Source organism: Podarcis cretensis (genome assembly GCF_951804945.1).
Source record: "Podarcis cretensis genome assembly, chromosome: 16".
In the NCBI taxonomy this organism is placed as follows: Eukaryota; Metazoa; Chordata; class Lepidosauria; order Squamata; family Lacertidae; genus Podarcis; species Podarcis cretensis.
This window is the reverse complement of record NC_137186.1, coordinates 35,625,500-35,769,678: the sequence shown is the minus strand read 5'-3', so window position 1 is coordinate 35,769,678 and position 144,179 is coordinate 35,625,500. Positions and strand designations below refer to the sequence as shown.

General features: G+C 43.2%; 1 protein-coding gene and 1 long non-coding RNA gene across 8 annotated transcripts; one reads left to right on the top strand and one right to left on the bottom strand.

Moving 5' to 3' along the window:
* Window positions 1-21,480: 21,480 nt before the first annotated feature.
* Window positions 21,481-23,901, bottom strand: LOC307205075. 2 transcript variants are annotated; one of them, XR_013833832.1, is made up of 2 exons: window positions 22,583-23,901; window positions 21,481-22,399 (listed from the first exon to the last, which is right to left on the bottom strand). It is a non-coding gene; the product is annotated as an uncharacterized lncRNA (long non-coding RNA). The 2 variants fall into 2 exon arrangements; XR_013833833.1 differs by having other exon boundaries at window positions 22,689-23,901.
* A 6,684-nt stretch (window positions 23,902-30,585) lies between these two features.
* SFSWAP (splicing factor SWAP) lies at window positions 30,586-143,936 on the top strand. Of its 6 annotated transcripts, none has more exons than XM_079956547.1 (18): window positions 30,586-31,059; window positions 35,580-35,749; window positions 36,306-36,440; window positions 40,175-40,263; window positions 43,812-44,037; window positions 46,100-46,206; window positions 48,026-48,161; window positions 69,475-69,718; window positions 71,389-71,520; window positions 71,880-71,973; window positions 82,181-82,352; window positions 85,508-85,741; window positions 90,767-90,957; window positions 119,884-120,155; window positions 125,309-125,434; window positions 139,166-139,333; window positions 140,823-140,895; window positions 143,568-143,936. In XM_079956547.1, exons 1-18 carry the CDS (start codon window positions 30,773-30,775, stop codon window positions 143,631-143,633), a joined length of 2,922 nt encoding a protein of 973 aa, XP_079812673.1. In that variant the 5' UTR covers window positions 30,586-30,772; the 3' UTR covers window positions 143,634-143,936. The 6 variants fall into 6 exon arrangements, with proteins under 6 accessions (XP_079812673.1, XP_079812672.1, XP_079812671.1 ...); XM_079956546.1 differs by having other exon boundaries at window positions 30,587-31,059; window positions 69,472-69,718; window positions 82,184-82,352; XM_079956545.1 differs by having other exon boundaries at window positions 30,587-31,059; window positions 69,472-69,718.
* Window positions 143,937-144,179: the final 243 nt, after the last annotated feature.

Genomic DNA, 144,179 nt, shown 5'->3' with positions numbered 1-144,179 from the left:
ATCTGGTTTTCAATACCAAAGAATATCAAAAAGACCGGCAGAGGGGACATGAAAGAGACTTAAGAGCCTCGGATTTAAGATCTCCAGGTTGATGGCTCTACGAGATTGATGGACTTTTGCTGGGGACCGAAACTGGGGAGGGGATCTGGTGGAAGGAAATGTGTATTGTTTTTCTTTTTTCCCCCTCCATTTTTGATTGCTTTTTTATTTTTTATTTTTATTTTTTTCTGTAACCTTTAAAATCTTAATAAAAATCTAATTTTTTTAAAAAAGAAAAGAGAGTGGATTTCATGCTCTTTATTCAGCTCATAGTGGTGAGGAAGAATGGAAGTTCCCCCATAATGTCTGCTTTATATACATTATTTACACAATGGGCCCCACGTGATTGGCTAATTCCGGGATTCTCCTGTAGGCCAGTCAGGTTGCTGATTCACTTCCACCTGGAGCTGGATTGGGTGGCTCCTGTGGACCAATCAGACTGCTGCATTCTGGGGTCTATTGTTCTAGGACCAATCAGACTGCTGCATTCGGAATCCTATTGTTCTAGGACCAATCAGACTGCTGCATTTTGGATCCTATTCAACTCAGTACATAACGCTACCCTTTGTGGAGAGAGATCTGTAGAGATGAGTGACTGCTTTCATAGCACACTAGCAATGACCCTACAAAACTCCCTACAAACTGGTCAGCTTGGCATGGATCTTTTTCTCTGCAGGTAGAATCTCTCTCGTCTCCTTGGCCACTCTTGTTGTGATTGTTTTTGCCTCCTTGCCTTTTCCTTGTCCTAATTTGTCTTGTCATTTCCCTCCCTCCTTCCTTCCTTCCTTCCTTTGTTGAAAATAATAATTGTAGTAGTAGTAATTCTAAGGGTGGGGTGCACACCCTAATGTGCTCAGCACAGAGATTTTGCTCCTCCAGTCCTAGCACAAACATTCAGAAGGGTGGGAGTGGTGGAGCAATAAATAAGTAAATAAAACACACACACTGCCATGTACCTCTGGTGTCATTGTGCTTCTGTGGCATGACAAACATTCACGTCAAAAACTGCTCTTCCATTCCCTTCCTAATTACCTATGGTGGCTGCTGATTCTTAGAAGAATAATGAGGAGGATTTTGCCAATGTGCATTGCCAAGGCTGCAAAGTCTCATATTTTGCCTAGAGAGAGATTTTGGGTTATTAAAAATGAAACATAAGAGAATGATTTGTGATGATGAGGAAAACTTTATTTTTCTCTCTCTCTGCCTCACATTAACTTGAACGGTGTGTGGCAAGGCTGGGGGAACCTGTGGCCCTCCAGCTATTTTCAGACCCCAACTCCCATCATCCCAATGGTTGTGTTGGCCAAGGCTGATGGGAGTTGGAGTCCGGCAACAGCTGAAGGGCCACTGGTTGCTGTGCCGTGGTCTAAAAGTTACCTAACTGCACCACTGGATAGGAGAGGCTGCTTTCTAAATAGGAAGAAGCGGGAAGACATGCCTTCTGTCCTAGAAGCTTTGCCTGCAATCCCTTGTTGGCTATGGTTACCCAGTGGGAACTTAAAAGCACTTTCCCCATGCTCAGGTTCCCTTCTAATTGCTAGAGCCAATTTGTGTATACGGGAGAACCACAAGCTGCAGCATTTCCTAATGGCATAAGCGTTTTCTTAAATTCACTAAAGTGCTTGCTTGACACATTCTTATCCTGGTGTCAGCATTCCATCTTGTATTCTTTCCCTCCGTCCCTCCCTCCCTCCCTCCATCCCCCTGATCCACTGGGGAGAAAATGTAGAATCAGGTTTCGTCCTGAACCAGAGTGAAAAGGCTAGAGAAAGCTGGTGAGGGCAATTAAGGAAAGCTCTTGCTCCAGCAAATTTCTGGGGCTCTGTGCATATCTATACTGTCTCGTGGTCAGCCAGAATGTGGGTTTAACAAGGGCGAGTTCACTGCTGCCCCACAAAGCAGGTGCAGGAGTATTTGCACAGTGCCAAAAAATCAGAGTTTATTGCACCTGTTCTGTACACCATTCATACTACCTGCTTGTTGCAGGAGCCAATTTCAAGTGCTGGTTTGGGCACTGAGAGTCCTTAAACAGCGTTTCCCAACCTGCGACTTGCTGGACTCCAGCCTCCATCAGCCTCAGAGCTCATGGCTGATGGCCACAAAGAACAGAAGTTGGTGTCATGCTGAGCCCTGATCTGGTTCCAGACACTGAGTCCTTGGAGGATGAACCAGACACCACACAGATTTGGGATCTTGAGGAACAGGCAGAGTCCCCTGGAACCACCTCTGAAGATCCCAAGATTCTTTGGCTGAAGCTGAGATGGTTTAAAGTGGTACCACCATGCTTTAAATGTATGGTTTGAATTGATGCAAAAAGTATGTATGTCCAAGTCTATATTAAGAAAAAAAAAATATTGATCTAATTATTAATTACAGGAGTGTATGCAGTATATAGAGGGGACGCAGGTGGCGCTGTGGGTTAAAGCCTCAGCGCCTAGGGCTTGCCGATCGAAAGGTCGGCGGTTCGAATCCCTGCGGCGGGGTGCGCTCCCGCTGCTCGGTCCCAGCGCCTGCCAACCTAGCAGTTCGAAAGCACCTCCGGGTGCAAGTAGATAAATAGGGACCGCTTACCAGCGGGAAGGTAAACGGCGTTTCCGTGTGCGGCTCTGGCTCGCCAGAGCAGCGATGTCACGCTGGCCACGTGACCCGGAAGTGTCTCCGGACAGCGCTGGCCCCTGGCCTCTTAAGTGAGATGGGCGCACAACCCCAGAGTCTGTCAAGACTGGCCCGTACGGGCAGGGGTACCTTTACCTTTACCTTTATGCAGTATATATATCATCATGTGCCATCTTAGTCTAAAGCAGCAGGAGAAAGATCTTCTGTAGGTTTCTAGATTATTTCTCAAAAAGGAGCTGGTGATGCCTTAACGGCAAGTAATGAGGCATCACAATGTTCTTTATGTATTAATGTTCTGTTTGAATTTTCTTTAGGCTTACAGTCTGAAGACTCATGATGCATCCACCTTGCTGAAGCTAAACAAGCAGTGAAGGTTGGTCAATTAGAGCAAATAGGGGACAACCTCAGCCTTGCTTACAAACCAGTCCAGGGGGTGACCTGTCAGCTTTTTTCTTAGACTCATTGTTGCCCCTTGAAGAACTCAGCAGGCAAGAGGATGGGGACGAAATTAGAATTGGCTGGATCTATCTACTCATCCAAGACGGAATTAAGATTGCCAGAAGAAATATCAACAACCTCAGATATGCAGATGATACAACTTTAATGGCAGAAAGTGAGGAGGAATTAAAGAACCTCTTGATGAGGGTGAAAGAGAAGCGCGCAAAATATGGTCTGAAGTTCAACATCAAAAAACAAAGATCATGGCCACTGGGCCCATCACCTCCAGGCAAATAGAAGGGGAAGAAATGGAGGCAGTGAGAGATTTTACTTTCTTGGGCTCCATGATCGCTGCAGATGGTGACAGCAGTCACGAAATTAAAAGACGCCTGCTTCTTGGGAGAAAAGCAATGACAATCCTAGACAGCATCATAAAAAGCAGAATTATCACCTTGCCATCAAAGGTCTGTATAGTTAAAGCTATGGTTTTCCCAGTAGTGATGTATGGAAGTGAGAGCTGGACCATAAAGAAGGCTGATGGCCGAAGAATTGATGCTTTTGAATTATGGTGCTGGAGGAGACTCTTGAGAGTCCCATGGACTGCAAGAAGATCAAACCTATACATCCCTGAGTGCTCACTGGAAGGACAGATCGTGAAGCTGAGGCTCAAATACTTTGGCCACCTCATGAGAAGAGAAGACTCCCTGGAAAAGACCCTGATGTTGGGAAAGATGGAAGGCACAAGGAGAAGGGGACGACAGAGGACGAGATGGTTGGACAGTGTTCTCGAAGCTACGAACAGGAGTTTGACCAAACTGCGGGAGGCAGTGGAAGACAGGAGTGCCTGGCGTACTCTGGTCCATGGGGTCATGAAGAGTCGGAAACGACTAAACAACAACAACAACATCTACCCATGGCTACTCCATTTACCGCTAGGCTCCCTGCATTCTACTCTACCAATCCAGAGGTGATAGGGATGGAAGGATAAGTGTTATGTCCCATGACCTCTCCTCTCAAGGAGCTACCTTGCAACTTCCTGCTAAGGAAAGCAGGACTGTTAGACACGAAAAGATATGTCTTTGGTTGTTGCAAAAGTGGCATTGAACTGTTAATGGCACACAGTGGCACACAGTGCTGATTCAAATCAGCAAAAGGACAAGCATCTGAAATTGCAATATGCAGCAGCCGAAACCAAAGATGAACAAATGCCAGCGAGAAAGGGTGCTGAGTAGGTCAGATCATATTAAAAGACAGAACATAAATCAAAGATCAGGGTGAGGGGAGAGAAAAAGGAAAGAGACATCAAGGAAATTACTCCCCCCCCCCTTGATGGAAGAATGAAATCTAAAATCTCACAGAGCAATTTTGTTTGAAGCAGCAAGCCTCCCTTTCTTGCAGTCCAGTCCAGATAAATAGGTGCTCTTTGATTTAAGACTCATGTTGAGCCCGTGATTAAATGAGCCTGCAAGCCTGGCTTAGATGTGAAGATAGACTAAGGTACATTCATGAGAACCGCAATTGTTTTACGGTTTTAACCATGCCCCCAAAGCAGGGATGGAGCGAGCAATTGATTGCAGGCTGGGGCATGGAAAATGATAAGCCCTTCCCAATTCAAAGAAGCATGACCCATATTGAGTTGATCCAGAGCCACACAGGTCTGGATCATTCCTTGAAGTGCATCAATATGTTGGGACTTGAAACAAATTAAGGGCGACTTTACAGTCTGAAGCTGGTGAAGACTGGACGTTTTCATCCCCCCAAAAAATGTTTTGATTTGAGTTTACATTGAAATGAGGCTGCATTTTAATGTTTTAATGCTGTATTTTAATCTTGGTTTTTAAGTTGTATTTCGATCAATTTGTTTTTATATCGGTTGTTAGCAGCCCTGAGCCCTGAGTCTTGGCTTGGGAGGGTGGAGTATAAATAAAAATTATTATTATTATTATTATTATTATTATTATTATTATTAGGGAAGGGCATAGCTCAGCGAAAGAGCATCTGTATGTTGAGAGCCCCAGGTTCAACCCTGGCATCTCTAGGTAAAGGCAAAGGGTAAAGGATCCTGAACGGTTAAGTCCAGTCAAAGGTGACTATGGTGTTGCAGTGCTCATCTTGCTTTCAGGCTAAGGGAGCCAGCATTTGTCTACAGATAGCTTTCTGGGTCATGTGGCCAACATTCCTGAACCGCTTCTGGCGCAATGGGACACCAAGTGCCAGAGCACACGGAAACGCCATTTACCTTCCCGCTGCAGCGATACCTATTTACCTACTTGCACTGGCATGCTTTTGAACTGCTAGGTTGGCAGGAGCTGGCACAGAGCAACGGGAGCTCACTCCGTCGCGGGAATTTGAACTGCCGACCTTCTGATCGGCAACCCCAATAGGCTCAGTGGTTTAGACCACAGCACCACCTGCATCCAGTCCAGGTAGCACTGGGGCACAAGCCCTGCCTAAACTCCCATAGAGCTGCTGCCAGTGTAGGTGACACTGAGCTAGATGGCCAATGGTCTGACTCCATATAAGGCAGTTTCTTATATTCCTAGCAAGTCTCAAACTTCTGTACGCACAATAGGTCAGTTGGTAGAGCATGAGGCTCTTAATCTCAGGGTTGTGGGTTTGAGCCCCATGTTGGGCAAAAGATTCCTGCATGGCAGGGGGCTTGGCTAGGTCAGGGGGGTCCAACACATGGCCCCATGGCTGCCTGCAGCCCTTGAGGCCTTTATGGTAGCCCTCAGCAACATTTGACACCCCATAGACTAGCCCCCATGCGGCGTACCCAAAGCTGGGCAAGTGAGGCGCTGGGCTTTGGGGAGGAGATGCAAGACTCTGACAGAGTCCTCGAGTCCTCCCACCTCCTTCCCAAAGCGTATTTTGCACTTACCCAGCTTTGGGAATAAAGCGGAAGGGCTCTGGAACCATGCCAGAGCCTTGCACCTCCTTCCCAAAGCCCGGCTCCTCGCTTAACTGGCTTTGGGATGGCAGCAAAATGGAGGTGGGACATCAAATTTTGGCCTGGCTCCATCTCCCTGGCACGACAAGGCAGTGTGCAGGCCATGGGTTCTGTTCCAAAGTACTGTTGTGGCCCACTTGGTATGAGAAGTTGGACTGCCCAAGGCTAGATGGTTCCTCATGGTTCCTTCCAACTCTGCAACTCTCTGATTCTATGAAAGCACACACAAGGCATGGCAAACAGCCCATATGATAGGTGCCCTGTCTATTCTTCCCTCCCACCCTTTCTTCTACAGGTGCCACACAATACCACTCTGCATTTGTAAGAACTCAGTTTTTTAGTGTGGCAGCAGCTACCCTTCAGAACTCCCTGCCTATTGATATCAGGCAGACATCTTCACTGAACTCTTCTCAGCACTTGCCAGAAGACAGAGTTTATGCTTTACTTAATACCTGGGTGGAATCTAGACACATGGGGGGGGGGGGAAATCATGGAGATTTTTTTTTTTAAAGAAAGTTTTGGAAAATATATATTGAATTTGCCATAGCTCACTATTGCCATCTAGTGTCACGTTTGTATAATGCAATTTACAACACACTTAATACTTTTTATTTGCAGCTGTATAGTCCCAGGTGTGAGGAACACTTTTCAGCCTGAGGGCCACATTTTCTTCCAAGCAACCTTCCAGGGGCCACATGCCAGTGGTGGGCAGTTCCCAAGAAAAAAATTGGGAGAACAACAAATGTAAATGTTACTGTGGTACAGCAGGCTAATTTCTACAAACATCCATTCCCCCAAGCCCTGCATTCCCCTTTTCTATCTTCCATCCAGACAAGCAAGAAGTATTAAAATAGTTTAAGGATGCATTCTAGCCAAGCAAAAACACTGGGGGTGAAAAGCAAGGACAGGTGTGGCCTTAGAACAGTTATAGGGACCAGATAGAACGGTCTGGTGGGCCAGATTCAGCCTGAGGTTCCCTACCCCTTCTTTACACTGAGGAATAGTCTAATTAAACATTCCTGGCAGGGCCAGATTTAGGTTTCATGAGGCCCTAAGCTACTGAAAGTAATGGGGCCATTTATTTGTCCAGCTGTCCTTTGTCAACAACAAATTGTCACTGTTTTTTGTGTGTGAGTTGAATACAGTGGTACCTCTGGATGTGAACGGGATCCGTTCCGGAGCCCCGTTCGCATCCTGAAGTGAACGCAACCCACGTCTGCGTGTCTGCGGGTTGCGATTCGCCACTTCTGCAAGTGTGAGTGATGTCATTTTGAGCATCTGCGCATGTGCGAGCGGCGAAACCCGGAAGTAATGCACTCCATTACTTCCGGGTCGCCACGGAGCGCAACCCTAAAATATTCATCCCAAAGCTACTTCAACCCGAGGTATGTATTTTATCAAAGTAATTGTTGAACTGAAATACAATTTAAAAGTATATTAATAGCGAATTTGGGGGGGGGCAAGAGAGTGGGGCCCTAAGCTATAGCTCGTTTAGCTTATATGTAAATCCAGCACTGATTGGGTCCACTCACTCATGCCTCTCTCAAAATAAGAAAGGACAATTGAGAAATGATTGGCTATGGTGAATCCACAAGAGATCATGGTTGCATTCTCCCACAACTAAAGCAGAGTGAGAAAGAGGAAGATGGGAATACTTGTTTCCATAAAAGCTTTCATCAGTTAAACAGCTTTAACAAAAAGGAATCATAGCCAATTCCTTGTTACTAGGGAACAGGCACATTCAACAACGTGCTAACCTCCTTCTGTTGCAATGATATGTTTCCATTGTGATGTGTGCAGAAATCACTGTCCTTTTGCAAAATGTGGGGTTTAACTGTGAGAAGTTTCCCACAGCAGAGAAAGCCAGCTAAAAAAAAACGCCCACACAAAACCATCTAATCTAACACATTGTCAAAGCACTTTGCAATGCTCTGTTCTTCCTTTCTTTATGGAAGAACCATGAAGCTGAAGCAGGGTCCCCCAGCCCTGTCCTTCAACCTTCCTGCCACACTTGTCATGCCAGTATGGGACGCGACACCCTTTGAGAACCACTGAGCTAACTTCTTATGAAATTAAAGTCAGAAAGCAACATTATTGTTCCATGCATAACATGGTCTCAATATGTTTGTGGTCCAGCGTTGTATTTTTGGCACATTCATCCATTGCTATGGGGCACTGAGTCTATGCTAATGTTCTCCAACCCAGTGCCTGCCAGATGTTTGGATTGCAACTCCTGTAATCGTTAGCCATGCTGGCTGGGACTGAGGGAGTCCATCAACATCTGGGGGGCACAAGATTGGGAAAGGCTGTTCTTTGCTTAGAAAGCAAACCTTCGTACAGTGGTACCTCAGGTTAAGAATTTACCGTAATTTGTTCTGGAGGTCTGTTCTTAACCTGAAGCACCACTTTAGATAATGGGGCCTCCTGCTGCTGCCGTACCATCGGAGCACAATTTCTGTTCTCATCCTGAAGCAAAGTTCTTAACCTGAGGTAATATTTCTGGGTTAGCGGAGTCTGTAACTTGAAGCGTATGCAACCTGAAGCGTATGTAACCCGAGGTACCACTGTAGTCAACAAAAACAACTCTGGTTCATATGTTTAGTCACTGCCACCCGCAGCTGAAGGTATCAAACTGGGAAAGTGCTCTAAAGCTGTCCAACTTGGTGGCAAGCAGTCAGAAATTCTCTGCGCTAAATCACAATAATGGAATTAGCTTTGAGGAAATTGACAAATACTTCCCATGAATTCCCCAGTGGCGTCACAGTTTCTCGATCTCATAAGGCCAGAATGAGAGTAATGAAATTTGCCACCAAATAAGTCTGCTGATGGATGAACCAGGAAGACATCCTTACTTTCACGTTGCTTGGGGTGTGGTGATCTTGGAGAACATAAAAGGAGCCCTACTGGCCAAAGGCACATCTAGTTCAGCATACGCTTCTCATAACGCCCGACCAGATGCCTATTAGAAGCCCACAGAGAAGACACATGTGCAATACCCAAAAACTGGTATTTAGTGACATAATCCCTCTCCACCCCCATGAGGTCCAGCTCCAAGTACCTTCTGGCGGTTCCCTCACTGTGAGAAGTGAAGCTACAGAGAACCAGGCAGAGGGCCTTCTCGGTAGTGGCACCCGCCCTGTGGAACGCCCTCTCAAGCAAATGTCAGGGAAATAAACAACTACAGTGGTACCTCGACTTAAGAACTTAATTCATTCTGGAGGTCCGATCTTAACCTGAAACTGTTCTTAACCTGAAGCACCACTTTAGCTAATGGGGCCTCACGCTGCTGCCACCACTGTGTGATTTCTGTTCTCATCCTGAAGCAAAGTTCTTAACCCGAGGTACTATTTCTGGGTTAGCGGAGTCTGTAACCTGAAGCGTCTGTAAACTGAAGCATCTGTAACCCGAGGTACCACTGCATCTTACTTATAGAAGACATCTGAAGGCAGCCCTGTTTAGGGAAGTTTTTTATGTTTTATAGCATCATCATTATTATTATTATTATTATTATTATTATTATTATTATTATTATTATTATTTTGGGGGCCGCCCAGAGTGGCTGGGGAAACCCAGCCAGATGGGTGGGGTATAAATAAATTATCATCATCATCATCATCCACAGTTATGATAACTCAAAGCCACTGACAGCCTTGTCTGCTATTAATTTCTCCAGTTACCACCCATGTTGGTGCCCATAACTACATCTTCTGGCAGTTAATTCCATACTTCGACTGTGCACTGTGCAAAGGAATATATCCTTTTGTCTGTCCTGAATTTCCCAACATCCAGCTTGATTGGCTGTCCACAGGTTCTAGTAATTCAAGGGAGGGAGAAAAACTCTTGATCCACATCTGCTACATCATGCACAATTTTATACACATTTATCATGTCCCCCACTCACTTGCATTTTTTTCCCCAAAATAAAAAGACCTAAATATTGCAACCTTTCCTCATTGGAGAGTTGCTCTAGCCCCCTGATCATTTTAGGGTGCTTCCAGCCGACCACTGTTTTGGTATAGGAATCAATTGTATCCTGGGAAATTCAGGCTGGGCAACTAAAGCTAGACCACTGGCAGAACAAACCCACTTCCCACAACAATTGGACTTTTTGCAATAAGGAAAGTCATGGAGAAATGCACTGGAATGTGTGGGATAACACACGTCTAAAGCAGTATTGACTAATCTCTCCACAAACTAATAGAGACGAAGGCCCACTAAGCATCTGGAAGTAGGGATGTAAGTTCCACCCTGTTCCACCCGGCATTCATCACACACAGCTCTGTTTCTTTTCTGCTGCAGCTCATCTTCCACCAAAGACTGTGTTATTCATCTCACTGTCCACTGTGGCAAAATTATGTAACTTATATAATCAACTACATGATTTACATATCACACTGTCATTACATTATCACCACCACCATTCATGTTAATGCAAAGGGAACTCAAGGCCAGTGGGGAGGAGACGTAATCAATTACATATCATTTGTGGGCTAAAAGCAGCAACAACAAATACCAATTATACTCACTGGATTTATTTATTTATTACATTTATACACTTTATTTCTCCAAGGAACTCAAGGGAGTGTACATGGTTCTCCCACTCATCATTTAATCCTCACAAGAGCCCTGGGAGGTAGGTTAGGCTGAGAGGCAGTGATTGGCTCAAAACCACCCAATGAGCTTCTTGGCTGAGTCAGGATTCAAACCCTGTTCTCCCAGGTCCCAGTCTGACACTCTAACCACTACACCACACTGCCCACTCCAGACATGGGATGAACAAGCAAACATCAGTGATTTCCACTCCATCTCTGTTTTTGTGAGGATTCTATGATGTCCCTATCTGGAAACAACCCTAGTTGCCCTTTCCCAGAGGCAGAGCTAGCTGTTCCAGCACCCGGGGGCAGGGCTAGCCACTCTAGGGGGGGTGATGTCACCCCCCCAGGGATATCACCCAGGGCGAGCCGCACCCACTGCACCCCCCCCCTTCCTCCGCCAGTGCCCTTTCCTTGAAATTGGGCCATGCCAAAAGGCAAAATACTGTTTCCTCAAACTCACACTGAACATTTTCTTTTTAGAACTCTTAACTCAGCCATGCTTAACATTTTCTTCCACCCCATTCCATGGCTCTGGCGGTAGCTCAAGCTTCATACTGGTTCAGTTTTGTAGCACCCATGGCTCTTTCTAAGCTATGGAAACCAGGCATGCATCACGACAAGACAAACTCAAGGACACCTGTTGTTTTTCTTCTGTTTATCGCAGGAGGTCTGAAGCCTGGGAGGAAGACAGGGAAGAAAATGAAGTGGGTAACCTGATTACAGAGATGAGGCAATGTGAGTTCCAAATGCCCTTCAGGAATACAAGGTATCTTATCTGATACCATAGTGAAATGTGGAATATACAAGTCACCTCAGTGGGGATTGGGGGGTGGGGCAGAGAAAACTTTCCCACACTATATAGACAGGAAGCTTCTGGTTTCATGGCCCAGAGCTTTTTCAAAATTGAAAACAATACAATTTGTCAAAGACTTGCCATTTGTACTGTATTAGGGGCTTGAGGACAGCCACCGGTCACAGCTTTCAATGCTCTTGATGAGGGATTACACAGCTATCTTGTTTGATGTTTCAATTGATTTCCCCAGCGCTACACAACCAGGAGATTTTCCTCCTGCGTGTTGCTGATGGGATTAATAAAGACCTCCTTCTCTTGGTGAGTTTTTCTCCTCTGTATTGACTCCTAAACAGTGGAACAAAATCTGTTCAAGTTCTTGTTGTTTTGGTTTGCTTTTTTTTTTTTTAATGGCTTATACCTCTCTGCTACACTAACATAGACCTAGACTGATGCTTTTCAGGGTTTATACTAGAGGTGTGAAGCAGCTTCAGTCAAGTCCCAAGCTGAAGAAGTGTTTTGGAAAGGTTCTGTATTTATCCTGTAGCCTTATTGGAGTTCACCGATTGGCTCTGCGTTGCTCCGGGACAGGAGGAAGGAAGTCAAATGACACCGAGGTTGGTTCAAAGAAAGAGTTTATTCTGCTCTCCAGACAGCAGAAGGCACTTGCGTGGTGAGTCCACAGCAAGTCCAAAGAAATCAGAGATTACATGCAGTATATATATCCTCCAGGCACCCTCTCCCCCTTCCCCAGCCACGTCAGCTTGTACACGCAGGTTGACATCACAGATGTTCCTGCTCCGGCACTCTTAACCATCAAAGGGATTTTCTTCCTGCACTCCTGACCATAAAAGGACATTCCTGTTCCTACTCTTGGAGCCAGAGGTCACCATTTCCGAGAACACACTCTGGCGTTGTTCCCAGACTTGGGTCTGTGCGTCTTTGCGTGGCAAGTCCCCTCCCCCATGAGAAATGAAGACACTGGACACATTATTTAAGGTTAATGGGCATAAAAAGGCCACAACTTTATTGATTACAGAATTGGAAGGTATTGGCCTTAGGCATTGGCTCCTATCAGCCACCCGGCATGGAAACCGGGAAGGGTTGTCCACAAGCCGTGGGAGTCCTGTTGAAGTACGCCAACTAGGATCCCACGGGTGTCACCACTCGGGGGCGTGCCAGGGGCCCTGACCTCCCTAGGCTTCGGACAAGGCAACGCCCCCCGGAGTCCTCTACCGGACTACCCTTTCCATTGGGGAAGGTGATGGTGCTTCCTTCCCCCCATTCATTTGCATAACAATTAACCCCTGCCAATGCCTAACCGTCAATACCGTGGAAGTTGTGACGTTTGCTACGAGGTAGGCAAAAAAACCAAAAGGCTCGAAGTGTGCCAAATTGGAAAAATTCCTACCAGGCCCCTTGCGGCAACCAACCGAAGTCCATAGCAAGGTCAAAGCTAGCTAATCCTAAAGGGTGGGTGGGATGGGAAAACCGCTCAGCCGGGAAAGGGGAAAGAGGGCGGTCCCCGGGTGTGCCTGGCCTTAAATGGGCTAGGCCCTGCCTCCCCTGCCCGCCGATTGGCAGACGGGGTGGAAGGCACGCCCGGGGAATCCCTGTTCACGAGGGGGCCAGGTCCCGCCCCCGCGTGTGTGGGAGGAGGGTTTTGCCTGCAACCCCCTCTCCTCCCAGGTCGGAAATGGCTTTGTGGTCAGAACATAAGATAAGGCACAGACGTGTTTTATCTGTTCTACTGGTACAGTCAAGGTCATCCTTGACGTCACAAACTGATAAAGGAGAGAGCTATGTTCTTGTTATGCATTTGCTCAACGGCTCAAGTTTATGCATTTTAGCTAAGGAAAAATAGGGATTTGGGTGCAGTTTAAAACTGCCTGCACAGTCAGTTTGGGGTTTTGGGAAACCCATTCCTTCAATCCGTGCCAAAGAGGGATCTCTACAAGGTTTGCTAAGGCACAACAATTTCTCCTGAAGCACTTTGTGACACCTAGGTGGGTTGAATGCCAAAATGTGGTACAGATAAGTGTCTTCTAAAAGCAAAACTAAGATCTCTAACCAGGGGCAAATGAAGGCGTCGTGACACCTGGGGCAGGGCGCTGCTACGTAGGGCGCATGTGCGGCGTCTCTACGTACGATGCATACACCGTACATAGTGACGCCGCACATGCGCTGTACATAGCGGCTTGCTGGCGGCGCCACTCCAGCACCGTACGGACTGTGCCGGGATCCTCTGCTTGTGGCTGCAGCTGCAAACGGAGGACCATCTACATGCAGCTGTAGCGGTGATGGAGGGATCCCACCGCCGTCTGTATGGTGCTCACACCGCGGCAGCAGCAAACCGCTATGTACAGCGCATGTGCAGCATCATTACATACAGCACATGTGTGCGATGCTGCACATGTGCTGTACATAGTGGTTTGCCACCGGCGCCAGGATCCTCTGCTTGCAGTTGCAGCCGCAAACGGAGGATCCTTCATATATGGCTGCGGCGGCGCGATGGCTGTTTGCGCCACTGCTGTGGGGCGAGCCCCTGCGGGGTACCTTCTTGTCACCCCCCCAGACATGGCACCCGGGGCGCACTGCCCACCCCCCATTGTGACGCCACTGTCTCTAACCTTACCAAATAAAGTAAATGCCAAGGTGGAGATGTGGCTCCATTGTGACTGAGAGGACTGAAATGACTGTGCTCAGACTCTTCGATTCCAGTGCTTTGGGGAAGAAAAGAGAATCCTCTACAGTTCTCTCATCTCTAAAAGCAACTTTAAAGGTGTCTAGCACAACCCCCTGTGTCGCATAGGTTTCTGGGCATGTCCCAGGGTTCACTCCAAGCACAATTCATCTTGTTGACATTTCCGTTGTCCTATCTAAACTAGCACCGTGTCAAGTGTATAAATAGTTGGTAGAAAACAAACCTAAATTTTGCAGCTGTAAGTGCGGAAGAAAGGTGCAAAGCCATGGGGGAGGGGGGAGGCCATATTTTGAGGGTGTGAGAGTAGAAAATCTAACCGTGGTTCTCCACTAGCTGCCTCCCTTTGCCTAATGATAGGACCATCCATGGTTCCTCCAACTAATTCAGCTTACCTAGTGACCCCTTCAGGTGCCACAGTAATGAAAGGGGTAAGGGGTAAGAATTCTTCAAAGGGATGTGGCAGCCATGCTTCCAGGCCATCAATTTATTTCTTTATTGTACCTAAGGAAGCCCAATGAATCAGTACTGCGCTTTCACTTCCAGAGGCACCATCCATTACTTCTCCCACGCCATCGTAAAAAAATAAAACATAAATAAAAATGGGGGTATCCTCACCTAATACGCTCCTCTCTAATGATGCCACCACTAAATTATCCCCAAACTTGCTCCCATTGGAAAGAGATGCTTATTAGGCACCCACTTCAATTAATCCAATGCGAGCACATTTGAAGATGAGCTTTCTCCATTAGCATTGTAATAAATTCAGGCTGCAAACCCTGTAGACTATGGAGGGGGAAATGCCATTATTCATTTGTCAGAACTTTGCCAGGCAACATATGACCGCCGAGAAATGTGCCTCCTGCTTTGATGGCTTTGACTGTAGCTTCCGTCACCCTTTCTTGTCTCCCATACACCAGACCTCACTTACTATTCTCAAAAAAGAAAAGAAAAATCACTGAGTGGAAAATGAATGGCCTGCAACCAAGAAACTTCAGCTACACAGCCTACTGAATACCCATTTCCCGTTGTCATTTTTCCTGCTCATTAATAAGATCATTAAATGCAGCCATAATTGTTTTGCCCGACAATTGGAAGACTCTTGAGAATCCACAGCAAGGGGGCGAAGAAAGCGAGGAGTGAAGGGAAATGGCGTAGCTTCCATTTATTTTAAACGAAAGGCAGAGATCAGGACTGCTTTTCCATTTAGCCTGGGAGATCTCCATTGAACCACATTTTATCGATTCACTTCATTTATTCGTCTTCAAAAACAAAAAGGGGTGAAAGCTGGCTCCCCAAAGTTTCAAATTTCATAAGCCACTCCAAATTAAGACTTTTGCAATGTGCTTTATGCCTTTGAAAACTGTCCTGAGACTTCAGGTGGTAGAAGATGCTCGTGCCTTCTTGTTAACAGGTACCAGCGCAGCGATTCTGAGCCATCGGTAACAGCCTGGTGAGTTAGAGTGGCACAGGCTTGCCCAACTTCCAAGAGACTGCAATCTACTCCCACTTAAAAAAAAAACACTGGCGGTGATCTATCCACTGGATTGACCAAAGTTGTTGAACTTTTTGGGGGGGGGGGAATCAAAGTTGTTGAGCTTTTTTTTAGGAAGTAAAAGTTGTTGAGCTTTCTTTAGGGGGGAGGGTTGGAGGGCAATCTACCACAGATCCACCTCACGATCCAACTGTTGGCCATCCCTGGGGTAGCAGAATAGTTGAGCCAGGGACCAGGAGATGTGGGAAAACCAAGGCAGGGTTTAAAGATGAACTAGGAGGCAGAGTCAAGGGTCAAGCCTATACAGTGGTACCTTGGGTTAAGAACTTAATTTGTTTCGGAGGTCTGTTCTTAACCTGAAACTGTTCTTAACCTGAAACACCACTTTAGCTAATGGGGCCTCCTGCTGCTGCCGCACCGCTGGAGCACGATTTTTGTTCTCATCCTGAAGCAAAGTTCTTAACCTGAGGTACTATTTCTGGGTTAGCAGAGTCTGTAACCTGAAGCGTATGTAACCCAAGGTACCACTGTGGTTAGAGTTCAAAGACTAGCCAAACAGGCAGGAACATACCAGGGTTCAGAAAGACCTTAGTACTTGAGCAATGCTCAACTGGGCCAGGAAGCCTTCTTCCTGTCCAGGAGGACCCAATGGGCAGACCAGGGGGCTGGAGTTAGTCCAGGGCCAAAAGGTACTTCACTGAGAAGTTGCCACCTACAGTTCTGTTGCTCATCATGCCAAAACTGAAACACCCTGGTGTCTTATATACGAAGAGCTCTTGGATTGGGACCTCTCTGTCCCAAGACCATGACAGCTGCCTGGGTTCTTGGGCAGTTCTCAGACCCCTTCCTTCATCTCCCCTTGGACCACAGGAGATGGTGAGCCAGGACTTGGCTGAGATCCAGGAAGGGGTGGAGCCTCCTTCTCCTCCCTAATAGCCCAGTCTGAGCTGCTTCGTTGCTGATGGAATAGTTTTCAAGCTCCAACTTCCCCTCCCCCTCCCCGCCGAACCAGGGAAGAAAACATTGCCATTACAAACTTGGTGGTTGCAGCTATTTGCCCTCTGGGCTCCCATCTGGACAGACAGGTCAGCCTGCCATGCCTAAATCCGAAACCCAGATCTCGTTCATAAGTCAGTAACCAATACTAGTTCTTGTCTGTTCTTGAGGTGTCTAATTCAGGGGTTGGGAACCTTGAGCCAGGGAGCCAAATGTGCCCCTCTGGCCTTCTCTGCTTGGCCTTTGAGACTTTTTCCCAGGCTGCCTTGCTTTGCACCTTCCTCAAGTGTTTCTGCCTGGCTGGAATGTGTCCTCGATTCTGATGACGCCTCTTGCTTGCCTGGATGAGGAAGCAGGGTGTTTGAAGCAAAATCACGTCTACGGCAGTAAAATATGCATTAATGACCCCACCCACTTTTGCCTTTGGCCCCACCCACCACTGGCATGTGATCCCCAGAAGGAAATGCCGTCCTGGGACTAAGTTTCCCCAGACATGGCCTAATTGACCACGGCCCCATACCCTCCAACATTTCTCCAATGAATATAGGGATGTCCTATTCAATAATAATAATATTACCACCCAACCCATATGACTATGTTGCCCAACCATTCTGGGTGGCTTCCAAGATATATTAAAACATAATAAAAAAAACATTAAAAATAAACCCTTCCCTATACAGGGCTGCCTTCAAATGTTTTATAAAGGTTGTAATTTACTTATCTCCTTGACTCGGGGTTGCATAACTCTATACCCTCCAACGTTTCTCCAATGAAAATAGGGACATCCTAAGATGTCCTGGACGTTCCAGGATCAAATAAAAAACTGGGACAGCTTCTGTAAATCTGTGACTTTCCCTGGAAAATAGGGACATTTGGAGGGTCTGTGCACCTCCATTTTTAATGTGGGGTTAATCTTGTGCATCTTATAATCTTGTACATCATCACAAGTACTCAGGGCACATGAAATCGTAATGCAAGCAGAGGGGCTTTGCTACTTTATGGTCTGGCAAAATGACATTTACAAACAGGCAGAGTTATATTATTTGGTCAGTTAATTAGCCAGTTGAGTAACTGCTCGCAGATTACTGTCCCGGGAGATATATCAGAGCTTGCAGCAACATATGCCATAGATTGACTTTTCATTAATGAATGAAAGGGATTTATTTTAGTGTTCAGAAACTGTTACTCCTTATGGATCCGAGGGGCAGGCTGGAGGCAGGCAATGTTTATTAACTGTCAACATTGGCAGGGCTGGCCCACCCATGAGGCAAGGTGAAGCAACTACCTGAGGCAGCAGGGTCCACAGAAGGCAGCAGATTCCAAAATCAATCTTCCTTCCTGCTCCTGTTCCTGATGTAGAGCTCCCTTCACCCCTTATTCCCTGGCAGGGAGGGTTTGTGCGTTATTTTGGGGTCCGCCTCAGATGCCAAAAAGGCTTGGGCCAGCCCTGATCATCAGAGTAGCCATTGTGGGCCTCTGCAGATGCTCTTGGGTCTACAGTGCACATCAGCCAGTGTGGCCAATGGTCAATAACCATGGGAGTTGTCGTCAAACAACATCAAGATGATACCACATTGGCTCCATCTAGTCCGAGTTTGGAAATCCTTATAACGCTTGGTTTCCAGACCCTTGAACATCTTAGTCACCCTCCTCTGCATGTGTTCCAGCTTGTCAACATCCTTCTTAAACTGTGGTACCCAGAACTGGACACAGTATTCCAGGTGTGGTCTGACCAAGGCAGAGTAGTGGTACTATTACAGTGGTACCGTGGTTCTCAAATGCCTTGGTACTCAAACAACTTGGAACCCAAACACTGCAAACCCAGAAGTAAGTGTTCTGGTTTGCAAACTTTTTTCGGAAGCCAAACATGCTCCATTTTGAGTATTATGCTTCCAGTTTGAGTGCCACACTTCTGTTCTGAGGGCACCCCCTCTGTTTTAAGTGTTACGCTGAGGTCTGTCTGTTTTTGCTATTTACCTTGTGTTTTTGTTTTGGCAGCTCTTTTTGTTTTTGTAACCCAGTTCAGCTACTGACTGATTGTGTGATTACAGTGCATTGTTTATTGCTTTCATTTTATGGATTGATGGTCTCGTTAGATAGTAAAATTCATGTTAAGTTGCTGCTTTAGGGATTGTTTTTAAAAGTCTGTAATGCATTTTGTATTACTTTCTATGGGAAAGGGTGTCTTGGTTTTGGAACGCTTTGGTTTTGGAACGGACTTCCGGAATGGATTAAGTTTGAGAACCAAGGTACCACTGTACTTCCTTTGATCCAGATACTAGACTTCTGCTCTGCGCTGTACAACTGCTCTGTCACTGAGCTGTAACCCCCACTCATAACAGGAGGGGTGGGTGGGAAATCATAAGAGCCAATGGCCCTTCCAGTCCAGCATCAGGTGTTTCCCTGTAGACAACCAAATGCCTATGGGAAGTGTACCTAGGAAGCGTGCCTATCAAGGTTACAGCATTGTAACCTTGGTCCCGGGGTCATCGGGAGACGGCGGCCTTCAACGTAGTCAGGGCTCTCCTTTCATCGGACAGTGTGCTGGTACAGTACAGTGAAGGCAGGCCGCTGGTCCTGGCCTGCGACGCCTCACCTTTTGGCATCAGTGCTGTCCTTAATCACCGTTTCCCAGACAGAAGAGAAGCACCGCTCGCCTACTTTTCCAGGACGCTATCTCTGACTGAACGGAATTACAGCCCGCTCGACAAGGAGGCACTGGCACTTGTGGCTAGAGTGAAGAGGTTCCATGAATACCTCTACGGCAGGACTTTCGACCTCATCACCGACCACAAGCCACTCTTGGGCCTCCTCACCAGTGATCGACCAACTCCACCGGTCCTCTCGCCGTGCATGCTGCGATGGACTGTTTTCCTAGCTGCCTACCACTACCGGCTCGTCCATCGCCTGGGGAAATCAATGGGCCATGCCGATGCCCTCAGCCGTTGTCCTCTTCCACCGTTTGTGGAAGACCCGGCTCCTGCTTCATCACTCCTCCTGATTGAGGATCTTCCGGCAGTGCCTGTATCAGCTGCCACTGTAGCCTCCGCATCTGCCCAGGATTGCACCATCAGCCGTGTGCTCAACTGGGGGTGGCCACAAGGGCCTTTTCCATCGGAGTTCCAGCTGTTCGCAACCAGACAACATGAACTCTTGGCTCATCGCGGCTGTCTGCTGTGGGGAAACCGTGTCGTGATTCCCCAAAGACTCCGTCAGCGTGTCCTTGAGGCTCTGCACATTGGCCACCCAGGAATCGTCAAAATGAAGGCGTTGGCTCGGTGTTACTTCTGGTGGCCTAACATGGACGATGCCACCACTGCCTGGGTTTCCACCTGTCAAGCGTGCCAAGAATTGAGGCCTGCACCACCGGCAGCTAACGGACACACCTGGGAGATGCCCAAGACACCCTGGTCGAGGATGCACATCGATCTGACAGGCCCCTTTCACGGCCGGACCTTTATGGTAGTGGTGGACGCCTATTCCAAATGGCTGGAGGTAGCCCTGATGCCCTCCACCACTACCGAGGCCGTCATCCGGGTGCTGCGAAGCCTCTTTGCGATGCATGGGTGTCCTGATGTCCTTGTCTCCGACAACGGACCGCAGTTCACCTCAGGCACTTTTCAGCGGTGCCTTTTGGGACTGGGCATCCGCCATGCCCTAACGGCACCATTTCATCCATCCAGCAACGTGCAAACAGAGAGAATGGTGCCCTCAGCAAAAGAGGCACTGGCACGCCTGGACCAGGAAGACTGGCCCGAGTGGGTCGCTAAATACTTGTTCGTGCAACACATCACCCCACAGGCGGCCACAGGGCAGAGTCCTGCCAAACTGCTTATGGGCCGCCGCCTCAGGTCCCTGCTCGGCCGGCTGCACCCAGACTTTGCCGTGGCCAAACCCCCAGGCTGTGCCAACGCGCCACGGTCATTTGTTCCAGGAAACCAGGTGTTTGCCCAGAACTTTGCGGGGGATATTACTTGGGTGCCAGCCACAGTAGTGGGAGTCACTGGACCTCGCTCGTACCAGGTGGCGCTCAAAGACAGACGCTTGTGGCGCCGGCACATAGACCAGCTTAGGCACAGGGTTGGGGACTTGGACACTACCGTGGTGCCCCCAACTGCGCTCATGGCTCTGGAACAGACACTTACAGATGGTGAGGCTCCACCTACACCTCTCTCGCAAACTGCGGATGTGGAGCCGAACCAAGCCACTTCAGAGGGTCTGCCAGACTTCCCACAGACTCATGACCACTGCCGTGCCTGACATTCCGCCAACTCCACTTGCAGAGGTTCCACCCACAGCAGCGGATCCAGGGGATTTGGTTTCAACGCCACCTAGGGTCGCGCCACAGCCTCAGCAAGAATTGGACGGTCCCCCGGACTTGGGTACCAGTCCCCTGCGGTCTGGCAGAGTTTCCAAGCAGCCAACTTATTTAAAGAACTATGTTGTTGGACATGTAACACTGTTGGTCTAAGTATGTGGAAGTATGTGAAATGTAACTGATATGCTTTTGTGCCTAATTGAACCATTACATGTAGTGCTGTATATAAGGACACCAATACGATTGTAACTAACGCCTTATCTTGGTGGGGAGGGGTGTTATGTACTGAAGTTCTCACCCTGGGCCAGCAGGGGGATACTGTAGATAGCTATGCAAATAAGGGATCGAAAGTGACGTTCAGTGATTGGATAGTTTTAGAAAGTTGTTACAGTAACGTTGTACTGGAGCTCTATATAAGCAGGCTGACTGAACCCTTCAGTTCAGTTCTGTTCTGGCCTGTGAATAAACAAGAGCTGTTTGAAGAATCGCTGTGTCGTGATATGTTCACCCACAACTTAACACCCACAATTCAAACACATTCAAAGGTTTTAATAAAAAGTAATCTTTATTAAATAGTTTTCCAGATGAAATACATTGTTTCTGAGAGATTTGCATGGAGAAATCTTTTCGATTCCTCAGCAATAAGGGGCAGTAGGGTGAGGGAGGCCAGGGCCACATCCACACCATTTCATGTGCTATGAAGCTGCTTTATACACTCATGGCTTCTTCCCCCAAAGAATCTGGGAGCTATAGTTTGAAAAGGGGGCAGAGAATTGTTAGGAGACCCCTGTTCCCCTCCCAGAGCTACAATTCCCAGAGTTCCCTGGCAAAAAGGGAACCCTACCCCTACCCCTGACGCTAACCCTAACTCTAACCCTAACACTAACCCTTAACCTTTACCTCGAGCTACAATTCCCAGAGTTCACTGGCAAGAAGGGAACCCCAACCCTACCCCCTAACCAGAGCTACAATTCCCAGAGTTCCCTGACAAGAAGGGAACCCTACCCCTACCCCATAGCTCTTAACTACAGCGACAATTCCAGAGTTCCCTGACCCTAACCCTACCGAAACTCAACCCTACCCCTACCCTAACCCTAACCCTAAGCCTAACCCGCCTAACAACTCTCTGTCCCCTTAACCAACTACAGTTCCCAGAATCCCTGAGGGGAAGCCATTCCTGTTCAAAGCGTCTTCATAGCACTTCCAATGGACGGTGCGCCTAAGGTGGCCTAATGTTTCCTCCCTCATTTTCTTCTCTCTCCCCACTGCCCCATTACTTGCAATGCAGCAGATGTCCGCCTGCAGTCTTCCTTCAAAGCTCCTTCTCTCAGGGACGGCCACGGCCTTGTCCATTGTTCGCTCCCAGTATTTCACGTTCATTTCTCCAACGTAAATGGGGACGTCCTGCGGTTCTCTTCATGACTTTGGACTTGAGGAAAACCTCACCGGCTCCGGACATCCCTGTACGGCAAAGGCAAATACGTGAGTGGTATGGCCCCCATCCAACAGCGTCCCCCCAGACTCCTCCTCTGTTTGGCTGCCTGTTAACAAACAAGGCTTCCAAACCACTTTGCATCCATCTCTGCCAGCGTAGCCTCACAGCATCCACCAGCCTGAACGCAAACTCTTCCAACAACCACCCACCAGCTGCAGCCTCACCAGGTCCATTGCCAGATATCAACCAGCTTCAGAGCTGAATATTCGTCGCCTTCAGGTAGCGATCCCACCAGCAAGTAAACTTTGTACTTGCCTTCTCCTTGCTCCACAGCATCCCAACACCAGGCGATTGCCTCCTTCCGCTTGTCAGCTTGCTGCCACGGGGCAGGAGACCACCAGGGCCGAGTGCCACCAAGCTGCCCATTTCTCTCTGGGGAGGGCAACTGCCAAGGCTTGCCCCTTGGCCCACATTTATACCCGCTCAGCTGCCAAATGTTTTTGTGGCATCAGTCAACCCACAGACAATGGCAGCAGCTGGGGAGGCATCACCATCACACCCTCAGCCCTCACAATGGGGGGGGGGCGTAGCTCAGCAGCCAAAACACCCTCCCCCAAGTTGTGTCTATATCTGTGAAGGCCACACCAGACACCCAAGGGGGCAGGAGGGGGACATTTTTCTGCCCATGGGCTGCATTTCCCTCCACATAACACTAGTCAAATGCACAAATGAACAGAACAATGAAAGCAAGCCTTATCTTTGCTGTTCAAAGAATGGCATGCAAAGAGAAAGTTAGCATCTCAGTAAAAAAGCACTTTTTCACCAGTCAGTCAGTCAGTCAATCAATCATTTATTGTATTTGACTAAAAGCCATAACAGATCCAGTTACAAAAGCATCAAACCCAAAGACCCAATCTATAGTTCCCAGATTCATTTGCTCTTCAGATATCTGGGCGCTCCTTTACACTCTTCCCAAATACCCTTTTAGCTATGTTGCACCGCTCATTGCAATGCCTTGGATACAACTTGGCTGAGGAATGGGAATGCTTATATGGTTGGTTTTCTTACTCTAAAGCTAAGAAGGTGATGCTCATATTTTACTGTGGTTTTATAATTTGTTTTATAACTATTATTATTATTATTATTATTATTACTATTATTATTCTACCTCTGGAGCACAGCAGGCCACAGGTGGTGCTTTAGGATGGCAACACTTAAAGAAGTGCCAAAAGCTCTGCCCCCAAGGAGCTTGGAAGGGTGCTTATCAGGCTGGCCCAGCCAGGCCACCAGTCCCTGCCACTGGGTCCCCAGACGCTCTTCAGTGGCAGTGTCGCTTCTGAAAAGAAGCCAAGCTCACTCCCATCCACTCAGGCCACAGATCCCTGAGGCTAATTCTGAGTTGTGTAAAGTAGTGGGCAGCTGCCACAGATGGGAGTCCAGCTGAGGTCCCATTCAAAAGCGCTGCCTCACATCCATCAGTGAAGGACACCCAGGGGCCACTGGGAGGCGGGGAGCACATAACGTGGTTTTGCGGGGATGGCAGTTGTCAGAGACAGTTGCCTAAGACAGTGTGCGTGGGAGAGGTCAACTACGAATGACACCAGATTCAGGTGGAAGGCCATGTTGATCTGTCATAGTCATAATAAATAACAAGATGAAAAAATCTTTTTTAATAATTCCGGTGGCACCTTAAAGATCAACTGAATATAAGTTTTCAAGGTATGAGCTTTCGTGTGTAATACACACTTCGTCAGATACTTCAGCCTTATAACTGTTGAGGACTGTTATGGCTAGTTGGTTCCACAGGGAATGGCAAGGGATTCTTAAAGGGATAGATAACCAAAAATAGCTTCTAATTGCATTCTATACAAGATCTTAAAGTAGCTGTCTTATTGCAGAAGAATTTTAGAAATACACTTGAAAGAGAAGTTGCTGAATTACAACTCATTACCAAACTAAAAACTATGGAGAGACCTGGTCTGAATGGAGATATTGGATTCATGTCCCATTATACATACTAAAGCTAAATTACTGGAATTATTAAAAAAGATCTTTTCATCTTTCATCTTGTGATGGCCATTATTAATATTATTATTATTTGCCCATCTGTCTTCGTGCTGAGGAGTTGGTGAAGAGGCTCAGCCACCGTGGCTTTGTGGGGCAGGAACATGTTATAAAAGTTCAGCAGTCCCAGGAATGCCTGCAAGTCCGTCTTGTTCTTTGGTATGGGGGCCTGCTGGATAGCGCAGATCTTGGATTTGGTCGGGTGAAGGCCAGAGGCATCGATAAGATAGCCCAGGAATTCCACCTGTGGAACAGCGATCTGGCACTTCTCCCTCTTTACCTTGAGCCCGGCCTCCTGGAACCTGGTCAGCACGGCGCGGAGGTGCTCGAACAGCTGCTGGTGTGAGTCTGTGGACACCAAGACGTCATCAAAATATGGTACCACGCCTGGAAGCCCTTGCAGGAGATGCTCCATAAGGCTTTGGAAGATGCCAGCAGCCACACTCACCCCGAACTGCATCTGGCGGCAACGGAATGCCCCTCGGTGGGTGACGATCGTCTGGGCTTCAGCGGTGGCATCATCGACAGGCAGTTGTTGATAGACGTGATAGGCAGGATTCAAGCACAAGAGCACTTCCACCTTCTGTGAATGTCAGCAGCTGGTATTCAGAGTCAAACTGCTTCCTTTATTTTTATTTTTAGTCAGCTTGATGTAACACAGAAGATTCCTTTGCATTATTTCAGAAGAGCTCCATATGGAGTTTGCATTTTGTGGGACACAAGGTTTGAATGTCTCCATGGCAACAGAGCATCAGAGGGGAAAGACAAAGCCCAAACTGAAAATATTTAATTATGAAGTGAGTGCTTTGTGCTTTTGTTTACAGGGAAACAACAGAACTCCTCTTGTGGGCTCTTAATATCTTGGAAAAAAAACATATAAACCCATCGCACAAAGCACAACAGATATTATCAACAAATCCAATTGCCAACTCCCATGGTAATTTTAAATTTATTCATTTCTTTCCAATGCAACATTTATAAAAGTTGATGGGATGTATTGCTCGACACCTCTTGGGTGTTAAGATTAGTAGATCTCTGACTAATTTCGAACCTATTGTGTTGAATTAGAGGTACTAAAGGACTGGTCTCTATTATTCATGGAGTGCTTTTAGAGCTTACTATTGGGAGGAGTATTTGAATAGAGGAATTTGAATGGAAATCACTGTGGTCAGCTAAGCATTAGAAGTCTGTTTCATCATATGAGAGGGAACGTTCCCTCAAAGTTCTGCTCAGACAGCATTGTACCTGTGCAGATGTCTCACATTGCAACACAATCAACACAGGATTTCTGGAGGGGCTGTGGACTCTGAAGTACATTCATCCATCTTTGGTGGGAATGCCCTCAGGTTTCATTATTCAGGTTGCAAGTATGTCAAGAAATATCTAAAATAGTTAAATAACCTGTTCTGGCCTTGCCATAACTGTCATTACTGAATATGTAGACAAACAACAAGAAAGAAATTTGACATGGATACTTGCTGACTATCGGCCTCGTGCCTGTATTTAGCCTTAGATGGATGCTAGCTGCAGCTAGGATTTCAATAGCCCAGCAATTGAAAACCTTGAAAAATCTGAGGCGCAGGCAGAGGGCAGAGCCAGAAAGTAGGAGTGAAGGGCAAGGAGTCTTGATTTAAAATAATAATAATGCTTTGTGCGTCCGTGTCTAAACTTGCCCCTTTCTAAAATTTATCTATTCGTTTGTGTTTTTCTTTTTGTAAATCTACCAAAGAATAAAATCAAATCTGGATTAAGGGGTTTTCTCAGGACGATGTGTGCTGTGTCCCATTGGCGTAGTATTGGTGGAAATGCTCTGGGGTATGTGTGGCATAAATGGGGGCTTGAGGAGGGTCGGTTTGGGAGGAGGGGAGTGATTATTGTTCCTATTTTCACCTGAGGAATGCATAGCTGTCAACTTTCAGATTTGAAAATAAGGGATCAGCAACCTAATTAAGGGATCAGCAGCCTCACCTGTCCCAGGCACTCCTGTCTTCCACTGCCTCCCGCAGTTTGGTCAAACTCATGTTGGTAGCTTCGAGAACACTGTCCAACCCATCTCGTCCTCATGGTTCAATGTTGCTAGTGAGCAAAGTTACCCAGTCAGGATTTGAATCTTTTGGGGTTAAGTTTCTATTTAGCTGTACATTAATACTGACAAACCGTATCTCCCATTCATCTCTCAGATCCCCTTGTAAATCTGAAGTACTGACCTCACCACATCCTGCGGTAAAAAAATTCCCCAAGTTAATTACACATTGTGTGAAGGTAAGTGTGTGAAGCTACAGCATCCCTACTATCGGCTTAAGTGACACATTCCCCCCCCCCTCTCTCTCTCTCTCTCTCACACACACACACACAGAGAGAGAGAGAGAGAGAGAGAGAGTACAGCCCCTCCGAGCCAAAGGCCCAAAGGCAGAAAGCCCAGCCATCAGCCAAACAAAGCCTCAAGCGGTGGTTCCCATAGCGCAGCAACCCAGCAAAGGGATACAGCAGCAAGGAAACCACTGTCACCTCTGCTGGGAAGCGCTGAGCAAAGGCGAGTCCCCAGGCAACGCGGCCAATTTGATTGGCACAAGGCATGCAAGCTCCACTGGCCAGTCATTCTCAGACTCCTTATTGGGCAGCTGAGCAATGCAGTTGAGGAGCCTCCCTGGCCGGCAGGGAGGAAAAGGAGCTGCTTCCTTTGAAATCCGGGAAATTTACGGGATATCAACAATCCGGGATAGCAGCGGGAAACGGCGCTGGAATAAAGGGAGTTTCCCGCCAAATAAGGGAAGGTTGACAGCTATGGGAATGTTGGAGGGTATGTGATGGGTAGGTAAGATGCATAAATCATCATTGCCACCACCATCTCTTACAGTTGGCCGTGCTGGCTGGGGCTGATGGGAGTTGGTTTGGCAACTGGAGATGGGGGCAGGAGTGTCGCTGGGAAAGGGATGTGGCCTGTGAAGAGTCTTGAGAACCAAATGGAGGGGCCTGGAGGACATTTGGCCCCCAGACCTGAGATTCCCCAGTCCAGCAGACTCAAGAAAGTGGTGTTGGAGGGAGTAGATCGAGAGCGAAAGGAGGGTTGTGAGGACTCTCAGTGCTGGGGAGTGGCTTCAAATCTGAATATTGATTGGTTCGGAAATAAGATGATCTGTTCCCTGGCTTTGGAGGAAACAGCTTGGTTTTATTTCTGAAAAATTCCAGTTTGAGCCAGGAGGCCTCGCCCATCACTCCCTGAAAAACACTATATGTATATATTTCATCCTCAGATGCCCTGGAGGTTGAACTAGTCCGCCCACATACCAAACATGGTATGTTTACCAAAGTGGAAGGCAATATTCTTCAGCATATGACATGAGCAGCAAATGAAAGGCCCAAGGGCAAACGTTGATTTATTCTTAAGTAAACGCATGCTTTTGGCAGGATTCCTTAATGGAAAGAGGCATCGTTGCCCCAGCTCTCTGCCAATGTTTGCAAATCACCTAATCCTACAATCCTTAAATAAAGAATGAAGTCCTTCAGCGACAAGGGAAAGTGTAGCTACCCTAGCAAAGGGACGACGTGATATGAGTAGCCGATTTCCATCCCTAGGACACTTGTGCAAAATTATTGGCTCCATAGAACTCAGCTAGAGGTCTAGTATCACAAGACCCCAACCCCAACCCCTCTAAACCTGGATATTTTCTACCATTGCCTCTGCACTCGGGAATGTCCTTCCCTCTGCCATATATGTGAAGCATCATCAATTATTTGCTTCAGGTGTCTTGTTACAGGGGTGGTGAAATATACTCGGAATCGAGAGTGGATTTCATGCTCTTTATTCAGCTCATAATGGTGAGGAGGAATGGAAGTTCCCCCAGAATGTCTGCTTTATATACATTATTTACACAATGGGCCCCACGTGATTGGCTAATTCCAGGATTCTCTTGTAGGCCAATCAGGTTGCGGATTCACTTCCACCTGGAGCTGGATTGGGTGGCTCCTGTGGACCAATCAGACTGCTGCATTCTGGGTCCTATGGTTCTAGGACCAATCAGACTGCTGCATTTTGGATCCTATTCAACTCAGTACATAACAGGTGGCTTGTCTCATTTCTTCGCTTGCTATTGCTTCTTCTTCCCAGCTATTGTTTTGCATGAACTCAGCCGATAACGCCACTGGCTTTGCGTAACAGACAATAAGGGGACAGGGAGGAAATCTAGCACAAATGAACTGCACACAGGTGTTCCCTCCTCTATGACTTCCGGGGTACTCTTTTTCAAGGGTTAGCGCTCTGGCCTAGGAAGCTATCATTGCTGGAGACTCAAATGGGACAGGAGAGGCATGGCTGGCTGTGGGCAGTCTTTTGGGTTGGGGGAGGTTCTCCAGCAGGACAAACTTGGTTCAGTTGATAGGAGCTCTACTCCAGTCACCATCCTAATGCTCTCCGCCCCCAAGCTGCAACAAGGTTAAAAAACAAAACAATAACTCCCACCAAAACCCAAAGAGACTGGAACTACCGCCCACTGGTTCTTCCCATTCCCAAGCTTCATTTGGGCCCTAGTTTTTTCGCTTCAGGCAGCAATGCTGTGGTCCTGGAGAAGGTTGGGCACAGTGTTCTCCATCTTGCCATGGGGGATTGTTCTCACTTGTTCTGTCAGGATCCCAGTACGTCGTCAAAATAGGACAGGGACTGGACTGACTACAGCTGTTTTATCTATTTTAAAATTTTATTATTATTTCTTTCAAATTTTCACACCAAACATTAACCATTACAACCATTGATTAGTCATCGAATTCCCTTCCCCCCTTACATGGTTTATTTTTAATTATCCATTACTACTGCATATTCTGATTATTCCATATTTTCCCCCTTTCTTATTAGTATACCTTTGCTTAATTGATACTCCTGAAATTACTCTAACCCTGCTAACCTTTTAACCTGTTTGCAATAATTCTTCAGATATTCTACAAGCATTTTCCAATCTTATCTGAAAATTCTTTCTTCCTGTTCTCTTATTCTATGAGTTAGGTTTGTGAATTCTACATACTCCATCAGTTTCACCTGCTACTCATCCCTCGTTGGTACTGTTCCCTCCCTCCATTTCTGAGCATATTTTCATCTGGGCTGCCGTGGTTGCACAGAGAAATGAATTCTTTCAATCTCTGTGGACATCTGACCCTACTATTCCTAAAAGAAAGGCTTCTGGTCTTTTTACAAAACACCTTTTGAACTCCGCCCCCCCTCCTATTTCATTATACATCATTAGCTAATTCACATGTCCACCACATAGGGTAAAACGTTCCCTCTGTTTCTTGACATTTCCAACAAATACCTGATTCCGATTTACACATTTTTGCTAAGTTGCTTGGCGTCAAATACCACCTATATATCATTTTCATAATATTATTTTTTAACGTATAGCAGGCTTTGCAGTACAAAAGTTCCCATTCCCGTATTTTTTCTGCTGCAATTGCAAACTACCGTGTGATCTTTGGATGAAAGGTGGCAACATTTTTTAAAAAATAAATAAATAAAATAAATCCCCCTTTCCGTTGCTCCATTTATTTACAGTAGAAATTACTGTTGTTAGCCGCTCTGAGCCCGGCTTCCGCTGGGGAGGGCGGGATATAAATAAAAAATTTAATAATAATAATAATAGTAATAGTAATAGTAATAATAAACGCAGAGAGGGGAAAGAATATACTGCACCAAACAACAACAACCCCACATTGGCATCTCTGCTTTGTAGCAAGGAAGGCAATTTATGGACCGCCAGAGATGCCTGTACTCCAACTCCCATCAGCCCCAGCCAGCAATGTCCAACAGCCAGGCATGCTGGGAACTGTAGTCCAACAACATCTGGCTCGCGCCGGAGCTCTCTTTACCTTTTCTACTCTCTCTACAGCCGCTTACCCCTTTTCTTAAACCCCGTTTTCAAGACGGCACTTTCGCCACCACTCTCCCTCTCTGCTCCTTTCAACAATGTACTGTACGTATTCACGCGTTTCTCCCTCATCCCTTCCGCACGACACGCATCCCCTCAAGCACCCGCCCCTTCTTGCTGTGGCTTCGAAACCCCCTCCCGTCCCCATAGTCCAACTGACGAATCTGCTGAAGCTCGACTTCCTTCTCTCTTTTTTTTTCCCCCTCTCGGCGTTCGCCTCAGCCGCCGGAAGCGTCCCGGCCGCCATTTTGTCTCGGGCAATGGCGACGCTGCAGGGCCTGGAGAGGAGCCTGTCAGGGGGGATGGAGTCGTCGTCGTCGTCGTCGTGAGTCCGGGGAGATAAAGGAAAACCGGGCGGGCGAGTTAACTTCTCCCCCGGCCCCCCCCCCTTGGTTCGGGCGGGAGCAAGACTAGGCCTCGGCGATGTACGTGGGACGGGGCAGCGTGGCGGAGGCCGCGCCGGCGCCGCGGACCATCCTGTCGGTCGGCGGGGCGGCGTCGCGCCCTGCTGCGGCCGCGGCTGCGGGTCCGAGTGGCGGCGGTGGCAGCAGCAGCAGCAGCGACGGAGGAGGAGGAGGAGGAGGCCGCGTGGAGCTCCTCGTCTTCGGCTACGCGTGCAAGCTGTTCCGCGACGATGAGAAGGCCCTTCAGCAGGAGCAAGGCCGCCACCTCATCCCTTGGATGGGAGAGCCCTCCATCATGATCGATAGGTCGGTGCAAGCCAACCCCCCGCCCGCCTATCGCTTCTTCCTTTTCTGTCGTGGTTTTTGGTGTGTGTGTATGCGTGTGTGTGTATGCGTGTATCTTGCGTGTCACGCTTTCAACGACCCTCTGCCAGGCAGGATCAGTAAAGGGAGACCGGGGGCGGGGCGGGGTTAGGGGAGAGAGAGGAAAAAGGTGACACACACACACACATATATAATACATATACAAATATACACACTATGAAGGACTATTTTCATTGTTGCTGATTGGTTTGATTATTATTATTAATTTCATGAAATTTAATGCACCACTTGAATTTTTTTAAAAGTACCTTAAAACAGTGTACAGAAAGATAAAACAGGAAAATGAAAGAGGGGGAATTACAGCTGTGCCAGAAGTTAAAATACTACAAGCATTAAGATTCACCTCTGCTTTCTAAGCACCTGGGTAAAAAGGTAAAGGTACCCCTGCCCATACGGGCCAGTCTTGACAGACTCTGGGGTTGTGCGCCCATCTCACTTAAGAGGCCAGGGGCCAGCGCTGTCCGGAGACACTTCCGGGTCACGTGGCCAGCGTGACATCGCTGCTCTGGCGAGCCAGAGCCGCACACGGAAACGCCTGGGTAGACTTGTCTAAACAGGAATGTTTCCATCAGGTGCTGAAAAATGTACAGTGAAAAGGAGGTGTCTGCTTGAACTCAATAGGCAGGGAGTTCCAAAGTGCAGGTGCTGCCACACTAAACGAATGGGTATTATGTGGCACCTGTATTTTGCTTAGTTTTATTTATTGAACAAGAAGAGTATTGTTTTACTATCATCACCCAATTTTGCAGGCAGCTGTGTTGGTCTGATTAAGAAAGCGACCGAGGGAACGAGGAGATAAAACACCTCCAAAAGTTAACAGTAAGGCAGGAGTGGGGAATCTGCATGCTGCCCCCACCAAAAAATGTTTTTGGGACTATAAATCCCATCGTTCTTGACTGCTGACCATGCAGTTTGAGCCCAGCAATATCATGGGAAGGCTACACCTTTCCCACCTCTGGTTCAGTGTCTTTATTAAGGCTGATCTTTTGCACACTTAATTATCTGGGACTATGCACCTATCAAGTACAGTGGTGCTTGCTTCTGAGTAAACGTGTAGGGTTATACTGATGGAGCAGTTAAAAGAGAGTAGTGTTCTTTAGTTCCTAGCCTGTTGCCCTTATTTTACTATTGGGTGGGTGCAAAATCTCTCTTTCTGTCATTTGTTTGTGATGCCAAAAGGAGTAGGGAATTAACTTTAAAGTTGAACAGATTTATCAGGGCATAAGCATCCATGGGCTGGAGCCCACTTTGTCCTCATTTGGCAGATAATGACAAATTTCCATATATATCCGGATTTGTGTGTGTATGCATGTGTTTAATTTTGGGTCTTTATCCTTTTTGACCAAAGCAGCATTTAAAAAGAACAAAACCATTAATAACAACTAGGTTAAAGTTAAAACAACAGCACATTGCTAGCTGAGGCTAGCATTTTGTATATTTGGGCTCAAGCCCATGGATGTCTACACCACAATAAAATTGTTCATCTTTAAGCTGCCACTGGGCTCCTTACTGTAGTTGATGTAGCAGACCAACGTGGCTACCCCTCTGGATTTGGTGGTGGCAGTGATCATACATGATCCATAGAAGTGATGGAGACAATGACACAGGACTCAGTTTGGGAGGGGGGGAGCGGGCAGTCTTAGGTAGAAGTGCTTTCTTGCAATATAGGATTCAGGCTTCACTTTTGATAACACTTGGTACTTCTAGAAGCCTCTGGCCTCCCCCAATGTTCACTTCCTTCCTGGCAGAGGGTTGACATATAATGCCCCCCTCCCCCTTGTAGGAGGGTTGTGTATGGTTATATATATTTATATATGCTGGGGTGGGAATAATCTCCTTTTCAAACCAAACTTCATAATGGCTTCTCCTATGAACTGAACGAAGACGAGCTTTTTTGTTTGTGTACTGGAAAATAAACAAAATAACTTGTCTCCTTTTCCCTTGGGTTTTAGATGGGTTTTCAAGTAGCCTAATTTTGGAATATATCCCTTTTGGTATTGTGTTGGTGGCTGGAACGTTTTGTGATGGTACCTGGAATGTTTTGTATGGACAATGCTTTTCCATCCTAACTTCCAGCAAGACCTGTAGACTGATGGACTCAGCTGTTGGTGATGTGTCAGCCCTAAAATAAAAGACCTCTTCCCTCTTCTGTTGTTTAGCTTTTTTCTGTTTCACTCTTCCTTCACTGCGGTCTAGGTGACATCTTTTCAACACCCCATGTGAGGCAGGTTAAGTTGGTGAAAAGTGATAGCTTTGTAGTGAATGAGCATCATAGCTCAACATGGACCCCAAACCTTCGATTCCTGCTTCTTAACATTTACATCTAGTATTGCTTCTGGCATGTGCCAGCAAATGTTTAAGCAGCTGCTACATATGTTGCTGTTTATCTAATTTGGTTCATTATGTTGCTGATTGGAGGTGCACTGGTAGGATTAGAATCTGATAGTGATTTTTGACTCGAAACCTTTCGGATTGCAATGTTTAGGTAATGGCTTCTGCAATCTTTGTATATCTTCCTTACGCTTGGTAGTGCTTTCAATTTTGAACAAAACCTTCTAAATGGAGCTTTGTGTCTGGTTGGATAGTCTCAGTGTTGGAGGATTTTCCGCCTGTGCTTTTAGTGGATGGTTATGTAGGGACTTTTTCACGAATACTAATATACAAGGAGACTGAACCAGATTTTTAAGTAGTTATGAATTCCCCATAACACTCAGCACAGGAAAGTCTGAATGACTTTGGTTTGAAAAGGGGTACATGGCATATTGTAAATGTTTGCTCCTTCCGTTTCAATTTCACACAAAGCCCCAAATTGAAAACTAATTTTTATGTTATGATAAATAATCCCAAAGTGATAGCACTCTTGAACTTAGGCAAAGCACATGACAAATTACTTTCCGTGGGAATTTCTGTAAAGGACCATTGTATGCCAGTAAAGACTGAAAATGAATTGTATACAGAAAACCTCTATAGATACTAGATAATAAAGTTTCTTTTTCCAGGTACACAACCAAACAAGTGTTTTTAGTTTGAAGGATTGGTGATGAAGTGATAAATTGATTATTGGTTGGAATTCGGTTCCATGCTAAGCAAATTGAATAGCAGTGTAAATTCAAGTGTCTTATGTGCTGGTGGAATTTTCAGTAGGGTTAGGGATGGGGACACACACACACTTATTGGGCAGCTTGTAGTCTGGAATGAATCAGCTGTGAAGAACGGTGGGAGCAAATTGTAGCATATGCTCATGGCCTATAAAGTAAACAATCTACATTTGTAAATTAAGGAGGTTTGACAAACATACACACAACTGTAATACAAATAGCTTTCAGAAGGGCAGGGAAATTTTTATATTTTTCTAGGAATCCTCATTTTTATCTTGAGCAGTCCAAAATTGTTCATCTTCATCAGAAAATGAAACAACATTGGTATTGAGATATTCAAGGCCAAAATTCCTGTGGGAAAATGCTTTTGGTAATCCGTTGCTTGTTGTGATATTTTTTATTTTAAGCTGGTCAGACTTTTATGCAGTGTCCATCTCGGACTGGTGGAATTCATTGCTGTGTCAACTCACTTTTTCCAAATCACATGGAAACTATTGGATTATTACTAACCCTTCAATAAACTAAGCTAAACCATTGTTGCACAAATAATTCCACAGAAATTATTAGACAATAAAAATGCTTACTAAGTTACTTGCCAATCATACATTTATAGCACACACTTCAGTTTACAAAAATATATTTGATTGCCTGAGGGTGATTCTTACTTGCCAAAGGTGACTAAATTAAAAGCTGTTTACAAGCCCAAAATAAACGATTTAACTGTATTTAAGGAGACTTCTGTATCTCTTGAGCATTATGGTATTTTTAGTACCTTCTGTAGAGAACCTCCTTAAATTGCACATATGTTACTGTTCCTATATATGTGTGTCTCTCTATCACATAATCAGCACTTCTTTCCTCAGCCAAATGGCTAGGGGCCGAGCCTAGCCATGATTTTACCTCCAATGGACGCAAGTTTCTTTGGTGAAGATTTCTCCTGAGAGTTCGAGACTAGCAGAAAGAAGCGAGGAAATTGCGACCGTTTGGTTCTTACGGATAGGTATTTATGTATTTGGGTTTGTGTAAATGTAACATATTGCCTTTCCACAAAAAATATGTATTTTATCAAGGGTGTTGAATGGTTGAACCATAAACGGTAAGAACAATGGAGGAATTGGTTCTTTTTTAACTAGTAAGATCTTTTGTAATAGTCTTATTAAAGGGGGATTTGAAACCTATATTTAAAAAAAAATTGTAGTGGGTGAGAAGTGATTAGTCAGATTAAAATACTGATTTAATTCATATTAAATCTTCTTCTTTTTCAAATGTGTGTGGTAAGTATTTGTATAGTGGCAGAAACTAAAGCCCAAAGTTCTTCCATTGACCATATCTTTCATGTTGCAGGTATGATGGGCGTGGTCACCTGCATGACCTTTCTGAATATGATGCTGAATATTCCACATGGAACAGAGATTACCAGTTGTCTGAAGAGGAGGCTAGAATAGAAGCCCTCTGTGATGAAGAGAGGTATTTAGCCTTGCGTACGGACTTGCTTGAGGAGGAGGCAAGGCAAGGTATTGCTCAAGGACAACTTCCTGAGTTAGAACACATTTAATTGAAAATAACTTTTTAAAAAATTTGTTCCCACTCATTATATACTCACTCTTTCTGATATTATTTTGACAGTACCCAGTGGATTCGAAAAGCAAGCGTCTTTGCGTATCTGAGAGGACCTCAGGATAGTTTATATGTAGAGCCACACAGAATTTGCCCAAGTTTTGAGGGCAGGCTGAGAATTGAGACACTTTTAACTGTTCTTCTTTAACAGTATTGTATCAATTAAAAAGTTCATGTCTTTGTCTTTGTTTTAAGTAGAATGATTTAACTCTTAAGACACTTATCTCAGCAGGAGAAAACCGATCATCCAGACAAAACCAAAAAAAGCATATGCCTTCTGCCCTCTGGGGCTGACACAAGTCTCAGTGACCACAGATGACCTGTGTGGTGCATTTGCTGTAAATGGTTGTGCTTGAATGTTAGGTTTCAAACCATTAACATACTTTGAAAAAATAAAAGTCTTGTGGGAGTTTTGTGTTCATTTTTTAATTGAATTTTGCATTTTTATTCAAGAGGAAGAATATAAGAGACTGAGTGAAGCTTTGGCAGAAGACGGTACCTATAATGCAGTGGGATTCACTTACAGTAGTGATTATTATGATCCTTCGGAGCCCACTGAGGAGGAGGAACAGCCTTCAAAAGCAAAAGGTAAGGTTCTATGGATTATTAGGGAGAGTACCTTTTTCTTCAGAAATAATACTTTCAGGCTCAGCATGTGAACTGTATGAGAGATCTAAAAAGAACAATCTTGTTGAAGATGCATTATCATCCTATGCCATTTGTAAAATTATCTGAGCAAACTGAGAGCTTTGTCATTATGCAAATAGGCAAAATTCTGTTAAGTTATTTTCTGTGTTTCCTGGGGACTCCAATGTTATGGATGCCAGAGATGTCCCTCTCAAGCAGGAATGAGAAACCTGTGCCTATTCAAAGGTTGTTGAACTCCAGTGATCAGCCCCAGCCAACATAGCCAGTGATCAGGGGTGCTTGGAGTTGTAGTTCAGCAGCATTTGGATGGCAACTGGTACTCCATCCTGATTTGAGGAAAGACATGTAGTTGCAAAGGTAGGCATGAACTTCATTCTGAAGCCTTTAGTTTTGTATTTATGGCAAGGAGACGAGAGTTCAAATTGTTTTGCCTTTTTTTAGTAGTAGTTCACCTTTATTGCTTGTCTTTATTTATTTAGTAGTTTTTAAAATCTTTTGGTGATTGTCAAAGAGTCATGCATGAACCTCAACACAAAGTTTTTATTTCCCTTTGTGTTTCTTTTCTGGGAACTTCAGCTGGACAAGAATTATTAAAGTTGGGAAAGGGCTTGTTAATTGTATAACATGTAATTAACACATTCATCCTAGAAATTAGAAGGTTGTATTTTTTTTAAAAAAATTACTGGCCTCTAAAAGTAATAAAATTAAATACAAAAACAGAAAACTTCATATTAATCAAGATCTATCAAATGTATAATGTTTGTTTTAAAAACTACAATTCCCTTCTTCAGTATTTCATTTTTTGTTATAGTTGACCATGTTTACTTATGTTAATCAATGGAGACGCATGGACAAACTGAAATGAAATTATTCAAGGCTGCAAAATCTTTCTGGGAGGATTCTGCCTTGTCATAGAATATCAAATGTGTGGTTATTTTAAATACCCTCTCCTAAGAGAGAATTGCTTTGATGCAGTACAGAAGCTCAGTATTCTTTTACAAACACACAGGAATTTTCTATGCAGTCAGAAACAAGAGAACTCTGTAGTGATTGTCAGCTTTTGGTAAGAGCTCTGTTTTTGTTGCTGCCAAAATTGCCTGTGGATGAAGGCAAGGGGAGCTGTTAGTTAGTTAGTTAGTTAGTTAGTTAGTTAGTTAGTTGTGGCCCAGGTTGTTCAGGTTATCTAAATCCTATTTGAGAATAGCGAGTCAGAATTTTAAACGGCAAAGAAGTAGCTTTTTTTTTTTGTTCAATTAACATGTTTGGTTTCCCTCCCCTAGACGCTCTTTGAGAAACTCAAAATGCTTTTAACACTTAGTAATGGCAAGACTCACTGTTGTGTCAAATCTTACAACACACTTCTAGAGTTTTTAGCGCCACTGGAGTGAAACATGTTCTTAAGGCAGATCATTAAAGCAGGCTCCCTGTAGTGAACTTAGTTGTCTCAAAGTGTCTTCCTAAACAGGAGGTAGAACAGTAGCTTTGCAGAAAACTGTTGAAAATATTTAAGAAGGGTAGGGAGGTTAAGTCTCTTCATCTGCTCCATGTCTTGCAGTCCCTGCAGATGTAGGACAAAAAGCAGACTCAACACTTCCCAGCTCTTTTGGCTTCTATTGTACCATAATAGTTAAGTCAGTGCAGTACAGAATTCTACAATTTAAGCAGAAATCTGATTGTTTATCCGCTTTATCTTTCTCCAACTTTTCTGACAATTGGGTCCCAAAGTGGTTTACATCAGTAATAATTAAAGCAAAATAATCAGGCCTGGCCATCAGGCTAACAAATCAGGCCATCAGGACAAGGTACATAAGGGAAGGGGAGTCATGGGAAAGGATAGAGGGAACTCTCTTCTTCAAAACTTAGAATTAAGTAGTATGCTGTAAGCAGGCATGTAGCCATATGAGGCCAGGACGATTTCCCCCTTGCTTGAGTTCTCATTTGAATAGCAATAGGTTCTTGTTCCTTTTGGCTGATAGATGGGACCCATGTCCCCATTCCCCATGTTTCTGCAGCCTCTATGCAACTGGCAGTTGAATGAATTGAGTTATTTCTGGGTGTGGAAAGCAAGCTCCCTGCATCTGTTTTTATCTCTGGCCAGTGGATGGGGCTGGTTGAGCTGTCTCTTTCCTTTATGTTCTTCCTTGGTTCCCTGGCCAATGTGATTCCTTTTAGCTGTGCCATCCCAGGGCAATCCTATTCTGAGGTGTTCCTGAGCCCATTGATTTTGTGTATCATAATCATATGACCTATAGTACCATCTGTCAGTAGGAGCCATTTTGTATAATGGAGGCATATCCGACTCTATAGCAAATGAAAAGTCATATGTGTATTAGAACGATATGGAAATGTCAAAAACATTTCAATGAAATTCTTTTGTTGTCAAGTTTGGTATCCTTTTGTGTCCTTATTAGATAGCTCCAAACTCTGGTTGAGCAGGATTGGTGTTAATTATGGCTGTGAGAATTCACAAAGGGGGGGGGAGGGGACATACCAATTCTGTGTTAAGAACTCAGGTTGTTAACACTATGTGTGCCCACTGTGGTTTTAGGTTGTCACAAAAGCACTCGCACAGGTTGCCTTTGCTTGATTTAAAGAGACCTTTTCTCTTGTTCCTCTGCAGCCCTCTGTGCCCATCCTATGCTGGCTCAGGAGGGTCCCCTGTCCTCTGGAGAAGCCTTTCAGATGATGGGGAGGGGGGCAGGGGAGGGAGCAAGTGTCTTTAAAAAGAAAAGCAAGTGAAAACCAGTGCAGATCTGGCTTGAAGTATAGTAAACATTGGGTGAAGTTTAATGGCATTATTTATTAACTGCACCTCTGTGCTTTTTGTTGTATTCTTAAGAATGCTTTAAGATTACATGCATTAAAGGACTAGGTGCCATTGTACTGGTGAGCCTCTCTTTTACTGATACTAATTGAGTTGAAAGGAATGAGAATTGTAGGATAGGAAGAGGCAGGGGGCAGGGAGAACAATCAGTTCAAAAGCCATAAGGTGGATTGTATCAAGATTCTCACAAAAGATTTATTTCTAGCCATTTTGAAATAATATGGTTGCATATACACTTTGAGGAGAACATTTTTCTCTTATTAATTGGTTCTGATCCCATGAACCATGTATGCTGGAATGTCACTTCATTGCAGGTGTTCTATGTCAGTTCCAGGAAACACAGTCTTGCTGTGATGGCTTAATTGCTTTGAGATACAAAGAGATATAATTTCTGCCATCCTCCTTTGTAAAGATGTGTGTATTTCAGGTGATGAGGTTGAGAGCTTAATTACAGTCCAGAAAAAAACCCCAAAGACAATATATGTAGTAGCCTGTCTGCGGCACATGTGGATTTTTAGTTAGATTATCTGCCGTTTGTGGCGGATGGAGTGGGAATTGCTATGAAGTTCCTGGGTGGTTTGAATGTTTCTATTGTAAATAAACCCTGGCAATCTGACTTTATTTGCTGTGCATAATTGCACAATTAATCACAGGCATATTTTGAGATTTTTTGGTGGCAAGGATAGGCCAACCAAATATGAACTATGAAACAAAAATTGGAATTATAAAAAGCATTAAAATATGTAGGAAAAAATTGACTGTCAAACATGTTAAGAATGCTTGTGCTATGGTTTATGTGTGTTGTGTTCAGATTGCAAAACTAGCTGTTATATCATTTTCTTACTAATAGCTGCTGCGGCCAAGGCAGAACATGCAGAGGAAAATGAAGAACCATTTATTGCTCCTTTGGGACTGAATGTACCTTCTGACGTGGAGCTGGTAAGTGTAGTGTGTGTGTGTGTGTGTGTGTGTGTGTGTGTGTGTGTTTCAATGTCATATCTGAAACATTTTTGAAATGACTGAGTTTTTGTTTTTCTGGAATTACTTGTTATGCAGAAAGAGTTTGGCAACCAATTCTAAAAAAAATGTATTGTAAAATCTTCCTAGGAATCTTGTCAGAAGTCATGCTGCTCAGTGCTTGGTCTTAATTGAAATCAGCAGACTTAGGCTCAAATCATATACACACCTGGCAGTATGCCTCATTGAACACTGGGTGACCTGCTCCCAAGTAAATATGCACAGGATCTGGCTGTTAAATGTTTCATGTATTAATTCCTAAACTGTCTCCTGGGGAAACATTAGTATGCTAGGAGGGGAGTACTTGTGTTGCACCGAGTCTGCAGTAGAAGCTGCTGCTTGCTATATGGGTATATGGGAAGTTGTCTTGCACTGAGTCAGACCATTGTTCCATCTAGCTCAGTATTGTGTACCATTGCTGGCAGCAGCCCTCCAGGTTTTCAGTTGGGGATATTTGTAGCTCTGGCATGCAGCCCCTGGGAAGGCTGATCAGGATGGGAAATAGGGCACCAGGGTGGAAAAGGTTCTCCATTGCTTCTCAAGTCTTGAGTAATTCTTTACACACTCCAGACTTTTCTGGAGGGTTAAATGAACCAAAAGTCCATGTTAATTTAGAGTTTCCTAAATTTGGGAAATGCTGGTCTAGCATATTTATTGAACAGCTAAAATAATGTAAAATACACATTTATGAATTCCAGTATATTAAACACCTTGCAAAGTGGATTCTTGACAAATCCAACACTAAAAGTGTTAACCTGCTGTCAGGATTGCTCCCTTAACAGCGTGAAGCTGATTAACAGCATGGAATGGATTAACAACTTGTTGATGGATTCTTAACTTTAAATTGAAAAAACAACAGCAGTGTACTTGGTTCCACAATTTAACTGAACAGACATTTGCTATTAAGTATCTTAGGGTAGAACAGGCAGGAGCTGAAGATTTCTTTTTTAATATAGATAACAACAATAGATGTGCTTCAGCTAACATATCTAATCATGTTTTCCTTTGGAAATTCTTCAGTGTCCTATTGATGCAGATTTTGCTGAAAGAATGCAGAAGTAGGCAATGAAATCAGGTCACTTCTGTGTCTTTGCCCACCTACTGTCTTTCAGCACCTATTGCAAATCTGATCACCCATACATTGGATGCAGTGTTTGGATGGTGCCTACACATGTGAAGTCCAACACGCATAGGCCTGAACAATGTGGTTTTTAACTCCGATAAATTGCAGGAAATAGTTTTGCTGTTTGGTCATCTTTATGTGTGTAGACTGCAAATGTTTTAGCACAGCTTAATAAGACTATGCTTCACCATCTTAAGAATCTGAAGACAGTGCGTTTCCTGTAGACATTAGGAACTGCCAAAGTCCCCAGTACTGTTCAGGGATAATTAGCATTAGGTTGTAGTGTGTAGGCTTCTGCCATATCTGTAGTTGCATCCAAAAGCATTTTTTACAGGTCATTTTTCACTGACGTATCAGTAGTGCTAGCAATCATACCTGCCATATAAGACAACCTGTAATGTCTTTCAGTCAATATCTGCACTATTTACTGGGGGGTTTTTTCTTCTTAATCTTGCCACAAAAGCAGGTATATATCACAAAAATGTGTGTTTTAAGGTCTTTTCAACTATTGCACATGTCCTTGAGTTAGATTTGTCAGTATGGATTCATCATCTTGTAATTCTTTTCCTCAAATATTGTTCCCCTGTTGCTTTTTAAAATAACCACACAATTGGAGTTATGCTGAGTTGTTACATAAGAAACACATGAAGCTGTCGATATAAAATCTGATGCCAACTGTGTAAAGGAAATTGTGCAAAAGGCTGATTTCAGTAGCAATGCATCATTTTAGAATTATGGAGGTGTTTTTTTTAAAAAAAAGAGGAGGATGAAAATGCATCTTGTGTAAGTAATTAAGGAAAACAGAGCTAGTGAAGTGGAAAATTAAACAAAAACTCTGAGCAGTATACTGCCGTAGAGCTCTTAAAGCTCTTAAATGACACATTTCTTTGAATGGTTTAGTTCTTAGAAGCCTAAGTTGTCATAGTCAGCAATAGTGGATAGCAGTGCAGTCATTCTCTTCTCCGTTTAAGGAGGGTCTAGGATATACATGCATTATGCTTCTAATTGTTCATCTCTGTGCATGGCATGCAGATGATGGGAAGCTCTGAAACTAATGTTCTGCTATAAATACTGCTCATCAGAAAGTATGTCCTTGTGAAGTTCATTTAGATAGTAGCTGTGCCTGTATTGGAAAAGAATCATAGTTGTTTATTGTTGTGGGAAAGCATGCTGGAGCCAAAATGGGTGTATAAAAATGAATAACGTGATTAATTTGAGCATCTTGATTGCTTTCTGAGCAGTTGGCATTTGCAGTTACCCAAGCTTTCTAATCTAGATTTTGTAAAATGAGGTCTAGGAGCATTGTTTGAAAGGTCTTGTACTGCTTGTCACTCCCCAAGCTGAACATGGTCCACCATCCATGTATTAAGTAGAATTTATGCAGTGCTAGGTAGATAGTTTTGAGTCTCTACCAGTCTTCAATAACATAGTTTGGATGATTTGGCATTTCCATGCTCTCTGACTTCTGTCACTGTGTTTCATTGCACCAGAAGTGGTTTATTCATGCTGGCCACATGACCTGGAAAGCTGTCTCTGCACAAACGCTGGCTCCCTCAGCCTGAAGCGAGATGAGCGCAGCACCCCATAGTTGCCTTTGACTGGACTTAACCGTCCAGGGGTCCTTTACCTTACCTTTTTTTTAGTTTGGATGATCATATAATGCCTTAATAAATTGAGATAACAATATGTTTCATTTGCTCCTCTCTTCACCCTATTTGGGAAACATGCCAGAAAACATCCCATTACAGTGGTACCTCGGGTAAATTGTACTTAATTCGTTCCGGAGGTCCGTTCTTAAACTGAAACTGTTCTTAATCTGAAGCACCACTTTAGCTAATGGGGCCTCCCGCTGCCACTGCGCCACCAGAGCACGATTTTTTGTTCTCATCCTGAAGCAAAGTTCTTAACCCAAGGTACTATTTCTGGGTTAGCGGAGTCTGTAACCTGAAGCGTATGTAACCTGAGGTGCCACTGTACACCCAAACCCAGAAACTATCCTGGCTTGTTTCAAATTGGTTGCCTCTGGCAAAATAAGGCTCACTCTTTTAAAGCTGAAATATGATGGTTTGCATGTGTCCAGTAGGTTTGGTAAGTCAGAAATTCTAAATGCTACTAGATACTGTGGGCACCAGTAGCTTAAGTTGTAAACTGTATGTTCGCCTTTGTATTAGAGTTTAAGAAAATGCAGTATATACTAGCTATTTTCATCTCAAGTGGTGAAACTCTCAAAGTGGGGAAACATCCTTCTGATTTAGAGTGTGTTTGCTTCAATGCGGGTGGGGAAACTGTGGACAGATTCTCTAAAAGATAAACTGCACAAGTTTATCATTTTCACTTTTTCTTCTAGCCACCGACAGCCAAAATGCATGCAATCATAGAACGGACTGCAAATTTCGTCTACAAGCAGGGGGCTCAGTTTGAGATTATGCTGAAGGCAAAACAAGCTCGGAACTCTCAGTTTGACTTTTTGCGGTTTGACCACTACCTCAACCCTTACTACAAGTTTATTCAGAAAGCTATGAAGGAGGGGCGATATGCTGCCACTTCAGAAAAGAAAAAAGAGGAGGAAAAAAGTAAGTTTAGTACTTTTTAAAAATGGCTTTGGCTGTGCAGCAGCTTATGCATTTCTTTCTAAATCATTCCAGCATCTTGATGGATAAGAGAAGTGTTCTCTTAATTATTGTTGTAAATATTACATGTAGTTACCAAAGGCTATGTATCTTGCTGGCAGATAATTATGAGAAGTTTAAATATGTTAGAATAATGGGCTTCCAGGGCATAGCCTAATATTCAGCTAAGTTGCTTTTTAATTTAAATCTGTTCTGAAAATACCTAAAGTAGTAACTTCAGTCTTTACCTATTTGATGTGGCTCCCCTAAAGGTATATGAAAGCGGGCCTTCAGGGAGCATTGTACTTGACACTCCAGTTAGAAAACTAAGTTAGATCATTTAAATAACATGGTAAATATATTCTATAATAATAATAAGTTGAGAATACTGTGCATTCATTCTGTTCTGCATGGCTACATCATTGCAGACTCATTAGGACTCATACAGGAAGCAAGTTATGCAAGGAGCAAATATAGATGCACAGCTATGGCCACTTGTGGTGGCATAAATAAGATGCACACTATTCAGATGTCTAAAAGGCTTTTGAGAGAAATCAAATGTAACCCTCCTATTTGTAGGCTAGGTTTGCACTCAGAAGAAATGTTGCATTTCCTGCAGCTCTCCACTCCTCCTTCTGTGCTGTTCTGGACAGCCCTCTAATCCTCTGGAACAGATTTTTTCATAGGGCAGAGGAAGCTGCATTGGGAAGGGGGAATAGGAAAGAATTACCGTATTTTTCGCCCTATAGGACGCACTTTTTCCCCTCCAAAAATGAAGGGGAAATCTGGGTGCGTCCTATGGGGCGAATGCAGGCTTTCGCTGAAGCTTGGAGAGCGAGAGGGGTCGATGCACACCGTCCCCTCTCGCTCTCCAGGTTTCAGGAAGACATCCGCAGCCTAGGCAGCCCTGCGGGAGTTCCCACAGGGCTGTCTAGGCTGCAGATAGTAGCCTGCTTCCCGGAATGCCGGGCGCGCTGAAAGCAGAGCGCCCGGTGCTTCGGGAACACATCCGCAGCCTAGGCAGCCCTGCGGGAGGTCCCAAAGGGATGTCTAGGCTGCGGATAGCAGCCTGCTTCCCGGAGCGTCGGGCGCCCTGAAAGCAGAGCGCCTGGCGCTTCGGGAACACATCCGCAGCCTAGGCAGCCCTGTGGGAGTTCTCCGCAGGGCTCCCCACACTGCGGATAGCAGCCTGCCACCCGGCGGGCGGGGCGCCCTGAAGCAGAGCACCCCGCGCGCCGGACAGACATCCGCAGCGTTTGGAGCCCTGCAGGTGTTCCCCGCAGGGCTCCCCACGCTGCGGATATCAGCCTGTGCCCGGCGCGCAGGGCGCCCTGAAGCAGAGCGCCCCGCGCGCCGGACAGACATCCGCAGCATGGGGAGCCCTGCAGGTGTTCCCCGCAGGGCTCCCCACGCTGCGGATATCAGCCTGTGCCCGGCGCGCAGGGCGCCCTGAAGCAGAGCGCCCCGCGCGCCGGACAGACATCCGCAGCATGGGGAGCCCTGCAGGAGTTCCCCGCAGGGCTCCCCACGCTGCGGATAGCAGCCTGCCGCCTGAGGCAGACATCGGCCAGCCCCACAAGCTTAGGGGACAGCAGGGAGGCGCAGCGCTGTTCCTCGACCTGGTTCGGTTTCCCCGACCTGCTTTTGGGGGGGAAATAAAGGGGAAAAAATTTTCCTTTATTCCCCCCCCCCCCCAAAAAAAAAAACCCCTAGGTGCGTCCTATGGGACGGAGCGTCCTATGGGACGAAAAATACAGTATTTATCCTCTCTTACATTAGCAGGTGCCTCTACTGGAACAAAAGCTGTTCCATGAGCAGGACAGCAGCCTTGGATTTCACACTTCATTCCTGTGCAACTTTTCTAATGCATACATTGGAAAGATTTAGATATAAGGCTTAGGGAATGAATTTGATATAATTATTGATTTCCTTATAAAACCTATAGCCTGTGAATTTTAATATCCTGCAAGTCACTCCCTTCAATATCTCTGAAATGATAAAACACAACCATACAATTTTTAAACAGATGCAGGAGGTACTGATGATGAAGATGATGACTACGATGGAGATAACTACCTGCACCCAAGCCTCTTTGCTTCTAAAAAGCACAGTAGACTTGAAGAGCTTATGAAGGTATTTCGGCATGCAAAATTTCATTTTAGTGTTTTATATCTTGTTGAGCACCTGTTTTCTTTGTGAGACATCTCAATTGATAGGTGTTCACAAACAGAGTAGTTCCCTGAATCCTAAATTGGAATTTTATAATTTTATATTAGAGCTCCCCGTAGCGTATCACAAGCTGTTTCTGAAATTCCCAAGTGGGCTCTCCATGCAGCTTGGGGAGATGCTTTTTAGAATATACAAGCCCTGAAAGCCTAACTTGGGTTGTGTAACAAGTTGTTTAATGAGTTGTGTAGCTTTTAGAATCTTGACTAGTGTTAACACAGTGTTTTCTAGCTGTCATCAGAAACTTTTTATTTTAATTAAACATATTTAAATAAAATAGCTGTTTAAATAATTTCAGTGACTCAGATATTTTCATAAATCACAAGGTCAAACAGAAGATTTTTCTTGATTAGATTGACTGAGTTAAAAAACATTTATATTGATTAATCAAGTGCAGTAAGTAAGATACATGTGTATATAGAGCCAGTGCGTAAGTCACCTTTGCAAAATATTATGATTTCATCTTTGAGCTTCTGTGGACTAAGATGTCAGTGAAAGAATCCATCCCTCAGTTGCACTATTTCTAGGATACGTATAGTAGACCTGCATCAAATATGATGGGACATATATTGTTGAGGACAGGCTTAAATCCACAGTTTGTGGCTTTTTGAAATTACTGTTCCTCTAAAGTAGACAAAAATTGCAGATAAGCATGTTACTCCATTAGAAAATCCACTAATGGATAAATACATGGTAGTAGGACTAACTAGGGACGCAGGTGGCGCTGTGGGTTAAAGCCTCAGCGCCTAGGGCTTGCCGATCGAAAGGTCGGCGGTTCGAATCCCTGCGGCGGGGTGCGCTCCCGCTGCTCGGTCCCAGCGCCTGCCAACCTAGCAGTTCGAAAGCACCTCCGGGTGCAAGTAGATAAATAGGGACCGCTTACCAGCGGGAAGGTAAACGGCGTTTCCGTGTGCGGCTCTGGCTCTGGCTCTGGCCAGAGCAGCGATGTCACGCTGGCCACGTGACCCGGAAGTGTCTCCGGACAGCGCTGGCCCCTGGCCTCTTAAGTGAGATGGGCGCACAACCCCAGAGTCTGTCAAGACTGGCCCGTACGGGCAGGGGTACCTTTACCTTTACCTAGTAGGACTAACTAAAATGTTAGTGAGCAAACTTTCAAGTATTCCAGAACTCTTGCTCAGTCTTAAGCAATTTAAAAAACAAACCAAAAATGGAGATATATTGGAGGAGAAGTCTGCAGCTTGCAATAGTCTTAAAATAGAATTAGATGTTATGGGCTGTCCCACTCACCGCTTCACGTTTGTTTTGCAGACACTTGGCTTTTTAAAAGATTTGCCCAACAACATGTTTTTCCTTCCTTCCCATTTTTTCTTAAAGTCCAGCCTGATGAAGCATTTTAATGAACTTCAAAGCTTGCTGATATCTTTGTGACCTTTTTGTTAGTATGGATTTAATAGTATTACCATTGTGCTTGCACTTGTCCTGTTATCCAATTTGTAAAGCATAACTGGGATGTGCTTTGTAGGATGAATTGGGCAAAGATTGTGCCGATTTTAATTTTAAAGCATTGTATTAATGGGGAATAATAATCACATTCACAACTCTACAAAGCCTTTTGAAACCAATTCCAGGCATATAAAGTTTAAGTGCCCCTTTTGCAACCTTTTAAAATGCCAATGTGGTAAATTAGTGGCAAGGAATTGGGTGGGGTGGGGGCATTGAGAAAGAAATTCGGAACTTTTCATGCTTTGCTTTCCTTCCCCATCAGCCTTTAAAGGTGGTGGACCCTGATCACCCACTGGCAGTGCTTGTTCGCAAGGCTCAGGCTGACAATAACTTGGCTGCCCCACAGCCAGCTGAAGGAGCAGCTGTTCAGTCGTCACAAATAGAATATTCTTCAGATCGTAAGTACATTGGGATAAGCGGATTAAGCATGTGAGAAGGTTTTTATTTATTAACAGGAGCTAGGAGAGGCAGTACTAATAATCACTAAATAGTATTTAGTAGATGTGCCATTGTTGGCTCAACAGTTTTTCCTTCACATGTTCAGTCAAGCTCCCTTAATGTATCTGTCAGGTTTGGAGACATGAATAGAATTCTCTTGTCGTTTCTAATTGATCTGCTGTCTGCTCTGCAAAGTTGCATTTTAAAGGCCAGTTTTTGTTTTCAGCAGGAGCATAGGTGCCCATTGTGTATAAGATCAAACTAATGCTTGCTTTGGAGACGCTGACAATTTTCCTTTGGGAATATATATTCCCAGTTTTCCGAGAGGTTCAGAGTGACTTGGATATTTGATCTGTATGAAAATGTATTCAGGCATGTAGGGCGAAGTAGGTAACACCATGGTTAATGTATTCAGTGAAAGACAAAATTAACATTTGATTGAATGATGAGCGTTTTCAGATTGTGCTTGAAGGCATGAAAGAGGTGTTGCTGGCTTTGAAACTTTAGCAAAAATGGAGAGCCAGTGTGGTGTAGTGGTTAAGAGCGGTGGACTCGTAATCTGGTGAACCGGGTTCGCATCTCTGCTCCTCCACATGCAGCTGCTGGGTGACCTTGGGCTAGTCACACTTCTTTGAAGTCTCTCAACCCCACTCACCTCACAGAGAGTTGTGGGGGAGGAAGGAAAAGGAGAGTGTTAGCCGCTTTGAGACTCCTTTGGGTAGTGATAAAGTGGGATATCAAATCCAAACTCCTCTTCTTCTTCCTCAAGAACATAATTTAGTTTTCTGTTCCTAACTTGTGCAAGAAACCTATGGCTGTGTGTACCAGACTTTGGATTCCATGGGCGTGTGTGGCAATTTTTAAGAAATAGGTTGAAATAGGAGGCCTTATACACTCAAATGAAAGCATGTTTTCTTGATGAGATCCCAGATAAAGGCAGGCACCTCTTCAGAGCCCCTGGATATGGGATTCAATATTGCTTTCTAGTATCTGACCATACCCTTTTCCCAGTCAGTCAGCCAGTGCCTAGAAATGGGATTGTGCGCTCTGGCCAATAGTGCTATTTCAGGATTCCCCTATATATCAGTTAGTTGCATGATGCAATTTTGGTGCATTGTTAATATCTCACGATGGTGTCACTATCTGTATATTGGAATTGAAGAACAATCAATACCGCATGGTGTGTCTCCGCCCCCACCCCCCTGCCACTGGCTATCCTGAGAGTCATGGAAGTAGTAGTATACATAAACGAGACTTGCAAGATGGCCTATTTTTAGGAGGCACCCTTCTCTTTCAACAGATTAGTGTGCCCCAGTCTACAATTTCGACTTGTTTTGCATGCTTTCACCCAGTGTGGAAAGCAGCGGTTGAATCATGAGGTCTGGCATTTATTTTGAATAAAATAAATGTGTAGTTCTTCTACTTTAGTTATTGCCTTCCCTGCACATTAGAAGAGAGGTTGGGAGTTTACAGTCTTTCATTTTCACCATGCAGAGGTCAGCTAGAAGAAATATTTTCATCAAAGTAGCTCTCAAGAAACATGCTTGTCTTGCGACAGTAGACAGTCATTGATAAAAGTTGGCATGGTTATCTCATGAGCACATTATGAAAAACAAAACTGGTCAGACTGTCAGAAAAACAATTCTGACCTCCTTTTGAAAGTATGTTTCTGATCTGTAGCTAGAGAATAAAACATGCAATTGTTCTGAACAGCGTATAAATTTCAGTACTGCATGTTCAGGTTGACTGTTGCTGCAAGGAAGAGAGCTTGCTTGAATGATCGTTTTTAATGTAGACAAAAATATACTTTCCGGCAAACATTCAATCAGATGTCAGAAATTGAGGCTCAGGGGTTTCTGTGGAATCTTGGTAGTGACACAGTGGCAAAAATGCTTTATTGGTGAGACTGCAGTTGGCTAAAGCGCTTCAATATTGCAATTCTGGAGTTATTTCACTGTAGTCAATAGGACGATTTCAAAGTGATTTGAAGAGTGCAAACTCAGCGTATATGCTGCTGATTTCTAATTATGCAATCCATACAAAAATTGTTCCGCAGATAATTTGAGTGTAATTTCATCTTGTTAAAAGATGAAGAATAGAAGATCTTTGATAAAGGGATGAAGGCTCAAAGGTTCATGTATTGCCTTTCCTTTGCTCAGTGGTGTTCTTTTCTTTTTTTTCCTTAAAAAAAATAGTAACTGAAGGTTGTAATTTCTGGTTACTAATCATTCTGATCTGCAGATACAGTACTGTGCTTGTATAGACAATAGTTCAGTTTAGCTAAGGCAAATGTAGGGCATTATGACTTGAGTGCCATAAATCACAATGGTGTAGCCTACATAAGTTAACCGAATGGTAGTGGGGTGGTAAGGGACTGCATAGGGTCCTGAAACCCTGTTGCTTGATGACTGTATGTTCTTGGTATACTTACAGCCATTGCTGCTGCTTTGCAAGGCATTAGTCATACATTTTCATTCCAGGCCATAGGTGTTGCACAGTCATCTGCAGTTGATCTGTAGTTTAAGTCCCAGGTCATGACATTACCCATTCAGCTCAGTTCTTCTCTGTGGAGTGGAGAGGACTCCGAGGTGGGAGGATTGAGGTGAATGGCTACAAGCATACAGTCTCCCAACAGTGGAGGTAGAACATGGCAATTCACCTTACTCCTCCCATCTCGACGTTCTGTCCACTCCATAGAGAAGAACACCTATGGCCTGGAACGAAAAGGTTATGGCCCCACTACCATTTGAGCCTTCATCCCTTTACCAGAGATCTTCTATTCTTTGTCTTTTAACAAGATGAAATTGCACTCTGTCAAATTATATGCAAAACAGTTTTTGTATGGATCGCATACACTGTTGGAGACCGTATGCCTCTGCATGTCAGTCGCTGGGAATCACAAGTGGGGAGAGTGCTGTGACACTCAAGTCCTGTTTGTGGACTTCACATGGGCTTGTTATGAAATTCTGGACTAGATCTAGCAGGCCTCTTCTCATATGGTGTATGATGCAGCTGAAGCTATGCAGGGATGGTTCTGAATACAATGCCTCTTCCACCTGTGGATGTAAGAGGTCTCTAAATGGGACGTACAAACGGTAAGGCCCTAGGTTTGGCAATGGAAGTCAGGAGGGAGAGGACAAACTTGGTGCAAAAGACAACCCACTTGGTGCCCTTTGTACATTCACAGTGAAATACCTTTTACAGTAAGAACAAGTGTCCTTGGATCCATCACAGAGGAACGGTAGTAAATAAATACAAGAGTAAATGAATGTCAAGTCCATCCTACTTGGTGTGCTATGCCTAATACAGATACTTGATCTTTGACAGGTTGCAAACTTGCAATATTATAAAAAGAAAAAAACTGAGATGCTCTGGGTGCCATTTAGTACCAAATTTCCACTTGCATGGCACTGTGAAGTACACATGACCCTGTTCATAACCAATTACATATTAAGTAGCCTCATTGAAAGTACTTGTGTCTCATTTAAATAACTAATCAATATGTGTTTTAAAACATGGAAGAGTTGGGTAGCTTGGAAATAAAGATAGAAAATTAAAACTGTATTCAGAACGTATCAATGATTTCAAAGTGCGGTCTTCTCACACATACACCTCCCTCCGGAAAAAAACCTGTTTGTTCAAAAATGTACATTCTCTGGCCTGTAATAGTGTGTAAGTGATTATATTATAAATATCAGTTTAACTGAGGAAGGATAAAGTATCTAGGATAATGTGATATACAGGTGTATATTTTTATAATCATGGAACTTTGCTCTTGGTTGGAAGTACCAGCCTAGCATTTTTGTAGATAATACTTCTAGACAAACTTGCACAATCTACAGTAAGACAAGATAACCTTGGGAAATGGATAAATCAATTGAGAAAGTGCTTGCAGCTGATATTTCGAGACAAATGGAAGAGTTCAGTTTGGGGGGGGGAATGTCAACCTGCAAATCGGTCTTTTAAAAGCATGTAGCATAATCCACAAGGCTGTCTCTCCAGGCCGTTAACAAAATTGCTGTGATTTGCAACAAATAGTAAATTTCTCATTGACTTCGGTGAGAACAGGATCAGTGCCATTTAGTTTTCCTACAGGTGATACAGTAAAGAATTTCCTACAGTAGTGACAGGCAATGTCCCATTTACACATGGTATTTTCATCTCTACTTGCAGCCACAGAAGGAATTGGCTTGGCAGATACTGCTGTTTGTAGTAATGTCTATTGTGATGCATCTTTGGGCATGATGTGCAGGAAATAATATGGCATCTTGTTATATTAAATAAGTGGAGATTGCATGGGAAATGGAGTGAACTGTCAAGTTTTTTAAATCCTTCCCTAGACTCAGCAGAAATTTGGAATTGAGTCCAACAAAGATAGGTAGTTGCCCCTCCCTTAGGTCTGCTGTAAGCCCATATATTTAAAATGATAATCAACACAAGTGATTAACTAGTGTTGACTGCAATAATTTAAATATTGGTCCATTCCTCTGCAGAAATCACTCTGGACTTCAAACACAAATGTGGTTACAAAAGTTTACTAGTTACAGATAGGTAGCCGTGTTGGTCTGCCATAGTCAAAACAAAATAAAAAAATTTCTTCCAGTAGCACCTTAAAGACCAACTAAGTTAGTTCTTGGTATGAGCTTTCGTGTGCATGCACACTTCTTCAGATACACTGAAACAGAAGTCACCAGACCCTTCTATATAGTGAGAAGGTGGGGAGGGGTATTACTCAGAAGGGTGGTGGGATTGGGTGTTTGGCAGATAGCTGTGATGAGCCTGTTGACGACTCTTAACGTTTACTAATTAGTTTACTAATTAGTGTTAGTTCCTGTTACATCAGTTTTACAGGGATATGTTTACATTAACAGTATTGCTGTTTAAAAGGTTTCTGTAACTTTTATTAATTGTAAGTGCACTCTTATAGCAGGGATTGAAATGCAGGGTGCCTAGAGAGGTAGTTCGTGCTGCCCACAGGATACCCTGCCTCCCTCTTGCTGAAATTACGTGTATGCTTGAAAGATGCATCAGATTGTAACCAGTAAAATAGGTTGCAGGGAATTGTGGTGCTGGTGGTGCTCACTGTGCTTTCTGCAGTTTGTAGATGACCCCATGGGCCCAGTGAATTTGACAATCACTGCATTACAGTTTAGTCCTGGGCATTTTAAAATCAGTCTTCTAGTTCATAGTTAGTTCATTCCTGTTTCTTCCTGAAGCCTCGATGTTTAGGATGCTATTTCTTCTAGAAAGGAAGGCTGGGTGCATTTAAAGGTTTTTGGGATATAGCTGTGACCCTGTGATAAGAAAACTCATGAAAACAAGGAACTGTTCGAGGTGTACTCTATTGTTCTAGACCAGGAGCATCCACTCTGTGTATTTGTAATGTGTTAATCTTCAGAGCATACACAGATCGTTTCCCTAAAAGTTGGCTATTCAGCAAGAAATTTTAAATATCCATTAAGGTAAAGGTAAAGGTACCCCTGCCCGTACGGGCCAGTCTTGACAGACTCTGGGGTTGTGCGCCCATCTCACTTAAGAGGCCAGGGGCCAGCGCTGTCCGGAGACACTTCCGGGTCACGTGGCCAGCGTGACGAAGCTGCTCTAGCCAGAGCCAGAGCCAGAGCCGCACACGGAAACGCCGTTTACCTTCCCGCTGGTAAGCGGTCCCTATTTATCTACTTGCACCCGGAGGTGCTTTCGAACTGCTAGGTTGGCAGGCGCTGGGACCGAGCAGCGGGAGCGCACCCCGCCGCAGGGATTCGAACCGCCGACCTTTCGATCGGCAAGCCCTAGGCGCTGAGGCTTTAACCCACAGCGCCACCTGCGTCCCTCTAAATATCCATTAACTTCATATAATATACCATATAGGTGCTAACATTTTGAGAGTAAAGCATGAAATGATAGATGCATTTCCCTGGAGTCTTACTCTTTTTCTTACACTCTTCTTTCAAGTGAAGAATGTGTCTTTTACTCTCTTTATTGTTTGCATTTGTTTCCATTGAGGAGGATATTGATTTAAGTAAAGACAAAGAAAGAGTTTCTTGTGTTTATAGTTTTCTCAAAGGAATAACTAATGTGACCATGTTATTTCTGTCTGTTCTGTGTTATCAGTGGCATAGTCGTTTACTGCATATTAAATATTATAGTGAGTTAAGGGCCAAATGAATGAAGGTCGTAATGCTAATCACCAAATAGTTGTCTTAATAAGTGATTCCTCTATCATTTTGCCTAAACCTAATTTTCTTAGTTATGCTAATTTCCTACAGCGTTGATAAAAAAATCCCTGAAGACATAATAAAATGAAAGTGGTATCTGAAAGACAGAATGGGAAAATGTAGTCTAATCACCGCAAAGCATATATTTTAATTTCAGTATGCCAGTCTGCATTGTAGAGAATTGAGTTGCATTTTGTGTGGGTTTGTGAACATTTGGTTTTCAAGGCTTTAACAATTTTTTGCTTGGAAGATCAAAATGGTTGGATATGTTTTCTATTTGTACATGCAGTCACTGAAGAGTCGTAGGAAACCTTATAGTAGGTTTACCTATTAAGAGCCGTTTTAGATCAGACAAGGGTCTATTTAGTTCAGTATTCTTTTCCCACCTCGGCCTTCTAGGTGACCATGGGAAGTGCATTGATGGGCTTCAAGTTGTCCATGATGGGGATCAGCTCATCTAGCCCAGTAGTGTCTATTGGATCTCCAGGGTCTCAGCCAGAGGCACTTCCCATTACTTTCTTGCTATCTAGTAATTGGAGAGGTGGGGAGTAAACATGTAAAGCTCACACTCTACCAATGAGCTATAGTCCATTCTCATAATGGATATATCATGAGCCACTGAAAGTCCACCCAGTGATAAGTAAGCACCCATCATTCTTTGGTTTTTGACCATTCACTGTATGCAGTGAATGACTCCATACTTCTTGTTCTTTAGTCGTGTCCGACTCTTTGTGACCTCATGGACCAGAGCACGCCAGGCACTCCTGTCTTCCACTGCCTCCCGCAGTTTGGTCAAACTCATGCTAGTAGCTTCGAGAACACTGTCCAACCATCTTGTCCTCTGTTGTCCCCTTCTCCTTGTGCCCTTAATCTTTGCCAACATTAGGGTCTTTTCCAGGGAGTCTTCTCTTCTCATGAGGTGGCCAAAGTATTGGAGCCTCAGCTTCAGGATCTGTCCTTCCAGTGAGCACTCAGGGCTGATTTCCTTCAGAATGGATAGGTTTGATTTCTTGCAGTCCATGGGACTCTCAAGAGTCTCCTCCAGCACCATAATTCAAAAGCATCAATTCTTCAGCAATCAGCCTTCTTTATGGTCCAGCTCTCACTTCCATACATCACTGCTGGGAAAACCATAGCTTTAACCATACGGACCTTTGTCAGCAAGGTGATGTCTCTGCTTTTTAAGATGCTGTCTAGGTTTGTCATTCCTTTTCTCCCAAGAAGCAGGCGTCTTTTAATTTCCTGACTGTTGTCACCATCTGCAGTGATCATGGAGCCCAAGAAAGTAAAATCTCTCACTGCCTCCATTTCTTCCCCTTCTATTTGCCAGGAGGTGATGGGCCCAGTGGCCATGATCTTAGTTTTTTTGGTGTTGAACTTCAGACCATATTTTGCGCTCTCCTCTTTCACCCTCAATAAAAGGTTCTTTAATTCCTCCTCACTTTCTGCCATCAAGGTTGTGTCATCTGCATATCTGAGGTTGTTGATATTTCTTCCGGCAATCTTAATTCCGGCTAGGGATTCATCCAGCCCAGCCTTTCGCATGATGAATTCTGCATATAAGTTAAATAAGCAGGGAGACAATATACAGCCTTGTCGTACTCCTTTCCAAATTTTGAACCAATCAGTTGTTTCATGTCCAGTTCTAACTGTAGCTTCTTGTCCCACATAGAGATTTCTCAGGAGACAGATGAGGTGATCAGGTACTCCCATTTCTTTAAGAACTTGCCATAGTTTGCTGTGGTTGACACAGTCAAAGGCTTTTGCATAGTCAATGAAGCAGAAGTAGATGTCTTTCTGGAACTCTCTAGCTTTCTCCATAATCCAGCGCATGTTTGCAATTTGGTCCCTGGTTCCTCTGCCTCTTCTAAATCCAGCTGGCACTTCTGGGAGTTCTCGGTCCACATACTGCTTAAGCCTGACTTGTAGAATTTCAAGCATAATCTTGCTAGCGTGTGAAATGAGTGCAATTGTGCGATAGTTGGAGCATTCTTTGGCACTGCCCTTCTTTGGGATTGGGATGTAGACTGATCTTCTCCAATCCTCTGGCCACTGCCAAGTTTTCCAGATTTGCTGGCATATTGAGTGTAGCACCTTAACAGCATCAACCCCATACTAGAGGGCTTAACAAACCATATGGTAGCTAAGATTCCCAGAATGCTAAACTCTCCATATTGAATTACTCATAATACAGAGCAATTTCCACACACTCCCAACTATTACAGGTTATATCACTCTATTTGGTTTAGGTTATCTTAACCTCCACTAAGCAAAACAAAGTCCAAATTCTTCCTACCAGAGCCAGTGCCTAAAACCGGTGTTATTTGATAGAAAACTGCCTGTCTGAACCCTGCCAGACTGTTGTATAATTCAGTCTGCAACTCACTCTCGGCAAAAACTTCAAATGCAATCTAATATGATTCAGTCAGCACCAGGTGATAAATTAAACATGCAAATAGGGTCTTATGCATTTTTAATCATGTAATGCTATTGTGTATGGAGTCAAATATTGAATATTCCCCACAAGCTTGGTTTGCAGTTTTAGGCTCACACACTGGAGCCCCTTTTCCATGGCTATTTCTGGCATGTTGAACATGTCTGTCAGCATAAGTAGTCTTTCATATGCTGTTTTTGCAAATATAGTAATTCAGATATGAAAGATGATAAGTATTTAAATTACTGTTTTCCCTTCCCCCTGTACTCATATGCACATGTATTGATACCTACTCTTTTGGGAACGGTTGGCCTCCCTTGAAACCACTAGTGAACAACATTCTCTGTCTCTCTAAGGAGGGGGATTCAGATCATCAAGGAAAAGGAGTATTTTTAAATCAACAGTTTGAATAAAACTTCCTACTTTGTTTCTTGATAAGCAAGGGTATTTGTGGTTAGAGCAGTTAAAACATTCTGGTTTGTAACTACAGTTGTACCTTAGTTGCTGAATGTCTTGAAACTCGTACATTTCAGCTCCTGAACGATCAAAAACTCGAAGTGAGTGTTCTGGTTTTTGAACGATTTTCAGAAGCCGAATGTCTGGCACGGCTTCCAATTGGCTGCAAGACGCTCCTGCAGCCAATCGGAAGCCACGCCTTGGTTTTCGAAAGGTTCTGGTAGTCAACGGACTCCCGGAACGCATTCTGTTTGAGAACCAAGGTACGACTGTACCTTTGGCAACCAAACGTACCTTGGTTTTCGAACAGCTTAGTTCTCGAACATTTTGGCTCCCAAACACCACAAACCCGGAAGTGAGTGTTCCGGTTTGTGAACTATTTTGGGAAGCCAAACGTCCGACGGGGCTTCCATGGCTTCCAATCAGAAGCCGTGCTTTGGTTTGTGAAGTCGGAACGGACTTCTGGAACAGATTCCGTTCGACTTCCAAGGTACAACTGTAAATCGTTTCTACTAAATTCTGGAGGAATGGCCATGTTAGGCTGTTGCATCAAAAGCAGCATTGTCGTACCGTACCTTAAATACTAAATAGATGTATTCTGACATAAACTTTTGTGAATGTATTATAATGCACTGGAATGCCAGAGTACATTTTCTTTTATCACAAGACTTTTTGTTCCTTAACACTACCTAGGAACTCAATCCAAAATCAAAACCTACATGGCTTTTGCACTAATGCTTTATACCTGGAGATGAACAGGGCAGCTCAAATTAATGGATTTCTGTTTTGGTTCTCTGTATGCTTGCCAAATACATTAATCTGGTTCACTTCAGTACAGACAAGGGCCACATTTCAGTACAGAGTTGGTTTGTTGAAGTTTCCAGAAGCAATGGGTGGTAATTATCAATGTTTCTCCATGAGATAGAAAGCAATCTCCACACTCTTTGGATTGATGGTAATAAATATGCATAATTTGTCACAATAATAAATACAACATATGATTTTCTTCAGATTGACTTAAAACTAAGAAGTCCTCTAACAGCGCATACTGGAATATGTTATGCATTTGGAATACCAATTTGGATAACCAAAGAGGTGCTTTTCTCTAATTTCCAGTCTACTGTGTATTCCTACACTGAATTCTTTTAACTATAAAAGCTTATGTGTGTGATTCACATTTGAGCATTTATTTAGAGGGCTAAACTTGTATTTTCTTTTGTCTAGAAATTCTAATGTGGTTTTTTTGCATTCCAAACTTGTAGAAGTCAAATATTTGCCCCTCTCCTAAATTTAATGGTTCTTCTGAAGGGGTGCAGCCAGTCATAGCGCATTCACAAGTACAGTGTAAGGTACCATGAAACTGAGGTATATGTTATCCCCCCAACCCCAAATTATAAATGCCTTGCTCATTCTTTGACCAAAATAGCAGAAGATTTGGAGTGCAGTCGCTACTGCCAGGTCATTCAGTTTTACCTTTCCTTAAGCTCTGGCTTGGTCCTTCACCATTCCTTTCTTCAGTTTCAAGTGCAGATAAGAAACTTGCAGGTCCCAGCAAGAAGCACTCACTCGCTTTTGCTAACATGCTTTTGATGCTTTGCCCGCTCTTTTCTGCCGCAATATTGGTTCATTTACACAGGCCATTGTAAACAGTCTGATGGTTCAAATAGCTTCATTTATTTAAAACAGTGTTTCTCAAACTTGGGTCCCCAACTGTTGTTGGACTACATCGTCTCTGACCACTGGTCCTGCTAGCTATGGATGATAAGAGTTGTAGTCCAACAACAGCTGGGGATCCAGGTTTGAGAAACACTGCTTCAAATTTTTCCCTGGTTGAAATTAATAAAAAGTTGAGATCAATAGAAAGCAAACAGTGCCTTCCCTCAGAGTTAAATCTAAAAGAGATGTCACCAAATGAAAAAGGGGAGAGAGGAGGAAACAAAATAGAAACACAGATACCAAGTTACAACATCTCCCCTTCCTAATGGTAATATTTTGATAGATCCAGAATTGGCCTCCACAGTCACTTACGGACTCATTGTTAAAACTGTGTTTATGGAAGACAACCTTACTCGGTTAGGAGTGATCGCCAAAGAAGAAGATTTTGATAGACTTGCTATGTGGATTCAGTTAACATTTTGGTGATGTCTTACTGGATTTGATGGGGTGTTAAAGTGTGCTGTACTCAAACCAATTTACCCTGATGATTTCCTTGATGAAAACACTGAAAATTAAGTTGTGCCCCTCCTCTTAAAAAGGGCAAATATGTGTTTGTTAATTCCTTTTGTCTCTAATCATTCACAGCCCAGAGTTGCATTCGAGTGCCAGTAACTCATTGCTGGTGTATGTTGTTGCCTGTAAAAGGCTTCTTGTCCAGTGTTCACCTTTTTCTTACTATTAGAAGTATGGCACACTTTAACCCAAAGGGGGATTTTTTCTCCCTCTCTCTTTGAAAATTATTTTGCTTCTGAGACTTAATTTTTATCAGAACTCAGCAGATGTAGGTTTGTCAACATGGCACAGCGTGACATTGCCTTCTACTGTTAACTCTGCCGAGCTTAGCTTGACACCATGCTGTATTTTGGGAACAAAGCATTTGTATACATACTAGCAAATTATTTTGCTTAGAGCACCTAATTAAAAGGGTGTGTTCTTAGCTCTTGTGCATGTGCACACACCCATCTTCATCAGGAACATTATAACATGGTGAATTGTGCAAAAGGCATGTGTTTTCAACAGAGAGGCCATAATTCAGTGGTAAATCACCTGCTTTCCATGCAGAAGGTACTAGTTTAAGTCTCAGGCAGTAGAAGGATCTGGTGGCAAACTATGGGAATGATCCTTCCTCCACTTCAGACTTGGAAGTGTTGCTGGTGGTCAGAGTAGATAACCCTGGACTAGAATAACTAATAGTCTGACCTAGTACAAGGGATCTTCCAGTAATCACTCTGTTCAAGCTGCATTTTTTAAAAATAACAAAACAAAAACTATTTAAAAAGTGACTTAAGAGAATATTGCTCAATGGCAAATGGGAAACTGAAATGAATCTTAAATTGTAACACTTCAATCTCTTTCATGTGGCACCTTCTCAGTCTTAAAATTCTTCAAGAATACTTCAGAAAAGAGGGTGGGAATAGAGAGTGTGCCGCAGTAAAGGAATGCTGCTTGAAATCTGGGTTTAAACTTAAAACCTGTAGTTTTAAGGAGCAATTAACAGATGCTTTGGTGTAAAAAATTTTGTAACTAGGCCACATCATATATGCATATTTAATAAAATAAGACCTAGCAAGTCATAAAACTTTCAATCATACGAAAAGTTTAAACGATAACACAGTTTACACTGTCAAGGATTCTGCAGGTGATCAAGGTTGTACTCCCAATTTGTATGGGATGACAGCCAGGCAAGTTGGTCTCTACTGGTGTACTCTCTAGAAAATGTCTAGTATTTCCCTAGAACTAAGCACAATAGGAAAAAAATATTAAGGGCCACAGGTTTTCATTGCTGTTCTTTCATCAAGCAATCTGGCTCTAGGAGTACCCCCAGAATTCCTAGAAATTTGAAACTATACACCTCCAAAACAAAGTGCATAGCTAACGCCCTCCTGGTGAGTTAAATGCAGCTGCATCCCAGGGCTCAACAAGATAGAAGGCAAACAGGATGGGAAAGTACAAATGAGCCCAGTGTCAAAGCTTGACATGACTAAAATGTCCATGTTTGCAAGCATTTTGTTATTTTATCATCACTGCTACCTGTTACAGGAACGCCAGTATAAAATAGCCCAGCTGTTTATGGAATAATCTCCCTGCTGTCATGTGTAGCAAAACGTCTGCATAATTCATGCATTTTACAGGCACAAAAGAAGGTTTGTACCCTCCTGAGACAAAAAAAGGACCTTTAAGTTCACAGCCGTTAACGTGCTATTCAATTAAGTATGCATGTAGGAATTCCTCATTTGTGAACTAGTATGTCACTGGAATCAGTTGTTGCTCGTGGAAATTGATTCCTTTGAACTATAGCTTCTCAAACTGGGCAACAGGGAGACACCCCATCCCCCTAGAAATTATGCTCCTGAGTTAATAAATACAACCATTGGAAAAACACAACCAACAACTGAGCACAGGTAATTTCCATCTTATGTGAGCATTTGCTTTTGGGAAGCCACGCATATTCGCAAAAATGCCTAAAGTCTGAAACCTGCAGAACTACCCTGCCTGCCCCCAGCAAGGAGGGCTGCTTAGCTGGCTTTGGGAAGGCACATGCTCAGCTTGGGAGAGGATTCGTAAAGGCTCTGGCAGCGTCCTGGAGTCCTCCCACCTCCTTTCCAAAGTCTTTTAAGCACTTGCCCAGCTTTGGGAAGGAGGCGCAAGGGCTCTGGCACCGTGCTAGAGCCCTTGCACTGACTTCCCTAAGCTGGGCAAGCCTACGATTGCAGCTTTGTAGGAGCACGTGGAAACAAGTAAATGGAGAATGGGTTTCTTCCGCCCTCCATTCATTTAATTATTTTCCGCCCATCCATGTAAGCTATGATCATGCAAGTTAAATAAGCGTAAGATGTGAGATACCTGTACAACTGAGCACACAGCAGTATAAGTGTTGCAAGAATAGAGACAATGAATCTCTACCAAAATATTGTTTTTGCTTGCTGGAAAAGTAGAATTTTGTATGGTGAGTCGGCTACTTTGGCATCTATAGTGCAAACACAGTAACACTGAATTATTCAATAAAACTGAACGTTGGTAGCAGAGGGAGAACAGACTACAGTTTTTAAATAACTTACATAGCCAACACTCTGCCACTGCAAACATTAACTCAAAGACTATTTTTTTTAAAAAAAAGTTTCCCTATTAAAATAACAGTCATTCAGCAAATATCCATTCACAATTCATTGCCACTTGACATGACAAAGCCATCTCTCAGTGGCAGAGTACATGCTTTGCATACAGAAGGTCCCAGGCCCAGTCCAGGTATCTCCAGTTAAAGGGGATCATCAAAAACATGGTGAGAAAGTAACTTCCCATAATCACAGGCAGATAAAGTCAAAGTCCAGGGAGAGTGGATTAGGTCAGGGGTCACCAACCCAGTGCCCATAGATGCAATGGGACCCGCAAAGGCTTTCACTTCTGCTCATGGGCAGGGGCTCCAGACCCTAAGCTTTCTTTTTATTTTATTCTTAAAGTAAATCTCTTGCCCCTAAAGAAATGTGCAGGTACCTTCTAAGTGATTTCTGTGAAATGAGAATGAGTGTGATGTGGTTATCCTGGTTGTGGGGAAGCTCCGTGTTGCTACAACACAATTACAGCGAGTGTGTATGTACGTGTAAAATCAATATTATGTTATCAGGACCAACAGGACATAGCTGACTTCCTTTGATAAGTATAAGGCTCATAGAATCACAGAATTGTAGAGTTGGAAGAGACCCTGTGAGTCCTCTAGTCCAACCCCCTGCGATTCAGGAATCTCAACTAGATCATACATGACAGGTGGCCATTCAATCTCTGCTTTAAAACCTCCAAGGAACGAGAGTCCATCACTTCTTGTGAGAGTCTGTTCCATTGTTGAACAGCTGTCAGGAAGTTCTTCCTGGTGTTTAGTTGGAATCTCCTTTCTCATAACTTGAATTCAATTGTTTTGGTCCTAGCCTCTGCAGCAAGAGTAAACAAGCTTACTCCATCTTCTATGTGACAAGCACTTTAGATATTTGAAGATGGCTATCATGAAAGATAAGTCGGTAGAGCATGAGACTCTTAATCTCAGGGTTCAAACCCCATGTTTGGCGAAAGATTCCTGCATTTCAGGAGGTTGGACTAGATCGGGTCTGCAACCTTTAAGACAAAAAGAGCAACTTGGACCCGTTTCCAAAGAAGAAAAAACTGGGAGCCGCAAAACTCGTCATTATAAAAATAACTTTTTTGTCACTTTTTTATTATTTCTTTGTTTGACCCCTCAGAATTACTCCTCCTCATAGAAATAAACGTTAAATTAACAAGTTACCTTTTTTTGTGTGTGTGTTCTTCACTCCCCTTCAAAACAGTGACCAGCATACATGCCCCCTTTCAATGCAGTGACCAGCGTACATGCCCCTTATAATGTAGTGGGCGGGCGGGAAGGTGACATCGGGATGGTGCGTGACTAACGCACGCACCGCCCCCATGCGACGCCACAGCCAGTACAGCGCCCGTCACAGTGAGGAGTATCGGGGTGCACAATGCGCCTCCTCCCCTCGCTAGTATCCGCCCTGGAGCCGTGGCAAAGGTGTAAAAGAGCCACATGCGGCTCCGGAGCCGCGGGTTGCAGACCCCTGGACTAGATGATCATTGTGGTCTTTTCCAACTCTATGATTCTGTAATCTCCTCTCAGACTCTTCTTTACTAGACTAAACATACCCAGGTTCCCTCAACCTCACGATGCTTGGTTTCTGGACCCTTTTTCATCTTGGTCACCCTCTTCTGTTCATGTTCCAGCTTGTCAATATCCTTCTCAAATTGTGTGGTCCAGAATTCGTCATGGGTGGCTGTCTCTCTGATTTTGTATTATGCCATGCTCCCCATCGCAGCCATTTTGTGACTGTTGCCCCCAGCACTTCCCCACATATTGGTCATTTAAAAAACCCAAATATCTCTTTCTCTACCAAATGATAATTTTTGCTGCAGCTGCTTGGGGAGGGGAGGTGGGTATTAGGAGTATATCCTTTACCCAAATATAACTCAAGTTACTGAAAAATGATCCTGCAGGAAACCTAAAACTTCTGTGTGCACTCTGACATTATCTATCTTTCATATATCGAGTATGATGAGTTTCCCACTCAAAATTGTCTTATCTGAACAGCCCAATTGCTGCTTAAGGATTTCCCTGCTCAAAGATAATCACATCTCTACCACAATCCTTTAAAGTAAGCAATGTGGAGTCACAAGAGAGTGTTCCATGCCCAGCATCTTAAAATGAATTGAATTTACCAGTACCAAGTCATCTAGAAACTTCATTTTAAGAGATGAGAAAAAGGTCAGCCTTCAGCTGTTATGCTCACAAGCTTGTCAAGGAAAGATGCGGACAAAAACAATTTGCCCCAAAATGTAATAATGCTACAACTTCTGCCTGGAAAGGATGAGGCTTCATGCTTTAACTACTGGATTCCAGGGGAACCAGTTTTCCTTGAAGTAAAGCTAGCAGCCATAGCACAGAAAGGCTATATATGCCAACAACAAACCTGACACACGTACCTATTTTTATTTAAAGTATTTCTATATGCCCTTCATCAAATTTCTCCCATGGCAGCTTATGACATATCTTATTGCTTGTTAAGCAAGCTTTCTCCAATCTGTGAGGTTTCCATGAGAATTTTAAGTAAACAAAGGGTACCTGGAAGCCTTAAAAATAAAATACATGTTTCAGAACCATCCAGAGCTGATGCATCAAAATTGCAAGGCTTTTAGGAAGAAATCAAACATTTTCCCACTCTGACTTCTAAGCAATCTAGCTTAGGTAAAGGTAAAGGTACCCCTGCCCGTACGGGCCAGTCTTGACAGACTCTGGGGTTGTGCGCCCATCTCACTTAAGAGGCCAGGGGCCAGCGCTGTCCGGAGACACTTCCGGGTCACGTGGCCAGCGTGACATCGCTGCTCTAGCGAGCCAGAGCCGCACACGGAAACGCCGTTTACCTTCCCGCTGGTAAGCGGTCCCTATTTATCTACTTGCACCCGGAGGTGCTTTCGAACTGCTAGGTTGGCAGGCGCTGGGACTGAGCAGCGGGAGCGCACCCCGCCGCAGGGATTCGAACTGCCGACCTTTCGATCGGCAAGTCCTAGGCGCTGAGGCTTTAACCCACAGCGCCACCTGCGTCCCTCAAGCAATCTAGCTTAAGCTAAGTTGAATAACACATTTTCAAACCAACTTGACAGGTAACTTTCTGTCTTACTGACAAAATCACAATCAGCTGCCCTGTGGGAAAAGAGGGAAACACCAACTAACACAAGTATCAGCTGCTTTTGCAAGTTGAGGATACAAGCCAACATGGGATGAAAATTAAGTTTCTAGTGAGAAGTACTATACCTTACATGATTCCTGGTGATTCAAATCATAGGGCTTCAGCCACCTAGCTTTTATCAAACCAATATTAATGTCAGAAGAAACAGGTGTACAGTAGGCATGCCTGGTACTGAAGTCAAACAACAAAAAGTCAGCCTGTTTAATGTATGATTCTAATGTATTTTACCCACCTACATACTCATTACTTAGGTTAGGCTACTTATCTTGGAGCAGTTGCTATTTTGCATATGTTAGTCTGGTTTTGATAGAGATGAGAAGGGGGGCAGGAAGCAGGTCAGGGCACCGGGGCTCCACCCACAAAACAAGAATAGTTAATCAGCCATCCCTCTGGCTTTGGAGAGTTTGGAAAGCACATCCCATGCATCTTAATTTTTATTTATTTTATTTTTTGGCAACCACAAGGGCTGGAAAGCTAAGGGAAGTCTTGAGATTTTTAGAACAATGAATCCTGCATTTTTTATGTGCCTGCATGAAATCAGAGTACAGTGGTGCCTCGCAAGACGAAATTAATCCGTTCCGTGAGGCTCTTCATATAGCAGTTTTTACGTCTTGCGAAGCAAGCCCATTGACAGCTTAGCGGATTAGTGCTATTAGCGGTTTAGCGGCTTTTAGCGGATCAGCTGATAAGTGGCTTATCAGTGGATCAGCTGATAAGCGGCTTAGGGCTTAGGAAAAGGGGGGGAGGGAAAAAACCCCGCAGGAACTCGCAAGACATTTTCATCTTGCGAAGCAAGACCATAGGGAAATTCGTTTTGCGAAGCGCCTCCAAAACGGAAAACCCTTTCGTCTAGCGGGTTTTCTGTCTTGCGTGGCGTTCGTCTTGCGGGGCACCACTGTATGCATACAAGTCTGGACATGATAGATAAGGAAGGGAGGATTATTTGGAAATTCTTGCTGGTTCCAAAGTGACTGAATAATGCACTTTTATAATTTCATTCTTGACATTTTAGCAAAATTGATTTTGACATCCATGAAAAGGGTTCCCAAAATTTGTTTTGCATTAAGGTGGCCAACTCATGTCAAAACCAGTTTGCAGTGCCAATGTTAAAGTTACTATAGTAGTGGGTTTCAAATCCCTGCACTGTCACCTTTTTTGTTTCTTAACCTACTCCTTATTCTGCCCAGTCTGATTACTTCTCTAGGTCCTCTCATAATCATCCTAAATGCTCACCTAAAAAACATTCATGTCTAAACAGAAAGGGCTGGCTGTTAACACTTGTTTCCTAGTAACTTATTCTCCTGTTGGCTGGGAGTAGCTACCCAAAATCTTTTTGTTCTTTTTCTTTTCCTTTCCTTTTTTTCAGATGGGGGCTGGGATCATAACCGTCCCGTGGGTAATCACTAGGTTTGACAAGAGTAGCTACTACAGTTGAATCTCTTCCACATATAATGTTCAACTGTCCCTTACATAGCATGTTGTTGTTTAGTCGTTTAGTCGTGTCCGACTCTTCGTGACTCCATGGACCAGAGAACGCCAGGCACTCCTGTCCTCCACTGCCCCCCGCAGCTTGGTCAGACTCATGCTGGTAACCTCGAAAACACTATCCAACCATCTCATCCTCTGTCGCCCCCTTCTCCTTGTGCCCTCCATCTTTCCCAACATCAGGGTCTTCTCCAGGGAGTCTTCTCTTCTCATGAGGTGGCCAAAGTACTGGAGCCTCAGCTTCACAATCTGTCCTTCCAGTGAGCACTCGGGGCTGATTTCCTTCAGAATGGAGAGGTTTGATCTTCTTGCAGTCCATGGGACTCTCAAGAGTCTCCTCCAGCACCATAATTCAAAAGCATCAATTCTTCGGCGATCAGCCTTCTTTATGGTCCAGCTCTCACTTCCATACATCACTACTGGGAAAACCATAGCTTTAACTATACGGACCTTTGTTGGCAAGGTGATGTCTCTACTTCTCAAGATGCTGTCTAGGCCTGTCATTGCCCTTCTCCCAAGAAGCAGGCGTCTTTTAATTTCGTGGCTGCTGTCACCATCTGCAGTGATCATGGAGCCCAAGAAAGTAAAATCTCTCACTGCCTCCATTTCTTCCCCTTCTATTTGCCAGGAGGTGATGGGACCAGTAGCCATGATCTTCGTTTTTTTGATGTTGAGCTTCAGACCATATTTTGCACTCTCCTCTTTCACCCTCAATAAAAGGTTATTTAATTCCTCCTCACTTTCTGCCATCAAGGTTGTGTCATCTGCATATCTGAGGTTGTTGATATTTCTTCCGGCAATCTTAATTCCGGCTAGGGATTCATCCAGCCCAGCCTTTCGCATGATGAATTCTGCATATAAGTTAAATAAGCAGGGAGACAAAATGCAGCCTTGTCGTACTCCTTTCCCAATTTTGAACCAGTCAGTTGTTCCATATCCAGTTCTAACTGTAGCTTCTTGTCCCACATAGAGATTTCTCAGGAGACAGATGAGGTGATCAGGCACTCCCATTTCTTTAAGAACTTGCCATAGTTTGCCATGGTCGACACAGTCAAAGGCTTTTGCGTAGTCAATGAAGCAGAAGTAAATGTCTTTCTGGAACTCTCTAGCTTTCTCCATAATCCAGCTCATGTTTGCAATTTGGTCTCTGGTTCCTCTGCCTCTTCTAAATCCAGCTTGCACTTCTGGGAGTTCTCGGTCCACATACTGCTTGAGCCTTCCTTGTAGAATTTTAAGCATAACCTTGCTAGCGTGAGAAATTAGTGCAATTGTGCGATAGTTGGAGCATTCTTTGGCACTGCCCTTCTTTGGGATTGGGATGTAGACTGATCTTCTCCAATCTTCTGGCCACTGCTGAGTTTTCCTAACTTGCTGGCATACTTACATAGCATAGCATACTTACATAGCATAGCTAGGACTAAATTCCTGGGTCCTGCTTTACTGCGCTTGGTTGGCAGGCCTGTTGAGTCACATGCCGCACTGCTTTTGCAGGATACAGATCCTTCTGTAACTCTGCAGGTGGCGAGATTCCTGAATGAGGTTATCTCACACACAAAAACCACCAAAAAACAACAACAACAACAAAAACTAATCGGACAGTTATGATGAGAGTGCATGATGGATCTTGTCTCCAGTCCTCCTTTTTCTGTGAACCGTCCCTTGGATCTTTCCGGGCCCCAAGCTGTTATTTGTCACTGCTCAATGACCCACCCTTGCATCGTGGTGTTCCCCTTCTGTTGTTAGATGTATTGGTTTTTTATGCTTCTGTGCTTTTATGTTTGTACATATTTTATGGGCTAATAGCCGTAAATAAATTTGAATTTGAATTTGAGCTACTACATTTCTGTATTGTTGATTAATTGAAAGTAGTAATAAAAACTGTGTAGTAATTTTGGATTCCTTTATATGTATTAGCGGCATTGTACCTAACATGGTTCAGGAATTCTAAGAACCTCACCCCAGATCAGTGTGGTCCTGCTTTTTTATCTTAGGAAGCAACCTGCAAAATTTTGTTTTGAACCTTTAAGAGGTATCCAAATGCATAGCAAATATATAGGAGATAAGCATATACAATGCAAGTTTTGAGCACTGTGCAGGCATGCTTGAAAGGCCTTCTGAAATTAATGCTGGGGAGAGTTCTAGTGGTTGAATACAGGGCTCCAGAATAGACACATACTGGATTATATGCATGTTGTTCGTGTTGGGCAATGTATGCAAATTTTACCTTTACTTGGTGCAGAATGTTAATGATGCTGAAAAGTCCATATCCTAGCTGTATAACTTTATACAGTCAGAAAGAAAGCTACTACATTTTCATAATTTTAATCAGGCAAGCATGGCTTTAATACACCTAAAAGGGCACACGAAAGTGAATTAAGTTGTGAAGGGGGGAAATGGCAATTTCTTTAGATTCTTTGCACGTCTCTCCACTTCCTCATTCACTACAGTGCTGTTTCCATTTGGCCTTGGATGTGTCTGCCTCATTTCACCCGAATGTGTTGACAAAATGCTATTTCTCATTTTCTGCACAAGAAAAATGGATAACGCATTAGGAAGTTGGAAATTTTAACATAAGCGATGTTCCACTTGTGGTAGCAACAGTGCAGGGGATGGGCTGTGGGACCTTTCTGATTTTTATTTTTATTTTTTGTTCCCTCTTCAAACTGCCTGAAATATTGATCATAAACCTTTCTTTTTACAGCAGCTGTGGCAGCCATGTATTACAGTTACTACATGCTGCCAGATGGATCATATTGCCTCGCCCCTCCACCCCCAGGAATTGACATGGCAACTTATTACAATGCACTACCAGCAGGAGTGACTGTGTCTAGCACTACAGGAGTAGCCACAATGACAGCACCACCTCCTCCTGGCACTACTCCACCACCGTCTTCAGAGGCAACTGATGACACCAGTGGTGTAATGCCTGCCACGACTACATCAACAAGGTACCCTATTTTTTTGCCTGACCCTTTGAGTTTTGCTTTGAGCAAAAGCATTTCCTATGGTTTCTGAAATCCCAGGTCATGTTCAACAAAGGCCACATTGACACCACACATTTACAGCACTGTGATGCCACCTTAAATCATTATGGAATTTTGGAAGCTGTAGCTTGTTAAGAGGTAAAGGGACCCCTGACAGTTAGGTCCAGTCGTGAACAACTCTGGGGTTGTGGCACTCATCTCGCTTTACAGGCCGAGGGAGCGGGCGTTTGTCCACTCCGCAGACAGTTTTTCCGGTCATGTGGTCAGCATGACTAAGCCGCTTCTGGCGCAGCAGAACACTGACATCAGAGCAGCACACGGAAACACCGTTTACCTTCCTGCCAGAGTGGTACCTATTAATCTACTTGCACTTTTTGGCATGCTTTCGAACTGCTAGGTTGGCAGGAGCTGAGAAAGAGCAATGGGAGCTCACCCCATCACAGGGATTCGAGCCACTGACCTTTTGATTGGCAAGCCCAAAGGCTCAGTGGTTTTGGAGACCGCTATTTACTTCCCAGGGTTACAGTTCCGAGAGTGGTTTAACAATCCCTCATCACAGGGAATTGTAGCTGTTAATTGATGTTCACTGGAAGTAAGGATGTCTCCCTGCTGCCTTAAGATGTTTGGGCTTTGGTATGTGTCTAAGGAAAAAAACACCAAATGGTCAGCATACCCTTTCTGTCTTGCTTTGGTTCATGCATGGCATACTCAGGGGTGTTTTCTATGTTTACTAGTTCTCAAATTAATCTTTTCAGTACACATAAACATTTTTTTTCCCTTGACCGCAGTGGCTTGTAGCTTTGTTTGTTCAGTTCATTGTAGCTGTGGCCCCATTATAAATCCTCAGCTAGTTAATCGTTGTCTGAAATCTGTTCCAAGCACTAATGTTTTCTTGTTTGAAATTGATCTCTGCTTGGTCAATGTGTTAATTTAGCAAAACAATAAGCTGTGTGACATTAAGAGCACATTACACAAGTAGGAGTGGGCTTTTGTTTAGATTCTCATCAACTTACAATTTACCAGCGGTTATGCCAGTACTTCTGTAAAAGGTGTTCCAACACCTCTGTTCTTCTTCCTGTTTATTGTGAAGGTTCTCTGAATGCCTTACCATGTTATAACAGTGGAATATATTAAAAATGATAGTATAGTAAAATGGTAACAGGATTGTATAAATGGTTTAAACCAGCATGCATGAAAATATTTTGGACTGAAGTAAGTTGCTGGCCTTTATGATTGCACAGGAAACTTTCACGTATACAGCTGTTTTCTGATGAAAGTTGTGAAATTGGAATGGTTTTAAAGAGGCCTTCAGATTTCTCTCACTCCGTTCTGCCCGGCACTGCAGTTGAAAAACTTTTTTAACCTTGTAAAGCCATAAATCTTGGTGCCCCAAAATGACCTGTTCAGATAAAGTGATGTTAGGCAGATTATAAAAAGTTTTAAATATTTGCCTGGATTTTTCTAATGCAAAAGAGATAGCTCTGGCTTCTTTAATAAGCTCGTTTTGGGGGATCAAATATTTCATAACTTAAAAATCAGTGGTGATTTTTAAAAAGTAAGTGCCGCCTCTGGCTTAATAGGGCTGCATGTTATGTTCTGTCCCTGTGTAAATAATAAAATGCTATTTTTTTCAGCACAATTCCTTCTGTGGTTACCATCATCCCCCCACCTCCAGACATCCAGCCCGTGATTGACAAGTTAGCTGAATATGTTGCTAGGAATGGGATTAAATTTGAGACCAGTGTCCGTGCCAAGAATGATCTAAGGTGAGTGCAAGTGCCTTTTTTCTTAATTACTTCATTTTATGATGTGGTATAAGTGAGCAGCTTGTCCCTCTCTTATTGACAGTCCGTTTTGGAAAGAAAGCTGTTGAGTGTAATGTGTTGTAATTTGTTTTATTAAAATTCAAGGGACTACTTGAAGTTAATGATAAAGCATTATTGCCTAAGAATCTTGAAGCTTGTGCTTCTGAATGTATACCTTCTGGGCATTTAGGCATAAATTATTCTATTTCAGAATATCAGATAGCTTTTCAGCGCTTGGGGTACTGGAATATTAAATGATGGTTGGTGTTTGCTATGTTGTGGTGTGTTTTTCCACAAATTGCATTTTTGTTCCTTAACAGGTTTGAGTTCCTGCAACCTTGGCACCAGTATAATGCCTACTATGAATTTAAAAAACAGTTTTTCCTTCAGAAAGAGGCCAATGACGGCTCAAAGGTAGGCTTCTAAGAGTAGGAAACAACAGTGTGACATCTTGCTTCATATGCTACGTATATATGAACCTGACTAGAGTGGCCAGGAACAGAGAAACCACCTCTAGTAAATTTATTTCAAAAAAATTATATCCCACTTTTCCTTGCCAAACAACTTGCAGGAGCTAGCAACATGCAACTATGAACCCAGTAATAAAGGCTAAGTTGCTTCAATTCATTTTATGCGGGTCTGCCATTAAGAACATAAGAAGAGCCTGCAGGCCCATCTAGTCCAGCAACCAGGTGCCTCTGGGAAGCCCAAAAGGCACACCTGAGTGCAGCAACACACTCTTCATTTGTGATTCCCAGCAACTGGATTTTAAGATGGGTGCTGCCTCCAACTGTTGAGGCAGAGCTTAGCCATCATGGGTAGCAGCTGTTACTAGCCCTTCCTCCATGAACATGTTTTAAAAGTGTTAAAAAACAAAATGCTGTCGATCAGAGCAAATTTTAAGCAGCATATTCCTTTGTTTCTGTGTAATCTTTACTCAATGCTGGATTGTTTGCATGTGTGTTTAAGATGCTCGTCATTACCTTTTAAACCTCCTAAATAGATTTAGGGGTAAAGGGACCCCTGACCGTTAAGTCCAGTTGCAGACAACTCTGGGGTTGTGGCACTTATCTCGCTTTACTGGCTGAGGGAGCCTGCATTTTGTCTGCAGACAGCTTCCGGGTCATGTGGCCAGCATGATAAAGCCGCTTCTGGAGAACCAGAGCAGCACACGGAAACGCCATTTACCATCCCGCCAGAGCAGTACCTATTTATCTACTTGCACTTTGACGTGCTTTCAAACTGCTAGGTTGGCAGGAGCAGGGACCAAACAACTGGAGCTCACCCCATCGTGGAGATTTGTACCGCCGACCTTCTGATTGGCAAGCCCTAGACCCTGTGGTTTAGACATTAAATACCACCTCCTGTTGCATGTTCCATCACCAGCTGAGCTACAGCTAGTGTGAAGCAAAAGGAAGTGCTTTCTCTGTAACAACACCCAGACTGTGGAACAGTCACCTTTCTTTATAGGAACCATTTGGCTTGCCTCATCTTTAGATGTTTTTTTGCCTTCCAGGTGTGGTGTTCTTGTTCCGCTGTGATTTAGTTTTAATCTTATTTTTGTATTGCTTTTATTGTACAGTAAAGCCACCTTGAGCACTCTGTTGGAGGGGATATAAATTCTGTAAATAAATAGAAGCCAGACACAACAAGAAAATCGTAACTCTGAAACTTTAGTATGTGATTGCATAAATCCAAGCTGGTGATCTTAAATCAGGTGTTGGTCATCTTAAATCAAAGAGAATTAAATATTGCAATGTACGGGTCAAAAATGAAACATGCTGCAATAGAGATGTTAAGCCTGTTTAATTCCTTGACATGTTTTTGTTTCACTTTGTTTATAGCTACTCTTTTCAGCCAAAATTTGTTCCCAAAGTGGCTTATGATATAAGTCAGATATGTAGATATTGGATATACACGGATATCTCTGTGGCAGGTTTTTCTGGCCTATGGCTGTTGAGAGGTTTGGAGCTAAAAGAGCAGCAACTGGAGTCATGGGTTAGCAGAAGATAAAGATAGAAACCCATACAAATATCCCTTCTGTTGATTTCAAAGCTCCACTGGGATTTGCACAATACTGTACAGAAAGAAAACACAAAGTCAGAAATGTCCCATACTTTGGGCCATAGGGGAATGTTTGGGTGTGTGCCTGTTTATTAGGGACAGATAGCTGGTGCCTTAGAAGCTCAAAGGGTACTGCTATACTCTAGGATGAATATGAGAATTGATCCACCTGTTCTGTAGCAGATGTAGGATGGATTCAATTGTGCACTCTGAGTGAAGTGTCCACTTGTAAACTCAAATTGTGGAGCAGCTGGAGCAGAGTTATGCTTGCTTCTCCTGGTGTCTTATGTGCTACTGATGATTAACTCTCCATGTTCTCACAGATGCCATGCAAACCACCAGTTGAAATAAACTGCATATGCCCTTCCAGCAAAGATGTGATGTTTTAGTCTATAAAATTGTATTCAAGGCTAAAAAAAAATTGCCCAAGTTGTCTCTTTGCCCTCTGAAAAGATACCCAGCATAACCTTTTTCTAGGCAGCATTTTGAAGTGGCATACCGACACAAAGAGTTCCATTAAATGAAACCTGTGCATGAGTTACCTTTGTATTTTCAGTTTATTTGGATTGAATAGTTCATGTTTATAAAGCAGACTAAAGTTGATAGGAAACCATTTTACACATTTTCCCATAATGTGGATGAGGTTAGTTTTGAAATAAGTAGTGGGTGTACTAATAAATTAGTAGTGGGTTACACAGTTTCACTACTTACTTAAATGCTGTGTATAGCAACTCATGTTTTCAGATGAAATATAGTTAGTTAATATATTTTTCACTTAATCATGTTGATCTTTTTAAAAGCCCTTTATTTAGTTTCCACCTGGATTTTATTTTCTGTTGAGTAAAGGGTGCTAGTACATGATCAGGTAGGTCTAATGGCCAGGTGCCAGAGGGCTCAGGGGGGATTTAGGCCAGACTTGCAAATAGTTTGTTGCCTGTAGCAATTCAACAAATGTCTCTATGCACTAGGCAAAGAGGCTTCCAGATTTTAGAAATTGAGAACCGCTGGAGGATAATACCATCAGGGGACTGATCATCTTCACTTGATTGACCCTCTGCTTGAATATCCTGTTTCATATGGTGGCCAGTCAGTCCTTCAAAATGCCACAGGCAGAGTGTCAAGACAAAAGCTTTTTTCCTGCTGTAACTTTCCCCAGCAACTAGCACACTCCCTCGAAACATGGAATTTTTATTATTATTATTCATTTCATTTCTGTACCACTTTACATTTTTAAGAAAAATATCTCTAAACCAAGAAAATATCCAGAATAAAACATTACTGAAAAAAGTCAAATACAGTGTTATCTCGGGTTACAGATGCTTTAGGTTATAGACGCTTCAGGTTACATACTCCGCTAACCCAGAAATAGTAACTCGGGTTAAGAACTTTGCTTCAGGATGAGAACCGAAATCACAAGGCAGCGGGAGTCCCCATTAGCTAAAGTGGTGCTTCAGGTTAAGAACGGTTTCAGGTTAAGAACAGACCTCCAGAACGAATTAAGTTCTTAACCCGAGGTACCACTGTAGTTGCTCACTGGAAGGACAGATCCTGAAGCTGAGGCTCCAATACTTTGGCCACCTCATGAGAAGACTCTCTGGAAAAGACCCTGATGTTGGGAAAGATTGAGGGCACAAGGAGAAGGGGACAACAGAGGATGAGATGGTTGGACAGTGTTCTCGAAGCTACTAATATGAATTTGACCAAACTGCGGTAGGCAGCGGAAGACAGGAATGCCTGGCGTGCTCTTGTTCACGGGGTCATGAAGAGTTGGACACAACTAAACGACTAAGCATTAATAACAATGCATTCAAAGCAACATAATTAACAGAAACTGATATAATATCTTAAAGGTTTCAAAATAAAAGATTACACAGGAGGTCAACTACAGAATGCACATTTAACACAGCAAAGTTAACAAAAAAATTACCTTAAAAATTCCAAAAGAAAATGTTACTAAAGGAAGTCAACTATAATATGCACATTTAAGACAGCATTCTTAACAAGAGCATAAACATTAGCGTAGGCATAGTATACACCTGCTGCTGCTGTTGCCAATCCTGCCAATGGTCGTTCATCATGGGTGGAAGCTGTGGAAGCCCAGGCTCAATGATCTGCAGCTGCACTAAGAGACAGACAGAATTCCATATAGCTATCAAAATTAATATAGAGCTGCCATACGTCTGGATTTTCCCAGACATTACCGGGATTTCAAAGGTGGAATTGAAAACTTTTGGGGTTTTTTGCAAAACAAACAAAGCAAAAAAGCTCAACATTAATGAGCCCATTCTCCTTGAAATTGAATAGAGAATTTGCTGAGGTCCACTATCATTGGCGTGGCTTCAGTTTTGGCTTTCCACTCCAAGCGCTCTGAAACACATAGAGGGCTTGTGGAGGAGGTGAAGGTTTCTCTTTTTTGTGCTGGGGTATGGAAGAGATGAGGGGTAGGGAGACACTTGTGGCTTTTTTATTCTCCATAGCCCAGCACAAGTGAGACCCTCTAGCATGTGCAGAGAGGTAATGCCTTACTCCTAGCTATGCTGAGATTTTGGATAAGAATATTATGAGAGGCTTCTTGTATTTTTTCACCTTCTTTAAGCCGCAGGGTGAGAATGCAAGGCCCTGGCCGTGCCTCTCACCAAATGGTTGAAGAACTTGTGGAGATACACTGGTTGATCCCTAGTGGACACACACACACAGCTGGCAGGCTTGTTTTTAAGGCAACTTAAACCACAGTGACATATCAAAATACTTCTGAAATTTTATATGCATTTATTTGATTTTCTCTGTCTCTAAGCTGTCAGCCTGGGAGCTCAATATAAATCCTACTGACCACAACCGCCTTCTCCTTGGCTTGTGCATAGCAGCTTTCTGTTGTGCAGCCTATCAGCTAGACAACTTCTACACAGTTTCCTTCTCCCCTCCTATAACCATATATATTGGCGGAGCCTCTGCACTCTTGTGCTCCTCAAAGTTGCTTGTTCCCATTTGCCCTATTTGGCAGATTCTGAAGAGTAAGCAGGTGAGGTGCATGATGGGGTTAAAGAACCCTTTTGCCAGTGTGTTTCCTTGCTCCTACTACATTTCTGAGCACAATTCGAAGTTTGGTGCTCACCTTTAAAGCCCTAAACTGCTTTGGCCCTGTAACCTGAAGGTGCGTCTCCACCCCCTTCATCCAGCCTGGACACTGAGGTCCAGTGCCAAGGGCCTTCTGGCAGTTCTCTCACTACGAAAAGTAGGGCCTTCTTGGCATTGGCACCCGCCCTGTGGAATGCCCTCCCATCAGATGTCAAGGAGATGAGTAGCACTATAACCTTTAAGGTAAAGGTACCCCTGCCCGTACGGGGCAGTCGTGTCCGACTCTAGGGTTGTGCGCCCATCTCACTTAAGAGACCGGGGGCAAGCACTGTCCGGAGACACTTCCGGGTCATGTGGCCAGCGTGACGAAGCTGCTCTGGCGAGCCAGCACCAGTGCCGCACACGGAAACGCCCTTTACCTTCCCGCTATAAAGCGGTACCTATTTATCTACTTGCAGTTAAGAGTGCTTCGAACTGCTAGGTGGGCAGGAGCTGGGACCGAACGACGGGAGCTCACCCCGTCGCGGGGATTCGAACCGCCGACCATGCGATCGGCAAGTCCTAGGCACTGAGGTTTTACCCACAGCGCCACCTGCGTCCCCACTATAACCTTAGAAGACCTCTAAAAGCAGCCCTGTATAGGGAGGCCTTTTAATGTGTTATGTTTCATTAAGTTTTTATATATTTTGGAAGCAACCCAGAGTGGTTGGGGCAATCCAGTCAGATGGGTGGGGTATACATAATAAAATTATCATCATCATCACCATCATCAATCACAGAAGTGCGTTTTATCGGCAAAGCCAGTGTTTGATACTTCAGTCGTTATACCATTCAAAATATTGTTTCTGCTGACTGCCAGGTGCTGGCCAACATGAGCTGCCTTCTTTCTGTCATTTAAACACTTCCAGGAACTTCAAAACTAAGCATTCTGCTTATTCTGTTCTTTAAATTATTATTGTTTAAGTGCCTACAATCTGAAATCCTGTAATATGAGCCCCTCTCCATAATTGAAAATCCTCAAACCTTGTTTGTAGCAGTTTTTTTTTTTTAATCGCTACTTAGAGGCAGTCAAAGAACCTTTTAAAGAAAGGAGCATTACTTTTTCTAAAGTACAGTTTTCAATTCGTACATCAATTCTTAAGAACTTTTTAGCTTCTGAGAGCCTTTTCTGAGCAGTGCATTGTGGTAATTAAATGGTTCTTAGTCGCTTTATTTCTCCACCAGTCTTGTTGAAGTGACAGTAAAACCACTATTGCCTCTTATAACAGGACTTTCCATTGAGAACTTTCAAAACATTTTGAGGTTCTAAAATACCATTGATGGCTCATATTCATTGTTCCTAAGAAAGAGGGTTCCAGTTTTGTTAGTAAAGTATGTTGGTAATGATTTCACTTACACCATTGACTTCAGGCATTTCTCAAAGCTCAAACATCTGTGATTTACAAACCTGCAGAGTTCACCTTGCTGTTTTCCATTAGTGAGTTACCTGATTTTTGAGGGGATAAACTCATCCAGCAAATATTAGGTGGGAGGTTGTTGAGTAGCAAATCACAGGGCCAGTCTTGAATCCATCTGCTTCATTCCAGTACCACTTCCTTTCCTCCTCACTCTCTAGCACAAACAAAGAAAACATTGCAGCCTTCTCAGGTGGCATAAAAGATATGCTTTGGCCCCCAAAGAATATCATTAAAATTGTTGTCACAGATTATCTCAGGGTGGGGTTACAAGTCGAAGGATCTGGGGGTTTGGCTTTTTGAAGTTTTCCCCAATTTCAGTTAATTGGTTTACAGGGGTCTTAGGCTCCAGAAATTGAGCTACTGGGATTTAGCATTTTATCGGTTCTTGCAAGAAAGGAAAAAGTAGAGGTGGCCTTATTCTAGGGGTGGTTAGTAGTTTAAGTGTAGATATGCAGGTAACTGAATCCAGTTCATCTTGCTTTATCCACCTGAAAAGACATAGGGGATCTGAATCAATTTGCATAGATATGTGTCGTAGATTCCAGCGTATAAGGCAACTTTTGAACCCCAGAAAATCTTCTCCAAAGTCGGGGGTCGCCTTATACGTCGCGTATGGTTGTGGCAGGTGGTGACGGCTGCGCGGGAGGCAGCCAGGCAGTAGCTGTGGGCTTGAGAGAAGAACCGGCGGCAACTCTTTCCACCCACCCCGTTCCAAGCCCTTGCCCTCTTGCTCACTTGCCTGCCCTGCCACCATGGGGACCCCCCGGATAGCAGGCAGCTATCCCGAAGCAGCAGCAACTGCAGCCTCCCCTTCCCACTGTGAGGTGGTGCGCGGCTTCGGCCAGGACTCCAAGAAGCTGGGTATACCCAGAACTTCCAGAACTACCAGCTGGTAAGCGCAGCCCGCCATTTTGTGGCCAATCGGGGCTCCCTCGCCTCGCCTCGGGCTGCTGCTAGTTGGCTGCAGGCAGGGGTAGTCTTATATGGCGAGTATATCCCAAACTCTATATTTTAACAGGAAAAATTGGGGGTCGTCTAATACGCCCAGTCGCCTAATATGCCGGAATCTACGGTATGTCCTGCCTAGAGACTCTATAAATATCATAATTTCAGTATACAATATGGGGCTCCCTAGAGCAGGGGTCCAGATGCGGCCCAGTCGCCTTCTCAATCTGGCCTGCGTACAGTCCGGGAATCAGCATGTTTTTACATGAGTAGAATGTGTCCTTTTATTTAAAATGCATCTCTGGATTATTTGTGGGGCCTGCCTGGTGTTTTTACATGAGCAGTATGTGTGCTTCTATTTAAAATGCATCTCTGGGTTATTTGTGGGGCATAGGAATTGGTTCATATATTTTTTCCAAAATATAGTTCGGCCTACCACATGGTCTGAGGGACGGTGTAACGGCTCACAGCTGAAAAATGTTGCTGACCCCTGCCCTAGAATCTCATTTGAAATTGATTAACCAATGCTTCCCAACATCTCTTGATGATTGTGCTGGGAGATTTCAGTGCAGGAATGGATGATGAGTGTTAAATAGCCAGTGAGAGGCTTGGTCTGAATTTAGAGGATATTAATCTGTAGATGAATAAATTCTGCAGGCATTTATTTAAATTACCGTATTTTTTGCACCATAACACTCACTTTTTTCCTCCTAGAAAGTAAGGGGAAATGTCTGTGCGTGTTATGGAGGAAATGCCTATGGGTGGCATGCCTACGGATTTTCCTCCTCTAAAAACTACGTGCGTGTTGTGGTCGGGTGCATGTTATAGAGCAAAAAATACGGTATTTATAAACCTTGGCTGTTCCTCTGTAATGGTTCCAGGCAGGATAACCGAGCCAGGAAGTTTACATACAACCCCCTTAAAGGGTGGGAGCACCATAAATTATTTTTTGGTGCAATGACTAATGTGCCCGTTATGTAGAGAATTTTGCAGTGTGAGGCCAACCAGCAAGTGATTTACCAGTGTATGACGCTGGCAGGTTTTCAGGGCATTACAAAAAGTCTGGCTTATAAGCTGTCCTGCATGCAGCAAAGGAAGCACAGTTTGAGGTGGACTCTGAATATTCAGCTAAAATTAGAGGAATCTACTCAGTGAACAGATGAAATAGGCTGCTAGGAGCAGCAGAGACCTATGATGCTGTCCATGGGAAAGCTAATAAACAGGAACTGAGCATAACAGCACTTTCCCAGCTTTTCGCCTGAAACCTATGAGAGCTGCTGTCAGTTAGAGTAAACGATAGCAGTCTGTGGTCTGTGCAATCTTCACATTTCCCCCCACTCCCTTTCAGAATCAGTTTTCAATTGCTTCCATTGCCAGTGTTTCACAAATCATACGTTTGGGAGGTTTTTTTTACACACTAAACAATCTCTGGCATAAGTCTGCTCTGCCATGAATAAATTAGACCAATTAACTCAAGTGCCCCTTTCTCTTCTGAAGATAAATTCTTACTACTGAAGTTTTATTATGTGTTCATCTTTTTTTTCTAACAGTGGGAGTTGCTAACGCTTAAAACTGCATGCCAAAAATACTCTTAGATTTTATTGGTATCATTAGCTGCAGCCAATAAGTGAAACTAAACTTTAAGATTGTTCCTTAAAGATTTCAACATTTTTTTAAGAAAAGAAAAACTTTACGCTTAGCCATTTTGTATATTAGACTTTCATTGTACATTCTTATTGCAAAGCTGTTAGTACAGTGCTTTTTAATGACTCTCTTGACTACCGTAATGGGCATGAAATAGCAATGTCAAATATACTTGAATCATCGCAAGCTTTTTTGTCTGCTGCTATGCTTTCTTAAAAATCTCCAAGCTCATTAATAACTGGTACATAAAATGAAAGTTTCACAGCAAGTAAATGGGCAGGTCAGCTAGTATCAGTTTGGTAATGGTTGTATTACGAAGAACGGAAGCCACTGTGTTGCAGTTGTTAGATGATTTTGGACTGTGATAGGAGAGAATCAAATTCCATGTCTCTGATTTGCACATGTCAGGTCATTGTTTGTAGCCAATATGGTATTCTCTTCATTGGGTGTGGGGAAACCTTTGGTCCTCCAGATGTTGCTGAACTACAATTCCTTTAGCCATTGGTCTTGTTTGCTGGAACTAATGGGAGTTGTAGTTCAGCAACATCATACACTCTCATACATTGCATGTTTGGCCTCATTTTGCTGGCGTAAGAAATTGGGGCTGTAACATGTGAAGCAGTCTCCTCATTGTGATGTACAGAGACCGCTTTGAAATTTATAAGATCAAATATGGAACCTAGTATGCAGTGCAGACTTTTAATTGAGTTAAGGTATCTAAACAGCGTTTCCGTGCGCTGCTCTGGTTTGCCAGAAGCGGCTTAGTCATGCTGGCCATATGACCCGGAAGCTGTACGCCGGCTCCCTCGGCCAGTAAAGCAAGATGAGCGCCACAACCCTAGAGTCGGTCACGACTGGACCTAATGGTCAGGGGGTCCTTTATCTGTGAGGTATTTTTGTTGCCTTGCCCCACAATAGGAATTCTGTGTGCTGTGCAATCCTATCATGTCAACTTAGAAGTAAGCTTCATTGACTTCAGTGAGGCTTACTCCAAGATAAGTAAATGTAGGATTGCAACCTTACTCTTTTTCCAGGACTGCTCAGGAAGAAGCATCTAGGTTCATACTCCTATGATGGTACTGCTTTATAGTACAGGACCTTGAAGGACTACTTTGCGCTGCTTCTGAACATGTAAATTACCTCTTATAAAGGTGCTTTAAAGTTATGAAGTACTTAAAATAGCCCAGGGATGCGTTCTTTTCAATTGAGAATACATAGAAACCTGAATGAAATGTAAAGGGATATCATATTCTAGATTTTGTGTGGTATGTTCAGTTCTGTGCTTGAAACCTAGTTCTTTATGAGCTTTGTGTGCCGCTCTGTCCAAGAGGTGCCACTTTGTGGCTTTTTAAAAATGCCAGCCATTTTAATTGTATTCCATGGGCTTTCATTTTTAGCTGGAAAGTGAGGTTGTCTTGTATTTTCCCGCCTTTAAGCAGGTAGCAACTTTATCGGAGGATGTCCCTGCTGATACTGCCAACACTGAACCTGGAGAAGCCCAGTTTCCCACTGACAACATGTCTGAAGATGTAGAATCTGCTGCCCAAGGAAATGATAAACAAGATGCACTGGCCATTAAAATTTCCAATGATGGCAAACTGGTAAAAGGTATGCCTGTAGGTGTGGGAACCAGAGACACACACCCCTGACACCGTGTGTGTGTGTGTGTGTGTGTGTGTGTAACAAATAAATACATCCAAAGTAGCATTAAAGAATGTTTCACTCATCTGAAGGGTGGAGGGAAAACTCTGAACTGAGTAATGGATGCAAATTTATGTCTTGATGTTCTCTCAGTATCATACAACTTAATACAACATATCTGCTTGAAAGATCTCTCGTCTTTCATTCAAGGCTGATAGAGAGCAGCCTTCCGCAGCCTGGTGCTAGCAGGGTTTGATGGGAGTTGTAGTCCAAAACATAGGTAGGGCACCAGATTGGGGAAGGGTGATACAGATTAGTTCAGTTCTTTATCGAAGCCATTCCAGAGAATGATTTCCCCAAGTGCAGCATGACTGCTTGAGAATTGGCTGTAGTGTAGCTGCTTAGCGGAGGCTCATAGCTCAGCTGCTGATGGAACAGAAGGTCCCAAGTTCAGTCCTTTTAAAGAGTTGTGTAGCGAGGCTGGGAAATTATTGGTTTCTTTCTGCCTGCCTGGAACACAAGAGAACTTCTGTTAAGTCCGGGGGGGGGGGGGCAATGGCCTGACTTGGTTCAATGAAGCATCAAGTATTCATGTGACCTGTGATTAGATTGCAGCACCACAGAGCTGGAAACTCTATTTTGATAAGTATCAGAACGCTTGCCAGACGAAACTCCTGTATTCTTTGTTCCAATAAAATCAAACCTTTGAATTTCAGGAGCTTTTCACAGCAGGCAGCAGTTAAACTGAAAGAAATTTGTGTAGGCAATCCCTTGCACGTGTTTAATTTAGAGGAAGCTGCCGCCAGACCATAGCTGTGTAAAATGGTTTGGCTTCTTTTTGGTGGTGGAGGGGAGGGGATCATAGTGATGGAGGAGTCATTCATCAGTTTTCATTTCCGGTAGAGGGTGGAAACAAATGTTCCAATACGACAAGAGTTTCTGCCAGTTTCAAGGCAAGCTGTGAAATGCTGTAGATAGGAGGAAATGCATAGGCTTCGCCTTTCTTTCTGCTGTGCTGCAATGCAATTAATTCCTCAAAGTAATTATTTTTTTGTAGGCTGGTATTAAATGAAATCTTCCAAGTACCATTGGGTGAGCTAGCAAATCCTCTTGATGTCAGATTTGGTGGGGGAAAGGTGAAAAAGTATTTTGTTTTTTTTTAGTTGCAAGTAGGTTAGGCTAATTAAGAGGTCAGGTTTGAAAATGGCCTTTTGAAAAGATAATAAACCACAAAGGGCCAAAAATTGAATTACATTGTTTGTAGCATTAGCGGGGGGTGGGGAATTCAACCGATGGATCCAGGTTTGAGGATTAGGAATGTATGAAGTTGCCAAGTACCAGGTTAGACTATTTGCCCAATTAGCCTGATATCTTCTATTCAGACCGGGAATGACTCTCCAGGGTCCCCAGCAGAAGAATGTTTATTTCTGTCATTTGCTACCTGACATATTGTTAACTAGAGAGCCAAGGAGTGAACCTGGGACGTTGTACATGCAATTGAGGTGCTATTATCACTGATGTATATGCCCTCTCCAAATCAGTAATGGTAGAGGTTGTATAAAGCGGGAGTTACGTGTGGCTAGATCTCTTTAGACTATCAAAGACGAATCTAGAAAACCTGGTTTCATATTCTGGGTCAGCTTACCACCTTTATACCTTGTTTTCCTTCCAAAAATCTCAAGTACCTTAAGTACGGTTCCCAGGGAGTCTCCCATCCAAGCAGTTTGATGGGCCAGAATTGCTTAAGCTTCAGCAGCAGAACGGCATTACAGGCATTCACGGCCAGTTTATCTCTCTGTCAGCTCCATTTTACCAATTGCCTGAGAATCGTTACCAAGACTGAACAAGGCAAAGCTTTTTAAGCAGTTGCCTGTTAGGACTGCTATATAAATGAGTGATAGAGCTAGCCCTAGCGGCCTCCACGGTTAAGGCTTCTATAAAGTTTCCATTCTAAATGCTTTGTGCCCGTTCATAATTCTTTTTCCAAAACACAAAGGCAGGCTGCCTATATTTGGCTAGGGCTCAAAGCACAAATGCTTATAAGGAAGGCTTCAACTGCTTGCATGCATGCAAGGAGGGGCAGGTGACATTATCTTTAAAAAGCAAGCTTCATTCTATCCCTGCCTTCTAAAAAGGCTTTTATAGTAGTTCCAAATCCTCAGATCAGAATTTACCCTTTAACCATGAGGGTAAGGTAATGATTCCCCTCACTACCACCAACTTAAGGGGATCATTTGTTTTTCCACTGTTTTTACGGGACCATTTAAATGTGGTGGAGAGAGATGTATTGGTGCTGGTTTACATTCAGGCTCTTCCATCCTGTTCAGCAGGATGATTTTTAGCCTCAGAAGAATGTGCTATACAGAACACTCAGTCAGCAGAGGGGAAGAAAAGGAGCAAGAAGTCAGGGCACTGCAATTTAGTTCTTTTCTTTTCTCTAGAGACAAGAGTGAACTAAAACCAAGTTCCTAGCCTGTAATCCTTTCCCCACCCTTCTTATCAGTGGTTTTGATTGTTAAGACAACTATAGAAGTAAATAGCAGACTATTAGTTTCAATATTTGTTCTGTTTAATATTTGAAATCCTCTTTTAAGCCATAAAGATCCACAAAGTGACAAACAATGAGATAAAACCATAATATTGTATTGTTTTTAACACTTGATTGGAAGCCGCCCGGAGTGGCTCAGGAAACTCAGCCAGATGGGCGGGGTGTAAATAAATTACTATTACTACTACTATTACATAAGCAATGATGAACAGCCTCTGTTAGAAAGCTACATCAGCTGCACAATGTAGCACAGATGGGACCCAAGGCAGCACGTTGCAGTGTAGAATGCTCCTGTTCAGGTTTCAAGCCAGCCAGTTGTACCTGCTTTCTGGATACTCTATTATGCCCCACCCTGCAAATAGCATTCTGTACCACTGAGCAAAGCCAGCTTTCACTGAGCCTCCGGGGGGGCGGTGTTAGCAAAGTATTTGTTGTTCTCTGCACATCTTGGGAGTTGTCTCTAGCCTACTGCTACTTCCCCTCTTCTGCACAGGTGCAACTGTTTTCATTGCAAAATGATTCATAGATTGCCTAGTCAACAATATCTCACTAGTTGTCACTTCCTTTTTAATAGCATCCTTTGCACCAATAAGCTTTGCAATCAGGGCCAAAGAAAATGACATGCTCCCCTTGGAGAAAAACCGTGTGAAACTTGATGATGACAGCGACGAGGAGGGGGAAGAAGGCAAGGAAGGCCAAGAGAATGCCAGTAGCACCTCAAACAGCCATTCAGCATTTGCCATGTCCAGTGGGGCTGCTGAAGAGAAGAGGCCTCAGCTGACACAGGAGGAGCTGGAAGCCAAACAAGGTAAATGCATCAGCACTGTGGAGAGGAGAGGAAATGCTTGGAGCTTGTAAATGTGTACTGTTGACAGACTTCTTGTTTTGATAGTGGGCTTAAAGGGAAGGAAATGGATAGTAAACAGAAAAAACCAGGGAGTTGCTACTTTTTGTTATGTCTTATAGTTACGATTTGGTTTTTAAAAAAATCTTGAATTCTGGAACTCTTTTTGTAAACTACAGTGGCCTATGGCTGATACAAATAAATTGCTGGTGTTCTGAGTTGAATAAAATTATCCAGTATACTAACTAGATGTAATCATTGAAATGTTGTTCTTCATGCTCAGGGGCTTGTCAGCAGTGGAGTACAAAGGCCCCAGGAATGCTGTGAATTGGCCACAGCGTGCACTGCAAGCTTTGAGCTGAGTTGGACCATAACGTCTTCTCATTCATGTTTTTTTTTTTTTCCTTTACTAAAAATGGATTGTGTTTCAGAGGTGCTGATTGTCAAAGCAGCTGTAGTCTTAGTCATGCATCTAGTGTGTGGTGCTAGGGAAGCACATTTAAGAATTGGTCTGTAAACTCCTACTCAACAATTTTATATGTCTTGTAATGTTCTCATAATTAAACAAATTGGGTTTTAATTGTTCCTTCAGGTCTGGGGTAGTAGCTGTCACAAAAATGTATTACCACCATCACTTTGGCAGCATAACTTCAGAGACTCTGTATTACTATAGCCATCAGTACACAACTTAAAAATGCAGACTTCATATTTCTTCAAAGTCTTGAAATATTCTGAGGCAGTGTTAAATTTTGGAGGACTCATCTGTAAGGCCAGGGCTGTACTGCATCCCAGGCTGTTATGAAATACAATGGAGTTGTGGGTGCACAAACTCAGATTAGTGTATTACTCTCCTGGTTAGGTGCTATTCCTTCAGCAACTAGGCCAGGTGGCTGGGTTCTCCCTGCAAGTGCTCAGTGCTTCATTTAAGAATGTTAGGAACCTCTGACATTGTGAGCTAACCTGGCAGCTGTGAACACTGCACACTCAGGCCTCAGAGGCTTTCAGGGACAGAAAGAGCCCTATGACTGACCACCAGTATGAAGCCTCTACTTGGCCAAACCTGGCAAAACTACAAAGACCTTGCCACCTGTCTTTATCTGGTCAGCAGGGCAGCACATCCTGCAAATTCCAGCTCATACCACTTAATTTAGAGACCCTGAATTGGCAAGCATATCTTCCTGGTGCAGCCCTCCATGGCCTTGCCCTTGTGCTTTGTACTCCAATGCTATTTGCTTTAATGCTGCATAGAAGAAGCATATAATCATGTAATGGCTCAAGCAGTATGCTCTGGTATGCTTACATTTTGCCTTTTCAGAATCTACATGCCACATAAATGGCAGGAGTGAGGTATGTGGAAGAGATGCTCAACTTGTGGGCAAATAAATTGTTGATGAGGGCAGTGTCCTTGGCCTTCTGCTATAGAGACCTGGGTCTTCTCTGCCCACTTTTCAGCAATCAGCAGCATGTGAATATCATCCTGGGTCTAACTGGTCATTATTGATAATTCATTCAGTAGAGCTCTTTCAAGGGCAGGGGTTGGAATCTAGCCATTCAATTCATTGGAGCTTACTCCCATGTAAATTACTGTAAAAGAGCAATCCCATTAATCCATAATAGCATGATCCACAATCCAAGAAACATATAATCCACAAATCAATTAAGCTATTTCATTCAGCTAATAGTGGTATTTAAGGCATTATAAGTTCAAGTTCATTGGCATGTGGTTTGAATTTGACCAATTACCTCTTTACAGCTTGGGATTCACCACCCACAGTTCCATGTTTTCCATTGTTCAAGTGGCTAAATTACCACATTGTCCATCCCACTGTAAACTATTGTCCATCAGTAATTCTGAACGTCTTGTTCCAGTTACTCATATTTTCAGTTGTGGGTATTCCCAACCCCTAACCTCCACTGCTTCAAAATTGCTGAGGCTCTTAATGGATCACTTAATGATTTTTCTACCTTTCGTTTATCAATTATAACAATATATGCTAAAACTTAGTCACCACAGCAGACTACCTGAATGAGGCTGGTGGACTACACTTTGGGAACCACTCCTATAGAGTCTTCTCTTTGCTGGGTTTGGAAATAGACCCAGGGGCGGGGGAGAGTTTGCTATTTTCTTTTGTCCTCCTCATCTCAGCAAGCATTTGGCATAGTCACAAATTACATTAAGCACATTTAAAAGTAGCCAAGATAAGAGTTTAATGAAAAGCACAACAGACAGAGCAGAAGCAGGGGTAGACAGTGCAGGTATAAACCAGGGATATAATTATTCCTGGGGGATGGTAACAGCAGACACATGCACAAAATGTGGGAGATGTCTTAATTCAGTTAAAGGATTTTGGAGCTGATAATTTTATCCATGGGCACCTTCAGTGCAAAGATGACCCTGAAAGAGAAATGAAAAGGGTTGGGGGCTAGCATTTCCACAAGGAATTCTATAACCTAACTTGTGGCAAGTCTCCAGGTGCACTTACATGCTGCTTCTCTTTCTCATAATTCTGAAATGCCAGGGGTGACGTATTGAAGCTGTTGCAGCCATATGGTCTGTAAGATACTCAAGAGTGAAGAATTTAGGTGCCTCTGTATACAGTGAGGAATTACAGAATACTATTGCATAATGCAAGAGATAGGTTCTGTCAATGCTTTGAGAAATCTGTGCTCTGAAATGATCGGTTTCCAGGCTAATTCATCAGGTACATTTCTAAAACCATGTGGCTTATACATGTTGTTGTTGTTGTTGTTGTTGTTTAGTCGTTTAGTTGTGTCCGACTCTTCGTGACCCCATGGACCAGAGCATGCCAGGCACTCCTGTCTTCCACTGCCTCCTGCAGTTTGGTCTAACTTATGTTCGTAGCTTCAAGAACACTATCCAACCATCTCGATCTCTGTCGTTCCCTTCTCCTTGTGCCCTCAGTCTTTCCCAACATCAGGGTCTTTTCCAGGGAGTCTTCTCTTCTCATGAGGTGGCCAAAGTATTGGAGCCTCAGCTTCAGGATCTGTCCTTCCAGTGAGCATCAATTCTTCAGCCATCAGCCTTCTTTATGGTCCAGCTCTCACTTCCATACATCACTACTGGGAAAACGATAGCTTTAACTATACGGACCTTTGTTGGCAAGGTGATGTCTCTGCTTTTTAAGATGCTGTCTAGATGTATAAGATGGCTTATACATACACCCTGCAAACTCTGTGTGGCGAGCCCCCTCCACATTCCTGTCCAACCATCTTAATTAGGTAGTCGGGGAGAGTCAGTGGGCATGAAATTATATACAAGTAGATCTCAAATCAAGGGCCAAAAGCCCAGGTAAAGAAGAAAAGTCATTTCTGGATACCTAAAAAGATATAAAGATGGCACCAGTTGTGCCTCCCTAGTGAGTGCATTCCACAAGCATAGTGCCACCACTGAAATGGCCTGAGCTGCATACAGCTCTGTCAGTCAAAACCAGCACCTCAAATTAGCCCCGAAACTAGTTGGGCCAGAAATGGTGTTGTATTTTCAGACTGCCTTGCCCCTGTCAGCAGTCTAGCTGCCAAATTGTGCTTCAACTGTACAGTGGTGCCCCCCAAGATGAACGCCTCGCAAGACGGAAAACCCGCTAGACGAAAGGGTTTTCCGTTTTGGAGGCGCTTCGCAAAATGAATTTCCCTATGGGCTTGCTTCGCAAGACGAAAATGTCTTGCGAGTTCCTGCGGGTTTTTCCCCCTTTTCCCCCCTTTTCCTAAGCCGCTAAGCCGCTTATCAGCTGATCCGCTGATAAGCCGCTTAACAGCTGATCGCTAAAAGCCGCTAAACCGCTAATAGCGCTAATCCGCTAAGCTGTCAATGGGCTTGCTTCGCAAGACGAAAAAACCGCTATACGAAGAGCCTCACGGAACGGATTAATTTCGTCTTGCGAGGCACCACTGTACTTTTTGAACTGTTTTAAAAGGCAACCCAACCTATAACACATTTCAGTAATTCAACCTAGTGGTTACCAGGGCATAGACAACGGAGGTTAGGCTGTCCCTGTCCAGAAGGGTGCACTGATCCACCAGTCGAAGCTGATGGAAGGCAATCCACACCACCAAAGCTACTTGAGCCTCATACAAAAGTAATACACCCAGAAAAAATCCAAGCTATGTATTGGCTGCTTCTGAGGGAGTGTGACCACATCCAGAGCAGATCACATCCAGTCCTATCTATTCATGAGCAAGAATGCACCCCACAAAATTTTGCAGCATGCACCTTTATCCAAAAGGATTTCTCAGGCTGTTAACTTTTTCTTCTTCTTACTTAAATCATGTTACTCTCTATATGTTTCACTCCACTGGCTTCCTCTATTGTTTTGTATTAAGTTTCAATTTCTTCCTTTTAACCTTTAAGTCTCGCCATGGTCTTGTGCCTTCTTATCTATCTATGTTGCATGCTCCCTGTTCCCCATCTCAGTCTCTCCATTCATCAGACACTAATTTACGGCTTGTAGTTCAGTTTTTTACATTTGAAAAGCCATTCTCTGGTATCTACGTAGAACTGGGAAGAATCCTTGTCTGAAATCCTGAATAGTTGTTGCTTGTCTTTATAGACATTTCTGAGTTAGGTGAGCCCAGTGGTCCTGACATTCCTATTAAACCTCCTCTCCTGTTCTGTTGTTCATTTCTGTGACTTCTCTCTCTTGGTGAACTGAACTCTCAGTTTCTGTTGCACTCTATTACAAACCTCATTTTTTCCCCTTTCTTCCTAGTCCAGTGTTCATAATCTTACATTGTTTTGTCTTTTAATCTCTCCCAGCCAAATGGTTTCTCCCCTCTGCTTTCATTTTGTACAGCTTCTACTGCATTTTAAGGCATATATATATATCCCAGGGTGCTCTTTAGGAGCTACATAGATGTGCATTTTCTAGACTCAGGGTGCAGCTCAGGCTAAAAAACTGTTGACCTCCTAATGTGATAAGCAAGTTACCTCCTTGTAAACTCTCCACATTCTGTATCCCTTTTTTTCCCTAGCAAAGCAGAAACTAGAGGACAGATTAGCGGCAGCGGCAAGGGAAAAGCTAGCCCAAGCCTCCAAGGAATCGAAAGAAAAGCAGCTTCAGGCGGAACGAAAAAGAAAAGCTGCACTGTTCTTGCAGAACCTGAAGAATCCCCTGGCAGATGCAGAGGTTGAGAAAATGGAGGAACATGCCTTCAATATAGAGGTGAGCAAAGCAAAGGTGTTTTTAACCATAGTAGCATATACTGCAAAGAACTTTGCTTGGGGCAGGGTAGGGGAGAGAAGCCAGCATTGCTTGAAATGTTAGTATTTATTAGACTTGAATGAAAGCTTTTTCCAGAGGGGAAAATAGATCTGAAATTAATAGCATGTTGGGCTACATCAAAGTTGCTGAAATGATATAAAAGAAATATTAAATTGGGCCAATACTCTCTGTTTCCAGTGTTCCCCCTTTTTTAAAAAAGTTATAAGTTTACTTCCCCATCCTTCACTATACATCCTTTGAAGTTTCAGCAGTGGCACCCCCAGATTCCATGTGTACACCTTTTGCATCTTGTGTTCTGACGCGAATCACACCCATGGTTAATTTCTCATTCTCTTTAACATTTGTACCCCGAGCCTTCCTCTGTGGAGCTGATTTTGGGGCTATTCTATTTTTTCCTTACAATAATCCTGTAGTTCAACTTCAGCTGGATATTGACTCACCTGAAGTCTTCCAATGAGCTTCATGACTGAGCAGGGATTTGAACTCTGCTCTCCCTTGTTCAGTGCTGTAACCACTACGGTGGATGCTCATGTGTCATAAAATAAGCCTAGCTCACGTTAGATCTAGCGTTTGAAATTCTGATGTAGTTTAAAAGCACTAAGGAAAAAAATAAGCCCGTGGGCCCCCCCCCCAAAAAAAAACACCCGCTTGCGCAAATAACTAAATGGTACCTGAATAACTTGAGATTTCACATTGTTGTGTAAACTGAATATTTTATGTGAATCTCTCTTTTTAAAAGCTACAAATGTTGTGAGACACCCCCCCCCCCAATTCCTTCAGGCTTCACTTAAATTCAAGATTCAGAAGTGCTTTTATCAGAATCAAGGCATTTAAGGCAAAATGCAAGCTTTTTGCTGGTGTTTCTGGACAAGGATAAGGACACAGTTGGCCCTAGGCAAGTAGTGTGTGAGAGAGGGGGGCTGTCTGAGAGGCTATGGGGGTGCAGTCACTCTGCCAGTTGCACATCATTTGATTTCAGTAGTGTCTGTGCATTCAGGAGTGATGTAAGCATCTGGCTTTTGTTTTATTAATTACTTTTATCTGCCAAGGTTGTTTGGACAGAGTACTCACAAGAGTTCCACTTGGTGCCCACCTTAATGTCTTCTTGGTACTAGGCAAAGGCCTTTTTATTTTCTCAGGCCTTTTAAATCTTTAGATTGTGTTTGGGTGGCTCTTAAATGAAATAAATAATATTTGAGATAGTGGCAAAGGATGAGCACTTAAATGTACTAGGTTGCCAGGAGCAACCTCAGAAGCTCCTTGGGAGCTGAAATATCCGATGGGCTGGAGCAGGCCTAGCTGGTGAAAGTTGGAAGCATGTGGCAAAAAAATTAGCAAAGTCAAATTAAATTAGTAAGAAGATGAAACTGCATATTGCTCAGTCTTTGGAGCAAGTGAATATTGGATGGCTAGCAGCAGCCATCCAAGGGCTTCTGTTTGAAGAAGGAGAAAACAGGAAGGAAGGAAACAGTTTTATAACTAAGATCAATAGGTTGTGGGGAAGAAGAGATTCCTCTGAGTATTCCTCATGGACAGTGTATCTAATTATGCATACATGAAGCTCAGTATCCGACACAGAAGTGATCATTTTGAGAATATCTTTTTAAAAAACATTATGGTGAGGGGAAATGTAAGGATTTGTGTGGAAGGACATTTGTGGGCTCGGATGCAAAGGCCATTACTGTGGTAGGTCAAGCTGTTTTCAAGCTGTTTATCACCACATGGGGTGGGGAGAGTGTTGACCAGTAAGTGTCAGCATCTTCCACCTGTGACACATGGTCCACCCAATCAAAATAATAATGAAGTGTGGGATCCAGTTCCTTTAGAAGTTGCAAGTTGGGTAAGGTGAGTCAATTCTCCCACGGTCTTCATGCAAATACGTTGCACAACCCTGTTTCCTGATCTGCTTTGACCAGAGAGAGCAGAGTTTATACCTGGGGTCCTCTGATGCAAAGCATATTCTGAGCTGTGGCCACTCCTCCGTAAGGAAATGCTTGGAATGTTTTCCCTTTTTCACGAGGGGCTCTAATAGGGCTGTGGTTCAGCGATGGAGCATCTGCTTTGCATCTAGATTCAATCCACAGCATTTCCAGGTTGGGCTGGGAAATATTGCCGGTCTCAAGCTCTGCAGGGCCACTACCAGTCTGTAGATAATACTGAACTAGACAGATGGTTGGTCTTACTCAGTAAAGATTGAATGGGAATATTTTTTAAAAAAATCTGGGATATTATATTGCTGTTGCTTTTTTAAACTCTAAACACTGTGCTTTGTATTGACCAAGGAAATACCTTGGGCTTCCAGAGTTGTCCTCCATATCACTCATGGAAATGCGGCAGGTTGCTGGAGGAGGGAACAGAGCCGACACCCCCTCCCAACAGGCAATTAAAGTTCATTGTTCTTGCTTTTGAGACTAGTAACGTTTATTTTATTTATTTCAATAGATTTCTTATGCACCCTTCACCACAACGTCCCAGGATGGGTTGCAGCAATAAAGTATGCAACTATGAACAAAACTATCGCAACCATAAAATAAATGTAAAACAATAACAAAATTTTAAAATAGCTCCAATACAGATGCAGACTATGGGCTTATTTATAAGCCTGGTTTAAAAGGTACAGTGGTACCTCGGGTTAAGTACTTAATTTGTTCCGGAGGTCTCTTCTTAACCTGAAACTGTTCTTAACCTGAAGCACCACTTTAGCTAATGGGGCCTCCTGCTACCGCTGTGCCGCCGGAGCATGATTTCTGTTCTCCTCCTGAAGCAAAGTTCTTAACCCGAGGTACTATTTCTGGGTTAGCGGAGTCTGTAACCTGAAGCGTATGTAACCTGAAGCGTATGTAACCCGAGGTACCACTGTATTCTAAATTCTTGTTCTAAGTACGGTACTTAAGCAAATTTTCACATCAGAATTTCTGGCAGCTTCTAGAATCCTGTTTATTTGGGGGGATATATTTTCAGTATTCTGCACATGTTTGCAGTATTGAACAAGAATTTGAAAATTATAACTCTGGGCAGTAAAACAAGTGTGGCAATTTACTCTTTTAAGCGACTATGGGTCTGTGAAATGAGGGGCAGTTGCCTTCTAGAAGGGCAGTTGCCTTCTATTACTGAACATGATGATTATTAGAACTACCACACTGCAATTAAAACTGAATCATTAAACAATTTTTACAGGCGGCTGCCACAGCCAGCTGCCTTGTAGTTAATGGACCATATTGAAAGAATTTCTTGTGATCAATAATCCTAAAGCCTTTTGTGATATCTTGCTGACCATACCCAGTTGTGGGCTAATTTTATTCCCATTTTATTTCATTTGCTTTCCTAAAATCTTTTGTGCAAAAATAGCTTTAAACACTTGCCCATGTTGAAAGTATGTGTTGTATTTTAGCATGTGTAGTATGCCAAATCAGATCGCCGTCTGGTTTATTGATTTTAAAATAGTATATGATCTCCTAAAAAAAAAAGGTCTACAGCTGTACAGGTATATTTTTAGTTCTGACGTATTTTGAAATAACAGCCCTATAAATCAATAGTAAAGAATTTCTGTAATTCAATTTCATGAAATACTGGTTGCAGCAGTGGCATAATCAAGCACTTATTTAATCTACAGCTACTCTTTAATATTGCCCCTCTCTTTTTTAGTCATTCTGTTGGTGGTATAGTCTTACCCCCCCCTTTTTTTTTTCTTTAATGTAGAAAATGGTGAAGCTACCAGTATGCCTTTTTGATAAGGATGTCTTGAGCTGCTTCAGTCAAAATATAATTTTTATTTTATTATTTATTTAACGCCCTACACCCGTAGAACTCAGGGTGGTTTACAACATAAAATTACAATATCAACAAAGACAACTCAATAACCCCCCTTTCCACAATACATTTAAAAGGGCATTAATTGTCAATCAGCCAAAGGCCTGGTTAAAGAGGTGCGTTTTCACCTAGCACCTAAAAGTGTGTAAAGAAGGCACCAGATGAACCTCCCTGGAGAGAGGATTCCACAAACTGGGAGCCATAGCAGAAAAGGCCCGTTCTCTTTTTGCTACTCTCTAGCGGAGGAGATACAGTGGTGCCTCGCAAGACAAAATTAATTCGTTCTGCGAGTTTTTTCGTCTTGCGATTTTTTCGTCTTGCGAAGCACGGACTTTGGAAAAGCTTCAAAAATCACCAAAGTTTTCAAAAACCTCAAAAAAGGCTACCACACTGCGTGCTATGAGTTGCTCCTCGAAGTGTATGCACGGTTTTAAGAAAAAGGAAACAAACTTGCAAGACAAAGGAAACAAACTTGCAAGACGTTTTCGTCTTGCGAAGCAAGCCCATAGGGAAATTCGTCTTGCCAAGCAACTCAAAAAACGAAAAACTATTTCGTCTTGCGAGTTTTTTGTCTTACGAGGCATTCGTCTTGCGAGGTACCACTGTACATGCAGAATGGCCTCAGTGGATGATCTCAGGGTCCAGGCAGGGGTTCATATGGCGAGAGGCAGTCCTGGAGGTATAGTGATTTTTTTTCATCATGGAGAAATAAACATCATTTTGGACAGAATGCAATGCTTATGGGATTCGTTGCTGGAAAATCTGCACTGCAAGCTTGTATTTCACAATAAGGAAGGTAGAGCTGTGCCAAAACCCTGACATATTTCTGTGATGGAAAATTAAACTTTCAATTGTACCTTTGTAATCTCATGTAAGGGACGCAGGTGGCGCTGTGGGTTAAAGCCTCAGCGCCTAGGACTTGCCGATTGAAAGGTCGGCGGTTCGAATCCCTGCGGCGGGGTGCGCTCCCGCTGCTCGGTCCCAGCGCCTGCCAACCTAGCAGTTCGAAAGCACCTCCAGGTGCAAGTAGATAAATAGGGACCGCTTACCAGCGGGAAGGTAAACGGCGTTTCCGTGTGCGGCTCTGGCTCGCCAGAGCAGCGATGTCACGCTGGCCACGTGACCCGGAAGTGTCTCCGGACAGCGCTGGCCCCTGGCCTCTTAAGTGAGATGGGCGCACAACCCCAGAGTCTGTCAAGACTGGCCCATACGGGCAGGGGTACCTTTACCTTTACCTAATCTCATGTAGCATAGAGGCTGTAGTACAAATAAGGAATTCCCTGGGTTTGACTCTTCCCTATGCAATACGGGGGTAATAATAAAGGCACGCCAACATAAAAAAGCCTTCAAGAGACACAAGTCAAAACCAGTCTCTGCTTCAAGAGTGTTTATAACGTGGGACTGGCAATAATAAATGGCCAACTTCTGACTAAAGACAGTTACACATCTGTAACATGGGGAAGATACATGTATAAAGTGTTTTGAACACTCTAAAGTTCTTTTAAAAATTGCTCACTATTACTGGTATTGCCGTTTTATCTTAAATGAAGGAAACCATTGTAGGCTAGTGAATTTTCTTCCACTTTAATTTGCTTATTGTGTCCGTACAATGTATGTTCAGTAGATTTAAGTCTTTAATTAATGCCAAGGAATCTTTTTCGAAAACCTTTCTCTTCCCTTCTTGTATTCACCTAAACCAGAGTTGCTTTTCTTGCTGAAGGATGAAAATTATTAATGAGCTGCCTCGGAGAATTATACTTCTGAGGCAGAGTCCGTAGACTACCTTTGTGTTTCTCTTACATTAACTAGCAAGCACAGCGGGGGTGGAAGCTACCTTTTCCATAGGATGTCACTTCTCTTTATCTAGGGCAGCTCCTGTCTCATAATTGAAGGCAGTGGGCTGTCCAGATGTATTTTTACATGGGAATTATTCTGAGGACTGATCAAAACCGCAGCTCAGGTTCACACATGCCCTTTCCCATTCTGCTTTTCACAGGTGGGAGATGGCTCTAGGTGGTGAGGATGAAGGATGTGCATGCAGCTGGTGTGGGCGGTATTATGGTTTCCCTTCTTGCACTTCCCATAGGTGCAGAGGAGAGTTCCTAAGAGGTGCCTGACACTCTTGCAGAACTGTAACTCCAAGCATTCATTCGAAGAAGCTGTGGCAGTGTAAACATATGCCTTGTGGTGCCTGATAATGTCACAGTCTGCATACTTGCAAATGCAGGCAGGCATATTTCCTTGAAGGCAAATCATTAGTACCCATGTGCAGTCACTTAATCTGTTGGGTTTGAAGCAAAGGTTTTAGGCTCCTGTTGGGCCTTTGTTCACGTGGTTTCCTTTGGGTCCCCGTCTCCCCCCCCCCCCCCCCGCATTTGAGTTTACAAGTCTGTGTCTGTAAAACACTGACCCACCTGCTTTTTTCTGACAAATCAGGTTAGCCTTAATAGGAAGGAATTCTTGGCTTCTTTGGAAGTGTGATGGTAAAAAATATGACAAATCTTTAGCGCTTGCCTTCTTGTCATAAGGTTCTCTGCTCTTCAGTTCTGCTAACACTTCTTTATGCTCTAGGAAAAGAGCTTCCTTCAGTGTTTGTGGAATTTCCTTACTGCTAGGTTCTGCTCTTGCAACTCAGCGCACACATTTTTAGTCATCTTGTTTTATGGCCTAGAAGTGTGTTTTGGTCACAAGTGGGACATGGGAGTGCTCCTGTTCAGGTTGCCTACCAGCCAGCATTCAAGTCTCACAGAAGCTACCTACACGTCAAGGAAAATGGAGACATTCTTTTATTGTTTAGTAATGGCAACTTTTGGAATGAAGTTGAAGTTGGAAGACAAACACAATGGCATTTTACAGTTATTTAGGCTACGGTCTACAAATCAGATTAAGCCTTCCTGGAAATAAGCAGTAAATTAACTATATACATTCTAAGACTGGCCACCTCTATTCCCCTTGCTCAGCCATACCTTCTCCTTTCCCTAGCACCATCTCCCTCCTCTTGTAGCCCTTTATTAGGAGAGAGAAATGCCAGCCCTGCATGAATCCTTTTCACTAATCTCCATGCTTAACGCAGAGCTGAGCTATCAGGGTTAAAAGCGTAGCCCTAGCCCAGAGCTTTCCACACTGTGTGTCATGACATGTTAGTGTGTCGGCTGCAGCTAGTTTAACCTCCAGTTTGCTAGTAAAGCTGAATTACTGTGTCATGAAATGATGCATGTCTGAAAAGTGTGCCACCAACATGAAAAGTTTGGAAAGCTCTGCCCTAGCCCATGTTAAAGGGGTATTTGCTTATTTTTAACCTGTTGGGACCTTGAACCCCATGGATATATTCCTTGTTAAAACACAGCAGAGAATGAAGCTGTTGCCCCTCCTTTCCTTGTGACCTACTGCATATTTTATATGGAATAGCTAGCTGTTTACAAATGTGTTCCAATACACTAGAAGTATAATTGAAGTATATAAGATAGCCAATGCTCACTTTAGTTCTTACTCGGTAGCTCTCACATTCTTGATTTCTCACAGGAGCCCATAAGTATACCTTATTGTGCCTAGGAGGATAGAGCTTACAATGGAAGCATAAAGCTTTGGGGCAGGGGGGAGGGCTGGAGAGAGATGTCTTATTTCCTACCAGCATGAAAGAGAACTTTTGAGGAGATGGCAGAAGACTGGCACTGTGATCCCTGACTCAGTCAGCTAACATATAGGAAGGGAATAAATGTGTCTTTGTCTCTCCAAGAAACTGTTCACGCATCCCTGAGGTTACCATTCACTTTTAAGAGTGAATGGCCTGGGAGAAAAGAGACTAAAATATCTGAACTGTGGAAAGAGAGGTGTATCTGTGACAGCCAGTTACATTGCACTTATGTGTCCACTGAACTGGGACTTGTGTTAATGCCCTAGCCAAGTAACGATTCCAAGCAAGGCAGCTTTACCCAGCTTGGTGCCAGATGTTTTAGGCTACAACTCCCATCAGCTCCAACCAGAACAGATGGCACCAGGTTGGGAAAGGTTGCCTTAAGTGCTCAGCTCCCCACCCCCACAAAAAATTAGTCCTATGAATGAGACTTCAGAAATGTTCCATGCCTGCGCTAAAAATAACTTGAATTGTATGCAAATGAGATGTCTTTGTTTTAAATCTTTCTTAATAGCTTTTGTTTTTTTAATAGCACTGTTCATGGTTATTAATGAGCACATGGAAATGCAAATTTAAAGTTAGACAATGAATATCTTCAATTGCTCCTGAACAACAATACTTGTAATTAAATTGGTTGCTGTGAATGACATGGCAAATTGTATATTATTAGCCACCAGCGACTGTCAAGTTCTCCCCCCCCTTCCTCAATTTTGCTTTGTTCCAAAGTACTTTGAGAGCTTATTCCTTGATCACCCAGTTCAGCAGTACCCACAGTGTGATCTTTCTGGTTCTCTTTCTGCTTTTGGGTGAATGATACATGATGTATCTGACAAAGTCAAGCAAAGCTGCATCCTGATGAAGACCTAAGTGGACTTACGATTATGAAGGAGTCAAGTCCACCTTGTTCTCCAAGGTGGGAATGGCTTTGAAAATTGAGATAAAAAGCACCGGCTTTATCTGGCAAAATCAGACTTACTAGTATGATTTGCAGATATCAAATTGTGCAGTTTGAAACATCTAAAGGATGCATGTGTTATAATTTTTTGTTCTGCTTAATATAATTTTTTAAAAAATCATGTAAGTGGCTTACCTAAAAACGATAAAGGTATAGTAGTGACATTCATTTAAAATTTCCTTAAAAGGTACAGGCGATTAGCAAGCTGCATGGTGAAAGAAGAACACCCTGTATCCATCTCTACTAGATATTGTTCAAAGACTATTGCCGGGGGGGGGCTCATTGGGATTCAATGGCCCAATGCAAAGCTCCTTGATTGTGTACATTCTCTTCCTACGAATAGAAGTTTTTTCTAGTGAAAGGAGTTGCTTCAGGGAGCATAGGGAGTTTTCGAAGGCAGGGAAGTAGTGGGGGGTTTTCTCTCCACTGCAAAACAAGAGGTTGTGGCCCACAGCACCTTGCCCCACATTTGCTGGAGGGAAATAATGTAGTCCATGTCACTTCTCTCCCCCCAAGCTTTTTGCTTATACGTTAACATCCATCCTCCTAGGCAGATTAAAGCCTTTCGTTGGTTATGTGGTACCCAACATCCTTTAACATGCTTGGCCCGAGAACTGGAGCAGTGGTCTTGTCCTTCAGATTTGGAACAGGTTTATAACAAACAGTTCAGTGATATGAGACAGTAAGCTGTGAATGCCAAGCAGGACTGTGTATCCGCATGCACCAGCAGCTGCAATCTTTATAGGGTGATGCTATTCAGTGCATAACTTCTCTGAGAAGGCACTTTGAGAAGGTAGACAAGAGACTTGACCTGCCACCCTTCAGTATTCCTTCATAATGGTAGTCTTTGTTACCACCCACAGGGTGTATGTTTGATTTAATCCCTTTACTCATCGCGATATGCTGCTGTGTCTGGAACCGATCCTGGCCCAGGACAGTTATTTCAGGAAGGGTATTCAATTGCCTTATCAACCCAGTGAATTAAAATTCCAACATCAGCAGTGGATAAACTTTACACCATCTGTTTGGTTTGTTTTGTTGGGGGGGGGGGAGTCTTTGTTATCAACTTGTCTTTTGTATTTTCTAATACAGTAATGGTCTGTCATAATAAACCTGATTTGCTACAGGTTTATAAATGTTAGTATGCACTTACCCTGCTTCACATCTGAGGCTTAGCTTACACTTTCCATTCACTGTATATCAGCTGGGTACATCGATAACTAGACCACAGTAAATGGCTTCTGCCCATAATAGGCATTGGAGCAAAGCCTGCATTCCTCATAAAGGAGGAATAATTGACATTCAGAGAAGGAGAGCTGATTAAATAAATGCCTCTAAGAGCTCAGGAGAGATCTGTCCTCTGACTTTCTGTTGAAATAACCCTTGTAACATATTTGTGCAGAAGTATGGGGCAGGCTTGGAACTTTCCAAAGGTGAGCAGGGAATCCAGTAATTTCTTGCTATTATTTTATCGCTTCTCTAGTGTTTGCTTTTCATTAACCTCTCTAAGATGGTGATAACAACAACAACAACAACAACTTTTATTTATATCCCGTCAACAACAACAACAACTTTTATTTATATCCCGTCCTCCCCGGTCGAGACTGGGCTCAGGGCGGCTAACATTAAATATATAACATTGGTATAAAATCAAACAATAATTAAATTACCGCCTAAAAAACAAGTCAGGATCAAATTAAAATCTAATTAGATGGCTTTCAGCAGGATTAGGGTTGGGAACAGTAAATAGTTTTCAGTTCATCCTTACTGTTGACCATCTGGACTCTGGTGGCTACAGCTTCCCATTTCCTCATCCTTAGAAACTGTGTCTTCACAAAATCCTGATTTTCAGTCTCTCTCTCTCTCTCTCTCTCTCTCTCTCTCTCTCTGTGTGTGTGTGTGTGTGTGTGTACAAAGCACAAGTGCAGTCAATTTGCAGTGGTACCTGAAACAGTTCAGGTCTGCTTGTGGTACATTATATGACTCCATGTGGATGGAGATTTTTTAAAAATTTGCACTTTTAACATAGCAACCAGCAGAAGTTATGTTCTAAGCAGTACATTGGAATTATCTCAGAAATCCTGTAGCTAACTTACTTGCTAATTATGTAATTGCTAATTGCTCATCCCTTTCTCTTCTTCCCATCCATTCTTGGTGGCTGTCCGTCTGTCTTACACACACACACACACACACACACACACAGTATTTATAATATGAAAACCATCCGGATTCTTCTTGGACTCCATATAGTTTTGACACTTCTTTTTAACCCATAACTTCTCCCAACTCTAAATCACCAGATGTGGTGAAAAGGGACACATGTCACAGCTGTGTGGAAAGGTGCCAAAATGAAGCACTTCTTATCAGATCTTACCACAGTATTACTGAACTAAAACTAGTGTTGTTTGTGTTTGAACTGTGTCAAATATTTTTATGCCTTCAAACAAAATATTGATTCCTCTGAGACGACTGATAAAAATGTTTCTGTGCTCTAGTTTCTGACATTTTCAGGACTACTTGCCTGAAACAATATTTCCCAAAAAAAATAGTTGGGTTTTTTGCTTTTGCTGTCACCACATTTTTGTCAACAGTAGGCCTTTCCTGCTCCCCTGCTCAGGAAAAAATATATATTGTTTACACTAGAAGCTGAAACCAGGGCTTTAAGAGGGCTGCAGCAATTTTTTTAGGCTGCTTTATTTCCAAGTTATTACTGTATTGTCCAACTTCTACTAAAGTGAACTCTAAATAATTAGAGTGGCAAAAACTAAGTTTGGTCCGTATAGTTAAAGCTATGGTTTTCCCAGTAGTGATGTATGGAAGTGAGAGCTGGACCATAAAGAAGGCTGATCGCCGAAGAATTGATGCTTTTGAATTATGGTGCTGGAGGAGACTCTTGAGAGTCCCATGGACTGCAAGAAGATCAAACCTCTCCATTCTGAAGGAAATCAGCCCTGAGTGCTCACTGGAAGGACAGATTGTGAAGCTGAGGCTCCAGTACTTTGGCCACCTCATGAGAAGAGAAGACTCCCTGGAGAAGACCCTGATGTTGGGAAAGATGGAGGGCACAAGGAGAAGGGGGCGACAGAGGACGAGATGGTTGGATAGTGTTTTCGAGGTTACCAGCATGAGTCTGACCAAGCTGCGGGGGGCAGTGGAGGACAGGAGTGCCTGGCATTCTCTGGTCCATGGGGTCACGAAGAGTCGGACACGACTAAATGACTAAACAACAACATGTACTAACTGTAAATGGTGCTGAGACTTGACTTTGTCTGGAATCCCCATCCCATCTGAAAGGCATGCTCCCTAATCTTAGAAAGTGGGGCTAGTATTCCTGATGGTCCACAATTCAAGATTGACTCTCAGATATACTCCTTGCCCCCTCAATAGGAACTTTGCTCTGCATTATAAGTTGTAGTAGGAGGGGTGGATGTCTTAGTGGAAGAGTACATGCTTTGCATGCAAAAGGTCCAAGGTTTAAACCCCAGAGTCTCTTAAGTAGGGCTTGGAAAGACTCCTGTCTGAAACTCCCCAGAGATGCTGCCAGTTCATGGGGATCAGGCTCCCCCAACTTGATGTTTTGAATGGCAAGTCCCACTATCTCTATTGCCCTTTATAAAGGAAAAGGACCCCTGACAGTTAAGTCAAGTCGCAAATGACTCTGGGGTTGCGGCGCTCATCTCGCTTTACTGGCCGAGTGAGCCGGCGTTTGTCCGCAGACAGTTTTTCCAGGTCATGTGGCCAGCATGACTAAGCCGCTTCTGGTGAAACCAGAGCAGCGCACGGAAACACACGTTTACCTTCCCGCCGGAATGGTACCTATTTATCTACTTCCACTTTGACATGCTTTTGACCTGTTAGGTTGGCAGGAGCTGGGACCGAACAACGGAGCTCACCCCATCGCGGGGATTCAAACCACCAACCTTAAGATCAGCAAACCCAAGGCTCAGTGGTATACACCACAGCGCTGCTCGCGTCCCATTACCCTTTATAGCTAGACCCAATTTGAACTTCAGATATTTTGGGGGGGATCTGTGTAACGCTAGGGCAGTTGCTCTGTCAGCAAAAACATTTCATCTTGCTATATGGAACAATCCCCTCTCTCTTTCCCCAGCCTGCTGTTGTGCTGTCTCTCCCAACCTCAGCACCAGATTTTTTGGGTTTTTTTGAGGGGGGGCACAGTAAAGCCTCATCACACTAGTGGAAAACCTATAAAATCAGAATTTTCTATGAAGGGTGACTTTCTTTCATACTTTATAAGATCAGTTTCTCTAGGAAAATTATAAGGTGGGGAAGGGTTCCATTTTGTCTTTAGAAGTTGTAGCACAGTGCATTTTCTGAATTCTGCTGTTTGGGGGGTAAATGAAGGCTTTTTTTGGGGGGGGGGGGGTTGCCCTGAACTTTTATATGGATGAATCCTAATTTCTCTGCTGCAATTTGAAAATCAGATCGAAAAGGTATTAGCAGAGCAACCAAGTTGTGCATTTTGTTAACATGGCAACTGTTCAAATAGCTGCTTTGCATTCCTTGGCACCTCTCCTCGTAGATAACTCTGGTCACAGCTAATTTCCACAGGTGGTAGAAGTAATGGAAAGCTTCTATGTGTCTCTGTTATTGTGCCTCCCCCCCCCCCCCCCCGCCAGCAGTTTTATACTTCCTCTGCCCTGACTTGTCTCTTGTGCAGTTCTATCAGCTACACTTCAGGGAACATTTTGGCATTTTAATGAGAGCTTCTGTGCTCCCCTGCCAGATATCTCAGCACTGGGGACCCACTTTGATTCCCTGCCCCAGCCTTTCTTGAGATTCAGCTGTGAAACCTCAGAAAATGCCATTCAAAATACGGGTCAATTTTTCTGCTCCTTTCATATATCGAAAATCTCTACCACTTTATCTCAGCTTCCCATTTCTCTGGTCTTCTGCCCTTTTAAGTTTCTAAAATCTGACTTTGTTTTCAGGACTGTTCTCTTTGACCAGTTTCTTACAATATCAATATCTGAAGGGGTTCTGTGGCAAATACCGTTGATAGGAATACTTCAATTTAATAATAAAGTCCAAGTCTTTAGTACAGTGCTCAAAATAGGGTCTTAATCTTTTGATCTCTCATGTTTTTCATTTTTACCATGGTGGTCATGAAAGTAAATTCAGTACAGTACTTTACTACATTTCATGACTGGATTATTAAATACATCCTCGTTGCATCCAGAAAAAAGCATTTACAGCATTAGTCTGAACTACGAATAATCTTAGTTTGAAATTATTTTCCTTTTCCTTTGAATAGTAATTACAGTAAGTGAGTCTATGACACTCTCTCTGTCCGTCTGTCTGTCTCTCCCTCCCCCTCCCCCCTTTTGCAAATTGTGATAGAAGAACATTCCCCAAACAAAGAAGCATTGAATTTTATGACATTTCACATGTACCAGGGCTTTTAAAACTAGAGTGTGCGTCAAGTTGTGTAGTATTAAAGTCATCCTTACTGCAAAAGGCTGTGATTCAGAGCACGATTTAAGGTATGCCTTAAGAGTGCACGTGTGTCCAGTGGAAGTTTTTAGTATTATAAAAAGGTGGAATGCATTCTTTTGCTATGGTTGATTTTATTTCTTCCAAATATGCCATTTATAATGTATATCTATAGTATCTACAGTTTCTTGGCTCATATGTAATGGGAAAATGATTATCTATTTTTTTTTAAATAATATTTATTAAAGATTTTCAAATATAACAAAAAAAGAAAAACATCCAAATTTAAAACCTTATTTTCATTGGCTTCTTTCCAGGACTTCCCCTCCCCTCCCCCTCTTGTATTCCAGTTCTTTCAAATAGATTCAACAAATTCTTACCCCAAATTTTAAAATTATTATCATTGGCCCAATTTAAAAAATATTTTCCCATCCCCTAAAATCGACCTGTTCCCTTCCGCGAGTTCCCCTCTTTAATATGCAATACAGATTAAGATAAACAGAAAAATAGAAAAAAGAATAAAATGTAATTTAACACCCTTTGGATTCCAAATTTCCCTCCCCCCCTTCCCGGTTGCGTTCCCAATGTCCGTCACTGTCTACTGTCATCCTGGAGCTCCCACATCTAAACCACAGTCCTTCACCAATCCGCTTTGCCGTCTTTTTATTAGTCTTTGCCGTCTTTTGGTCATCTTTGATTTCACATGTCCGATCTTGGAAGGAGTCTATCTTCCAACTTTATCCAGTTCTTGTTATTCTTGTTGTTCTTATTGTTCTCTCTCCTCCCCTTTTTTTTTTTCCCCTGCTCTCCTGCAGAAATGTTCTAATTCCAAAAAGTTTCTAATTCCTCTGCAGAGGCTTTGTTATTCAGGAACAAAACATTACGTCAAGTCCCTTCCATTCTTCAATAGATAAATCTATTGTCTCCTTTAGTGTGTAGACCTCTGTAGACAAAATAGTGTTCCATTTCTGCAGTTTCCCAGGCGATAAAAAGTCCTATTCAAATTCAATGCCAACAATACTTGTAGTGTCCCACAGCTCCTCTAGAGGGATTATAATAACTCAGTTTCCTTCCCGATCAGACCCAACAGTCAAAGTAACTTATTATTCCTTGTTTTAAACAATTTATATCCAATTTGTAACAAATGTGACCAGCAAAGTCCTCGTAACAAAGTTCTCTTTTTGTTCTTCCGCTTTGACAGCTGTCAAAACCTCTATTTCTCCTCTCCCGGCGCTCTTACGGATCGCTCCCGGGGTTTCCGGGGGGGGGTTGCATTTTAGTTCACATTCCACTTTTCTCCTCCAGCCCAGTCTTATAATTTTCCATCGCAAAGTTAATAACTTTATCAAAAAAAAAAAGGTTGCGCTCGATCTTAGTTGTCAAATCCTTTGTTTTAGCTCCTCTACAACAGGGGGGAGGCTGACTTCCTTTTTGCACCTCCCCCGCTCGCTCCGAATTTAAAAAGAATTTTTCCCCTTTTTTAATCCAAGTTCCAATTACTCACGGGTTATTCTTTTAAAGTCCAAATTTTCAATGGAAGAAGTCAGCGCTCTCCGTCGAATGGCATGCGGCTTCGCTCGGCAGGGGAAGCGGAGGACTCACAGCACCACCACCACCCCTGTCACCCGCTCCGCAGCCTTTAAAAAGGCTCCTTCGCGGGTCGGGGGGCGCAAACAGTGCCCGCCGAGTCACCATGCCCATGGGTTTCAGCGACCATGGTTTTTAAGGGTCCCCGCGTCGCCGGCGCGGTAGAACCCAGCCCCTGCCGAGCAGGCTCCCTCCGGAGCTCGGAGGGAGTCCGCCATTCGGCGATGGCGCCAACCCGGAAGTCTGGGAAACTGATTATCTAATCCAGAAGTGTTGAATTACAACACGTTGAGGAGGGAACAGGCCATGCAAATGTGTAGCCAAGCGTCCTGGCTCCTGCAGGACAAAGGACTCTTAACTTGGATCTCATTTACTACTATATGATTGCTCAGTACTGTACAAAATCAATACAAGGATCACCAACACAGCAGGTACGGGTCATGACCAGGTGAGCTGAAACATTGTTCCAACAGTTGACATGCCCCCTGGGCTCCTGTAATAGAGAGGGGCGGTCATGACTTCAGCACAGCAAACAAGGTGAGACCTGGGTTTGTGCCTGCAAACAGGAACTCCATCTAAGGGGCTGGGCTGTCCGTTTACAGTGGTGCTTGCATCTCTATTCTAGACGATGGAGGAAGTTTCATTCTGGACATTGGGTGTTTTCTGGGTGGGTGGTGGCTTGTCAGCAGAGGCTGGTGGGGGCCAGTAGCATAGCAATCCAGTGGGCCCATCCTCAGTATCAAGGTACTCACTCACGGACGAATTCCCTAACAGCTCAGATGACTCATAGGGTCCTTATATGACTCACCTTAACCTGCTGGGGTCTTCCCCAGGGTAATCTTTGGGCACCTCAACCCGCCCCTGCCCCCTGTTGAAACAGCCCCTCCAGGACGCTGTCTTGGGACTCATTACACTGAGACTCATTCATATTTCACATAAAACCAAGATGCGTACATCCCAACTGAGTTATCTGGGGTACTCAGAATCACCTGCTGACTTTGAAATACTAAATAATAATAAAATTATTGATTGTGACTGCAAACATAATATTAATAGCAACAATTCACATCTCTTGTGCAGAACCTTATGGAACATTCGTTAAATTCTACTACGACATGGTTATCTTTTTGTGTGTTTGCAGTTGTGGTTTTAACCCTTCTTTGCAAGGTGAACCTTTCACTTTTTTTCAATGTAGGGATGTGCTAGAAGAACCTCTTAAGAGGCAGCTAAAGTTAGAAGTGTTCAATACATCCAGCAATTACCATGTCCTCTTACAGCTTTTTGAAACACAATTTCTTATTGATCCTGTACCTTAGAGGTCTTGCAGAGCTTCAAGGCACACCAGTGGGTAGAATTTCAGCATAGGCCTGAAGTAATTCCAGGGCACAGCTAGAGTAATGGAAATTGCATATCCGCTTTGAAGTTCTCCTTCTGACAACCCTCAGATTTTTCGCATCAGAATAAGTCAGCACTTTTTGTGAATATTGCAGGAACGTTTGCATTTGTGTTAGATTAGAAAAGGTCACCTTAGAAGACCAACAGACTGCCTATCAGCCCCCTTTTTTTCAGTTGACTTTGGAGAGCATTTCCATTCTCTGAATATTAAAGCTAAGCCACAACATTCTGTTATTGCCCAGCTTGGTGGCAGTTGTCTGGAAGGACCAATTCTGCTACTACGTGTGCTGCATGACTCCTTAGAATCAAAACCCTTGCTTAAGCAGCCTATTCGCTTCCTTGTTTGAGGCAGTCCTTCCAAGTTTAAAAACCACAAGCTCATTTCAGGGGAACATGAGAAGTGCCTTATACAGAATCAGACCATTGATCCATCTAGCTTAGTACTGCGCACACTGGCTGGCAGCAGCTCCCCAGGATTTCAGACCCAGGGGTCACTTCCAGCCATACCTGGAGATGCCAAGAATTGAACCTGTGATCATCTGCATGCAGAGGTGGAGCTCTGAGTTACAGCCCTTCCCTTGTATATAAATGCTATACCCATTTCTGGTTCTGCCGTAGATCACATGTTACATGCGGCGGGGAATCTTTCAGTGGAAATGCGGGGTAAAACATTTATGAATATATTAAATGCACTTTGTTTAATAGTTTGCCGCAGCAGATCAACCGAGGTTTTTGTCCAACTAAGTTACACTCAGTGACCCATCTAAATTGGCCAAGTCTATTTATTTTGGGGAGTCTTCTCTGAGTAGGCCTAACATTGGATGCAATTCCTGATGTCTTGCAATGTATTAAGGTTGTTACAAGTGCCTGCTTTGATACAGGTGTACAGTAAAAGGTTGGCAATAGCAAGCATGTCTTCCTGTCCGCTTCATCCTGAGCATCGCTTAACAGGCCAGTGCAGTAGCACAAACTAGACACATCTTTCTAGCTGATACAGTATTCTCCTGCTCTAAATGTGTGGACTGTCTGACCACCCGAATGTCCTCCACGCGTTCCGATTGTCTGCAGGAGCTTCCTGCAGCCAATCGGAGGCCGCACCTTGGTTTCAGAACATTTTGGAAGTCGAACATTCTTCCGGAACAGATTCTGTTCAACTTCCGAGGTACACCTGTATTTGGATTTGGAGGATGTGCACTGTAACAGAGTATTTTTTTGGCGGGGGGGGGGGTGGAATCCTAAAGTTGAAAGGGGAATATAAAGCATTTGAGGTGATACAAATATGGTTGAGACAGAAAAAAACATGTGAATGAGAAGTAATAGATGATCTCTTACTTTATATAGTTTAAAATACATTGTTTTATATAAGATTATTGCAAACTGCTCTGATAATTTTGTATGAATAGCAGTCCAGATATTTATAAACAAATGTAAATGCAAAGACAACTTCAGCATTTGTTACTACTAAAAATAATATGTGCACCAGTGGACTTATTCCGTGTATTCTGCTTCTGTCTCAATTATCTGTTTACATTGTCATCATCTCATATTCTTTTCACTGAAGCGCTTTCAGTTCTGATTCATTGCTTCTAGCATTTGTGCCTTCCATTTTTGCTTGTTTTATTTGCTAGGAGCCTCCAGTAAGCCAGTCATCCTGAGATGAGGGGGATAGTTGCATTTAATTCACATGGCAATGCTGTAAAATTCTTTATGGTTCTTGAAGCAAAATTAACAAAGGGTAGCTTTACTACAGTGTGGAGCGCCTCCCCCCCCCCCCTCTTTCTTTTTTGCAAACACAGTCATAAAAAACCACTGTCAATTAGCACTCAAAGAGAGATGTGTCTCCCTCATATCTGAAATTTGGCTTTCCATTACCTTTGTGTATTTTCCAACATAATCACAGTTGAAGAGGCAGGAGGCAAACCTAGAGCCATCATTTTTAATTGGTTTTCTTTATCGTAAGAGATTCTTACTAAAATTCTTCTAAGCCTTTCCATGTTAAGTAAGGCAAGGATAAGATAGGCAAAGTTGGGAACCAGTGACCCTCCAGTTGATGTTGGACTGCAACTCCCATCATCCCTGACGGTTGTCCAGGCTGGCTGGGGTCAATGGAGTCCAACAACAATTAAAGAGGCCACATGTTCCCCAATCCTGGTTTATAGCAGATGCATAGAATTTCTCCAGCTTAAATAGCAGATGAGATCTTAATGGAACATTTCATATGGAAGGTGGCTGTTGGGGGAGGAGGAAGGCCTGTGGTGCTAGATTTCTTTTTCTTTTCATTTTTTGTAGAGGCACAAAATGGCAATTTGCAAATTTCCTGGTACATTATGCTATATTAAATTGACTGAAGTTTAGGGACACTTTATAAATTACTTCTTTATTTTAAGTTTACAAATGAAAAATATAGGGGAGGATGCAACAAATGCATGTTGCTATGCAGGTGTACTTGGCAAGAATCTGTTATTGTCTGCAGGTCTCTGAGTTGATGTTTGGTGACAAGCCAGGTTTTGGTGTTCCTTAATGGTCCAGTTTGCGCATAGCACTACATCGCTTGCATGCACAAACTGGAACGAGGCAGACTAAAGCCTCGGGCTCACATGCTCCTTTTCCCTCCTCCTACACTGTGTGGATAAGAACTTGGCTGGTCTTTCATTTCAGTTAATCTTGGCTTGCTGCCTATGAACAGAGACCATGGTTTTAATCCAGACTCTTGCCAGTCTCTGTTCAGCAGGCTTATTTAACTAACCAGAATTTGTGATATGCCCTGGATTTGGTTCACGAAAAATTTCAGAGGAAAGTGAAACTAAATGCTAGCGAATTGCTGTTCCCAGCCACTCAGAAGGAATGGGGGGGGGGGGGAGTGACCAAACCCTAGATTTTTAAATTATACTCATTTCACTTTGTGTATTAGCAGTAAAACATGGTTTAGTGTGAAGTGCCGGTGCATCCAGTGTGAGGAATGTTAGAATGTTCATTTAACTTCACATGGGTGTTGGTTGGATAAAACCATTTCTAGGGTATCTCTCATACATATTATTATATATTTATACCAGCACAGGTTCATGTTGGGAGATCATTGTGGGAACAGTGACTTGATTGAGGTAGTACTATGTCTTAAGTTTAACCTTGTTGCATTCGCTGAACATCAGGTGTCCATATGTGTAGACAAGATGGGGGAGAGGCTTATCATTAGCATCTCCATGTAGAAGTGGGAAAGCCCCTTCTATGAAACTCTGGAGAGCTGCCCACCAAGTGTAGACAGTACTGACAGTCTGAATCTTTGTAGAAAAGCTTTATATGTAATTTACTTTTTCATCAGGAATATGTCAGCTGCACTGTGAAACAAGTATAACTTTACATTACTATCCCATTTGAATGTGAAGGGTGGTTGAGAAACCTGGTGGTGTTTTTTTACGTGGGGGGCAGGTGAGAAATCACATAGGCTTCTGAAGATGAAACCATTTATTTGGCTGAGGAATTACTGCTGAATATGTATGCAATGCTTGTGAAAATTAGAAAGTTATATTCTGTCTTGCTGGATGTGAGGTGTCTCATCAAAACCAGCACATAAAGTACAGATTATTCCTTTTTATTGGGTCATCTCTTGCTCTGAGCAAGATTGTCCAAGTTTCCCAAGCCTTGCAGACTGCTGCAGCAGATAAACGTTGCTGTGCTTCAGTCCCTCATAGAAAGTGACCTTGTTAGAATAAGATTGAGAAAATGAGAAGAAAGTAGCATCCAAATGCAAAAAAAGGACAGGGTAATAATAATTGTGACAGTTTCTTTCTTTATTTGGGTCTCTTCCCAGAAAATGTCAAGAAGCAATGAAAGATCAAAATTCAGCAAATACAACTTTTCATTCTTGCCTACCAATACTTTATACATTATTAAAGTCCTTTCCCTCTAGTCTGTCTAGCTCTCAGAAACATGTTGAAAATGGGTATGTGGGGGCGGCGCGAACGACAATGGCGGTCCTTCTCGCGCTGTGAGAAGGAAGCTCTTCAGAATCGGGTCGTCCGCTACGGCAAAGCGGAGACCCGTGCTGGAAAACCCCAGGCAGCAAGAGCCTGGGGACGTGGGACTCGGCGGGTGCCGAAAGCGACCCTGGAAACGTTGAAGAGACCCTGTAAGGAGCCTCGGATCGTGGAGGGGGTCGCGGCGCTGTGAGTCGATCGCTACTCTGAAGAGTGAAGCCACGCAGCTGCTGTCGGTGAGCGCTGACCTTTTTTCCTTGAATTACTGGGAACTGAAAAGCAACAACCCGTGAGTAAGAAGGGACTTTTTACGTTTGGAGCTTAAATTAATGGAAATTCGGCTGAAAGCGGAGAGATGTTAAAAGGAAGTCCGTCTTCCGCTGCTACTTAAACTTCAAAGCAAAAAGAGCTGGAGACGTGGAGCCATTGAAGAGGCTTTTAAACTATTGATTTGAGCATTTTTTGAAGCTGTTTTTGGGTAAAGTAAGGATCCAACTTATCTATTGGACTTATCTTTTTAAGTGGACTGTGTCAATCTTCTGTTTTGGGAATTACCAATTTTAATTGAGAAGCCCAGGCAATAGGGCTGCCTGAACAGCAGAACTGTCAGTTTGCAGATTTGGCTATTGTGTATTTGGATTTGCAACAATCTGAGCTTATTTGGATTTGCTACTCTGGACTTGCTACTTTGAAATACCAGTTGGCACTTTGAAATACCAGTTGGCACTTATGTTACTAACACCAACTCTGCTAAACATTAGTTACTGAAGGTCTGTGGACATTAAATTGGACTTTATTGATTTTATTTGATTGGACTTCTTCCCTCAAAACATTCTAAGCTCCCTCTAGAGGATTTTGGATTTACAGCAGTGACACTACTTTACTTTCTCTTTCCTTTCCTCCTATTTGACTGTTTGCTCTTGGGCTGCTACATTCTCATGGGAACAACTCAGCTTGACCTTGACTCCTAGATAAAATTGGAATGAGTGGCACAAGAAAAAGAGGAGCAAGAACTAGACAAACAACTTTAACTTCAGCTTTACAGACACGTAGATCATCTGTACCTACTCTGCCGTCAGCGGGGGAAGAAGAAATTGTGTCTACTCTGCCGTTGGCAGGGGAAGAAGAAACTGAGCAGCTACAGTTGGAAGATATGGCCTCAGGAGCAACTGCTTCAATTCTAGAGAAAATTTATGAAAAATTGGAGTCTCTGGATAAAAAAGTAGAATCTTTGGATAAGAAAGCAGATGAACAAACAGCCAAAATTGACCAAAATACAGCTAGTCTAAATAAAATAACTGGACAGGTGGCACAGAACGTACAAGCAATTGGGCAGCTAACTGAGGCCACTGTAGAGAATTGTAAATTGGCTGTGGCTACTAGCCAAAAGGTTGAAAATTTAGAACAAGAGGTAAAACCATTCTATAAACAAGTTGGAGAGCAACAGATGTATTTGTCTATGATAGAACTGCGGAATCGGGAAAACAGTTTAAGGTTAAGGTCAATACCAGAAGTTGAAGAAGGAAACTTAGCTGAGTTCCTGACCAAAGAATTTTCCAAGTTCTGGCCTATCCAGGAAGAAAAGGACTTTAAAATTGTGTCGGCCTTCAGACTAGGAAAATTTGCAAAGAAAGATAAGCCCAGAGACTGTTTGATAACTTTGAGATCAAAGGAGGAAAGGGACAAGATATTGGGCCAACACTACGAAAAGTCACTGGACATTTTGGGTAGAAGAGCTGAAATTTACAAGGACATCCCGAAACAACTGCTAGACCTTAGATCCGCCTATTTTGAATTGGTCAGATTGTTAAGGAGCAACTCAATCATCTTCAGGTGGGAATTTCCTCAGGGATTATCCTTCACCTTCAGAGGGAAGAAAGTCAAAATTAAAACAATTGAAGACAGATAAATTTTTGACTGCCTACGGAGAGGACCTTCAGAAAGGAATTGAAACACCTTTGGGGCCTGGAGCATCCCCTGTACCTCTACCCTTGGAACCTGAAGACTCAGAGAAAAAGATACCACCCCTAGAGAAATAACAGAATTGTTCAGGATGTCTCTGCAGCTGTTGAGTTGGAATATTAATGGGTGCAATTCCCCGGAAAAAAGGAGAAAGTTATTTCATATATTGAAAAAAGAACAATTGGACATTATTTGTTTGCAAGAAACACATGTGACTAGGCTACACAGAAAAGTGCTAATAAATAAAAGCTTAGGCCAAGAATTTATTTCTTCGGATCGAGTTAAGAAAAGAGGAGTGGTGATCTATGCAAAAGAGAGCCTGTCACGTAAATTTTTGTTTAAAGACGAGCAAGGAAGAATTTTGGCAATTGAGATACAGCACCAAGGAGAGAAGTTTTTGATATTAGGAATCTATGCACCAAATGAGGGGAAATCGGAATTTTACAAGAAGTTGCATGAGAGCATCCTGGACTATCTGGACTATGACAACATCATTATGATGGGAGATATGAACGGCGTGGTATCAACCAACATGGATAAGTCACAAAACCAAAATGTTACAAAAGATGGCAGACTACCTAAGACCTTTTTTGAACTGACCGACAATATGGACTTGATTGACATCTGGAGGACAAAGAACCCATTGGGAAGAGAAGGAACATTCTTTTCTGAAGCCCAACTGACATGGACGAGAATCGACCAAATATGGATATCTAGAGGTCTGGCACCTAAGACCAGAAAGGTGGAAATCTGCCCAAAGACCTGCTCCGACCATAATGCTGTAAAGATGGATATGACACTACTACCAACCGGCTCCTTTAGATGGAAAATGAATGACAATTTGTTCAGAGATCAGGAGATTACCAAGAAGGCCCAAAAAGCCCTGAAGGACTATTTTGAGATTTTGAGATATTTTGAGATAAATTTGAACACTACAGTGGAAAAAAGAACTATCTGGGACGCAAGTAAGGCTGTGATGAGGGGGTTTTTGATACAACAGAATGCTGTAAAGAAAAGGACACAAAATGAGAAAAAAGATAAGATTTTGAAGAAAATTAAAGAATTCGAGAAGAAGTTAAGATTAAATCTGAAGTCACAGCCGATTCTGAGAGAAATTAAACTTTATCAAGCACAATATTCCAAATTGATAAACCAGGAAATAGAGTGGAAAGTTAAATTAATGAAACAAAGAACATTTGAATCGGCGAACAAATGTGGAAAACTGCTAGCATGGCAGTTGAAGAAGAGACAAAAACCAAAAACCAAATACTGTTACAAATTTAGAGATTGAAGGAAGAAATATTCAGAACCCTGTGGATATCAGAAAATGCTTCCAGAGATATTTTTAAAAATTATATTCTCAAGGGCCGCAAGATGAAGCTGAGATAAAACAAGAAAATAGAGTAATCCTGAACTCTAAAATAACACGACAAGAGATTGAACAAGCCATTCAGAACACGCAACTGGGCAAATCCCCAGGGCCAGATGGGCTCACCTCCAAGTACTATAAGACATTGAAAGACTATTTGATACAACCATTGTTGGAGGTTTGCAATGAAATTTTGGAGGGGAAGAAGGCGCCGGAAAAGTGGAAAGAAGCGTTTATCACATTGATACCAAAAGTGGAAACTGAAAAGACCCAATTTAAGAACTACCGCCCCATCTCTCTTCTAAATGTGGATTACAAAATATTTGCAGACATTTTGGCAAGTAGATTTAAAAAAGTTTTGAACCAGGTAATTCACAAGGACCAGGCAGGCTTTCTCCCAGGTAGACATTTGTTTGCTAATACAAGGAACATTATTGATATTTTGGAACTCTTGCAAACAAATATCAATACAAAAGCAGTGTTAATTTTCATCGATGCGGAGAAGGCCTTTGATAATATTTCTTGGAAATTTATGAAGGAAAATTTGGAAGGGATGGGAGTGGAACGGGGTTTTGGAAATGGGATAGATGCAATTTATTCTGAACAAAAGGCTAAACTGATAGTAAACAATGTGATTACAGAAGAGTTCAAAATTGAAAAAGGAACACGACAGGGCTGTCCTATTTCCCCATTGTTATTTATTTCGGTCCTGGAGGTGCTCTTGAACATGATCAGAGGGGACCGGTTGGTTAAAGGGATTGAGGTCGGAGAGAAACAATATAAACTTAAAGCGTTTGCAGATGACCTAGTTTTGACCTTACAGGAGCCAGAATCTAGTACGAAAAAAGTATTACAACTAATTCAAGACTTTGGTCGGGTAGCGGGATTTAAATTAAACAAGCAGAAAACTAAGGTGCTGGGAAAAAAATTGACACTTACAGAGTCAGAACGGTTTCAGAAAGAGACAGAGTTAAATGTGGTTAAAAAAGTAAAATACCTAGGGGTGAACATAACAGCAAAAAATCTGAGTCTATTTAAAGATAATTATGAGAAATGTTGGGTTGAAATTAAGAGAGACTTAGAAACTTGGACAAGATTGAAACTTTCCTTGTTAGGCCGAATTGCTGCTGTAAAGATGAATGTATTGCCAAAAATGCTGTTTTTATTTCAAACATTACAGATTGTGGACAAAACAGAGTGTTTCCGGAAGTGGCAGAGAGATATTTCCAAATTTGTCTGGCAGGGCAAAAAGCCCAGAATTAAGTTTAAGATATTAACTGATGCGAAAGAAAGAGGGGGCTTTGCCCTGCCAGACTTAAGGTTGTATTATGAATCAGCAGCTTTCTGCTGGTTGAAAGATTGGCTGCTTCTTGAGAATACTGATGTATTAGATTTGGAAGGTTTTGACAATGCGTTTGGTTGGCATGCATATTTATGGTATGACAAGGTTAAGATTAATAGGAATTTCAAGAACCATATTGTCAGAAAAGCATTGTTTAATGTCTGGACAAAATATAAAGACTTATTGGAAAATAAAACTCCAAGGTGGCTTTCACCATTGGAAGCTAAGGCCCGAAAAAGACTCAATATGGAGGCCAAATGGCCGAAGTATTGGGAAATATTAGAAAAAGATGGAGACAACTGGAAATTGCAGAGTCAGGAGAAAATGAAAGACAAAGTGTGAGATTGGTTACATTATGCTCAGATTAAAGAAGTTTTTAAACTTGATAAAAAATTAGGATTCCAGGTGGAAAAATCGAAGTTAGAAACGGAACTGTTAGAGCCTAAGACTAAGGTACTTTCAAGAATGTATAACTTGCTGTTAAAATGGAACACACAAGATGAAACGGTTAAATCGGCTATGATAAAGTGGGCACAGGACATTGGGCATAATATGTTTGAGGACTGGGAAAAATTGTGGGTTACTGGGCTGAATTTTACTGCATGTAACGCTTTGAAAGAAAATGTAATGAAAACGATATATAGATGGTACATGACCCCAGTCAAACTTGCAAAAATATACCACTTGTCTGATAATAAGTGTTGGAAATGTAAGGAAAATGAAGGAACGTTCTTTCACCTTTGGTGGACTTGCCCCAAAGTGAAGGCTTTCTGGGAAATGATATATAATGAGCTGAAAAAGGTATTTAAGTATACCTTTCTTAAGAAACCAGAGGCCTTCCTTTTGGGTATTGTCGGCCAAGGGGTATTAAAGAAGGATCGAACATTTTTTATGTATGCAACAACAGCAACAAGGATACTCATTGCCAAGCATTGGAAAACTCAAGATCTACCCACACTGGAGGAATGGCAGATGCAACTGATGGACTATATGGAATTGGCCGAGATGACGGGCAGAATCCGAGACCTGGGAGAGGAGACGGTGGAAGAAGATTGGAGAAAATTTAAGATATATTTGCAAAAGTATTGTAAATTGTATGAATGCTAAGCAGGATGTTTGATCATAAACAATTGGGCACCATGGAAACAGATGAAGTGAACTATGAAGATAAGTTAAACTTATGAAAAAACCAAATTTTTAGATAACTATTGGGTTAATTTTAATGCGCCAAAGAGGAAATAAACATATCTAAAATTTAAGACATAATATTGTAAAAATTGACTTTAAGATGGGGATAAGGTGAGAAATTGCTGGTTTAATTTTTATAAACTTGGAATGCAGGAGCGGGAGATGTGAGGAAGTCCAAAGAGGATTAGAAAACATGCTATGACACATGATATTTTTGTATGTTTTACTCGGTTTGCTGTATTTAAAAAATCCTTAATAAAAATTTAATAAAAAAAAAAAAAACTAAATGTGGATCCCATGTTATAGGTTGATGTTCTAGATGAGCCTTGGGTTTGAAAGAGTGGAAGATGGCTGCACTAAGTTTATTTTATTTCCTTTAAAACAATTATACACTCCTTTACAAATTCCAAGGCAGCTTGCATCCTGAAACAATACGTGGAGCAGAATTCTGAAAGAAACAGTAATAGGTGAAAAAATGTGATTTCAGGAGGTGCTGATTAAGCCTTGTGCCCACTTTATTTCCAGTTGAAAGTTGAATGTGCAGTGGGTATCACAGTGAGGCAGTAGAGCACTTTAAACATTCTGCTCTCTACTCTTGTTTAGAAGCTAGATATCTAAAGTAGATGCCAGATCTACCATTACAAACCTTCTCTGCTTCTTTTTGTAAAATAACTTCAGCTAGCCAGTCACACATTTCTCACGTAATACAAAGTCACTACAACAAACTTTCCTGACCTACAACGTAGGAAGGGTGGAGAGATGCCAGCTACTGACTTTTGTACTCTGGTGTAAAGTTTCGCAACATGTTCGTTACCTGTTAGGACCTCTGCTGAGTTACGCTTCAGACAAGGATGGAAACTTTTTGTTAGGAGAAGTCTTCTAGTAAGAGATGTAGATACAACACTGGTGTTATTCCTCTCATCTTAGGTCAAAGTGTGACCCACTTCTGGGTTCCAACTCTCAGGTGACATCCAGTGATTCAGCATATTCAGTTCCTACTTAGTTACTTCTTGTCTGACTACTTTTGACTTAGAAGTGGGAAGCTGAATGTGATGGGGCTCATTGCTAGTGAAAAGCCTTCCTTTTCTTTCTTCTTTGGTAATCACTCATAGCCGAGTAAGATTGTCTTCCATGAACACGGTTTTAACAGTGAGGCCGTGACTGTGGAGGCCAATTCTGGATCTACATGTCCTTCCACAATGAGGCCATAGCTTTCTGGGCAGGAGTTGATCATGGTGAGGGTTTGCCAAACGTGCCTTCCTCTTGGAACGTTTCTCGCTTTCATCCTGAGTTCAAGTGTCTTCAAAGTCCATTATATCTTTGGTAAAGGCTGTTCTCCAATTGGAGCACTCGCAGGCCAGTGTTTCCCAATTGTTGGTTTTATACTACATTTTTAAAAATTTGTCTTGAGAATCTTTAAACCCTTTTTGTTGACCATCAGCATTACGCTTTCCATTTTTAAGCTTGGAATAGAGTAGTTGCTTTGGAAGAAATTGATGTTGGAGAATAGTTGCTTCAACACTGGTGATCTTTGCTTCTTCCAGTACACTGGCATTAGTTGGCTTGTCTTCCCAAGTGATGTGTAAAAAAATTTTGGAGACACCGTTGATGGAATATTTCAAGGAGTTGGAGATGGGGTTTATGTAGTCCATGTTTCACAAGCATACAGTAAGGTTGGTAGTACAGTAGCTTTGTAAACAAGCATTTTGGTTTCCCTGTGAATGTTCTGGTCCTCAAACACTCTGCACTTCAGTCGGGAGAAAGCTACACTCGCAGAGCTCAGGCGATGCTGGATTTTGGCATCAATGTTGGCCCTTGTGGAAAGATAATGTTACACCATTGAGTTGGTGTTCCTTTACAGGTCATGTGATGGGCCAGATTGTTGAATTGAGTCTGATTTGATGAGCACATGGACTCAACTTTATTCATGATTGACTGAAAAATCCTGGGCTGATTTCTTCAGTTTATCACTGTTAAATATGCAAAATGTTTCCTCCATCTCCATTCTCAGAGCAGCCATGGAACAATAGGTCATTAATGATCCCTTTTTACAGTTAGGAGATTTAGGCTAATAACTGGCCAAAGATTAACAAGGGACTGCAGAGTTTAACCCAGATTTTAACCTAGACTTCCAAACCAATGTGTATACTGTGTACATATTGACACAATGCTAAAACCTGCCTGGCTTTATTTCAGACTGTTGGTAACATGCAGTGTCCCCTGTTGACTGGCATCAGGACATTGCCAACCTTGGAAGCAAAGGCACCTGAAAGGCCTTCAAGCAGAAGCAGAGATCTGCCCAGGGAAGAAGAGCGGGAGAAAAAGAAAAAAAAGCACAAGAAAAGATCCCGGTCAAGGTCAAGGTCGCCTCCTTCCAAATATCATTCTTCGTCTAAATCCAGGGTTCGATCACATTCAAAAGCCAAGCACTCTCTTCCCACTGCCTATAGAACTGTCCGGCATTCCAGGTGGGTGTTATTGTTAAGTGCTTTTCTACGCTCATTTCTTTTTCCTCGGCGGTGCCGCCTTTGTGAGGCTGCCATACATGCTATCTATTCACCAGGTTCAGGTTAGATCTTTATGATATATTGCCTAAAACTGTAATGTCTCAAGCAAATGCATGTTTTGTTTTTATACTTATGCCCTGTCTTCCACACATTAAAAGGTTATAGAGAGCTGCAGCTGATCACATGGGGCACACACGCCTTATGCTGTTTTGGAAGCAAGGTGTGTCATTTTAAAATAAAGCACTACTTCTGTGGCCTCAGAGAAGCACCATTTCTCAGCCTCCCCATCCTCCCCAAAAAACTACCCTCTAGCATTGTAATATGGGAATTAAAATACAGGCCTCCTGCTTTACAGGGTTGCTATAAAGACTACAGAAGCTCAGTACTTGAGATATTCTGAGTGTTAACCTATATTGAACTTTTTTTTAATTGGGCATAGCCACCCAGCAGTTTTGCTTTTGCTTTCAGGAGCGCAACTTAACTTGTTTTTGTTCTAATAAGTTGGCACACATTTTGTTAGGAACTGGTGTTAAAACTTTGTTTTGATTTGATTAAACAACCTTTAGGCCTCATTTACCTCGAGAAGATGAATTGAAGTTCGGGTAGTCTGTGAGTTTGAAAGCTAAAGATTAAAGGGCTTTTGGAACAAATGGCACTGTGCACAATTCATACCTTGCACAAAGTGATATTCAGAGTCCTTCTAGGGGCATCCTGCTGTTCCTTTTCTTCTTCTTCGCTGAGTTACCAGGCCAATTTTGAAAGCAGGCATGGTCTTGTTCTAAAAAAACCCAACAACGTTGTGTGGGAATGTGGTTCTATTCGGAACAAGGGGCATTCCTTGCATAAGAGAGCCCTAGCAAAGCTTTGCGTGTTCTCAGCATATATTTACCACTCTGTGGTCCCTGAAATAGATGTGTTTCATGTTTTTGGACTAAAGCTCCCATCGGTCATAGCCAGCATGGCCCTTGACCGGGGATGATGGGAGTTGTAGTTCAAAACATCTAAGGTAAAGGTAAAGGTACCCCTGCCCGTACGGGCCAGTCTTGACAGACTCTGGGGTTGTGCGCCCATCTCACTTAAGAGGCCAGGGGCCAGCGCTGTCCGGAGACATTTCCGGGTCACGTGGCCAGCGTGACATCGCTGCTCTGGCCAGAGCCAGAGCCAGAGCCGCACACGGAAACGCCGTTTACCTTCCCGCTGGTAAGCGGTCCCTATTTATCTACTTGCACCCGGAGGTGCTTTCGAACTGCTAGGTTGGCAGGCGCTGGGACCGAGCAGCGGGAGCGCACCCCGCCGCAGGGATTCGAACCGCCGACCTTTCGATCGGCAAGTCCTAGGCGCTGAGGCTTTAACCCACAGCGCCACCTGCGTCCCCAGTCAAAACATCTAGAGGGCAGCAAATTGGGAAAGACTAGTGTACACAGCCCTGAGCTAGTCAGACAAATAATCCAACCTAATAAAAGGCAGCTTCCTGTGTTCCAGCACTAGCGTATATGGGGCTAGAGGGCCTCTGGCAGTAAATGGTTCCTCAAACCTCATGCAGCTTGGAAACCTGATAGCTGTTAGCTTAGAACTACAGTTACAACTTTTAAAGGACCACACCATTGTAGATAGAAGTGTGAAAATATGCCTAAAAGGGCCAGACACAAAGAGAGCATGACTAGGGAATGGCTGTACAAGTGCTGAGTCACTTGTTCCCATTTGGAGCTGTTGCCAGCGGGAAGATATTGGGGGGGGGAGAGAATATTGAGGGGTTCTGGGTTCCTATCTTATATTAATCAGATTTCTCAAAGACCAGGTGCTGGTCTGCAAATCAGGCCATATGTGCAGCATATACGTACGCCCTTTTTAATCAACTTTTCCCTGTAGAGATTTTTGCTGCATAGCAAAGCCATTCATGGATAGCAAATATGAATTCATTTCGGTAGAAATTTTTGTCCTGCCTTTATAGTGCTGAAGAGCCACTAAGGGCAGCTTACAACTATTTGAAATCAAAGTGTCATAACAAAACAATAAAATACATTTTAATACACATTAAGTATGCTAGCAGCCAAACCACAGATAAAAGCATAACCTTTATATAAAACAGAATATACTTAGCAGGCAAAAAGCCTGCAGGAATAAAAATGTCTCTTATCTTTCATCAGCTGGTAAAATGAACCTTCTGCATTTCAGCATGGCAAGATACTCCACAGTATCAGTATGTCCTGTTGTTGGGTGGCCATATTAATATGTTTCAGATACATTACTGTGAGGAAAACCTCAAGTTTTCTTTCCTTGTCAGCTTTCTAGACTCATTCCAGCTTTTCCCTATTGGCTCATGCCCCAGTGGAGGATCTTTTTCCCTAACACATAGGAAAAATGATCACTTTGGGGCCCCTTTTGTTGAGCTGAATCCAGCACCTGATCCTTGTGTTTGCTCAGTTGGCCTCACACATAAGCATAAAATGGATCTCAACATTACAGTGGTTTAGTAGCTGTGAACTGTCAGTCTTGGAATACCTAATGCATGGTATCCTGGTTGAGAAAACTCACAGTTAATACAAATAAGGAACATATTAATTATGAATATGTAAATGTTCTTTATTTTTGCTTACAAAGTTTGTTGAATGAGGTTGGCATTGTATGTCAAAGGGTGGAGGCAGAGATAAGATCATAAAAATAAGTGGTTACACAGTGAGTGATTTAATTTTGCAGTTAGATTTTACACCTGAAAATCCTCAGGCCACTTGTTCACAAAGTCCCACCTATAGAAGGATACGACACTTGTTCTGGGGGCCTATCTATCTCAGGCTGCTCCTGATAAATGGGTGTGGAGGATTGTCAGACTCCCAAGTTTGCATTTCAGTTCAGCCAAGAATTTCATTTCACATTAATTTTCTTTATGTATTTCACTAATAGATTACTTTGCTAAGCCACCTACTCTGTTTACCCAGCTAACAAACCCTGTATAGTAATTAGCAGAGAGAGGCATGATTAAAGGATTACTTTTAAGATTAGCTGATTGGCAGAGGTAAAGTTAACATGCTTATTGTCTCAGTTTCAAAGAATCAACTAGGCTAGGGCGCAAAATGGTTTCCCTTTGTTAAAATGGTGCAAATTTGTGTGCTGCGTTGCTTCAAAATCCATTCATTTCCCTTGGAGGCAACATCTTTTCGCACCAGTGCTACTCCTTAAGATGTAGGATTATATGCCAAATCTTTCCAACATAATAGAACTTTAAACAGACCTTGTTTAGCAACACAATTGAAAGGGAAGGCCTTATTAATATTTCACACCTTATCAAATAATATCCTTAGCATTTATCATGTTAAAATAAGGCTAGTAAAAGCAGCTCTTCTCTATTTAATACTGTGGGGTGGGGCGGGAAAGTACCTTAGTCAAAGCTGTGTTTGTTTTTAGATGGATGGATAGATAGATAGATAGATAGATAGATAGATAGATAGATAGATGTTTTTTTTTTCTATATACAGTAGAACATACAGTACTCTCATTTTGACTCAAGAAAATCACCATTTTATAATTCAAATTGGGAAAAATAAATACAGTAAATGAACAAAAGTTCAAAGATTCACAAAATGTTTAGGGGTATGTGTACCCCTTTGCACCCCCAGAAGAAAGCAGAACCACTTGAAATTAAAGAACATGACACAGCTACTTACAAAGTAGTTTAAGCAAATAGCTTCCTTATTCGTCTGAGCCCTTGTAGGCTGAAACAGTTGTAATCACGCTTCCCTTAAAAATTCAGCTGCAGTTGAGGGATCTGAGCCCTTTTAGTGACCCTTCTTAACTTCCCATAGCAGCCTATTTATTACTATTATTATGAAGGTGAAGTGTGTGCATCCATATCTAATCCCAGAATCTGCAGGGATTTAGAGCATGGAGCCATGGCTGAGCAGCCCATCAGTGGGAGCAGCATCTGAGTGCAAGAGCTCTCAGGCAGCTTCATTAGTGCAAAGAGATGACTGCTGAGCCTTTAGAGGAAAATCCTGCTAAAGCATCAAGGTTCTGACTGATCTCCAGCTTCTTCAGTCTTGGTTTTTATCCCTCTTTACTATTACCGCTATCACCGTCCTTCTGTGAAAGATCGGGGATAAGATCAGATTTTCAAGGCAAACTGCAGTCACTCTGCAGTGCAGTACATAGCAGCTCCCCCCTCCAAAAAAAAAATAATAATTCTTAGCACCTCTAGGTTAGGACTGCGAAAGAACCGTGTCTGAAATTCTGGAGTGCTGCTGCCAGTCTGGGTAGGCAGTCTTGAGCCAGATAGACCAGTGGTCTGATTCAGTATAAAGCAGCTTCGTTTGCTCACCTACTTAACATATCAAATCACTACTTATAAATCTTAAAATGCATATGGCTTTGGAATCAAATAATTGAGAACTCAAAACGTGTGTGGGTGTGTGGAAGAAGGACCCTCAGGAAGCTGACAGTATCTCCAGTGAACAATATGTTGTCATAGAATTGTAGAGTTGTAAGAGACCCAGAGGATCATCGAGACCAGCCCCCTGCAATGCAGGAATAATCAGCTGGCCCACACGGGTTATCCGAATCCATGATGACCTTGGCATTATCAGCACCACGCCCTAGCCAACTGAGCCACCTATCTGCTGGTTCTTTAAATATATGTATATATATTTGTGGTGTAACAGGATGTACATCTTGTAATGAGGTTTGAAGATGATGCACACCTACTGAAATCAGGTACAGTGGTGCCCGCAAGACGGAAAACCCGCTAGACGAAAGGGTTTTCCGTTTTGGAGGCGCTTCGCAAAACAAATTTCCCTATGGGCTTGCTTCGCAAGACGAAATGTCTTGCGAGTTCCTGCGGGTTTCCCCCCTTTTTTCCCCCTTTTCCTAAGCCGCTAAACCGCTTATCAGCTGATCCGCTGATAAGCCGCTTATCAGCTGATCCGCTAAAAGCCGCTAAACCGCTAATAGCGCTAATCCGCTAAGCTGTCAATGGGCTTGCTTCTCAAGACGAAAAAACCGCTATACGAAGAGCCTCACGGAACGGATTAATTTCGTCTTGCAAGGCACCACTGTAATGAAATTAAGGCCCATCCCTTCCCACTCGGGATTTTGAACATTTCCCACATTTGCCTCCTGTTCAGGTCTCGCTCAAGATCACCCAGAAGAAGAGCTCACACACCTGAAAGGCGCAGGGAGGAGAGGAGCGTCCCAACTGCATATCGTGTCAGCAACAGTCCAGGAATGAGTAGGCGGCGCACACGTTCCAGGTATGAGGCTGTGTTTCAGTTGAAGGTTTCCCTGGCTTTTTTGGCTTTTTACTTCTTTAAAATATTCCTATTTGCAAAGTGGCCTACAACATTGCTTGCTTGTTTGATATGCCATCCTCCAGCCAGGTATCACTGGGAAGCTTACAATATAAAAACACAAGGTTACATAACATAATGACAAGCAAAACAACAACACACATACCACACCACACCACACACAGAGAGCTTAAAAGGCCATGGGTAGGTTAATTAGTCAAAAGGCCCAGGAGAAGAGGAATGGTTTTTTCCTGGTACCTAAAGATACATAATGAAGGCACCAGCTGAACCTCCCTGGGGGGAGAGTGTTGCCATCCTCCAGACCTGTCATGCACAAGAAGATACAAGGGTGCCTTGTATGATGATTGCAATTACTTAAAATAACATGCAACTTTTTAAAAAACGAATTAATGCAGCAGCAGCCCATTTCAGAAATTTAGCTGTAACATTCTAAAACAAGTTTGTCTTTTGGAATGTTAGAGGTTTTCTTTGTTAATTTCCAGCTTGCATGATGGCTGGAAATGTTGGAAGTTAGGAGTCCAAAGTATCGGGGGGGGGGGCATCTCCTTAAATACAAAATACAGTGCTTTCTTCCTTTCAAATGCACCTTCCTAATTTCAGAGTGGTTTCTTGTAACAAGGAACATCACAACCTTCATAGTCTTTTCTGTGCAACAAAAGCAAAAAGTACTATCAAACTGGATGTACAGTTGCTTGGCAGAGTTGAAGAAAAGAAAGGGCCTTATGTTTTTATATTCATCTTGGGCTTATCAACTTCCGGGTTACACAACTTGTGCACTGGATCTATTGTAAAAGTAGTGTGTTGTTGAGAGTCCAACACTGTCTATGTATGTGGTGGAGTTGTGAGTAATGGGGGGGGGGTGTTTCCCTCTGAAGTTGCAGACTGCCACTTTCCAAGCTGTTAATTTTTATATCTGTTGGGGACATATGCCACTGACAGCTTAAAAGTCCTTTCCCTTTTATAGTTTTGCTAACTGCTGTATTGTGACTGCATGATTTGCTCTGTGATCTCAGAAAGTAAATAAAAATTCTTTTACCTTTTTCATCTTTCTCATTGTACATAAAAGACCGATATGGAGGCAAGCAAAATGCATGCCACAAAGCTGGTGGCTGAGGAGATAATGGGGATAATTAATAATGGCCAAACAATAAATCCTGCAGTGGTAATACCTGTCAGCATCGCCCTTGAGCCAGTGTCACCAACTGGACTCATGCACTTCAACCCCGACTGAACTAGGTGAGCTGGGTAGCACTTCCAGAGACCACCAGGTCAAAGTGTTGTGGACTCACAGCTTAGAGTTGTGAGCACCGGATTCACTTCCACAATACAATCGTCGCACAGCAGAGTATAGCAGAGTCTGGCAGTGTATAAACAACTCGGAGAGCAGCTCTGTAGAATATCTTCTTTCTATAACTACAGCTATAATACAAAACTATATACAGAGCTAAATAGGTCTAAGCATAAATGAATGCTGCACTGAGTGTCTGCAGCTGCTCTTAGCAGCAACCTTATCTCTACACACGATCTCTAACACTCAGTCTCTCTCTCTCTCCAACTGACTGACTGACTTGGTGCTGGAGCCTGAATAAGTAGAAAGCAAAACACTGCTCCTCCTCCCTGGAGAATCAGCAGACTCGTCAGGAGATTCTTGGATATGGGAGGGGTGAAATCTCCTCAATACCATGGTTATAGGAACACATAGCTATGGTTCCTTAATAACACAGGAGCCTACCCATCCCAGTACTCTGTGTGCATTGGATTATCAGCTTTCTGGACAATGTCTGGGTATTTGTGGGTTGCCAGCAGTCTCTTTTTTCTGGAAAGCTTTCAGTTGCAGAAATCACTTGCCACTTAACTGGCAGCAAGCTGGAACAGAAGGGATAAATATGTGTCTTATCTAAGACATAAATGTGTCATTCACAGAATATCCACATTTTGAGCATAATGCCAGTAAATTGTCTTAGACATTAAAAACAAATAGAAGTTAGACTTGAGTGCATTCTCTTCATGCTAGGTTGTCAACATACCCCAGCATGAACAGTTTGTACTCTGAGAGAGGGTAAGCCTTTGGATAATATGTGAACTGGCACAATTGTTGTTGATTAGTCGTTTAGTCATGTCCGACTCTTCGTGACCCCATGGACCAGAGCACGCCAGGCACTCCTGCCTCCCGCAGTTTGGTCAAACTCATGTTCATAGCTTCAAGAACACTGTTCAACCATCTTGTCCTCTGTCATTCCCTTCTCTTTGTGCCCTCAGTCTTTCCCAACATCAGGGTCTTTTCCACGGAGTCTTCTCTTCTCATGAGGTGGCCAAAGAATTGGAGCCTCAGCTTTAGGATCTGTCCTTCCAGTGAGCACTCAGGGCTGATTTCCTTCAGAATGGACAGGTTTGATCTTCTTGTAGTCCATGGGCCTCTCAAAAGTCTCCTCTAGCACCATAATTCAAAAGCATCAATTCTTCGGTGATCAGCCTTCTTTATGGTCCAGCTCTCACTTCCATACATCACTACTGGGAAAACCATAGCTTTAACTATATGGGCCTTTGTTAGCAAGGTGATGTCTCTGCTTTTTAAGATGCTCTCTAGGTTTGTCATTGCTTTTCTCCCAAGAAGCAGGCGTCTTTTAATTTCGTGACTGCTGTCACCATCTGCAATGATCATGGAGCCCAAGAAAGTAAAACTTCTCACTGCCTCCATTTCTTCCCCTTCTATTTGCCAGGAGGTGATGGGACCAGTGGCCATGATCTTAGTTTTTTTTTATATTGAGCTTCATCTCCCAGAACCCTCCATTTTTAATAGTCTCTTTCTTCAATAGAGATTGGATATCCTGTTAGAGATTCAACATGGTACTGTATTTCATTATATTTGGCTTTCTATCCAGACGAAGGAGGAGGAGAAGTGAAGGCACACATAGGCCCTAGATTGGCTTCCCTATTGTAAGTGTGCTAAATTTTTCATGCAAGAAAATGAACCAAAAAAAATTGGCTTCCCCCCTGTAATCTCTGAGAAATGCCATGGGCTTTTACAAGCAGGCATCCATGGTAAGCATATACTGCTGAAATCACATTCACCATAAAAACAGAATTAATATTTCCTTCCCTCAACCTTTTCTGTATATTATGGACTAATTATCTGCGTATTTCTTGTCTGCACTGCTAGTGCTTGGTTTGCTTTTCTCTGTTCATGTGACATTCCTTCTCAGCATGTGGTATATGATTCTTGAAAGTTGCTTCTGACACACTTGAGCAAAGACATCAACTTATTTTAAGTAGGCCTGTTTGGTTTCTGTGCTTGTTGCCTGTTTCCCCTCCTTTGCCCCTGCCCAAATCACACACAAAGGGTATAGAAAGCCTAGCTTTAAAAAGGTGATAATCTTACGTTAATATATTTTGAAGTTACTTTTTTTATTGGAGCAAATGGTGCCTAAAAAATAAACTATATTGAGGCTTGGGGGGGACCTTTGTCTCATCTGGATTGAGCTTCAGTTTCTTGGCTCTCATCCAGTCCATTACTGAGGCAAGACGAAGAGCATACTCCAAACCTCCAGATAACCCCACTCAGTGTTTTCATGTAGATGTTTAAAAGCAATAGGGGGTAAAATTGAACCCCAATAAAGCCCACATTGACAGCTTCACAGTGCTGGAGAACACTCCCAAAGCATTCCCGTCTGGAAACATCCATCCAAGTAGGACCAGAACTACCGCAAAGTGGTTCTACCAACCCCTAACTGACAGCTGCTTCAGAAGGGTACCATGGTTGATGGTATCAAAAGCCGCTGAGAGGTCGAGGGGAATGCCACGTTCTTTCCTGTGGCTTATATATACTTTTTGCTGTTGCTTTCCCAATGAGATGTGAGCTGGGTAGCAAAGCATTATTATTAATTAGCCACTTGGCCTCCCAATGTACTTGCTTCTGTGTACATCTTGGTTGGTGAACTTTGACAAATACATGGAGGATAAGGCTTTAACAGTGGCTACCCGTCATAAGGGACGCGGGTGGCGCTGTGGGTAAAACCTCAGTGCCTAGGACTTGCTGATCGTATGGTCGGCGGTTCGAATCCCCGCGGCGGGCTGAGCTCCCATCGTTCGGTCCCAGCTCCTGCCCACCTAGCAGTTCGAAAGCACTCTTAAGTGCAAGTAGATAAATAGGTACCGCTTAATAGCAGGAAGGTAAACGGCATTTCCGTGTGCTGCGCTGGTGCTGGCTCGCCAGCTGCAGCTTCGTCACGCTGGCCACGTGACCCGGAAGTGTCTTCGGACGGCGCCAGCTCACGGCCTCTAGAGCGAGATGAGCACGCAACCCTAGAGTCGGACACGACTGGCCCGTACGGGCAGGGGTACCTTTACCTTTACCCATCATAATGGTGTTTTCTCTAGCTCCAGTATCAGAGGCAGTATTATTTATTTAAAGGCATTTACAAGCCTCTTAATATTTAATACCTCTTTAAGTGGTATACAAAAATACAAGCGTTTGAACAGAAAAAAGATTAGAAAACAGAAATCAAGTTATAAAATAGTCTAGTCTTACGAGTCAGCAAAAGACTAGGCAAAATACCCTACCAATCAAGTGAGGCAACTGCTGGATGATGTTTCATTTATGGTAGAGGGAAGATGGTTACAGTGCAGGGCAATGACCAAAAATCCTTGTTTTTGTGTTACCACCCTATGATGTTCCGTGGTGCCACAAGTAAAATTTCTTCATAAAATCTCTCTTTCCAGGAGTAGGTGGGCCTTCAGGTGACCTATTTCTGAGTTTATGGTTTTAAATGATAGCAACGCGACCTTGAACACACCCCAGTAGCTCATCCGTAGCACGTGCACTTGCTTCACCATAAGTGCAACTTGTTCATCTCCAGATTCTACGCTGGCGCAGCTTTCTGCACCAGCTGCAAGTGTCCAAACAAGTCCCAAACAAAGCCCCACATAGAGTGCCTTACAGAAGTCCAGTTGTGATGTTCCAAACACTTGAATCATATCTACACCTTATACAGTGGTGCCTCGCAAGACGAAATTAATCTGTTCCGCGAGTCTCTTCGTCTTGCGTTTTTTTCGTCTCACGAAGCACGGCTATTAGCGGCTTAGCGGCTATTAACGGCTTAGCGGCTATTAGCGGCTTAGCGGCTTTAAGAAAAAGGAAACAAACTCGCAAGAACTCGCAAGACGTTTCGTCTTGCGAAGCAAGCCCATAGGGAAATTCGTCTTGCGGAACGACTCAAAAAACGGAAAACTCTTTCGTCTTCCGCGTTTTTCGTCTTGCGAGGCATTTGTCTTGCGAGGTACCACTGTATTTAAAGCACTATACTATGTGAACAGTCATGGTTTCCCCCAAAGAATCCTGGTAAATGTAGTTTGTAAGGAGAGTTGTTAGGAGATTCCTGCTCCCCTCCTGGAGCTACAGCAGGCATGGCCAAACTTGGCCCTCCAGCTGTTTTGGGACTACAACTCCCATCATCCCTAGCTAACAGGACCAGTGGTCAGGGATGATGGGAATTGTAGTCCCAAAACAGCTGGAGGACCAAATTTGGCCATGCCTGAGCTACAGTATCCAGAGTTCGCTGGGAAGAGGCATTGATTTTTAAACCACTCTGGGAATTGCAGCTCTGTGATGGGATTCGGGGCCTCTTCACTGTCAGCACCTTTGAAAATGACAGTTCCCTGGAAGCCATTACTGTTAAAGTGGCTTATTAGTGCTTTAATGGTAAGATGTGGGTGTGACTTTCAGAAAAACTGGGGGCTTATGCAAACTTGCTTATCTAGCTTGTTCCTTAAACTATTCTGTTCTCCAGCAGCAGCTACTGGGGTGGCTCAGAAAGAAATGCGCAGGAGGTGGTATGCTCACTCCATGGATAGCTTTGACTTTTCAGACTGAAGGTGATCCTTTGGTTAGCAAGTGCCTTTTAAAACAGTTCATTAGTTGGGATTTTAATAGGAGGGACAATTCCATGGAGACTGTTCCTTTCATCTGCCGCAAATACATTTAGAAAATGACACTTTGCAGTTTTTTGCGGGCCCCGTTAAAGCAATCAACCTCATACAGTTGCCTCAAGTGTATAGCTTGTAAAAAGTTAGAGCAAGGCACCTTGGCTTCCACAGCTAAGGTTAATACTTGGGGTTGTTCATCATACTTGTAAAAAAGGGGGGGGGAGCACAACACAGCAGGCAAGAGAAATGTAAATGTGTTCAGTTTCAGCTTAGAAGGTTGAACTGGTAATCTTAATTAAAAGTAATTTGATGCTGGCAAGTTGTTAGGTAGCTCAGGATGGCCTATAAAAAGTCTATGCAGCTGGTATGTGTTGGGCACCTGGGCAAGTGTTGGAAAATCAACAAGAAGAAACTGCAGCTGCCAACCATGTGCAAGATTCAGGCTTTTCTCCCCCTTATCAGTACAAATGCCATTTTTCAGACAGCCTGCTTATAATCCTGCGTGTGGTGGCAGCTGTACACAATCAGCCGGCTGTGTAAGAAGCTGTCACAGCAGGATTGCTAAAGCAGCTCTAATATGGTTGTGTTGCATGTTGTCAGCCTACAGAGTTTCTGGGGTAGGAGCTACTGTTTAGTTTTATTTAGAGCATCATTATGCATGTTCCACTTCTCCAGAAGGAATGTTGACACTCTTGGCTCCCAGGACAGGTTCTTCAGCTTCTCTTTAAGAGAGCACAAGTGAATGATGCTCTTCCCCTTCAGGTCTAGGTTCACATTGTGAACTCCTGTATTAGGGCATGCGTGCTCTGACTGGCAGCAGCTCCCCAGAATCTCAGATAGAGACTTCTCATGACTACACTCCCTGCTGAAATACAAGTGGCATCTGGTTGGCCACTGTGAAAACAGGAAGCTGAACTAGATGGTCCGTTTTCTTGATCCAGCAAGCTGTTCTTATGTTCTTATCTCTGTTGGCATTCCACCAGCTTTTGAAGATGTGCCTGTTTACACAGTCATCTCTTGCATCTCTAATAATAATAATATTTTTTATTTATACCCTGGCTAAGGCTGGACTCAGGGCAGCTAACACCAAATATATAATACATTAAAAACACAAAATCAAACAATTGATTAAAACACAGCTTAAAATCAGAATACAGTGGTGCCTCGCAAGACAAAATTAATCGTTCCGTGAGGCTCTTCGTATAGCGGTTTTTTCGTCTTGCGAAGCAAGCCCATTGACAGCTTAGCGGATTAGCGCTATTAGCGGTTTAGCGGCTTTTAGCGATCAGCTGTTAAGCGGCTTATCAGCGGATCAGCTGATTAGCGGCTTAGGAAAAGGGGGGGAAGGGGGGAAACCGCAGGAATTCTCAAGACATTTTCGTCTTGTGAAGCAAGCCCATAGGGAAATTCGTTTTGCAAAGCGCCTCCAAAACGGAAAACCCTTTCGTCTAGCGGGTTTTCCGTCTTGCGAGGCGTTCGTCTTGCAGGGCACCACTGTAAAATTAAGTGGCCAACCCACAAATCACAGCCTTGAAGGTAGGAATATTAAATATTCGCCAGGCCCGGTCAGCCGTGCTGGTCCCATATGGGCCAATGGAAAGGGCCAAGGGGGCTGCTTACATACAGGGTTTCATGGAAAGAAGGGGTCAGACTGGGCCTAGACCAAAAGCCTAGTGGAACAGTTCGATCTTGCAGGCCCTGCGGAAAGATGTCAAATCCCACAGTGTCCTATTGACCTGAGTGTCCTATTTTCATTTCTGTACTATTTTTAATGGGATTGATTTTTTTTAAGTATTTTAATATGGCTGTTAATTTTAATCTTTTGAGTGGAATTTGAACAATAGAATCATAGAATTGTAGAGTTGGAAGGGACTCTGGGGGTCATCTAGTCCAACCCTCTGCAATGCCGGAATCTCAGCTAAAGCATCCATGACAGATGTGGCTTTCCAATCTCTGCTTTAAAAATCTCCAATGAAGGAGAGTTCACAGCCTCCCAAGGGAGTCCATTCCACTGTTGGAACAGCTCTTACTGTCAGAAAGTTCTTGCTGATTTTTTAATATTTGAAGTATGGATGGTTATATTTAAACTTTGCACAACTGGCTTTTATGCTGTGGAAGTGATGTAAGTCAGTAGTAGATCATCTTGTTTGCATGCAGACAGGTTCTATCCCCAACATCTGCATGTAGGGCTGGGAGAGTACTCCTGTCTGAAACTCTGAAGAGCCACTGCTGGTCAGTGTAGACAATACCAGTTCCTCCACTGGTATGACTCAGTTATAAGGCAGCTTTCTATGTTCCTGCTTTTTAAACCTCTCAGAAGCCTATTTTGGCATTTAAGTGCATATTAATTGAGGTGGTGGTGCTGGTGATGCCAAGGGGGTTGAACTTCAGGCCTACTGCCATAGTCCCGCCCATAAATGCTTGAGCCTTTAGCTGTGCTACTACTTGTTGTAGCATGGCACTCAAAGGGTACTTGAAATTCAAGTGCAATATCTAGAACAGAGGTCCCCAAACTTATAGGGCCTACCTCCCCCCTTTTAGGAAAAAGAATATTCTGCACCCCTCTGCAAATTTACCTTCTTTAAGCGAATAAACAGAAAGATGCAGTGACAAATTTGCGTTCTTTTATGGATCTGTATTTCTACCTGTGTACGCATGGTTTTTCATAGCTGGATGAGGATGGGGACTAGGCCCTACGGGGTAGACCCAAGTGAAGCTTGCTGGCTCAGTCTGATCCACCCCAGGCACAGGGCCAGCACCGCAGCCTGCAGTGAGGGGGGAAGGTATTTGATCCGCTGCTAAATTTGCCCATTTGCCCCCTGACAAAGAAATGGCCAGTTCATAATTTTAATGGTGGGATTATTTCTGGGCGTTTTCCTGTTGTTATTCTGTCTCTCACAGCTACAATAAACCTACCATTAAAATTATGGAATGGTCAAATTTAGCAGGGGATCAAATACTTTTTCTCTCACTGTAACTGCCATTGGCCAAATAGTCAGGCAAGCTGTGGTCCAGTTCCTGGGCATAGGTGAAGACTAAAAGGGTTCACTCAAGCATGGGGAAACCCCTCACCTCCAGCACGACTGCTGTATCCAGGGGAGGTGTTGTTGCCGTCCCACAGTGGCGCCCGACCTGGCGGTAAAGCATCATTACACAACAGATGAAATGGTTTCTCAAAAATCTCTTCTTTCTCTATGTTTTCACCACCCCCTTATTTTTATTCAATGTCCCCCTGTTGCACCTAAGGCTACTACTGCCCCCCTTGGGTTTCAGCATGCCCAAGGAGCAGCATCGCCCATTTTGGGAAACATTGATCTAGAGGTTCTCGCTACTTCATTGCCCACCAGTAGTGCAGAATACTGGGTTGTCTTCTCTCTGTCCAGTAGGTGGCAGGACCTAGAAGAAAGATACTCCCCTGGGAATTGCACTTCCTGGCCAGAGCTGGCCTTTCCCTTGCCTTATCAGGAAATGCATGCTGGTCTGCCCCTCAGTTGAATGTCCTGATGAAGCAGTTGGGACCACTTCACCAAGAGTATGTGGCACGAGTCATTCCTTGGAGACAGACGCTATCATGGAAGCTGTATGCTACAGGGCTGGTAGCTGTCTCAGCCCTGTGATAGATTGCCAAGTACTTTGTTTTGTCCTTTTGTTAAATCTACAGTAAAAAGGGTTTTATGTGCCCATAAAACTTCTGCTTCCTATGCTAGCAATTTTCACTTATGTCTGCCAGTTACGTTACCAATTCAAAACAACCTCATGCTGACTGCTGCAGCGAGATGGTTTGAATTAGTGTTTTTATATTCCCATGCGAAATGTTGTTTTATTTGGAAGCTTTTTATAAGAATAAGCCTGTGTTTCTTGGATTTAAGAGGCCATCTTATGTAAAAACACAGCGTGCACAACTGTGTAGCAAAGCTGCAAAGTCTGCATGTTGGCCATATTGTCTAGGTGTGGGGGTTCCCCAAAATGGGGCACAGATGGTGCCTTCATAGATTAGGTGTCTGACAACCAAAGGAAAGACTTACCCTTGTGAAGATGCCACCCAGTTCCAGGTACATATATTTTAATCTGCCTGGGTCTTTTCATTACATTATTGGATTAGAACTTCGATTAAGAACTTGCTTTCTTATTTGACAGCATTTATATATGGCTCAATAACAGTGTTCTCTGGGTGGAAACTGTGCACTGGTTAATTTTATTATTTTAAATTCATTGCTTTTATCATTTTATATTCATTGTTCATAACTCACTGATCATAAGCCACCCTGGAAGCATGTCAAACTGAAAAGCCATGGTGTTTACACTTGCTAAATTTATTCTTAATTTCCATTGTGCCTTAAGTGTGCATAGCACTTTACAATATGCAGTGGGAAAGGTCTCTACCCCAAGGAGCTTACAATCTCAAATTTAGCCCAGAGGAGGGGAGGCAAGGACTAAACAGGAAAGCAATTTGCAGTTGTTTTAGTTTTATGTACTTAGGCTCAGTTCACACTGGGTTACAGTAGGACATAGATCTTCAACCAGAGGGTTAGGATGTACAGCAATGTCAGGCGGACGAGAGCTGAGCCGGCAGAGTTAACGGGCTGGAGCAATTGAGAAATGCATTGGCTGGCTTCACAGTTCTCCCCACGTTTTGATTTTTCCATAGCATACATTCTCTCTCTCTCTCCCCGCCCCTCCCTCTCTCTCTCTCTCTCTCTCTCTCTCTCACACACACACACACACACACACACACACACCATAATTCGCAATATATTGCCAGGTCAAAAATTATGAAACTGCAATCACGATTTGGACTTCAAACCAGTTTTGGACGGTATATCAATATTCTGCCCATCCCTAGCTTCTACAGCTTGGGTAGGCAAACTAAGGCCCGGGGGACAGATCCAGCCCAATCGCCTTCTAAATCCGGCCCACAGGTGGTCCGGGAATCAGCAGGTTTTTACATGAGTAGAATGTGGCCTTTTATTTAAAATGCATCTCTGGATTATTTGTGGGGCATAGGAATCCGTTCATTATTATTTTTTCAAAATATAGTCCAGCCCCCCACAAGGTCTAAGGGACAGTGGACCAGCTCCCTGCTAGAAAAGTTTGCTGACCCCTGTTCCTTAGCTTTGTAGACTTCCTGTAAGGGATCTATGCTGGGACCAGAATGTGCCGGTATCAGCTGTGCCCACTTCGGACAGTCTCATATATTCTGGTGGGCTATAAGGAAAGAGCACAGAGCTGTGAATGTATGTCAGAGGGATATTTTAGTGTGTTGAAGAGGATGGAAAGAGATTTGTAGCTGGCTCTGTTCTAATCACGGGAGTGGAACGGAATGGCTGTGAATACCTGTAGGAATCCAACAGCAGGTGAAAGAAAGTAGAAGAAGGTGAGAGAAGGAAATGATTGAAATGTGTGGGAAGGGAAAGTGGAATAAGATGTCAGCAGAGAGAGAAAGGCAACAGACTGACAGCTGGAGCGTAGAGAATTGTGAAAGAAGGCAAGAATGGCAACAGAAGGGACTGGAGAATGCAAGAAGGAGGCAAAGAGAAGGCAGGAGGTGTGAACAGGTGACAGAGGACAAAAAGTACAAGGAGGTAGGGAGGGGCAAAGTGAGAGAAAGAAAGGCAGTGGCAAAAGAAATGGAAGGGAAGGTGAGATGCAGGAAGTGAGGGAAAGTTCATAGAATCGTAGAGTTGGAAGGGACCCCAAGTGTCATTTAGTCCAACCCCCTTCAATGCAGGAATCCTGCCATGGATGCTCTTGAATCACCAACCTTCTGGTTAACAGCCAAATTCACTGACCCATTGTACAGTGGTACCGCTGGATGTGAACGGGATCCGTTCCGGAGCCCCGTTCGCATCCTGAGCAGAACGCAATCTGTGCGGGTCGCAATTCGCCGCTTCTGCGCATGCACGTGACGTCATTTTGAGCGTCTCTGCAAGCGGCGAAACCCGGAAGTAACGCGTTCCATTACTTCCGGGTCACCGCGGAGTGTAACCTGAAAATGCTCAACCTGAAGTGACTTTAACCCGAGGTATGACTGTACCACAGAATCCTGTTGGATGCCTCAAATTATTATTTTTATAATAAAATACAAACATAATAATTATGTGGCAAGATGCTAGCAGATGAAAGTGATCGAAGTTGTTGTGGCATTTAGAAACAAAGCCTGCCCATTTTCCAAACAAGCCATTCGAGATATTTTTTCAATGAAAGGACAACTAGTTTTTGAAGAGCAGGAAAACTTTGTTCCATCTATGACAGGAAGAAGAAATGTTCTGATCCACTTTGCTCACAGATCTGCTCCAAATCTAATTTTACAGTTTGGGCTATGTTTTGTTTTTTTAAAAGTGATTCAAAGAAAAATACTGAGACTTTGGTTGAAGTGCTATTTGGAAAATGTCCTTGACAGGTTTCTGACTGTTGCACCGTTTTTTCAAATGAAGATCAAACAGTAAATTTTGCTTCTATCAAAAGAAATGTTATATCTCTCAAAAAAATGTGTGAAGATTTATAGCAGATATGATCATGATTCACTGTGGGTACACGAGTCACTAGAATTAAGCTTTGAGTTGCAGAAATAATTCCTTGAACTGTCTTGTTACACAAGTGTAAAAGTGCAAGTTCAACAGATAACATTACTGAAGTTCTGGATTTCGGTTAGTAAAGAATACCCAGGAAGCTGCCATTCATCTGCTGCCATTTGGTACTACCTATCTTTGTGATACTACCTGTCTTTGTGAACAAGACTTCTCAACAGTGGTAACCATAAAAACAAAAAAAAGCCCCAGATTTTAGCTGTAGGAAATGAGATAGGAGTTAGCCTTTCTAATATCACCCCTCACCGGAATGAAATCTGGAGAACATAGCCAGACATCCCACTGAAATTGTGAGGGGGTCTATTTTTAAGTTACTGCTTCTTGATAAAGTATAAAAATCACTGGGTTTTTATTTAGGAGCAATGCTAAGGTAACACTATGTATATTGCTTTGTGAATTGCCATTTTAGGATTGATAAAGTGTGTTAACACCAGTAAGTGTAAACTGAAAGTGAAAGTTTGAAAGTAGGTCCATCTTGCAGGTTGTGAGTCAGAGGTGGGTCTTCGGTGTGGTCCAGTTGAAGACCACTGCAGTAGGGCATGGAAACCAGGGGGTTGTGCCATATGGAGGAAGCAGGAGGGGATGGAGTTGCTTATAGATACAGCTACTTGCCACAGGCTTTGGTTTCTGTGCTACAGTTTCTTTCGCCATCTGCAAAACCAAATATTTATAGATGATTAGGTATGATCTTTGCAATTTTCATTATACAGTGGTACCTCGGGTTACATACGCTTCAGGTTACAGACTCTCCTAGCCCATAAATATTACCTCGGGTTAAGAACTTTGCTTCAGGATGAGAACAAAAATCGTGCAGCGGTGGCGCAGCGGCAGCAGGAAGCCCCATTACCTAAAGTGGTGCTTCAGGTTAAGAACAGTTTCAGGCTAAGAACGGACCTCCAGAATGAATTAAGTACGTAACCAGAGGTACCACTGTATAAGTTAAAAGGGTAAATAATTATTCATGGTCCAAACTAAAGTTATATTGTGTGGAGGGTTGTGAGTCTCACTATATTTTAACGTTGGCATTAAAAAAAGAGGTGTATTTGATGCAGAGAATGGGTGTCTGTTTCGGTGGAGCTGAAAAGACCTGGGAAATTACATTCTTTCTGTAGCTGATGGCACAGCTTTCTATTAATCAATATATTACTTTGTCTTTTTCCCCCAGAAGTCCTCATGAAAAGAAGAAAAGGAGATCTCACTCCCACACCAAGTCCAAAGCGAGTTCTCATTCGCCATCCATCTCTCCAGGCAAACAATCTGCACATAAGAACTCCACCCATTCAGCCAGTGTCTCTCCTGTGGAGAGTAGGGGATCCAGCCAAGAACGTTCTGGGTAATGAGCCCTTTCTAAATTCTAGGCACTGGCACTTGCCTGGTGCAAAACACTGCAGCTAGACTGTTGATGGGAAATTTGAGGAACCAGGGCAGTGACTTGATCCTTTTTACTGCTTAGCAGGATAATACAGAAGGATTCATACACACAGCAAATGAGGCAGGATTGTATAATGTTGTGTAGCAGGCGAGGCGTCATAATTTTTGGAAGCTCTCCTGCATTTAAAGTTCCAGCAGCAGACTACTTCTTGTAAGTGGAAAACCAGCACTTCTCCATGATGTGCCAGTTTTCTACTTGCAAGAATTTTTATTTTTTGCATGATAGCATTTAATTAAGGATTTTCTTCAGTCAGAAGTCAAATACAGTCATACCTTGGTTCTTGAACAGAATGCGTTCCAGGAGTCGGTTCAACTTGCAGAACTGTTTGAAAACCAAGACGCGGCTTCCAGTTGGCTGCAGGAGTGTCCTGCAGCCAGTCAATCGGAAGCCGCGCCAGACATTCAGCTTCTGAAAATCGTTCAAAAACCGGAATGCTCACTTCCAGTTTCCGATCATTCGGGAGCCAAAACATAAGAGTTCCAAGGCGTTCGGCAACCAAAATACGCCTGTAGTTCACTTTACCAACCTCATGTGGTTCCACATGTATATCTAGCAATGTATGATGCATAAAATGATTAAATGGTTTTTCAGTTCATGAGCATATCTATACCTACTGTTTCCAAGCAGCTGCGGCTTCTCCTTGCATTAATTTTAGGAATGAAATGCTTAGCCTCTGTCCTGTGAATACAACCTCCTCATTGGATTCATCACGGTTTAATCGTGGCTTCCCTATGTTCTCCATAGTGATGGGTTTTGTTTTGTTTTTCTATTCTCCTGCTTTGAATGAGAGAGCACTGAATGCTGGGCTGGGATGTTGCAAGCCATTCCAGTGAGCTGCTGCTGCTGAGAGAACTTGACATATCTCTTAAGTGCATGGGGGAAATGGTAGTCAGTGTCCTTTGGCTCTCTTTCAGTTGTAACTTAGCACCAACTGCAATCATAAACCGCTTATGAGAATACACCAAGGATGAGAGAATCCACATAGCTCAGAACGGCTTCCATTTATCTAGATATGTTTTAAATCATGGCACCTCCATTTGATGACACCCAATTATGTTTAGCCTTACTTAAACCTTAACCTGACTACTCATAGGTACCCACATCAATTGTCTCATTAATCTTTACAAGAAGCCTAGAAGGCAGACCAGTATCATCAATACGGGGACAGGGAGGCGGTGGGATGACAGGCTTTGAGGGGCTTGTTAAGACTTTCTGCTGAATTCATGGCAGAGTTGAGATTTGAACTTAAAGCTCATTCTCTTAGCCAATACATTTCATTCACTTGGGGATTTTTTCATGTTTGAAGTATCTGGATATATTATATCTGTGCATTAATTGTCTATTACTTGATTGTCTTGACTGAATGTCCCCCTTTTAAAAATTCTTTTAGGGGAGTTTCTTTGGAAAAAGACGGCCAGATCTCTTCAGCGATTGTGTCGTCAGTGCAGAGTAAAATAACTCAGGTACCACTTGAAACGTTCCATTTAGTAATGATTACTAAATTGTCTCAATTTTGTAATGCTCACATTGCATTTTGTTTGAATTGCTGTTTTCAGTATTGAAAAGAGCACTGCAAATGGTATGTAATCAGCATATACTTCCAGATTTTAAACCTGTTTTGTTACAAAGCTGTAGTCTCTGGTATAGCTCCCTTGAATGACTCTTCCCATTCCCCTTTTCTGCCTCTTACACCTGGAATTCTCTCCCGACTGTAGTGTCATCTTCTCTTCTCTTCTCTTCTCTATCTCAACTCTTCCCTTCCCTTCCCTTCCCTTCCCTTCCCTTCCCTTCCCTTCCCTTCCCTTCCCTTCCCTTCCCTTCCCTTCCCTTCCCTTCCCCTCCCCTCCCCTCCCCTCCCCCGCTTCAAACCCATCCACAGACCCTTGCTTTTCCACAAATACCCTCCAACACTCACATGCACACACACACACACACAGAACAAAGTCTTTGTAATGATCATCGGTTAAGGGTTCCCAGCCCCACAGCCTCTTTCCCAAGGTTCTTGAGTCACTGTAGTTTTGACCAAAAAACAAGGTAAGCTTGATCATCAATGGCTTGGATCACAGGGAGGGGAGGAAAACAGAGTGGGTGTAGCCCCCCAACCATGTCACGCACATGCACCCCTTCTTCCCATATATGCAAGTGGCTTCCAGTCTCCTGCTTGGGAGAAGCAAACCACTGCACTTGGACAAAATTCTCTTTCCCCAACCATGGCAAATCCAGCTCTACCTGGCACAGCTTGCTGCAACCCCTCCCTGTGACTCCTTGCATCACACACACATCACTTCACAGACCCCCTCCCTCCCTCCCGTTCATCATGGTGATAAGCATTTTGCTACTTGTAAACTTACAGAATATTTCTAATTAAAGCTGATGAGTACTTTGGAAATAATTAGAATATGTTGTTAACTAGAATAGTGCAAGAACCACTGCACTGTCAAAAGATACAATGAGGTTTGTTTACTGATCTGGGTATAATAAGAGCACCCCCTACTTCGTTGTGGGTCACCACTTTAGTGCAGTGCCTTGAATCATCACATCTAGCCTTCGGCACACTAAGCAAAGTGCATAGAATGTGTTCAATTTCCTTCACGCAATATAGTCCAGAAAACAATAATTCTGTGATCACACTGTTCAGTTTCACTTGTCTTAAAAATGCATCTTTTTGTTTTGCTTATTGCAAATTTAATTTGACTCGGCAGGATAGCTCCTAAACGGATATTTGAATTTCTCTTAATATGTTAGTCTTGAGAAATTGTGTTTGGTGCTTTTAATAATTTGTGTCATTTTTCAAGAGTGCAATTATTGAACAAGCAGCGTTCTGCTTGCTGTTTTTGTTAGATGTGATTCTTTTATACTTAAATGGATAGAACTTGGTGGAGTTTTGATTAAGAGAATTAGCTCCTCTAAAGGAGATGCAGCCCGATTCTGGAGAGCCTTGCGTGGCTTTCAGAGTCTCCCCACACTCCCTCTTTAAACCTATGAGGTTTAAAGGGGAAACATGGGGAGACTTTCAGAGCCCTTAGCATGTGGGAGGTGGGTACAGTGGTTCAGTATACAGCATATTTTTTCGTCTTCCCCACCTGCCACCTGCTTGCTCATCTGTTCAGATATTTAAAGGGGCAGGTGGGAGAGAGCAGAAAGAGAAATTGGACTCCACTGGCATGCCAATATTACCCATAGAGACAGGTTCCTCACCCCTGAAATAAACCATCATGCATACATGTCCTGCAGCCCATCTCTGCCTTCAGTAAAAGTATGACTCTTTCAAACCATAGTGAGTAATTTAGACCTTTCAGAGCAAGTGAGTAATTTAAGACTGCCACAGTTCTCAGTTTACCTAAAAGATTACATTGTGCTCTGGAATATCTCCTGCATAAAGTGCAAGTGGAGTTGCAATTCAGTGCCTTTGGCTTCTTTAGAAATTTGTTTGAAAATGCTTCTCGGCATCCTGGAATAGCTCACTTTACAGTGGACGTTTTAAGTCCTCCACGTTTCACCTGTTTGCCTCAGGATTTAGAAACTGTGTCTTTGCCGAGAAATTCTGTATGCAGGTTCAGGCGTTGGAAGGTTAGCGCCACGCATACAAGCCCTGCCGTCAGTTTACCCACACTTGTGGTCCCCCATCTACTCAGGTCCCCAGCTTCCCTGTGTTGAGTGGGGAAGATCTGCAGGGGGCTGGTACTCATGTAGGACGTCTCATGAATTGGGAGCCCTGATATATCAGGGTCTCCAGTCATGTGCAGTGTTCTGCTGGTGTTCAGGCAAACACAAGAACAAGCCACCAGCAGACCTTGCCGCTCAACACAGGGAAGACCTGTTCACAAATTCAGTTTTGTATGTTCAGGAAAATGCCTGGAACACCCTTTGTATTACTTTTTCTACATTTTGCCTTTTATCAATTGAGAAAATCTTTTTTTGTATGGTACATGCAATTTCTGTCTCTATATCAGAGGTAGCCAACATGTTAATCTCCAGATGTTCCTGGAGTCCAGCTCCCATCATCCCTGATGGTTGGTCGTGCTGGCTGGGGCTGATGGGAGCCACCACATTGACTTTTCCTGCTGTGTACAATGTGAACATCCTCAGCATGACTTTTCTGAAAAGCTCTCAATGTTTCCTGTATTTGTTGCAGGATCTTATGGCCAAGGTGAGGGCAATGCTCGCAGCTTCCAAAAACATCCCAACTAGTGCCTCCTGAGACCAGAAGGAGGGACTCTTCAGAATACCGTGTACAGAAGGAAACTTGGTTCCAGTGGTTCCCAACAGCAGAGTTCAAGGAGCTGACATCCTTGTTGTGTACAGAAGATCTCATTGGAACTTCAGTGATTTTTCCACGTCAAACTTCCTTTTGATAAAATAAGCCTTTGGGGGTTTTGTAAATTACGTTTTGACCAGTTCTTCAGTAAGAATCTTACCATGAGCAATTTCTGTATATTTGTAAATAAAATGTTCCTGCGGATGTTAACACAAATTAAAATGCACATAAACCATTTTTATTAGATGCTTTCTGGAAATTAGTTTTTTTTCCTCTTATTTGATTACTTTGGATCCACTTTTCAATCCGGGTTCTCCAAAGCGGTGTGAACAAATGAAAAATTGCAGCATAAAGTCATAAAAAAACTAAAGGCAAAGGGGCATTGTTTATGAAGACCCTGCCCCAAAGGAAAACTCTTTAACTGTCTAGACAGGTGCCCATTTTATAGTAGTGTATGGTACTCTAGTGAAGAGTCTGTTCCAGAGATTA

Coding starts and splice junctions, on each gene's coding strand:
- SFSWAP (XM_079956545.1), top strand. CDS start 30,773: ATGTACGTGGGACGGGGCAGCGTGGCGGAGGCCGCGCCGGCGCCGCGG. Junction 40,264..43,811: donor TACCTTCTGACGTGGAGCTG/GTAAGTGTAGTG, acceptor TTTTTCTTCTAG/CCACCGACAGCCAAAATGCA. Junction 46,207..48,025: donor GACTTGAAGAGCTTATGAAG/GTATTTCGGCAT, acceptor CTTCCCCATCAG/CCTTTAAAGGTGGTGGACCC.